At 46.0% G+C, this 141,488-nt stretch overlaps 5 protein-coding genes across 8 annotated transcripts; 3 read left to right on the top strand and 2 right to left on the bottom strand.

The window, feature by feature from the left end:
- Window positions 1–9,832: 9,832 nt before the first annotated feature.
- On the bottom strand, window positions 9,833–25,461 carry Zswim9 (zinc finger SWIM-type containing 9). Of its 3 annotated transcripts, none has more exons than XM_004867032.4 (4): window positions 25,162–25,234; window positions 23,887–24,170; window positions 17,767–18,079; window positions 9,833–12,575 (listed from the first exon to the last, which is right to left on the bottom strand). In XM_004867032.4, the coding sequence occupies exons 2-4, from the start codon at window positions 24,159–24,161 to the stop codon at window positions 10,584–10,586; spliced, it is 2,580 nt and encodes an 859-aa protein (XP_004867089.1). In that variant the 5' UTR covers window positions 24,162–24,170; window positions 25,162–25,234; the 3' UTR covers window positions 9,833–10,583. The 3 variants fall into 3 exon arrangements, with proteins under 3 accessions (XP_004867089.1, XP_004867087.1, XP_004867088.3); XM_004867030.4 differs by lacking the exon at window positions 25,162–25,234 and adding an exon at window positions 25,273–25,461 and having other exon boundaries at window positions 10,057–12,575; XM_004867031.4 differs by having other exon boundaries at window positions 10,057–12,575; window positions 25,166–25,241.
- A 27-nt stretch (window positions 25,462–25,488) lies between these two features.
- Window positions 25,489–68,467, top strand: Lig1 (DNA ligase 1). Of its 2 annotated transcripts, XM_004867027.4 has the most exons (28): window positions 25,489–25,626; window positions 30,937–31,005; window positions 32,599–32,688; window positions 35,346–35,481; window positions 37,793–37,919; window positions 40,653–40,751; window positions 42,931–43,038; window positions 43,726–43,851; window positions 44,102–44,174; window positions 45,751–45,831; window positions 46,095–46,151; window positions 49,429–49,601; window positions 51,405–51,571; window positions 51,923–51,999; window positions 52,859–52,950; window positions 53,179–53,278; window positions 53,905–53,990; window positions 54,565–54,680; window positions 56,078–56,173; window positions 58,001–58,111; window positions 58,655–58,726; window positions 60,862–61,006; window positions 61,174–61,256; window positions 62,481–62,633; window positions 64,153–64,206; window positions 64,962–65,105; window positions 68,009–68,101; window positions 68,235–68,467. In XM_004867027.4, exons 2-28 carry the CDS (start codon window positions 30,989–30,991, stop codon window positions 68,313–68,315), a joined length of 2,757 nt encoding a protein of 918 aa, XP_004867084.2. In that variant the 5' UTR covers window positions 25,489–25,626; window positions 30,937–30,988; the 3' UTR covers window positions 68,316–68,467. The 2 variants fall into 2 exon arrangements, with proteins under 2 accessions (XP_004867084.2, XP_004867086.2); XM_004867029.4 differs by lacking the exon at window positions 40,653–40,751.
- A 3,275-nt stretch (window positions 68,468–71,742) lies between these two features.
- Pla2g4c (phospholipase A2 group IVC) lies at window positions 71,743–117,426 on the top strand. The gene is made up of 17 exons (XM_087200707.1): window positions 71,743–71,902; window positions 86,096–86,284; window positions 90,513–90,621; window positions 90,823–90,983; window positions 91,943–92,132; window positions 94,885–95,002; window positions 96,618–96,758; window positions 99,137–99,190; window positions 100,388–100,441; window positions 103,467–103,520; window positions 103,602–103,718; window positions 104,828–105,010; window positions 108,388–108,480; window positions 109,710–109,864; window positions 112,844–113,015; window positions 114,497–114,647; window positions 116,803–117,426. The coding sequence occupies exons 2-17, from the start codon at window positions 86,238–86,240 to the stop codon at window positions 116,810–116,812; spliced, it is 1,809 nt and encodes a 602-aa protein (XP_087056833.1). The 5' UTR covers window positions 71,743–71,902; window positions 86,096–86,237; the 3' UTR covers window positions 116,813–117,426.
- A 1,384-nt stretch (window positions 117,427–118,810) lies between these two features.
- On the top strand, window positions 118,811–129,102 carry Cabp5 (calcium binding protein 5). Its single transcript, XM_004867212.3, has 6 exons — window positions 118,811–119,377; window positions 120,941–120,971; window positions 121,460–121,603; window positions 122,847–122,956; window positions 125,943–126,090; window positions 127,998–129,102. The coding sequence occupies exons 1-6, from the start codon at window positions 119,315–119,317 to the stop codon at window positions 128,129–128,131; spliced, it is 630 nt and encodes a 209-aa protein (XP_004867269.2). The 5' UTR covers window positions 118,811–119,314; the 3' UTR covers window positions 128,132–129,102.
- Window positions 129,103–132,583: 3,481 nt separating this feature from the next.
- On the bottom strand, window positions 132,584–141,223 carry Elspbp1 (epididymal sperm binding protein 1). The gene is made up of 5 exons (XM_021246037.2): window positions 140,992–141,223; window positions 140,704–140,841; window positions 138,323–138,466; window positions 135,021–135,179; window positions 132,584–132,741 (listed from the first exon to the last, which is right to left on the bottom strand). The coding sequence occupies exons 2-5, from the start codon at window positions 140,711–140,713 to the stop codon at window positions 132,584–132,586; spliced, it is 471 nt and encodes a 156-aa protein (XP_021101696.2). The 5' UTR covers window positions 140,714–140,841; window positions 140,992–141,223.
- Window positions 141,224–141,488: the final 265 nt, after the last annotated feature.

Genomic DNA, 141,488 nt, shown 5'->3' with positions numbered 1-141,488 from the left:
TATTACATTTATTGATTTACATATGTTGAACCATTCTTGCATCCCTGGGATAAATCTGACTTGGTCAGGGTGTATGATCTTCTTGATGACTCTCTGTATTCTGTTTGGCAGTATCTTCTTGAGGATTTTGCATCCATGTTCATTAGGGAGATTGGCCTGTATTTCTCTTTTTGGGTTGGGTCTTTCACTGGTTTTGGAATCCAAGTAACACTTGCTCCCAGGAATGAATTTGGAAGTATTGCTTCCGTCTCAATTTCCTTGATGAGTTTACAGAATATTGGTGATAGTTCTTCTCTAAATGTCTTGTAGAATTCAGCAGTGAAGCCGTCAGGACCTGGGCTTTTCTTTGTTGGTAAATTTTTAATTATCTTTTCAATTTCATTGATTGTAATTGTGGTGTTCAGAATTTTTGTATCTTCTTCGTTCAAATTTGTTAATTCATATGTATCCAGGAATCTGTCCATTTCTTCTGTGTTTTCCATTTTATTAGAGTACAGGTTCTCAAAGTAGGTATTGATGATCCTCTGGATTTCTGCTGGCTCTGTTGTGACTTCACCTTTTTCAGTCCTAATTGCATGGATTTGAGCCTTTTCTTTCCCTTTTTTTTGATAAGGTTGGCTAAGGGTTTATCAATTTTATCTATTTTTTTGAAAAACCAACTCTTTGATTTGTTGATTTTTTTGTATTGTTCTCTTAGTCTCCATTACATTGATTTCTGCTCTGATATTTATAATTTCCCTCCCTTGTATGAGCTTTGGGTTTCTCTTGCTCTTCTTTTTCTAGGTGCTTAAGATTCACTATTAGGTTGTTTATTTGAGCTTGCTCTGTTTTTCTAGTGTGGGCATTCACTGCTATGAATTTTCCACATAAAACTGCTTTCATTGTGTTCCATAAATTCATGTATATTGTACTGGCATTATCATTAAATTGTAAAAACTGTTTAATTTCTTCTTTAATTTCCTCTGTGACCCATTGGTTGTTTAGGAGAATGTAATTCAATTTCCATATGTTTGTGAAGTTCTTGTGGTTTCTTATGCTATTGATCTCCAGTTTAATTGCACTATGGTCTGATAATATACACGGGATAACTTCTATTCCTTTGCATTTACTTAAAGATGTTCTATGAACTAGTATACGGTCTATTTTGAAGAATGACCCATGTGCAGCTGAAAAGAATATATATTCTGATTTTGTGGGGTGGAACACTTGTAGACGTCTATTAAGTCCACTTGTTCAAAAGCTTGGTTCAGTTCTAGTATTTTGTTGTAGAGTTTTTGTCTAGATGATCTATTTGTGACAGTGGGGTATTGAGACCCCCCACTACAATTGTATTAGTGCTTATATGGTTTTTCATGTCCCTTAATACTTGTTTTATATAGTTGGGGGCATTAGTACTTGCCGCATATATATTTATGATTGTCATCTCTTCCTCTTGGATTGTTCCCTTTACAAGGATGTAGTGACCTTCTTTGTCTCTCTTAATTAGTTTGGTTTGAAATTTACTTTGTCTGCAAATAAGGTAGCTATCCCTGCTTTTTTCTGGGTTCCTGTCTCATGGAGAACTGTTTTCCATCCTTTTACTTTCAGTCTATGAGTTTCTTTTTGAATGAGGTGCGTTTCTTGTATACAGCATATTGTTGGATTTTGTTTCTTAATCCATTCTCCCAGTCTATTTCTTTTGATTGGTGAATTGAAGCCATTAACATTGATGGTTATAACTGATACATATTGACTTATCATTGTCATGTTATTTTCCCATTGTTAGCTCTTTTTTATTTTTCCCCCTCTTGCTTTAATTTCTTGCCTTGCCTGATGAAATATTTTGGATTTGCTCTGTTGGGCCTCATGGAGTCGTGACCTTCACTGTCTTTTTCTAGGATATTTTAAAAAATTGTTTGGAGTTCTGGTTTGGTATTCATGAAGTTTCTCAGGTGTTCTTTTCATGAAAGTATCTTATCTCCCCATGAATTTTGAAAGATAGTTTTGCAGGATACATCAGTCTAGGTTGGAGGTTGTTTTCTTTTAAAGGCTTGAAATAACTCACTCCAGGCTCTCCTTGACTTGAGGGTTTGTGTTGAAAAGTTTTTATATGGTCCATGACATAAGCTGCCTTATCATAATTCTTTTCATACTACCTTTATTATGCTTGGTTACCAAGGTCACATTAACCTCAAAATGTGATTAAGCAAATGCTCTTTTCCTCTCCTTTGGAAATTTTGCAGATATTTTTTAATTGCAGTATTTGGCATATTTCACCACTGAAGCAGCTTTAGGTTTTTTTTTTAAGCTTTTTTTCCCTTTTGTTCAGTTTCATCATGTGTAGTATGTTATAAATACGACTTTCTACAGTTTGAAGTCTTTTATGGTAAGTTAGGTCTTCTAAGAATTTGTTTATATCCTTCCTTCTTCCAATTTACTGGCATAGATAGTCACGGTAACATTTTGTGGTAAATATTACAATTTCAATATGTGATTGTAGCAGACATCTCTGGCCAGTATTAGGAGACTGTAAGGGGTGTAAGCTTCTTGCTCCTTCACAATTTGGCTATGTTGCATTAGCAGTATCAGGGCCTTGCTGAGTTCACTTCCAGCCAAGGTCAGCTTGATTTCATTCTCTCTGAATTCGTGTTTGTTCTCTTCAGCAAAGATATGTTAGTGCCTCCCTCTTACAGTCCAGCCTTTGATACCAGCTATCAGCTCTACCCTGCTCCCCTCCTTCCCACACTTGTATGAATAAACACTGGATGTCCTTCGTGCCTTTTGTCTTTGCTGCCCAGAGCTGCTTAGATCAGCCCCAAGACCCAAATCTCTCTAGTCTTGTCTCTGACTTCTGTTCTTGTCAGCAGCTGCCCCTCTTAACCACCCCTCCAGGTAAAATCACTCTACAAAGGGGACACTCAAAACTCAGAGCAGGCACATTCTTGGTTTATGTTGGATTTTGTTAAATAATGGTAGATCTCGCTCCTATGGTCAAAGGTACCAAATTAATAGTTACCCCAGTTTGTCATTTCTAGGCTGTGCTTGATGCTATTGTTATTGCCTATTGTACTACTTAGACAGGCTGTCATACTTGTAATTAGTGACAACACCGTGAGTGTCTGGGGTTATACCTATCACCACAGTTCAGTACCAAACGACAGGGTGCTGAGCCAAATAGGTAGCAAATTCTCATCCCTAATAAATTGGGAAGGTAGGATCTTGGGACAGACACAAAGCCAAGAGCCAGCTACACCTAGAAGACATCTCTGAGGAATAGACATTTCCTAGGGAAGCCTTGAAACTAGTGATAAAGCTACCTACCATAAGCAATTTTTAAGCATCAACACAGAAAAAAAATTAAAATTAAAAAATAAAAAATGACAAGATGCAGAAACAAAATGCAAACTCAGACCTTCATCCTACACAGGACAAATAGAGGGGAAAATGAGATAGAGAAAATCAGAAGCCACTCACCTGAATTTTCTGAAATGGTAGCATGAGTAGAGGGTACTGAATTTTTTCTAGTGGACAGTCACTGCCATAGCAACAGCAGGGAGAAATACCACTTCAGTACACACAACACCTACAAAAAACTCCAGGATAGGATGAACTCATATCCTTTAAGTCTGTACCGTGCTGACAAAACCAAAGTACATGGAGAGGGCACACTCCCGCATACTTTTCTGTCTAAAGCACCCATGTCTTAACCACCAGACAGACCCTACTCCTGCAAGACTTACAGTGAAAGCAAATCACTTATGATCACACAAGTAGAATTTGTGTCATTTCCAACTACTTACACGCAGAGATGCAAGAGAGAAAATACAAAACAAAATAAACTTAGATGCAAATTCGACACTACATGCAGACCAATACCTCAGGTCAAATCTTCAAGAGAACCTGGCCCCTAAGAAGACCCACACATAAAAGGGTAAGAAAACACCATCTCAACATAGAAAATTAAGAAATAAGCAAAATCAAGGCCACACAACTTCTTCTAAAATTAATAGTTTAAGGGTATGTAAAGGTGCATATCTCCAATGATGAATGTCATTATATTGTACACCTAAAATGTACCAATAAAAGGATATACAAAAAAATTAATAGTTTATTATTTGATTAAAGAAATACATAACATAGAGGTGACAGAAAAGTGGAAGGTAGACTCTTGGAAATGGGGCAGGAGATCAAGAGAAAGGAAAAGCAAAGGAGATATGAGATTAGAAGTGGTCAAGATACACTATCTGCATTTAACAGTTTTCCAAATGAACATCAATATTTATATTACAAACATGCACTAATAAAAATGAACTAATCATTGCTTCCATAATAACTAACGCAAACGATATAAGTGGAAAAATTTTAGACAAAGAATTATAAAATGACCAATGAATTCAAAGAGGTTACCAGTAAACAATGAAATAAAATAAGGGTGACATGCATGGTTTTAATAAAGAACTCAGGATTCTGAAAAGTAAAACAGAAATCTTTGTAAATGAAAAGCTCAAAAAGCCAAACAAAAAATTTAATTAAAGCATAACAAGCAAGGCTGATTAAACAGAACACAAGAGTTCATGAATTAAAGAAAAGTTATATAAATTATTTCACTGAGACTTCAATAAAGAAAGAAATCAGATAATACAAAAAGAACAAAGACAATTTCTGAGAAATTATTAAAATAAATATATGAGTCATTGGGATGTAAGTGGAATTTGAGAACCAGGCTAAACAGATAAAATCTATTCAGAGAAATAATAGTCAGACATTTCCCAAATTTTGAGAAAGATATGAACATACAAGTACAGGAGGCATTTAGGGCCCCAAACAGACATGACTACAAAAGAATCTCCCTGCCTCATATTCCAATTAAAGTGCCAGGAGTGAAGAACAAAGAAGGAATACTGAAAGTTGCCAAATAAAACCACTAATTTACTTATTAAGACAAAAAAAATCTTAACAGAAGATTTCTCAGCAGAAACTGTCAGGGCCATGAGAGAATTGAATATTGTATTTCATTATTTGTAATAAAATAACTGCCAACCTAGAATACTATATCAAGCAAAGATATTCTTTAAAATTGAACTTGAAATAAAGACCTTTCAAGATAAGTGGAAACAAGAGCAGCCTTCTGTTTCATTTTCCTTCAAGAGTTTGAGGAGTATGGACATTAGATCTCCACTGGAGTTTTTGTGGATTTTAGTAATAAATCTTGTGTCCTGCATTTTTCTTCATTGGTGGGTTTTTCATTACTGCCTCAATTTTATCACATATTATTGGACTGTTCAGAATTTCCACATCTTTCTGGGACAGTTTTAGTAATTCATATATATCTAGAATCTACCCATTTCTTCTGGATTCTTCAATTTATTGGAGTACTTGATTTTGGAAGTATTTGCTAATACTCTGCTGGATTTTTTCATTGTCCATTGTAATTTTGCCTTTTTCATTTTCAATTGTATTGCCATAGGTATTTTGTTTTGTTTCTATTTGTTAAAATTGACTAAATATTTGTCTATTTGGTTTATTCTTTGAAGAACCAGTTCTTGGATTTATTGATTCTTTGTATTATTTTATAGTTTCAGTTTCATTAATTTCCATTTTAATTTTTAAAAATTCTATTAGTACATAGTTGCATCTCACGAAGTTTACATCCCTCTTAAGGAGTAGGTGCATGTGCATAACAATGCTTGATTCTTTTTTTTTGTACCGGGGATCGAACTCAGGACTTTGTGCTTTTGAGGTAGACACTGCCACCACTGAGCTAAATCCCCGGCCCAATGCTTGATTCTTTTTAAAATCCCCTACCCCTTCCCACCCATCTTCCTCCCTCCTTCTCTAAATGCTCTTTCCCCATTTACAGTCTTCTTGTTATTACTGTTAGTTTTACTTCATGTTTATGACATAATGTTTACATTCATTGTGGATATTTGGTACATGTAAGTGACACATCTTAAATCTTTTTACTTCCCTTTCTCCTCCTCCATCCACATTCTCCTGGACTCCTTCCCATTTGCAAAAGATGTATCTCCGTGTTTCCTTCTATCAGTCCTTTATTTTGCTCTTTATTTATACTTTGACCTAACCAAATAAGAGACATCATGTAGTATTTAAGCTTGTGTGTCTGATTTATTTCACTTAACATGATGTTTTCCAGATGTACCCATTTTCCTACAGATGTCTTGAATTCATTCTTCTTTATACCCAAGTAGTATTTTATTATGTATAGAGGCTGCATTTTCTTTATCCATTCACCTGTTGCATACAGCCTGTGCATACAGGCTGCTCCCAGGGTTTGGCTGTTATGAATTGTGCTGTTATAAATATGAGTATGCATGTGTTACTGTAGTATGATGTCTTTAGCTCTTTAGGGAAGATACCTAGATGGGGACTATCTGGGTCAAATAGAATTTCTAGTTTTAGTTCTTTGAAAAATAAATCTCCACCAACAATGGTCCACTCTGATCTTTATATATTTCCTTCTTTTACTAGCTTTGAATTTCTGTCACTTGTTCCCCCCACCCCACCCCCTGAGGCTTTGAGGTACATTATTAGGTTATTTATTTGGACTTGCTCTGTTTTTCTGTCGTTGGCACTTGTAGCTATAAACTTGTCTCTTAGGACGGGCTTCATTGTCCTGTAGGTTCTGGTATGTTATACTGGCATTATCATTTGCTAGGAAATTTTTCATTTCTTTCTGGATTTCTCTGTGACCCATTGGTTATTCAATAGTGTATTGTTTATTTTCCACGTGTTTGCAAGATTTCTGCAGGCGTGTGTGTGTGTGTGTGTGTATGTATGTGTGTTGATTTCTAGTTTTCATTGCTCATAATCTGATACTACACATGGGATAATTTAGTTTTTGCATTTATTCAAGCACACTTTGTGGGCTAGTATATAGTCTCTTTTGGTGAAAGTTCTGTGTGCCTTATGTACTAGCATTGCCTCCCTACTTTATGGCATCTTTGTCCCGACATCTTTGATAGGGATGCCTGCAACAGCATCCTGACCAGTCTCTTCCTTTCCATCTTTGCTCCCTACCGTCTGTTCCCACAATAGTCAGAAGGATGTTCTTAAAACATGTTATTCTTGCATAAAATCCCACAACTTCACAAAACACTTCGAATAAAGATCAAACTCGGAACCCTGGCATGCGAGGTCGTGCACTGTCTTTATCCAACCAGGCTGCTCCCCATCCCTGTCATTCCCATAGGGTACAAGAGCCCTCTATTCCTATATCACCCTGACTCTACCACAAAAATCCCACTTCCGAGTATAGTTGCGTCTGCCCTACTCACCATGATATTCTCATCTGGCTGTGCCTGCACCTAGTAGAATTTTTGTACGGAATTACGGAATGAGTTCAGCACTCTGCTTTTCCCTACGGCATTTCCACTTTACCCAAAGTATCCCAGTTACCTAATCACATATTAATTTCTCAGTGAGCTCTCCGAGTCCCCTTATTACAAACGGACTCATCAAAACATACCCACTCCTTTTAAAATATTCCAAATTCCCCTAATATCAGGGCAACGATTATTTAAATCCACTTCCTCCATAACAAGTTTCGTCCTCCATGAACATCCCCATTCCAGGGTCATTATCCTTAATTCCTCCCCAAACGGCTCTAATCCCCATTCTCTCCGCTTTCCTACAGCCCCAGGGTTACCAAGGCAACGCCAATCCTCCCCATAGGAGCCCAGCCCATAGCCCTGGAAACCAGAAGAGCCCCACCCCGATCCCTGAGGACTCTGGGGTCTAATTCCTTGGACAAGGGGAGCACGGCGGGGGGTGGGGGGCTGTCTACAGAGCTTAGAGTGTAAACATTGCCTCTCATGCCTCTCTCCCCCAGGAACGCAGGGCCCCTGCAGCCCGCACAAACTCGGAGAAGCGGTGAACAACAGATTCTACTGCGCAAGCGCGACAGTGGGCAGCAGCTGGAGTCCTTCCCTGACTGCTACAGCAGGCTTTACAGATAGGCAAGGCTGCTAAATCTCAGTTCTCAGCGCAAGCTCCGTTGTCACCATAGCAACGACGAAGCACGCTGATATACGAGCCTTCCTAGCCAGTCTTCCATTTTTATTCTTTCATTTTTCCGTAACAAGGACCTAGGGGCCTATGCCTCAAAGCGAGAAATAAACTTGGCATCTTTGCTTTCATTTTTAATCTCCTTTATTTCTTTGAAACTCAGATCCCTGCTCAGCTCTGCACATAGGCATCTTAATCACATAAGGAGTGTCTGTAGTGTAAAGTTTATTAGCTCTAAATTTACCTAGATGATCTCATCTCCTTCAAGACTGAGGACACCAAGGTGAAAGTAAATTAAGGATTTGCAGGGACATCAGTTACCAGCCTTCACAGCATTCAGTTCCAGAGCCCCTGGGGATGCCTAAAAGTCCTACATCTGCAGTTATCTTGGACCTTGTCCTAAACCTGCAGTCATATCGGATTCCAGAAAAAGCAGAGCTTCACAGACCACCCTATGGTGAGGTCACTCCCACACGTAGGAGCTATTACCCCGTATCAGAACTAAAACTGCACCACCTCAGCAAGAACAATCATCTCTGGGGAACCCAACCACCTCTCACGCCATATCGAGTCCACCGGAGCTACAAAATCAGGACTGAGCAGATGATCAACCAGACCCCAGTCCAGCACAGAACCCCATAAAATTAGTGTCCTTTGGTTGGCAGGACAGCCTGATCCTCTTTCTCAGAGTTGTGTCCCCTTCAGTTCCTCATCTGATGCCTTTCCTCTCTTGTGTTAAGGGGACAGCTCTATCTTCTTCACAGCTGTGAGGCACCGTCATTTCCCCTTACTTTCCAATTAAAAGTGTTTTCCTTTAAATTTGTGTGGATTGCCTCAGTTTTAATTTCCATTATTACTCAAGGAAGGACTCAGGCTAGCTGGTGATGTTTCTACCTCAGAGATTACACCAGGTACTGGGGATACTATGGAGAACAAAATGGAGCTTTTATTTGTGTGGTTGCAGAGACATTGTTAATAATGTGCACGCAAGCCACTGGAGAAACCTGTATGTAAACAGACATTTGAGATACCTTAGGGAAAGCAGAAACGTAGGCAACGTTAGAACATTGCTACACACTAATTCATTTGTTGCCAAAAAGCCTTAGGTGGTAGGTACGATTTTTATTCCCAAACTGTAACACAGAGAGGTTAAGCAACTGAAGGCCACATGGGTAGAGATAGGATTTGAACCCAGGCAGTCTGGCTTTATCCTCGATAAGCTTAATGACAATGCTAGACTGGCAAAGAGCCATGTGGTACCATTCCAGGTAGCAGTAAGTGTTGTGAAAACTAAAATGGAGAACGGAGGTGAAGTGACCCTTTAGAAGGACTGCCCAGGGACAGCCTCTAGCCTAGAGCAGGTAATGTTTCAGCAGAGGGAACTGAAGGGACTGATTTCACTTGAGAGCCTGGCACGCAGGTAGAGATTTAAGGATTATTAACCTTGGCATTTTTTTTTTGCCTTCCCCAAGGGCAAAGCACTTTTATACCTGTTTTTCCCTCTGTCAAAAGTGCACTTCTTCATCCCGTTTTTCACACGCAAGGTCCAGTTCTGAGAATAAGCATCTGCCCCTGTCTGTTTTCTTGACCACAAACCTCTTCCTACTTTGGATTTCTTACATGCTCCCAAGGAATGCTGATGATGCTGTTCCTTGGACCACATTTTGGAAAGCAAAGGTCTCGCCACCTCACCCCTCACCCTGTCAGGTGACCAGACACATAGGCAATGAAGGCTTATTCTTATATACCTCTCCAATGTTGTTAACGCAGCCATCTTCTGGATCCCAGCCTCCCACCCTCCCCCAGAAGCCACGAACTCAGCTTGGAAACCAAAATAATACTGTTTTATTCCAATCTCGAAGGGCAACAATCCAGATAGTTCCCTCTCCAGGGGGAAGTCTCCTGCTCACCCCTCCAGACTCCCAGTGCCCTCCTTCATTTTGCAACGAAAAACCGGAAGGTTCAGGAAGGCCCATTATCAAATTCTTGGAGACATACCCCAACCACTCCCCTCTCCCTTCTTCGCTCTCCATATCCCTTTGTCATTCTTTTGTCTTCTCTCTTAAAATTCCTGTCTCCTCTCCTTCTTGTCTGCCCTTCCTCCCCACCTCCCAGTGTTTTCTCAAATTTCTGCCTCTCCTTTGTTCTCAACTCTCCTTCATGTCTTTTTGTTCTCTTTCCTCCCTTGCTTTTCTACCTTCGTCCTCCAATCCTAGGATGACCAGTCTACTCCTGCGTCTCTTGACATCCTGGTGTCCTCCCCTTCCCCCAGTCCTGCCCCTTTCCTGTCCTGTCCTCTGCCTTGGCCGGACCCTGTCTACACTTCTCACACATTCCCTCCTGAGGGTAACCCTCTGAGCCCAACATGGTCATCAGCATTTTCTACAGCTGTGGCTTCAGGACTTCAGAGAACATTGTCAATTTCCTCTTGAGCCAGAGAGGCAAATTGCCAAGGTCCCTGGATGATCCAGGAGGTGCCCAGAGGGACAGGGGTGGCCTCCTTGGCTCAACCCTGTTATCTTTGGGATAAAAGAATGCCTGTCCTCCACATGGAGGGTGGGAGGTAGGAGCCTGAAGGGTCAGGGCTCTTGGGCTCTCCCCCAGCAATCCCTGAGCAGGTCCATGTGAAATAAGGCGGCCCCAGTGAGGAGGCGTGCTGCAAAGAGGTGCCGGCAGGGGAGACGACGTGCAGCGTGGATCGAGCAGCTGCAGTACGTGAGGGCCCCATCCAAGAAGAAGTCTGAGATACCATCCTTGAGAGCAAAGCCAGTTCCAGTCCAGTGGAAACCCTGAGTGCCATGTTGCCTGGCGAAGGCCAGTTCCTCGGCCACCAGGTCTGCCAGCTCTGGCCCACAGGCTGCTCGGAATTTGGCCAGCGGCTCCCAGTCCATCTCTTGCTCTCTGGAGGGGCAGCAAAGCCTCTTCGGTTCCCTTGGGCCTTCTCCCTTACCTCGTTCCGGCAGGGCTTCCCCTGCAGCCAGTGACTCACTCCTCATCACTGACCGTTCCGGATTGCCTTCCAACACTGTCCCCCTGGAGGCGGCACATGGGACTCCATTCGGCCGCCCTGGACACCGTCCTCCTGTGTTCCCCCACTCTATCCCTTGTCCTGCTCTGCTCTTGGAGCCTACAGGCCGGGATCCCCCTCCATCTCCATTTGCCACGCCTGTATCCTTGGCATCTCCCAGATGGACTACAACTAGGTCCTCCAGGCCCCGTCTCCTCTTGACCCCTGACCGCCCCCCCCCCTCCTCCGTGATCTCCGGCCCTCTCCGCCCCTCATCTGCCCACTGAGCCCCTCTTTGGTCTCCACTCTCAGGAACCAAGTCCAAGGGCTTCTCCAAATGGATCTCTCGCCACTTTCTGACAGCTACCCCTCTGCCCTTCTCTATCTCCAACTCGGGTCTCTTCCAGTCTCGGGGTTTCAGTGCACTTGCCCTCTCATGCTGCAGCTGGACCCCCCTCCAGAGATTTCCCTCCAAACTCCCAGCTCTCCTGGATTCAAACTGGGTCCCCCTCCGGTCTGTGATCTCCAGGAGCCTGGAGCTTCCATCCCCCAAGTGGGCTCCCCTCCAATCTCTGACCTCTGGCCCTCTCGAGTGCTCTTTCTCCAACTGAGGTCCCCTCCAGACACCCCCTTCCAGCACCCTCACCTTCTGGTCCTCCAAATGGACCCCTGGCCAATCTCTCATCTGCAAACCCCTCCCCTTTTCCCCTTCCGGCTGGGCCTCTCCCTTGTCACTAGCATCCAGGCCCCTCCCTCCCTCCACCTGGGCTCCACTCCTGAGCTCGCAATCCAGCCACACCCCCCGGCCATCAGCGCCCTCAGAGGCTGCCTCCCCAGCTGCATCCGCCCACTGCATGGCCACCAGGTCACGGAGGCACTGCGCCACGCTGTGTGAGGGGCTGAGGCGGCTCAGCAGTCGCCTGCGATGGCCATGTACCAGGGCGCAGGCGTCCAGATCTTCAGACGCCTCAAAGGCACGGAAACGCACCCACATGTTTTGGCGGGGTGCCCAGTTGTGGTTAAAGTATTTCATGAAGGCGTCCGGGCCCTGGGCACGCAGCTCGGCCAGTGCCTCGGTATAGGCAGTGTAGGATGAGGCGCCGGCCAGGCGGCATAGCAGGGGCCACAGGCCTGGGTCCTCGTAGCTGGCACCGCCCAGTTCCTGTGCCTTGCTGAAGAGCGACTCCAGGCCCTGCACGCGGCAGATCTGCACACGCGCACGAGGCAGCAGCTGGCGCACGGCCCTGACCTGCGCGGCCACTTCCGGCCCAGCTGTGAGGCAGCGCACACGGCCTTTGACATCCGGCGCACTCTGCAGCAGCGAGACCAGCACGAAGCGCAGGAGGCTTGGAGTGCCCGGGCGTGCCACGCAACAGGCGGCCTGGCGCGCACGGCCCGCGCCGTCCACGCACAGCACCGCTAGCAGGTCCAGTGTGCCCTGTAGCCCTGGCAGCCGGTCCACCAGCAGTATGCGTGGGAAGCGCCGCAGCAGCGCCCTGGTCCGAGATGTCAGGAAGAACACAGTCTCTACCATGGCCTGGTCCTCCACGAACACCAGCCTCACCTGCAGGCGCGGGCAGGAAGGGAAAGAAAGTTTAGGGGACGCCTGAGACCTTGCCCAGCTCGGCTTCTAGCTCTGGGGAAACGGGAATCCAGTCCCTTCAGTGTATATCCGCATTTATCCTTTTGACCAGCAGGAAGCAGTGTGGGGGAATCGTTGAAACCGCCGACCCCATTGATTGCCTGGGTTTGAGATAAGGTACCATGTCCTAGCAGCAGTGTGACATTTACACACAAAACACTTTTAGCTTCTCTGAGCCTGTTTTTCCTGCTGGGAAGCTGGTATTTATTCCTTCTTGTGGTGAGGGTGTCTAGGGCAGTGGTTCTCAAAGTGCGGGCCCTCAAGCATCAGCCATGGGGGCCCTGACAGAAACATTCGTGGATCCACCCCAGATCTGCTGAGGTTGAAACTCAGGAGCGGGACCTAGCAGTCTGTGTTTTGAAAAAACACCCGCCCCCACACCAGGGTTCCCATGGCCAGTGGACAACTGGTTAGTGGTAAAGAGCAGACTGTGGAGACCAGGCATCGCATCTCCCTTGCCTGCTTGATTTGACTGCTCAGTGCCTCCATAACCTCTATGTTCTCCAATTTCTCCTCCCAGAAACTGAATATTCATTTCTTCTAGCACTGAGAGTCAGGGCAGCTGTTAAAAAGAAAGCTGCTGAGGCCAGACTGCCCAGCCTTAGTGACTGTCATGTGTAAAGTGTCCCTCTGTGACTGGATGAAATGCATCATCCAAACAGAACACTTCTCAGTCAAGTCAGAAGTGCTGTCCAAGACTTCACTTTAGTATAATGATCATCTCTGCTCAAAAACTACCTGCTCTAAAGACGCAAAAAACCCCCCTGTAATTCTTATTTTCACCATTTTATGCACAAAACAGCATATTATTTATAGTTTTGCAACTTGCTTTAACTTAAAAAATGTATCTGAGAGCTCTTTCCAGATCTGTTCTTAGGCTTGTTCTCATTTTTACCACTTTATAATATTCCATGAGTGGATGTGCCACAAATTATATAACCGTTACCCATTGGTGAGTTTTGGTTGGTTCTAATCTTTTGCTTTCATGAATCACAGTTATTATCTTCATATATAACTCATTCCAGAGCTGTGTGACTATTATTTGCAGCAGAAATTACCAGCAGCAGAATGGAGAATGCTTTGGCCATTTAGATGTATATTGCTAAGCTGCCCTCCAATGCGATTGTACTGGTTTACTACTTAGTATTCTTAAAGGAAGCACACTTGGATCATCAATTGCTTTTCTCAGAAGGCACAGCATACACTAGAGAAGGGTGCTTGGCCATGCAAGGCCACTCTCTCCCCACAGCCTGCTTGCTGGCTGTTCACTGCAAGCCCATCACCCTGCTTCAGTACAGATTATAGGTCTTAACACCTCCTTTGGTGAAGCAGCCACCTGATCTTGCCTACAAGCTGTGCTTTGGGGCTCCTGGGTGTTCTCTCCTTGTCCGACCCCTTCCAAGACCAAGAAAGCTGCTCCAGCTCAAGTACTCAGCTTCCCAGAGCCCTCCTGCCATGGCTTAGATGTCCGCAGAGTCCCCTGGAGGGCTCTGTGCTGAAGGCTGAGTTCCAGGTGGCACCAATGGGAGGGGTGGCAGAACCCTAAGGAGGTGCCTCGTGCAGGGTCCTTAGGTCACTGGGCTATGACCTTAAGGGACTGTGGGACCTGCCTATCCCTGAATTCTCTCTCTCTCTGTCTGCTTCCTGCATCTTGAGGTGAGGAGTTTGCCCCTCTATGTGTTCCTGCCAGGTGTGCCGCCCTTTCCAGAGGTCCAAAGTGGCAGAGCTACTTGACCCTGGGCTGGAACCTCTGGAACTGGGGGCTGAATTTCCCTTTTCCCCTTATAAGTCAATGGCTTCAGGTATTTTGTTATAGTAATGCGAAGCTGATATGCCCTCCTTTTGAAGATTGCTGGGAAGAGAAGAGCACACTATCTGCTTGTTGCTTAGCCTGGTCTTATAGTATTACTATATTAAGAACAGAGGACTCTACAATAGATTTTATCGTTAAAATAGCCAATGGGAAACTGTGCCAAGGCAACATACTGAACGCACCTCTTTAATTTCACTTTCTCCTGAGTCTCAAGCACATCTGGAGAAAATGGCTTCATTGTGCTCTTTAAAGAGAGGGGAAATAGGAAAGATGACAGATACAAAACTCTGGAAAGCAGATGAATAAGCTGACTCTTACCTCACCCCATGCCACAAGAACTCATGGACACTAAAGTAGCAATTGGGGAGAATGAAGAACCAAGAGCAGAGTCCTTGCAAGGCCCTGTGATTCAGGCAATGAGAAGCAGTGGGAGCTACTGAGGCAGCAGCTTGGCTGCCAGACCCCATGGTTCCCTTCCTCACTTTCCCTGGCAGTCCCTCCCGTGACTGGAGGTTCACTCTGCAGAATGAGGCACTGGCTTTGGGGATATCAGGCCCATCTAAGGCTGAGGGAGGAGGGATCCCAAACCCCAAACTGGGACTGAGTGTACCTTGGTGACTAATACCAGCTCCCAGCCCTCCTTCTCCCACTTTCATCCTTCAGCCAGGAGAAGGAGGAGTTTTCTGAGGGATCTGACTGGTCCCAGAGGAAGACTGACAGATGCTGACATTTGGCACCCCTGGACCTATTAAAAGCAAGATGCAAAACAGTGTGCAGAATACACTACCCTCCTAAGTAGGAGTGGTGTAGGGTAGAGGAAATAAGGTTAAAAACTGAGAAATGCAAACTTACCTGTATATTCATAGCACTGCGCTGCCCAATGCAGATACCACTAACCCCATGGGGCCATTTACATTTCAATAATTTAAAGTTTAAGAATCTAGTTCCTCAAGTCAGACTAGCTACATTTCAAGTGATCAGAGAGGCCCCTGGCTATGCTACTGGACAGCGCATGCAACATTTCTAACATGGCAAAATGTTCCACTAGGCAGTGGGGGCCATAGAACAGAAACATATTTAAAATACATAAGCAACTGATGACTTGGGTAACCTCTGAGGAAGAGAGCAGGGGCACAGAAGTTCACAAAGGGACTTTTTCACTACGTGTGATTATGTCACATATTCAGAAATTAAACACCTAATGTTTCTATAAAGGAATAACCTGCTGAGTGTGAGGGAGTATACCTATAGCTCCAGCACTTGGGAGGCTGAGGCAGGAGGGTCACTGCAAGTTTGAGACCAGTCTGGGCTGCATAGTGAGTTCAAGGTCAGCCCGTACAACATAGTGAGACCCTGTCTCAACAAAACAAAACAAAACAAAACAGAACAAAACAACCCAAAAAACAAAAGACAAACAGGAAGGAAGGAATAACCTCTCATTGGCCTGTCTCCTGGTTTTCTAGAACTTCTTCTTCATTTTTTTTAAGAGTATGAAGGTGGCCAAAATGCAGCACCAAGAGGCAACCCTGGTTTAACTTGATGCCGAGGGTCCGCCATGGAGATTAAAGGGCCAATCCCTTTTCTTGATGGCTTTAATTTACGAATGAGTTGCTTTGCTCAGGAGCAGCCATACAGTGGGCAGTTCTGGGAAAGAACAACTGAGGTTTATTTATTCAGTGAATAATAGTAACTCAGTAACGACTAATGGGATAAATAGAACAGGCGTGTGGATCCTGATTTTATAGAACAGCAAACTGATGCGGGTGGAATTGCACAGCACAGCAGTGAAGACTGTAGGCCCGGATCTAGACCGTGGGTTCAAAGCCTAGCTTTGCGACTGAGTAACTGCACCTTGGGCCAGTCACTCGACCTCTCTGTGCTTCATTTTGTTTTGTAACATGAGGGTGACAATGAAGTGCTCCTTCTTCCTGGGGCTATGATGAGATGTAAATGAACTGCACTTAAAAGTAAAGCACTTAAGAGTAACGCCTGACACACAGTAAGTGCTCAAATTACATAAAGCTGTCGACATTATGTGTGCACAAAGGGCTGCACTTGGGCCAGTGGCTTGGATCGGGGCTGGTTACTGGATATGAGACGGAGAGCACCTGGATCCCAAAAGTGGGTTCACATCTCAACTTTACCTTGAGTTGGGACTATTTCCGTGCATGAGAGACACACACAGCCAGGTAGATGACTCAGTTTCCCCCATTTCTTGTCTGTTTTTTTTTTTAAATCCTCAAGTCTAACCTAGCCTTAAAGTTGGATCAAAGTAGTAGAGAGTCTTCAACACACCAAGCTTGCACCAGCGTCTGGCTGTTCCCTCTGCCTGCAATGCTCTTCCCTCTGATAATGGGACAGGTGTCTTTTCTCCTCTCTTCATCTGCTTCACTAGCATTTCCTTAAGGAGGCCTTCCCGGGTGGGGGACTGCTCAGTAATAAATCACTCACCTAACATGCATGAGGCCCTGGGTTTGATCCCCCTCATCATTAAAAAAAAGAAATAAGGGCTGGGGATTTAGCTCAGTGGTCCCGAGCCTGCCTCAAAAGGTCCTGAGTTTGATCCCCGGTACCGTCAAAAAAAAAAAAATTAGCACCCCTAACAACCGTCCTACCCTCACCCCATTCTACTGTATAATTCTCTTTCCTCCATCACATTCTATAACGTAACACTCTCTCTTCTAATTCTTGATCTGGGTGGTAAGTTCAGGGCTGTTTTTACTTTGTGAACATTTGTAAACTATTTACTTATCACTTGTGTGTTTTCTATTTGTGTATTTCAATTTGAAAAAAAAAAATCAGACTGTTCCCTCTATCTCTTTGGCTCCTTCCTGACATCCAACCCTTCTACCACCCTGTCGCTTCTGGATGTATCTGTCCACTGTTGGTTTCTCCCACTAGAACAGCAAGGTGGTTCCAGCAGTGAACTCCGAAAGGTAGCCAATAGCCAGACATGGCTATTTAAAATTTAGTTAATTAAAATAAAGTAAATTTAGACCCTGATGGTACTGGCTTCACTTCAAGCACTCAACAGCCACGTAGGGTTGGGGCTCCCATACTGGGCAGTGCAGAGCCACCAACATTTCCATCAGAGCAGTAAGTGCTACTGGGTAGCCAGCATCAGTGGGCCATGTGTCTTGTTCAGGGCACCCCAAGGACTCAGCAGATGGATAGTGTAGAAAGGAATGAATGAATGAGGGGAAGGAGCGAAGGGATGAGTAGGCACAGGATGAATGAGTTCCCCTGGAGAAATGAATGAATGCCCTGCTAGTCTCCCCATCCTTCCTCCCCAGACCTTACCTTGGCCTCGGGATCAGTGCGGAAGAGCCCCTCCAGCACATGCAGGGCGTCCAGGACTCCGTGGTCGGGGCCCTTGCAGCGGGACAGCAAGCGGCGCACGTCGTCCGGGGCCACAAACTGCTTGGAGATCCGGTTGGTTATGCGCACGGGCAGGCAGGCGTTGGCCAGCAGGTGGCCAGGGCGGAAGTGGTAGGCGAACTCTCGTGGGCAGGCTGGGTGCGAGTGGGTGAGCTGGCACTCCGACACCACGAGGCGGTCCCGCAGCGGGCTCAGCTTGAGGGTGATGAAGGCCGGGCAGCTGGGCTGGGAGGACCTGCAGGAGGAACCACCGTCACATCCCTCCACTGCTCCCTCCGTCTGTCCATCTCTCTCACGCTCTCTCGTTATGTCTTAAGCATAGAGAAAACTAGAAGGCCCAAAGAATATGCCAGCTATGTGATACTGGACAGGTGACTTCGACCCGTTGCTTCAGTTTCCCCACATATTGAGGAAAGAGATTTTCCTCATAGGATGGTTGTGAGGTTAAAAAAAAATGATATAGGTAAAGGAATTAAAATGCTATCTGGACCATAGTAAGAGACAGGAAGCTGCTACTCAGCTGGCTTTGGAAATGGAAGGGTCTCAAGCTAGAATGTGGGTGGGCTCCAGACCCTAGAAGGTAAAGCAGGTTCTCCCAGAGACTCTAGAAGGAACACAACCCGGAGACACCTTGATTTTAGACACCCTGATTGACACCCATGTTGGCCTTATGATGGGCAGAATTGTAAGACGACAAATTCTTGTTTTAAGCCACTACATTCATGGTAGTTTTTTTTTTTTTTAAACAGCAATAGATGAGGATACTGATCACAATCTGTACATCCTTTTACAGCACGCTTCTTCACTCTGCAGACCGTCCAGACTCTTCGGCACCATGCCTTTTATTGACTGACTAATATCCTAGTCTAGGACTCCACGGACTATCATGGTTTTTCCAGTCACCCTGTCACAGACCACACGTTAGTGGACCCTCTCTTAGACATCTCTGTGTGTGGACAAGCGTTTGTCTAGGACAGTGGTTCTCAAACTGCAGGCCACAGCCCATCACAGGAAGTCAGTTTAGACAGTTACAACCAGTATTGTAACAAATGAAATAGAGCAGAGGGGAAAAAAGTGTCTGAGTTTGATTCCCAGCACAAAAACAAAACAAAACAAAGAAAAATCAGTGTGTATTTCCATGAACTCCTACTTTTGGAAAGGAGGTGTAGCATTTTTCCATGACCAGGTACAATTTCAGCATTTTCAGATACGAAGTTCTGGGTTTATACTGCAGGGATTGGCAAACTTTCTGCCAATGGCAAGAAAGCAAATACAATAATATGACAAAAAGTACAATGTATGTTTAAATATTTTAAAATTTTATTACAATAAAAAACACATTGCTATCAATCCCCTTTGCTTCAAACACACTTAACCCATCATTCTTGGCACTTTCTGAAGCAGTTTTAGAAGTCCTCTTTCAAGGGGTCTTGAATTGTGCTAAATGCTTTCGTGGCTGCCTCAATGTCCTAAATCAATTCAACATGTTTATCTTTCATGATCAATCTGACTCTGGGGAAGAACCAGAAGTAGTACCAGTCCTGGTGAATAAGGTGGATGAGAACACATCCTAATATTTTTATAAGCCTGCCTGTCCACTGGATGGCACTTGATAGCAGCATTCACTCACTGTATTTTGAATCTCACTCTGTAAAGACACTGGTGAAAGATGACTTCCAGAATGGCTCCAGAAGGTGCCAAGAATAATAGGATAAGTGTGTTTGAAGGGGGGGGGTGGATTTTGAGAAAGATTAATGGCAAGATGTCTTTTATTGTAACAAATTTTTAAAATTTAAACTCCTGTACTTTTCTGTCACCCCTTATATAGTCTGGTGCTCTACTGCAAACAAACCATAGATAATATATAAATGAACAGGTATGACTATTCCAGTAAAACTGCAGGCTGGATTTAGCCAGAGGGCTTTCCAGTTTGCTGACCCTTGTAGCAGACCAGGGCCCGGCATATACTTAAGAAGCCCCAGCTCCTGGTAGTAAATGCCAGTAGCACAACCTCACATTTCTTTCAGGTGGCTTAGAAGAATGATTCTCCTCAGGAGCTATCCTGAGAACCACCAGTAAGTATTTAAGAATTTTCTTCTTAAACCAGAAAGGGATCCCTAACACACTCTTTTCTCTTACATGCAGACCCAGGAGCCTGAATCTTAAAAATCAGAATCAAGAGTTGGAGACTTTTTGCCTTATTTGAGATAATATAAATGATGCAAATGTAGAAAACTCTTAAACACATAAACTGTTACGAAAAACACAAACATACAGCTACATGGTGCTATCAGGTAGAAGCATAAGAAACTAACAACGTTCAGCCGCTTCCGGTCTACCAAAATGGCAAGTTCGTGGGATTCCACCCTGTACATTTTCTTAGAACAATTCATGGGCTTTTGTGAGACTCTGACTTGGCCTCTTTCAGCCTAGGTGTTTCAGTCCCTAGGACAGGACCTCATTCAGGGAAACCACTCACTTCACCAGAGAACACAGAATCACCTCTGTGGGATCCCAGTATCTCGCATAACCACCTACTGATGCCTCAACACTGCAACTTCTTCCCACCTGTCTAGTGCAGATGCCACTCCTCTCCAAACATAAACTTCACATGGATAGGAGTTTTGGCCTATTTCATCTGTATCTCCAGGATCTAGAATAGTACCGGGCCCTATAGGTGCCTACACAATCAGCCTTCAGTACCTACAGATTCCCTACATGTGGATTTATCCAATCAGAGGGAACATATTTCAAAACAAAAAAAAATTATGTCAGTACTGAACTTGCACAGACTTTTTTCTTGTCATTATCCTTTAAGCAATAAAGTAGGATAGCTACTTATACAGGATTTACATGTATTGTTTTATAAGTCATCTAGAGAAAATTTAAAGTATTGGGAGGAAGTATGCAGGTTTTATGTAAATACCATGTAATGTTATGTAAGGGATTTGAACATATGTGGATTTTGGTGTCCTGGAGACAATCCTCTAATATTGAGGGCTGACTGTAGGACAAATGAATGACAGAGCCCTGCTTTGGAACCTAGACATCTGGTACACTTTCCCTGGGATACTTCCATCAAACCATCCATCACCGAGTCCTGCCCAGCACACCTTCAAAAGTTCTCTGGAATAACCATGTTTTTTCTACTTCTACCGCCACCAATACACTGTACATTCTTTCCTCCTCTGTAAAGCTTCCTTCTCCCTTCTTCCTTCTTTTCACCACTCAGTTCTCACTCATCCTTCATACTACAGAGCTAGCATCACCTCTTCCAGGAAGTGCTCCTGCATAACCCATTGGTTAGGGTAGATTTCATCACACAGGTGTGACTGATGCTCATCTGTAACAGATGCTCCTCACCCAAACCCCAGCACCTAAGTCACATACACTATGCACATTGGTACTCAAAGCTACTCTCTTGGATGAATGGACGAACCAGCCGATGCCTAGAACCAAGAAATATTTGAGGTGCTGGCGCATTTGACTCCCATCTTGGTAATCCATAATTGAAATAAAGATGTGTGGTAGGGGAGAATGGAAACTAGAAGCATGAGTTTTACAGTTGGACCAAATCCTGGTTTCCCTCTTTTTCAGCTATGTTATCTTGGGAAAGTCCTGTAACCATTCTGTGCCTGTTTTCTTACTTGGAAGTTGGAGCTCAAATAATACCAACTCCACAGGATTGTTCAGAGGACTAAACAAGAGGAAAAAATGATGTGAGGTGGCTGAAAAAGGGACAAGGGCCTCATAAACACTTAAGAAATGGTAGCCACTATTTTCAAAGCATCTTTTTTTCTAAAAGTACTTGGTCTTTCCCTTGCCTGTTTATTCTTGATCTTGCAGGTTTTAATGATCTTTGCATTTCCAAAGGCTGGGTGTGTCGGGAAAGACAGAGTAATCCTGATCCACAGAGGGGAATGCTGGGGGTGGGGGGCTGCTGGCGGTGGAGGTGCAGGGAGATGACTCTGACCGGGAACAAAGCCTTTATCTCTGCTTCCCAGACCTACAGCTTTCTCCCTGGCCTCTCCCCCAGATCACCTCCCATGTGACCCTGCTCCCAGTCTTCCGGGGCTCCCCAGCACCCTCAGAATAACGTCCCAGTCCCTGGACTTAACTCTGGCAGATCCAGACTTGACAGTCTTTAGCTTCATCTCCTGCCTTTTCTCACACTAACTTGTCCAACTGCAGACCTCACCCCATGGGCTGTGCCTGGTCTGTGGCACTAGAGAGGTGCTACTTTGAGCAGCTGGGGAGGGCTGGTCCAAGAGCTCAGAAATGACGGGTCTAAGCCAGTGACCCACACTTCTGAGCTCCCAATGCAGGGACCATCCCACTATTCAGCTGGTCACCAGGCCCAAACCTGGGGGACTGTGCTCGTCCCCTCCACAGCCTGTCCCTCCTGCCTACAGGCTCTTCGATGTGGAGACACTTGGGGTTTTATCTGTACATAATAATCACATGTTGGTTAAGTCAAACACTGTACAAAATACTATTTGCATTTTTTTGGTGTATTTGGTCTTTGTCTTCTCCATTAGATTCTGAGCAGTTCAAGGGCCAAGACCAGTTTTGAGATCCAAATGCCCAGCAAAGAGCATGCAAGAGTAGGTGCTCATTAAGTATTTGTTACACTGAATTAGGTCCTGTTAATAGGGATTCTGAATTAGGCCTGAGCTTCTTGCAAATTCTAATATCCTAGATTGCTGTGTGATGGTGTGTTTTGACACTGTTCTGCTTTCAGATCACCAATCTGTGTCTCTGGATCAGACTAGAGAGGACACAACTGTTTAAATAACTGTGGGTAAAAATAGCTGTGGAGAGTACACATTTTGTGCTGCACACTCTTTGGGACAATTAACATGTACTGGCTCACTGAATCCTCACTAAACCTATGAGACAGAGTCCCCTGCCCCCTGCCTTTCTCCTTGAGGACACTGAAACCCAAAAAAGGTTGGGCTCCAGGCACCAGGGCAAGTGACCTTCTTGTGCATGAACAGAGCATCCTGACAATGACCCTCTGAGGTGGGTACTGCAACAGCTCCACTTCAGAGGTGAGAAACTGAGGCTTGAAGATGTGAAGTCCATTGTTCAAAGACACCCATCCAGTACACAGGTGAGCTGGACTCACGCAGCCCGTGTTCTTAAGCACCCTGCTCTTCTCTATGGCTGCTCACCCATGGTCCTCAAACTCACACCTATAGGGACCAGGCTGGCAGGGTAATGAAGCAACGGCCCATGAAGCAGCAGACAGCAGCAGCTTCTGGGGCAAACCTGAGTACAAAAGCCCCATATAATGGGGTTATCTGTTTGCTACTTGGGAACATGGGTCTGCCTCCTCTCCTGTTCAAAGGAAGCTAGAAGCCCAACATCGTATGGGAAATGATCTGTTTAGTATTGGGATCAGTGGAAACATCCTTGGCCCTGGTGATTCTCAGCACTCTTGGATGGTTCACCTGCCCCTCCTCGTAGCATTATACAGTTGGGTAAACTACTTACGAACTTCTCTTAACATCAGTCTTCCTGTCCAGTCTAAAAGTTCAGGAAGAGCATGAATTTTGGCTCTTGTTCAACAACTCTCCTCCTCATACATTAAAATATCCCAAATAAAATATCTCGTGACATGGGACCTGGCCCTACATTTATTGAATAGAAGTATCTTTTCCTTTGTCTTGAGGCTTGCCTAGAATTCAGTCCCCCAGTTTTTCCTCTTTGTATGTATATAAAATCTGGCTCTATTTTCCTGGCTCTCTCTCTCTCATGGTTTTGGTTCAGTCTCCAAATTTTCTGTGACTTTCTTTACTCTCTGCCTCTCTCTCTTTTTCTCTCTGTAAATTGGGCTCAAGATGTCTCTACTCTGTCCAAGATGCTTTGTCCCTCTGGTTCCCTGGTTCCTTTCCCCTTATAAGTATCCCTCTTTGACTCCCTTCCTCGGTATCTTTTGCCAGTCTCCATCAGCCTCTCTCCCTCCCAACTCTGAGTGGGGGCTCACCGCCCTTCCCAGCCCCCACCCCCCCTGCAGGGTTGAGGCTCAGGCTCACGCACCACTTTGCAGGCTGGCTGGATGAGCGCACATCCTTGCACACCAGCAGCACGTAGCTGTACTTGAGCACGTGGATGAGCCTGTAGAGCGGAGGCACACTGGCCCAGGGGCTGCGCGCCACACGCGTGGAGTTCTTGATGGAGAACACCACCAACCGCTGCTGGCACCACTTGTCGAAGAAGCGGCTGAACTCAGCCCAGGAGAAGAAGACTCGCTTCAGCAGCTCCTGTTCCTCCTTCCCCACCACTGTGCAGGGTGGGGGCTCTGGCAGCTCCATCCTGGGGCCCTGAGGGGAATGGGGGAGAACAGCTGGATATCAGAACCATCCCTGTAGGGGATCTCATTTTCTCCATTCTCAGCCTGCCCCATCAGTGCAGGTGCCTCCACCTTGCAGGGCCTTGGGCTGGATGCAAACTTTTTATCCAGATATAAACCTCCGCCTCATCTTTGTTGAGTCCTAATCTGTTTTCCCCTGGTTCAGCTGGAACCTAATCCTAACTGTGAGAGGACTCCTAGGTACAGCTCAGGTTCATTACGCTTAGCTGTGGGCAACGCCTTATATGTGTTCCTAGCATCCATCTAAGATCTCCTCGCCCTCCAGAGGTGTCCCCTACGCCTCTGAGATTCCTATTTCCTACATTGTGCTGTAACCCACAGCCATCTGCCCCCCTCCCTAAAGACATTTCACTTCTGAATGTCCTCCTGGCATCGAAGCACAGATCCCTCATCTCCAGACAGGCATCTGTGGCTCCTTCCTCCCTCGATGTCTTTGATACACAGCTGTTGCTCCTCTAGCAAATGTGGCCCCTGTATGTCACCCCATTCGGCTGTGCCTCCGGTCTCCCAGAGATGCTCTCATCTCTGCATGCTTCCCACCTCCAGCTATGGGCCCTTTGCCTACAGGTGTGTGGCCCACTGTGGCCAATTCAACTCAGAAGTGTCATCGATATTCACCTGTGGTCCACCTCCTTCTCAGATCACCCCCTCCCACCCCATCAAGCTGTGGCCTCCTCCTCCCAGTTACAGCCACCATCCTCCCCAATGTGAGGCTTCGCTCCAGACATGGTCCCTAGTCCTCAGATGGGTTTCTTCACCTCAGATTCACCCCCACGTCCATCTGCGCCTTGCCCTCCCCCGTGCAGCCCCTTCCAGCTGGCTCCTTCCTCCCTGACCCCTCTCAGTCCCGCTCCCGCGGTCCCTATCAGCCCTGCGGTCCCACCCAGCTGTGCCTACCCGCTACCCCAGATGTGCGCCCTTCCTGTCCCCCCCCCACTCACCTACCCAACCCAGAGCGGCGTCCACCTCCCACAGTGCCCCGCGTCGAAGGCCTGCCCGGCCCTTGTTCCCGGGATGCTCAGCGCGGCCTCCCGCCTCTCCTCCCGCCGTACCTCGCGCGGAGGAGTCCATCAAAACTTCCTCTTTTCCCGCCAGTTCTCCCCTGGGACCCTCAGCCACAGCAGCTCATCCAAAGAGAGGGCAGGCTCAGGGTTGCTTCCTAGCATGCTGTTCGGGAGGGCTTGGCCCATTACACCATTTTTTCAGGCCACAGTTCCTTGTGTCAGGGGACTACAACTCCCAGCATCCTCCGCGCGGCTGCGCTGCAAGGACAGCCCTAGCACTCGCTTTTCGGCCGACCCCGCCTCTGCCCGCCAAAGTCTGCGCGCGAAATCTGTGGCGCGAATCTAGGACTGCCGAGTGCGCCGCGCTGAGCAAGTGTGGCGTCCGGGGCCGCAGCGCGCCAGGCAAGTGGGGCCGCCGGCGTGGCGCTGGGGGTGGGGCGGCTACCGTGTTGAGGGCTCCGAACCCGGACCCATGGCCTCATCAGGTCTGGGTGGCGGTAGAGGAGCAGGCGTTAGGATGATGAGGGGGCCGAGAGCACGGCGAAAGGGATGTAGGCAGGCAGCAGGCCGCTGTCCGCTCGGAAGAAGAAGAGTCAAGTGGGCCGCGTCAAGCTGGACGCTGAAGGGTCTGCGAGGCCTAGGGGGCGGGGTACCCGAATAGGGGCGGGGTAGAGAAGCCTGAGGGCGGGGCCTGGGTATAGTTTCCTGGTGGGCGTGGTCATCTGGGAGTGGGGCGGGCTTGGGAGACCGCAGCCTGCCAGGCTGAGGCAGTGGCAGGGTTAATTTAGGGCGTGGCATTAATAAAGATGAGGGGGATCAGCTGGACAGAGGTGGGCCCCATAGGATATCAGTGGTGATATGTAGGTAAAAGCCTCATCCAGGGAATCTTCTGGGTAGCGAGAAGTCTGGCCTTGTGCAGGAGCTAGGGAAAAGGAGAGCTAGATAGCAAGAAAAGGGCAAAGGTCTAGGAAGGGGTGGGGCCCCAGACGGGCTTCCTTTCTGGTGTCCTTGATGACTGGCAGTTTACTCCTGGGCAAGGCAAGGTCTCTCTCTGGTCTCAGTGTCTGCATTGCTTTCGGAGATGCTGAGTTGTTTTAAGAGAATGAGAAAGAGTAATATATTTAGGGGAAAGGTGTAAAAATGTTTGACAAGGCTAGGGTGTGAGTAGGAGAGCAGACAGGTCAGCAGAATTGTGAGCCTTTATTAATCTAGAAGACAAGCGGACTGGAGCTTTCTATCCACACTTCACTAAAGACCCCTTTATATTGCTCCACATCACAGTGGCCTCCACGTTTTGAAAAGCCCTGATTATCAACCCTGAATTTTTGAAAACTGGTGTTAAAAAAACAAGTATTGGCCAATGCATTCAGTTGAAGGCACTGCAAGTGGCACTTGCTAAGTTGCTATTTAAATTTAATGAGAATCAAACCCAGCTCCTCGGTCTCACTGACTGCATTTAAAGTGTTCTGAAGTCGTATGTGGCAGGAGTTACCACGTTGGACAGCACATAACACTATCACTGCAGAAAGCTGTGTTCAATGGCATTGCTTCCAGAGGGTGAGACAAATATTTATAACATAAAGTTGTAGTAAATACTGTGTAGAAAACAGAGTGAGAGGGGATAGTAGATATTGTGTAGAAAAAATAGTGAGGAGGGAGGGCCCATGTTCCTGGCCGGGGTGATCAGGGAAGGCCTCAGTGAGGAGGTGGCTTAGGAGAGAGCTTCCTGAGCTTAGGGAGTGTCCAGACAGCCCGGGCCTGGGGCAGCAGCTGCAGGGAAGACTGGACGGCCAACTTGGTTGCTCCAAAGTGATTGAGGAAAGGAAGTTGGTGAGTTGGTAGGGAGGAAGAATTGCTTATCTGTCCCCTGCAGGACTCGGGAGTTTATTCTAAGTGAGGTGGGATGGTGGACCTCAGCTATAGTGGTGGTGTGCTAAGAGAGTTGACACTTGGAGGTGTAGCCAGTGGGACTTGCATGAGTTTGTTATGTGAGAGAAAGCATTGAGTGAGTCAACAGGAGCTCCAAGATTTGGATTGTGTTTTTTTTCCCAGGGCCTTTGAGGTAGAAAGAGCTGCCAAACATAACTTGGAATGGATAATTACTGTAAAATATTTGTTCATGAACTCTGTCAGTTTAATGTAGCAATAATGTGCTGTTTATGTACTTTGTGTGGCCTACCCCTAAAACTCCTACTGTGTCAACTTGTCCCTGTTTGGAAACTCCAGGTGGGCCTGCCCCCTCTTGTCGGGCAGCCTGTTCCTGGGAAGATTAGAAACCAGCCCTGAGATTTGTTTATGTAAGCCCCCAATCTTGAAACCATGGAAAATTGCCTAATGCTGCTTTACTACATCCTTGCTACATTCTGTATAATTGCAACTTGTCTTAGCTCGAGGTCAGTCTATAAGGACTTGTTTCTTGAGGCTGGCCATTGCCTGGCAATAAACTTCTTTTTTATTTTACCCAACTCTTCTGTCTCTAGAAGATCATTTCGACTCCTGATTTGCCACAACACCTTTATAAATACTCCATTCAGTAAAATAAGTTCATTTTGCTGTAAATTTTTTGCTGTGAGTTGTGAATTAAGAGTAGACCCACGTAACCACCACAATCAAGATTCTGTCCTGTTATCCCTAAAAATTGTCCTCTGCTGCCCAGTTTGTGGCCTACCCTTCCCCCTGGCTCTCACTATTCTGTCTCTGTCCCTGAAGCCATACATCCTGCACTGGAATACTACCCTGCAAGCAGAGGAAAGCCTTGTGTGATATCTGTACTGATCACCTGTTACCCACTGAAGGATGCTCAGGTTGTTTCCAGCATCTGATGGTCATGAACAGAGTTGCTATTAACATGCCCACGGTAACTGTAGGGAAATCAGAGCACTTGGGCAGCACTTGGGTAGTTGTGCATGTGGATATGGAGGTGGAAGTTTGCAGTCTTCTCCTGCCTGCTTCTATTTTCTAGGCTGAGAGGACAGAGGAGGGTTTGGTGGCTGGAGAAGCAGTTGGCAAATCCATTCTGAGCAAGTAAGGTTGTTGAAGGGATCAGGGAAATGTAGTGTTTTGTTGGCAGCTCTTAGAACAGTTAGTAGCTGTGCAAGTGCAGGCTAGTAACTGCAGGCAGCCAGTGGGTCCAGTTAGCATTGGGGTTTTGGCAGGTAAGTGACAAAGCAAGGGAAGCAGGCGCAAGGGAGCACCAGGATGGGGCAAGGCCAGCATGAAGAGGTGGCATTAGCCACAGGCTCGTAGGTCCAGGAAGGCCCAGGGACTTTTGGAGTTGAGTTCTTGGGGAAGGAAAGAGGAGGGCAGTGGCTGGAGAATGGGGTATTTGAATTGAGACACAAATGTGGGCAACATTGCATATAAATGGTATTTCATGCCATGGTACTGAGGCCTTTCATCATCCACACCCTTCCAGTTCTTGGCTAATTACCCCTTTGAACAAATGCAGGGCAGTGCTCCCAGCTTTCAGCAGCCAACACTCTGACTAGAACTTAGTAATCAGGTTTTGTTCTTTGTATTTATTTTTTATCACTGTATTCGATTTATGACAAATAATGCTATTCTTTCTAGGGGAATGACAGGAATTTCTTTGTTTATGTAAGTCCTGGGGATGTGGAGCTAGGTTACTTCCTGGATTGAATCCCCCTCTACCACTTAGGAGCTCTGTGACTTAAGACAAGCAATTTATCCTTTCTTTGCCTCAGTTTCTTGTCATTAAAGTAGGATGAAAACTGAGACTACCTCATCAAGTTGTTGGGAGGTTGGCTAATATAACATCTTTCTGGTTGATGTCATCACAATAACCCTAAGATCTAGGAACCACTTCCGTCCCAAACCTCTACCTTCCTGTCCCCCAGGATGGCTAGTATTTGGGAGCATGGACTCTGGAGCTAAACACTTGGTTTGGAATCCTGGCTCTGTGATCCATGTGCCTGTGTGACTGCAGATAAATTGCTCAACCTGTCTGTCCCCGAATTTCTGTATTTATAAAAATAGCTATAATGCCTAGTGATAGGATTTAAGGCACTTGGAGTAATAGTACCTAGTAATCACCTCGGTGATACAGGACGTATGGTAGTGGATAATCCAAATAAGGGAAATATAACTCTCAATCTGCTAGATAACCAAAACGCCGAGTTCATGTTCTCTAAAATTGAAGAATGAATTCTAGGAACAATGGAGGTTAAGAGTAAGAAGAATTTATTGAGGGTAAGACAGCTCCTGCCTGAGAGGGACAGGAGGGCACACCAGGAAAGTGGGTTGCTTGTCAACCCTGCTTCTCAAAGATGTTTTGAGTAAAGTCATGAGATGATGAGGTGGGTTCAAGGTGGGACAAAACTATGGTCAACCAATAAAATTAAACGTATAATTGCTTAGGTAATAATCGAGTGGGAACTCACAAGGTGGATATAAGATGGGACAAAACTAGGGTTAACCAATAAGAATAGTTGCTTAGGTAATATTGATTAAATGGGGGTCCAATGAGGACGCCAATTAGGTAGCAGAATGAAAAAGGATTTCCGGGAAGGAGTGGGCTAGCGAGGTTTTGGTCCCCCACCTGGGTGATGGGACACCTGTTTAGAATATCGGTCACTGCTGCTCATCCCTAGGGGAAGTGTGTGAATGTAGTAGTTCCTCTCTTTTGCATCCTGCCCTTCAGTCAATGTGCCCCAGTTGTCTTCTGTATTGACTCCTGGGAGGGCTGGAACCTGTCTAATTAGTTATATAACTAATATAATATATCCCACTAACTTAGCTGTCTACAATAAAATGTTGAGTCTTACAGAAAAAAAAATTAAATGAAAATTCAGGTCACACACAGTAATGGCAGAAATTGCAAAAGTGGTGTACAGAATGTTTGATCTGGAGGAAATGATTTTGGGGAGAGATGGGTAAATTGGGCACAGCCCCACAGGGCACCATAGGATTAGAAAGATAAATTCTGAATATGATCACAAGAACACAGGGGCAACATAAGATGTGTGATGAGAGAGATCAAAAAAGTGAGCGTCCCTTACAGCAAGTACTGAGAGGCGTCCAGAGGTGGCAGTGATGTGTGTTCCAGCCTAGCACTGAGAAGGGCACGGCAAGCAAGGCAATCCCCAGAGGGAAGAGACCGGGGAGAGAGTGTTACTTAGAGCTTAAACTTACTAGTTTTAAAAAATTGAATAGTGTACATTTACATGGTGGACAATTAAAGTCAGGATATACCTCTATCCTATGAAAAAATCTCATGTACACCTCTCTTCCCACATGAGTTAATAGGTTAGTCTTTCTGGAGTTTCTATTTGCAAATAACAGGTAATATTTTCTCTTACAAAATCAGTAGCATATTATACTGTTCTGTCTACTTTATTGTTTACTATTACTTAAGACTTTAATATATCTAAGGTTTCTTTCTGTGTACTAATATACATGGAGAGCTCCTTCATTCTTTTTGTTTACCTTTTATTTTGGAATAATTACAGACTCAACCTTGTAAAACAAGAGCATTCAGCTTCCCTTAGTGGTGGCATCTTACACAACTGTAGTCCATTATCAAAACTAGGAAATTGGCATCAATATAATATTTTTAACTGGACTAGGACTCTTGCCCACTTTTCAGCAGTTTTTGTGCATGCTCAAGGTGTTTGTGTGTTTGTTTTTCTGCTCAGTTTGATCTCTTCTAGAGTACAACAGTATCCTCAACAGCTCTTTGGATTTTTGTTTCAGGGACAGGTGACGAGAGAAAAATAGACCCAGAAGGGAGAATTCGAACGCCATCATGCAGCGGAGTATCATGTAAGGACCCTGCATACCCCCATATGCTCACCATGCCCCTCCTCTTTTTGCCTCAAACTTGTGCCTTTCCTAAAATAAATTAAGTTTAAGTTAGACTTCAAATTAGAATTTCCAGGAATTGAATGGTGTGGAAAATGGGAGTGAAATGTGGGGGCCAAGTAGTACATTAACCAAAATATTTTTGATTGCCGGGGACAAAAACTCTAGTCTGGTGGTTTTCATCTAGAGGTGCTTTTAGCCCCCCGGGGAATATTTGGCAGTTCTTGGAATATCTGGAGACATTATTAGTTGCCATCGACACCTGTCGGGGAAAATCAGGAATGTGCCTTCAATGCTTAGGACAGTCTCCCAACAAAGAAGGCTCCAGCTTCAATGGCAGTGATGCCTCAGTTAGGAGATCCTACACTAATGCAAATTGGCATTAGGCAAAAAACAAAGGGGATTCTTTGGTTTACACAGTTGGAAGCTGGAGTGAATAGCCCCAGCTTAGGTGGATCTACTCATCAAAACTTTGTCACTGGGGGGCCGGGGATTTAGCTCAGTGGTGCCCTGCCTGCTCGCAAGCACAAAGTCCTGAGTTCTATCCCCAGTACCTAAAAAAGAAGAAAACTTTGTCAATGGGGATCAGTCTCTGGTTGTTCAGCTCTGCTGCCTTTGACGTTGTCACTCTCAGACTAGCAATGCCAGAGGACAGAAGGTGTCTCCTCAGCTCTCCCAGCAGTATTTAGAGTCGTGCTTCAGATTGGGTCTCCTGCGTGTCTCTGAGCCAGCCACCACGGGCTCAGGTGTGCAGTGCACTGAGTGGTCAGGCCTTGGTCATGTGTCCCTGTCTGCTCATAGGTAAAAGGACAGGCCAGTCACATCCTGCGTACGGAGAGAGTTCTGGGAATAAGCATGCCAGGAAGGGCCATTACAGGAGGAGAGAGCAAATGCTAGACAGAGCCAGACCTGGACATGCTGCCACAGAAGCCCGGGGGGCAGCAGCTTACACAAATCCTGGGCTGCATCTTTCTGAGAAATTCAAGCATAGTCTGTCCTGACTGACAGCATTTTTAGTTGCTTTCTGTTTGCTTTGCTTGCTTGCTCTCTCTTCTCTCTCTTTCTCCCCACTCCTTCTTCATCTTCTTCTTTTTCTTCATCTTCTTCGTTGTCTTCTTTGTCATCGTCATCATCTTCTTCTTTCTCTTCTTTGTCTTCCAGGTTTTGCTGTGTAGCCCAGGCTGTCCTCAAACTTGTCCTGTTTTCTTAGGGTTTACAAAAAAAAAAAAGATGTCTGTTTTGGCATAGGAAAGGGTGTCAGAAGTTGAAGGGTGCAAGGCAGATTAGAGCAGTGAGGGCATACCTTTTTAGGGACTGGGTGCTTGGACTGCAACCCAGAAGCCGCTTACTTACAGCAAAGTGCCAGCACTGTGCCCTGTGTGCACTGTCAGCCAGTGCTCGGCTACTGGGGCGATGCTGGAGTGACTGGCTTGCTGCTGCCAGAGAGGGCTCTGTGTGCCCACTGTGGCACGCATGCCGTAGGTTCGCCACCACTGGATTAGAGGAGTATTGGTGCTGTTATCATTTCCCTTTTCCCCTCTTATGCTCCTGCAGGTCATTTTTCCACCCCACGAAAGAGGGTAAAGCAAAGAAGCCTGAGAAGGAGACAAACAACAGCAGCAGAGAGATGGAGCCCCCTCCAAAGTACGTAAGGGTGCCAGGATATGGGATGTTCCTTCCACAGTCAGAATTCTTTCGGTTGCAAGTTTTGCAAACCAAGTTCAAGTAATCTCAGTCTCCAAAAGGAATTTTTAAATTTTGGTAGCTGGAAGTCAAAGAGCAGAGCTAGCTTCAAGCACAGCTGGATCCAGGGCCTCAGACCTGTCTTCCGGGCTTTGATTCCATACATTTTGACTTCATTCTAGACCAGCGTTTCTCCATGAGGCAGAGAAGGTGGCCACTTGCCATCTCTTGATGATACACCTTGCTAGGGAAGACGTTACCTGAGTCACGTCACCCTGGGCCAGTGTCCATACCAGAAAGAGTATGGACTCAGCAGATTTAGCTCACATCCTTCATGCGTGCTCCCGCAACTTCCTTGTAAAAAGGTCTCTCAGTACATCAGACTTCCTGTGTGGATTTGGTGGGCAGTAAGGGACAGTTCGTAGAACCAAGTGCTTGGTTCATCAGAGGCACTCAGTACGTGGTTAGAATCAACACCCTAGATTCTCAGATCTGTCCCTTTAGGGTATACACTGCTCTGTGTACATGCACATGTAGGTTTATTTATCCACTGCATATATCTATAGTGGTTTAATTTTAAAAATTAGGTCACTGTATATATTGTTCATCAACTTGTCTCTTCAATTAACATTATGACTTAGGGATTTTTCATCATTCGTGAGCACAGGGACTGCCTCGTTCATTTTGCCTTGTGCTTTGTGTTCCATTTTATGTGTATACTGCAGAATTACTCGACGTTTCTCCATGCATGGGTATTAAGATTGCTTCCAGTTTGTGGGTGTAATAGCTGGTGCTACAGTTTAGTCTGTATGTGTGTCCTTGGCCTGTGTACAGACACTTTTGTTTGTCTAGCGTAGATACCCATATGTGGAGTTACATGTGATACATGTAAAAACGTCAACTGAGAGAAATAATTAGGAGTAACTGAAAGCTTTGAATTCCTTCCAGTATTCACTCCCCGGAAGTTCCTCCACCAGTCTGAGGTCTAGGCACCTAACAGTGTTGGCATATAAGTACTTAGCACACGAATAGGAGTTTGCCTACTGACTCCCAGGCACTGTTCATTTGGTCTCGTATCTCATGCAGCTGGGATGATGCCTGACATGTAATAGATACTCAATAACAGGCACCTTTATTTTGAAATAACAGAGGAAGACTACTATATATGCAAATTGCTTTGATACAATGGTCCATAAATGCTTCTGTTCTTGAACAATTCAGTTCAGCAAAATTTGGCTTCTGTTGATGAATGCTGCATGTAATGACATTGGATCTCAAGGGGAATTTGATTCAGTTCACAACCAGAATTGTGGAAAGAATTAAGCTTGTGAACCGAGGCACCGCTATATGTTAGGAGACATTTTTGTTGTTGTTGTTAACTTCTTGGAGTCATACACATTTATTCAGAAAATATCAAGTATCTTCTAAGTGCCAGGCACTATATTCTAGGCCCCCTGGGGTTAGTGGTGAACAAAATGGATAGCCATTCTGCTCCTAGGTTGACATCTCCTTTTGTTTTCTACCAAAAAATAACAGCCCTTCCCATGGTGCTGCGCACAAACCCACCTCACCCTCAGTGGTGATGTTCTGTAGAGTGAGAGCCCATTGCTGGTGTAAGTGCAAATCTCCTTGTTTGGGCTATGAGCTCTGTGAGTGCAGGAGCCTGTGGGTGTCAGCTGCTCTCTCAGTGCCCGTCGCCCTGCATTGTGATGGGCTGTGTCTGTGTCCTTCACAGAATGGGGGCTCAGAGCCAACATCGGGGAGGAGTTGGGCTGCTTTAACAGTAACCAAGTCACAGTGAAAATACAAGTTGCCTTTTTCTTATGGAAGACACCGAGATGTGGAGGCGGGTTAGGATGGGTAGGTTGCTCTGTACCACTAGATTGTCCTGGGATGGTTTCCATTGCTGCCCTCATCTGCTCTGTCCAAGCAATGTCAAAGCAATGAGTCATTGTCAAAACAATGAGTGGGTGGGCTTCAGGGTTTATATAGGCTGGAGGGCAGCTGTTGGAGCTGGGTGCATGCATATCAGGCCAATTGCATCCACTCCGTTGACTGGAACTTGGCATGTGGCCACACTCACTGCAGGAGGGGCTGAGAGTATAGTCCTTGGTTGGGTTCCACGTGCTCAGCTGGAACTGCTATAACTGAAAGAAAGGTATCTATGTGGATGTTGGAAGCCAGGCCCTGCCCTGGGTAGGTTCTCCATCTCCTCAGCATCACTTGCCACAAGGTGGACCCAAGGAGGCCTCCAGAGATGGGGAATGGATGGATGGGTGGATGATTAAGAGTGTCCAGCTGGATATGTTGGTGCACACCTGTAATCCTAGCCTTCTGGGAAGCTGAGGCAGGAGGATCACAAATTCAAGCCCAGCCTGGGCAATTTAGTGACTTAGTGAGACCCTGTCTCCAAATAAAAGCTAAAAGCCTTGAAATGTGCTCATTACTACAGGAAATAAAATTGAAATCAGAGTAAAGAGCATATGCCAGTGAGGCACCTAGAAAATGTCTGTCGTGTGATTAAAAAGAAAGGAATAAAGTGTAGCACAGGGGCTGGAGTGTTTGGGCCCAGTGCTCCCATGCTGCCTGTCACAGGCCCGCATTGCCCTGCCTTCCAGGGTGGCACTAAAGGAGCGGAACAGAGTGGTGCCTGAGAGCGAGTCTCCGGTGAAGAGGCCGAAGAGGAAGGTGGTCCCGGCCTTGAGCAGTGAAGGGGAGGAGGAAGATGAAGCTCTCAGCCCCACCAAAGACCAGGTGGGTCCCCATGGCCACTCACTCTCCCCGGAGCGGCCTTCGTGCCCACTCCGGTGGGACGGGATGGGCCCTGCTTAGCAGGGCTCCATACGCTTCTCGGGAGGTAGGCAGGCACGGTGGCTGTGCCCTGGAGCAGGCTGCCTGGTCCGTGGGGTCCGAACTGCCCCTGACCCGGGGAGGAGGGGCGGGGTAGGCCCTTGACCTCATCACACCTCACCTGTGATGTGTGTCCCTGGCGACACCTACCTCCAAGTCGGCTGCGAAGACCACGCGAGTCAGTTCACGATGGGTCTGCGAATTCTGCCGGGCGCAAAATAAGGGCTTGCGTGTATATCCAGTCTTTGCAGTGGTGGGAGGGCCTTTCCTCTCCTCCAAACCCATTTCAGGCCACAGCTTCCTGTTTAAAAGTCATTTGATGCCGTGCAGCGATCTGTGGGGAGGTCAGGTCCCGTCACTCCCCTGCTCAGACCCTCTGGCGTTGCCACAGACCGTCCTTACGGACACCCGCAGGCCCCGTGATCCTCTTTCTCTTCCCCTGCCCGCCCCATCTTCCATCTTCTCTCCAGATCTTTCCTGGCGCTCTCTGCTGCTCCAGCATCTCACACACACCAGGTGGGCTTCCCCCTCTTGGCCTCTTCTTCTCCCTGCCTTGCTTTCCCCGATGCACTTTGCTCTGTCCTTCTCTTCAGGGCTTTGCTTAGATATCACCTCAGGGAAACTCCTCGGACTGCTTTCATTAGTTTCTCGTTATTTTATAGATCTGGGGCTTAGGACTTTTGGGTGTGGGCAGTGCTCCTCATTTCTGGAGGCTGTAGAGGATAATCCATTTCCTCACCTTTGCCAGCTTCTAGAAGCCTCCTTTCTCTCTTTTCTTAGGCAGTCACGTGCTTCTCTGTGCCTTTTTTCCCTGAGACCCCTCTTGTCCTCCCTCCTTCTGCTCTTAAGGACCCGATGATTGCGTTGGGCCCACCTACAGCATCACCTGTCTTAAGGTCAGAGGATGGGCGAGCTTATTGTCCTTGAGCGTGGAATGTAATATTCCCTGCTTCTGGGGAGTAGGCCAAGGACATCTTTAGGAGCTTGGATTTTGCTCTGAGGCTGCTTGGGACCCATGGAAGGGTTTTGAGCAGAGGACAGAAAATCCCTTTGGTCCTGGGCAGCATTCAAAATATCCCTTTGAGACCTGTGTCTGTCAGGGTCCCAATAGGAGACAAACCACACCAGTAGTTTAATATAAAGGATTGTCACTGGGGTTTATAGTTGTTAGCTTGGTGGCTAAAGGATAAAAAGGACTCCTCAGTCCTTGTGGACGTGGCCACTACCCAGTGCTCTACCCTGTCCTAGGGTGAGTGAGGAGCTGGAATCCAGACCTCCCTGACGGGGTGCTGGCAGAGGTGAGGCTAGGCTCCCTGAGCTTGGAGGAGGGCCTGAGACTCAGATCTTTGCAGAAGGGGGACTGGGCAGGAAGGCTCTCTGATGGGGTCCTGTGTAGCAGGCCCTGCAAGTGTTAGAGAAAGTGTCGTTTGAACCCAGCAGCTGGCCCAGGAAACCCTCTGACCTCCACTTTTGTACTCCCCTCCAGTAGCCCCCTGTTGGCACTGCCTGACGAAGAACTGGCTGTCAGCACATGAAATGGGCTTGTGAGTCCTAACCCAAGCATTGCAAGGGAGAATGGAGAGCTCTGAGCTTGGAGGTTAATAACCAGGACAGGGCCCTATAAGGTAGTTAGTAGTTGAAACCAAGACATAAGTAACAGTGGCTCGGGCAAGATAGAAGTTTATTTTTCTCTCTAATGAGCACAACAATTGGAGGGTTCATGTGGCAGCCTTACAGAGTCAGAGACCGAGGCCCTTCGGTATTGGTCCCTGCTGCCCTAGATGCCCTGGTCAGTGAACGTTGACTGAGCTGCCAGGACTAGGAGGCTGCTCCACTCTTAAGTGACTTACTTTGTTAGGACCAAGGTAAATCTGCATCATTTCCCTCTATCTCGTGTTGAACTGAGGTCCATGACCACACTAGCTGCAAGCAGGGAAAGGTAGCTGGGAAAGATAGTTAGTTGGGCCAGCTTACAAATATTCATAGCTAAATATCAAAGGTTCTGTTACCCGAGAAAACAGAATTGTTAGTGAGGTGCATTATACAGAGAATCTGGGGCCATGAACCTATACTGGCAGATGGGGAGAGGGGACCATCGGGCCAGCAAAAAGAGAAGGCACAGAGACAGGCCCAGAGTCCCTGCTCAGTGTTTGGGAGCTAGGTCTCCAGGTGGTCCCTCCTTCCCTCACTCTGAAACTGCTCTCTACCCTTCCAGAATCCTGGGCCAGGCTCCCCACAGGGGTCCCCTTCCAGTCCTGCCACAAGTCCCAAGAATAGCCCTTCCCTCTCGGACACCTCCCCCATGGATGTCTCCCCATCAGGAATCCCAAAGCGTCTCACAGGTAAGGATACCTGGCCCCCTGCTCCTTCAGCTGCCATCTTTCTCTCCTCTTGGGTCTGAGCATGAGGTGGCTGTCCTCACTAAGGCCCTGATCTTAGCATTATGGCTAAGAGCACGACTACCACAACTGTGACCTTGGGCAAATGACCTTACAGCCTCAGGTACAAAGTCAGTGTGAGTTGAACTCTTTAATCCAAATCTCTGATCCAAAATCTAAAATGTTCTAAAATCAAAACTTCTTAAGCTTTACATCAATCCAGCTGGTAAAGCCCGTGCAAATGTCCCCAAATTGAAAAACTCTGAACTCTAAAATGCTTCTAGTTCTAGGCTTTTTGAATAAGACATAATGAAACCAGGGCTGGGGATTTAGCTCAGTGGTTTCGCTGCCTGCTGCGCAAGCACAAGGACACGAGTTCGATTCCTGGTACCAAAAAAAAAAAAAAAGACATAATGAAACCACTAGATTTAGCGAAGACTTTACAGTATTAGAACAAACTGGATATGTGAATCTACTTTTTTTAACTGTAAATTTTATGAAACCTACAAACAGATAAGGTATTGCTGATGAACATTTTTGTCCAAGTTGAGCTGTGCAGTCAGTGCATCAGATTTTCAAGACGGCATGAAAAATAGAATATTGGTAATTTCATATTGAGTACATTTTGGTATCATGTTTTGATATATTGAGTTTAGTAAAATATATGATCAAAACTAAGTTCACTTTTTTAACATGGCTGCTATAAGTTTTAAGATCCCATATGTGGTTCACCAGATGTTTCCATTGGGCAGAGCTGGTAGTAGGCATTACTCTAGGAATTTGGGAGTCAGGCAGCCCAAAGGTGAGGCCGAGCTGGGTCTCAGACATGGGTCCAGACCAGCCGTGTTGGCAGGTTGATAGGAGACTGTTGTAGATAAGAGCACCATGCAAAGGTGTTCAGGTAAGAACAGTATGGCTCATCTGACAACTCTTAGATGCCTTCAAGATTCTGGAGAATAAAGTGTGTTTTAGGAAGCAGGGAGAGAGTTTGATATTGCATGGCCCTTTGCACAAGGCCTTTTGCAAAGCTGAGAAGCCTGGACTTCCTTCTGGGGTGCAGGGAGCCGAGGAACGTCTGCCTACTGAGAGAGGCCGGCCAGCCCTGGCAGACAGGCAATCACAATGGAATAACCGGCTGGGGCATGTTAGGAGCTCAGGCAGATGCTGTGGTGGATCCTGGGGTGTGGCAGGGAATTCTTTCAGAGGAAGTAACCCTGAGCTGTGTCCTGAAGGGCTGCTAAGTACATGTGCACAGGCCTGGGTGTGTGACACAGCTTGGCGTGTTAGGGAACTCCATCCATTTAGCTGAGAAGGAGTGGAGTGTGTGGCAGGGGAGAAGTTAGGCCAGGTGGAGGGAGAGCAGTAGGATGGGGTAGACGCCAGCCCTTCGCCTGGATAAAGTGGAGAGTGGAGTTGTGGAAGTGTGTTGGACAAGAAGGAACTGTTCCAGCCATGGCTGATAAAAGATCCCCATGGTAGTCAGCTTTTTATCACTGTGACAAAATACCTGGAAGAAACATTTAAAGAAGTGTTTTGGGTTTCAGTCCATGGGTAGCTGGCTTCATTGATTTTAGGTCTGTGGTGTGGCAGAAACTCGGTGGAAGGGTCCGGCAGAGGAAGGCTGCTCACCTCATGGCCCACTGCCCACCCCTGGAAACGGGGTGGAGGAGAAGAGAGCATGAGAGAGTGAGCCAAGCCCCTGAACCCCGAACCATTCAAAGCCATGCCCTCAGGGATCTGCTTCCCCCAGTTAATTAGGCGCCACTTCCTAAGAAGCCCATTGTGCTAGGACTCAGTCCACTCGATGCAGTAGGAGCTGTAGTAATCAGCTCTGCACACCGTGCACTGGGGAACAAGCCCCTAGCAGTGAGCATGGGAGACGTCACCTCTGAACCATAGCACCGAGCTGGGGCTGTGTGAAGGAGCCATGGGCTGGATGACCAAGGAGGAGCTGCTGGATAGTCCAGGTGGGAAATGGCAATGAAAGTGCTTAGAGCTGCCTTTTAATGAGTTGTACATCCTTGGACTCTTTTAGAAGCAGATTCTGCTGTCCTGAAACAAGGATTCCAATGCAGGCTGCTGGGTGGTGGGGCACGGGTGATTCAGGAGGAGCTGGCAGCCACCGCAGGACAGGTCATCAGCCGGCTACTGCAGTGGGCGGCTGGAGCGCAGCTCTGTGGGGAGGCTGGGAACGCTGTGAGCACGTGCCCCTGAGTTACGCCCAGGCCCAAGGGGGCTGTGTTTTCATATACCAGCTGCCATTGGTCACCACCATTGCTCCCATGACCCATGGATTTCCTGCTACTTCCAGGCCTCTGAAGTTCTGGAAAAGCTGTCTGAAAGGCACAGAGATAGTAAGATCCCAGAGGTGCACTCGGGGCATTGAGAGCACTTGTTAGAGTCAGGTGCTGTGCTGAGCACATCCATCATTGGTACTTGTTGAGATTATTTCCATGCTCCCGATGCAGGAGGAGACACAGAGAGGTTAAGTCACCTGCCCAAGGTCACACAGCCAGGAAGCAGAGAAGTAGGGCCTCAAAGATAACACCTGTACTGGGTCGGGGGGTGGCCGTGGGCAGGTGCAGAAGTAAGGTGCTCCTCAGACTTTTTCAGGGGCCCCATTCGGAAGTCTGACCTCACGGGGCGGGAATAGACAGGCCAGCAAGGTCAGCAACACTGAGCCTTTTGCCTCCTCAGCTCGGAAGCAGCTCCCAAAACGAGTAATTCAGGCTGACCTGGAAGATCAGAGTGAGGACAGGAACAGGGAAGCCAAGAGGAGGAGGAAGGAGGAGAAAGGTGAGAGACCTGGAGGAGAGTGTGTGAGTGTGTGTGTGCGCTCTCGTGTGAACCCTCAGAAGGGCAGAGGAGCAGTACCGCGGTTTGGACCTGTGTGACTTGCTGCCTGTGTCTAGGAGCTCACACACGTCAGTCAGTTCCACACTTACACACGACTCTTGGCATGAAAGCGTACTTTGGTTTGGCCCCCTTAATTCGTATCAGTTCATGTGTATTTTCACATGTTTACCTTCTGTTTTGATGTTTGTTTTATTGAAAACATTTTCCTTCAGGAGTTTTGTTTTTTTTCCTACATTTTACTGTAAAGTAGACCTTCCCAGGACTTTCTTGGTTCACAGTGCCCTTAGTGTCTTGGTAATTTTTTCACAGTGCTCTTAGGCTAATACCAACAGTTCCACTAAGTAGTTATGTTTAAACAACTGTTAAATAGTACACGCACATTGAGAGAAAAACAATGCCTGCATTTGTATCTGTCTTTAGCCGTTACAGCTTGCACATTAATGTGCCTCAGGTACTGCACTGTGTCTCAAACTAAGGAATCTAACAGAAACCTGCCCTTCCCATCTCGATTTTTGCACAGTATGTGGTTTTTTTTTATCACAGCAGCAACGAAGGCCTAGCTTTATAGAGATGCGGCAGCATTGCCAGGACTGTAACTGAGTGGTGACTCAGTGCTGGGGAAGGTCAGTTCCCGGATTCCCCTCAGGTACCAAAATCTGTAGGTGCACGAATCCTTATAAATGGTGCAGCATTTGCGTATAACCCACACATGTCCTCTGTGTACTTTAAATCCTCTGTAGGTAACTTTTAACACTTTATACAATAGAAAGGCTATGTGAATCGTTGTACTGTGCTGTTTAGGGAATGATGACAAGAAAAAAACTATGTGCTCAATACAAGCAATTTTGTTTTTCTCGAGTGTTTTTGTTCTGTGGTTGATTAAATTGGAGGATGTGGAATCCCCTGGTACACTGGACCATCTATACTGAAAACTAACATACCTTGAGCTAGTAGTTCATAGAGTGCCCAACAGATGTCACTGGTTTTCCTTTGAGAATGTAGAATAGTGTGTGTTCCATGCCGCTGACCCCAGCCTTCCCTGCATCTTGAAAAAGCCATAAAGACCAGATCCATCCATCATCTGGGGCCTGTGTGAGATTCCACCAGACACAGCCTTCAGCACAGCCATATTTTTTGTTTGTTTATAAAACATCTTCATTAGGCTCAGTTTCCTCAATGCAGATTAGAATTTGAGTAGAGTTTTGATTTCCCCACACCCAGCTTATTTCCTGTTGGCAGTTTTTAGTCAGTAACAAATTTGACTGTAAATTGGGCCATGTTAGCCATTGTCAGTGTCCAGGGTTAGGAGGCAAGGCAAATATTTCCCAAGTTAGCATTTGTAATTTTTATTATTATCCTTGTAGTACGATTTTCTTTCAGTCATGTTAAAGGTTTTTTTTCTTTTGACCTATAGCAAGCTGCTATATCCATCTTACACCCTTTCACATTCTACTTTGATGTGAATAATTCTCAAAGAATACCTTATTAAAAAAACAAGTGGTGGCCTGGGATTTAGCTCAGTGGTTTTGCCGCCTGCTGCGCAGGCACAAGGACCCGAGTTCGATCCCCGGTACCAAAAAAAAACAAGTGGTATTTGTTTCTCAATTGCACCTGCACATGTTGGGATTGAATTGCTCCTGCCTGGCTCTTGGGTGACCTATAGCGGCTCTGACACTCCTGTCACTTTACAACCGTGCAGTCCTTTGGTATCTGTGGGAGACTGGTTTCAGGTCTCCCCTAGAACAATAAAATCCAAGCCTATGAAGTCCCTTAAGTACCTTGCCATCCATAGTGTCTGCATGTAACCTGGCCACCATGCTGGGCTCTTTAAGTGATCTCTAGATTATTTATAATACATAATAGTATGGAAATACTTGTTATAATGTCTTCTTTATGCAACAGTGACTAAAGAAACCTGTACATGTTCTGTACAGTTGCAGTTTTAAAAAAATATTTTCCATCAGGAGTTGGCTGAACCTGCAGATGTGGAACCTACAGATGTGGAAGGGTCAGCTGTACTGGATTGGTAGAAAAAGAACAAATTGGGGGAGAATATCTCCAGAGTAGAAATGTCTTTGGAGGTCAGAGCGAGTCTTTGTTGAGTTTTCTGTCTCATCAGAAGCAGAGGTGCCAGGAGAAAGCCCCACAGAGACTGGGGTGGCAGAAGTGAAGGAAGAGGAGGAGAGGGGCCAGCCCTGGACACCGCCTGAGCTCCCAGCGCCCCCCAGTGAGTTTCTGATCCGCTTCCTCCCCCCAGTACCATCATGATGATTTTGCAGTCCGAGTCTTTAAAGGGCAGTCAATGTATACGAGGTGTAGATGTAGATTCTTAACTAAGTGTTTAATTGAAAATGCAGGGGGCTTCTAGGCTTTGGTGTTATTGTTGGTTGTTTTTTTATTTTTATCATTGTTCCTTCCTCCCATGCATGTGGAAAAAGAGGAAAGCCAGTCCAAGCAAGTATTTATAGCTCTCAGACATGATAGGTGATGATTAAATGGTATTTTTAACTGAGCAGTAATTTAACTGAGCAGTAATTTTTAACTTGGGTGTCCAAGCTGGGTTAACCTGTGAGAACCCTGTGTCAGAGACACTACTTGCAGGGACGATTTTAAGGATGCATGCAATATTCTATCTGATTTTCTCCAACTGCAGAAGTGGAACTATTTCCTTCTGATCCGCTGAGACTCCTGTCTACCACTATTTTCGAGTCTGCAACTTCAGGCCAAATCCTAGGTTCCATATACTGATGAGTAAACACCAGGCTAGAGAGGATCCAGATGTAGGCTGCAGAAGTGAAAAGGGCAGCACTGACCAGATTTTCCATCCACAGGGCAGGACGACCCTTGGGTTAAAAAACAAAACCTTCTTGAAGTGGAGGCGGTTTGCTTCACTATCTGCCCTCTCTCACTTCAGAAGCAGAGACCCCAACAGAGACAGAAAGTGTTTCCACACCCAAGGGGACTGGGAAGCAGGAGCCACAGGAAAAGGACCGGAACAAGGCTGCTCCCAGAGGACCCAGGACCCTCAGCAGTTTCTTCAGTGAGTGTCCCTTCCCTCCGTATCGTCCCAGGACGACATGGGCGGGAGGCAGAGGGGTCTTCTCCAGAGAGTGCGCTTGCTCCCTCCTGCTGGCCCGCTTGGTAGAAGTCCACCTCATCCCTCCTGCTTGGCACCCATTGCCCCCGGGACCACGCTGAGGCTGGCATGATGCTGGGTGGACAAGGGGTAGGAGCTGCAGGCTACCAGGAGAAAAGATCTCCCGCTCCCCGTTTCTTGGCTTTGTTCCCAGTGCCCCGGAAGCCGGCAGTCAGAACCCAAGTGAAGGAGCAGTCAGGTACTCCGGGAAAGGAGGAGGCCGAGGGGTAAGTCAGTGTCCTGTCTGACAAAGTGTGTCCAGGGTGTGTCCCCTGCCCCATTCCTGTGGCCCAGTCCCAGCTTGGGCTTCCTCCTCCTGCGGGCCTTGACAAATTTTCTTTCTCTTTTTTGTAGGGGAGGGTGTCTGGAAAGGGCCACGTTGTAAATATTTCAGTTTTTGCACCCCTAGTTGCAAAGCTGTTCTTAGCTTGCATGTCAGATAAAAACAGTCTGAGGTCTGGGGGTGAAGTTTGCCAGGCCTTTGCTCAGCTCCTTCCCTGACCGCTGGCCTCAGTCTGTTCCCCTTTAGGGACTGGGGGCATCTTGGGGTTATCCATAGTTGACCCAACCTCAGAGGGCTCCCATGTGCCCCCATCTTCAGAGCTGCCCCTCTGTGCCTGGACCTCTTGCTGTCCACAGTGTAATGGGTGGTGGAACACCGAATAGGTTGTTAGACAGTTGCTTCATCGTAATTGTGTTGATTGTTTGAAAAGATGTCTGACCCCATTTCCGTGGTACCCGGTATGTACCCAGCAGGCTTCTTTGAAGATTTATTGAATGCTCAGTTGGTTAGATGGGTGGATAGATGAATGTCCTATAAAGTAATGAGGTCAGACCCCCATCTTTGTCCTGCACCAAACTTAACCTGTGGTTTCCCAGCACCCCAGTAAGCGCTGAGCTCCTGGGGTCCTCAGCCAGCCCTGCCCACCTCAGTCATTCTCAGCCTCTTGACATTGGCAGTCTCCTTCCTGCTCCCTAAGCTGTTCTTCCTTGCTTCTCAATATGCTGGCCCCTGCTAGAACACTGTCCCAGCCACCATGGTCACTGTTGCTTAGAGAAACCTGGCGTTTCTCCCTCAGAGCCAATGTGTGTCCCAACATTGGGGACAAGCTTTCTTTTATGTCCTATTCATGGCCAAGAGCCTCCCCGACCAGACCACAAGCTCCTTCCCTCAAGGCCAGAGCTGTGTCCCGCTCTTCTTGCCCAAGCAGTGTACGAAGAAAGAACAGAATACTTATTTTTTTCTCCGTTATAGAGTCATCCATTTATTCAAATACTTACTGAGAACCAGTCGTGACAGAGAGACAGTGGTTTTGAGCGTGGAGATCCAGCAGAGACTAAATTACACAGAAATCTTGCTTGTTTTCTAATGGGATATGGAATAAATACAAGCAAACTGCCATGTGTCATACTAATACGTGCCATCACAGAGAGTAGAGCAGGCAAGGCAGCGGGGTGCAGTGGGAGGAGAGGTTGCAGATCTCAGCAGGGAGGTCAGGGGAGGCCTCGTGGGGAAGGTGCCATTGGAGCGAAAGCCCTGGGGAAGAGCAAGTACGGGGGCCCTGGGCCTCACGGGTGGACATTTAAGGAACATCGAGGAGCTATGTGGCTGGAGGAGCATAAACGAAGGGGAAGTGGTAGGATACAAAGTCAGAGAGGTGACAGAGCACAGGGTGACTGCCCTTGGGTCCGAGCACTGCCTGCCACGTAGCAAGCAGGTGCTCAGGAAACATTTGGCGGGGCAAGAAAAAGTCATTCTTCCAACGAGTGTTTCCTGATCTGATCTCTGTTTTGCCTTCACAGATCCCTGGACCCAGTAAGCTACAATCCCGCCAAGAACAACTACCATCCCATTGAGGATGCCTGCTGGAGTCGGGGCCAGAAGTGAGGCTCCTGCCTTCCCACGCTGTCCTCCTCCGGTGCCTGGTGCCCTGGGCAGCTCTCGCTGGGGCGCCAGCCGGAGGAACTGGCCGATCTGCCCACAGTCAGGAGTGTGGAAAGGGCTGGAGAGAGCCCAGGGCAGGGAGCAGGGCTACTTTTACGTATTTAGGTGTTGGCGAGCTGTCCCCAGGGAGCCGTGGGGAGGCGGGGGGATGAGGGGCCCGTGTGGGTGTTCAGATGGCTCTGTCATCCCTTTTCCTCCCCAGGGTCCCTTACCTGGCCGTGGCCCGGACGTTTGAGAAGATTGAGGAGGTTTCTGCTCGGTAATCAGTTAGGCTTGGGTGGGAGCGTGGCAGGTACTGTTGGCTCCGTCCCTTGTGGTGCGTCGCTCCCCTGGGCTCCCCTGCCCTTCACGCTCACCTCCTTCCCCCTCACGCACGGGACCACAGTCCACAGGCTGGTCAGGAAAGTGGCTGCGAGTCCTGGTTGGCCCAGCCTCGGGAGACCCCCCCACCATGTCAGTTCTGCCTTGTTCATCACAGGACACGAGGACCAGCTGGCTTTGTGGAGCCAGGAGTTTGCTTCACCCCTGTGTGGCAGAAACTGCAGAAAATGCATGGCCGTGTTCACCTGGATCACCAAGTGGTTTTCGTCTTGCTTCCGTGCCTTATTTAGTGCCAGTGAAAGGAAGTCAGGTCTTGTTTATAGTGAGGATCCCCTTTTTACTCTGAGCTTTCCCTGCAGAGCCCCTGCTCCCAGTGACTGTGTGCCAGCCTCAGTGCCCGGGGCTGCCTGGTGTGGTGCTTGTCAGCAGCACATTAACATCACTGTCGTGCATCCCATGCGCAGCCCCGGTCCTCCCTACCTCCAGTTCTGCTCCTCTCCTGCCCCCACTTTCCCCTGTGTATCTGGTTAGTACCCATATTTTCAGGGGCCGTGCTTCCTTCTGCTGCCTGCTCAGCACCCGCCTTGTTTTCATACCTCTCTGTGTTGGTTTAAATAGATCCCTGCTTGTTTCATCTGCTCTGTAGTACCCTTCATTTGTATCATTTTTCACTTCCCCAGCATTAGCACAGTTTAAGCTGTTGCTTATGATTTATTCTTACAAGGGGGTCTTTGGGGGAATGTTTGAGAGCTTCTTTGGGGGTGTAGACCCTATTCACACGGGGTGGGGGCAGGCAGGTCACAGAGGATGTGGGAAGAGCCTGAGGACCAGGCTGAGGGACTTGTACCAGCCTGTGGGCAGCCGCTGGGCAAGGATCCTGCGCAGGGGTTGGACAGACTTTGGGCCTGGCCCTGCTGCTCCTGCCTTTGTGCCTGAGGGCAGGTGATCTGACCTCTCCGAGCTTCAGTTTCTTCATGAGTAAAAGAAGAGTATACCTCTCATGTTTGCTGTGGAGACTGAAATGAACAACACAGTGCAGGATTTAGTTCAGGAGACACTTAGCAATCATTGACTCGAAGAGAACGGCAAGTGACTGCCATGACCCCGTAATCCAGAATTGTGGGTTCAATCACATTTTTTAAATAAATTTAAAAAATTACTTTAAAAGTAATTTTAGACTTACAGAAAATTAAACAAAAATGATATAAAAGGGCCAGGGATGTAGCTCAGTGGCGTCACGCCTGCCCGGCAAGCTCAAGATCCTGAGTGATTTTTGGTTCTGCCACCCCCCCACACCCACCCCCTGAAAAAATTAATATAGAGTCTCCCATGCACCCTGGTCAGCTTCTCTTCATGTTAATGGCCTGTCTCAGTTTGGAACAGTAGTCAAACCAACATCCAAACCAACATGGGGATACTGTTAAGTGATCCCCAGACTTTGGGTGTTCCCATTTCCATCCTCTTATGTAGTCCAGGTTCCCCACCCATTGTGTTTAACTGGCCTGCCCGTTCTCATTTAGCTCAGACAAGTTTCCAGTGGCTCTTTTTCCTTCATGACCTCTGCCTTTGTGGAGGATCCGGTGATGTGGAATGTCTCTCAGCTGGGGTTTAGGCCACCTTCCCTCAGGGTTAGTTTCCAGTGACCACGGAAGCGATGCTTTCTCACTGTGTCCTTTTGGGGCCTATCACTTGGCCCCAGGGCTACCTGGCAGGTGTCTTCCCTTCTCTTCGAGTCAATGATTGCTAAGTGTCTCCTGAACTAAATCCTGCACTGTGTTGTTCATTTCAGTCTCCACAGCAAACATGAGAGGTATAATCTTCTTTTACTCGTGAAGAAATTGAAGCTCGGAGAGGTCAGATCACCTGCCCTCAGGCACAAAGGCAGGAGCAGCAGGGCCAGGCCCAAAGTCTGTCCTCCCCTTTGCACCTAATAGGTATCCTGTGGGGATTTACTCTCTCTCCAAACTTCCTCCCATTAATTTCATATTTGTGTTAGCATCCTAAGGCTGCTGGGAAATAGTGCCACACACACAGTAGTGTAGGACCACAGAAGGTTACTCTTCCCACAGTGCAGGAAGCCAGAGGTCCAAAGTCAAGGTGGCACAGGGTTGGTTCCTTCTGAGGGAGACTCCAGCCTGTGCTACCATCAGCTTCGGGCAACTGCAGCGTGTCCTGGGCCGAGTGCTGTGGCTTCCTCACTTCCACGTCACCACCATCTCTGTTTGCCCTTTCCGGGACCCTTACAACGACACTCATTGGATGTGTGGCCACCCTGACCCAGGGTGCTCTCATCGCAGTCCTTAGTCTCTATTTCCACACCCGGCCCGTGCTGAGGTGTTCAGTGGTGGCACTTGCCTGCAACAGCTGTTACCATGGCATTTGCCAAGTCGTAATTTTGTGTTTCTCTCAGTCCTTCTACCTTTTAAAAGATTTGTCCATTGACCTTCTTTCTTAGAAAAACACAGCTTCTCTTCTTAGTGAAGCTGTCAGAGTTGACCAGTGATGACCCTGGCTCTTTCCAGCTGTGACAGGCAGAAGCTGTGATTTTAGTGGCTGGGAGCTTGTGTCTCAGCCTGATGCACACTGTCTCTGTGACCTTTGGCCAGTCTTAGCATCTTCCTGTGCCTCTATTTCTTCATCTGCAAGATGAGCGACATAATGCTACTTGTCTTAGACGGGAGCTGAGGGGATTCTGTGAGTTAAAATATACAAGGTGCTTAAAACCAGCATCTCATGTAGAAAGTGCTCCGCCTGCCTTGGCTGCTACTTCTCTGGTGTCATTGTCATCGTCTTCAGGGTTCTGTCACACTAGCAGCCTGTGATTTTGCCTATGGCTTCAGGTCATGCTCCTTAATGTTTGTTTTTTTGGGGGTATTGGGGATCAAACTCGTGACCTTGCACTTGCGAGGCAGGCGGTGGAACCACTGCGCTAAATCCCCGGCCGCTCCTCAATGTTTTTGAGGCATTTCCTCTCCTTTCCCATCTTCCTTTTCGAGTCCCCCCTTATTCTGGCCCAGCTTTCCTTCATGTTATTGGCTTGTCTTAGCTCAGGACAGTGATCAAAACCAGGACATCCCCGTGATACTGCTATGTGGGCCATAGACTCCATTTGGACTTTCCCATTTCCTGTTTCCTCTTCTCCCCACCCCACCCCAGCGCGCACCCTCCACTGACCTCGAAGAGCCAGGTGGTCACGGTCCTGTCCCCTCCTCCAGGCTCCGGATGGTGGAGACGCTGAGTAACCTGCTGCGCTCTGTGGTGGCCCTGTCCCCTCCAGACCTGCTCCCTGTCCTCTACCTCACCCTTAACCGCCTTGGGCCTCCCCAGCAGGGCCTGGAGCTTGGCGTTGGCGATGGTGTCCTTCTCAAGGCCGTAGCCCAGGCCACAGGTAAGAGGGTCCCGTGGTGGAGGGAGCGTGGGATGGGCAGTGGTTCGCAGGAGGAAGGCCCAGACGTGTGCTGGGACGGGGGCAACTGAAGTGCTGGCTGCTGATCGGGGCTCCAGGGAGCCAAGGAAGAACTGTGACTGGGTGAGGGTGGGGTTGGCTCTGGCCCCACATGGAGCACAAATGGGAAAGGAAACCACCGAGGAGGCTGGGCCGAGGTCCTGGGGCAGAAGGAGCTGCACTGAGATGAAAGGAGGGGAGAGCGGGGTGGGGTGGGGTGGGGTGGGGGCTGTGGAAGGCAGGGGCTCAGCTGGAGAAGTTCACGAACCCTTGGGACCTTGCTGCTGACTGCTGTGTGCTGGAGTCACCTGGGGAGGGCCAGGCATAGTTGGGGGAAGCTAATAACCTCCTCGTGGTACCAGGCACGAGCAGCCTCCATCTGGGGCCTGAAGCTCCTAGACCTGGGTCAGAGGTCAGAGTTTAAGAGCGATCCACATAGGACAGATGAGGAAAGCTCTGGGAGTTGTCATTTACCTCAGGGAGGATGTTGGGGAGCTCAGGGTCAAGCCGTGTGGACCTTAGGGAGGGAAGAGTTGGGGTTTGATGAGAAGACAAAGGACTGAGACAGTGGGGTGAGGGGAGAGTGAAGGGTCACGGGCCAAGGGAGGTGACTCATCCTCTCTCACTGTGGGCCGTTCTCTGTGCTCTGACGTTGTGCCATACCCAGCGCAGGCCGTCTAGATTCTCTCAGCTACAGCAGCCAGATGCCCACATACTGGCTTAAGGAGGATTTGTTTCCTTTACGTGAGACCAAGTGGCCAGTGTCTCGGGCATGCAGGCTTTGCTGCCCTTCCTGGTTGCATCCATGCACGGTAGCACTCAGCTGACACATCTCTCCGTAGCCCCGATGGCTGCCCAAGGCCCAGGTTTGCTGTGAGTTGCTCACCTTTTGGGAAAATGGCATCACAGTTGGCAGCGCGAGCCACCCCATGCCACCCTGACCACTCTACTGGCAGCTGTCTGGTTCATGGCGCTTCCACTCGCAGACGCAAGCTCTGACCGTTTATGTCTTCTGTGCAGCAGCCAAGTGTCAGAAGGCCGACGTGCATGTTGTTTCCTTGTAAATTACTTTCTCTTTTATTTCCTTTCTTTATTAGAGGTAGGGCATTCTCTTGAAATGGGACACGTTGAGGGGTCACATTGTCTCTGCATTCAATGCAAAGTAGAAAAGTGGTGTCGCAGGGTATCTGCGGGGACCCAGATATTGGTTCTGATGGTTTGAGAGCCACTGGTCAAGCTTGTGTCTTTGTCTCCCCAGCCTCCTGCTGTCACCTCTAGGGGTCCCCAGGGAACCTAGTTCTGGACAGTTAAGGCCAGTTCATCTCCCATGTGTTTAAACAGGTGACTTCAAAACAGAAAGCAATAATGGCAAAAATAAAAGGCTCATTGGCCACTGCCGGAGGATTCTGTGACCAGTGAGGGAAGGGGCCCTTGGCCTTCCCTGCTCTCTACCTACTTCCTTGGTCTCATTTCACGCTGTGGCTCTTAAGTCCCACCTGCACATGGACTTGCCTTTCAGACACCCCCACAAGTACAGGCACGTTTGTCCAGCTGCTTTGCCCTGTGACTGTCCCAAGGGCTTCTCACACTTGATAGAACAGGGGACAGATGCTGACCAAGCTGTTCCAATCAAGCGGGGAAGGAAAGCAACAGGGATGTAGCTGGAGAAACACACCCGTGCCACCCTGGAAGGGAGGTGCACAGCCTCGCCACGCCTCACCACTCCTACCCTGCTCCCCCCACAAGGCCGGCAGCTGGAATCTGTCCGGGCCGAGGCTGTTGAGAAGGGTGACGTGGGGCTGGTGGCCGAGAACAGCCGTAGCACCCAGAGACTCATGCTGCCGCCGCCTCCTCTTACCAGCGCTGGGGTCTTCTCCAAGTTCCGGGACATCGCCCAGCTCACCGGCAGCGCTGTGAGTGGAGAAGGGCGTTCCCCTCAGTACCCAGATGCCTTGGGATCTAGTGCTTAAACCACTTGAGCTGGGTCTCTTCAGCTCTGCTCATGGGGGGTAAAGCTTTCCGTCCTTCCTTCTCTCGAGCCTGGGCATTTCCTCTAGAGATCCGTTCTAGGCCCTGACACCAGCCTGCTGGGTGTCAGGGCTCAGTGAGCACGCCCTTGCTGGGTGGAGGGAGGGAGGCAGGCAGGGAGGCCAGCTCATTTGTTTTGCCCCCAGCGCTGGCGGCCGGGCCGTGGGAGGGCATGGAGGGAGAGGGGGTGGGCCTTCCCTTGACCACCAGGCTCCGGCTGTCCCCCGCCCCTCCAGGCCGTGACCAAGAAGATGGATATCATCAAAGGCCTCTTTGTCGCCTGCCGCCACTCAGAAGCCCGCTTCATCGCCAGGTGAGTGTGGGGCCTGAGGCCGCAGAGGGTATAAATGAGCAGGTATAGACCAGAGGGTATAGGCAAGCTCCGCAGCTGGAGTTGTGGCTCATGGCCTGGTTGCCCTCCTACCTTGGGTCAGAAAAGCATGATCAAAAGCCCAGACCCAGGGGAGGAGCAAGGTGGGATGTGCTTTCCTTCTGAGCCTGACTGTGGTTCTGTGGTAATGCTGGCTAGAGAAAGGTCCCAGAGCTCAACTACAAAGCAAGCTGTGGTTGACTAGTGATGTCTGCCTTGGCCTGAGCGGCAGAGCCATGTGTCTGCCATGACAGTGGAAGCAAAATAGTTGCCTGCTCATGCTCTGGAGCATATTTTAGGCGCCTTGCCCTGCACCAAGTGCCTCATCTCCTCAGTGCCCAGCAGCTCTGCAAGGCAGACTCTGTTTCCCTACTCCAGGCATGGAGACAGAGCTGTAGAAGGCTGGGTCACTGGTGACTGCTTGCTCAAAACAAGTGCTGGCTCAGGTCTTGAGCACTGCACCCACCAGGGTGGGCAATGTCCCTTCTTAAGGCCCAGCTCTGCTGTGACTCAGCCTCCCCAAGCCCCGGCCTCCTCTCAGGACAGTGGAGAGGACAAGGGACCATACCGAAGGCTGGTGGTCATGGCCATTCTTGGCCAACTTCTTATTTCCTCATCCGTTAAATAGGCTGTGTAATTTCTTGGGTTGCTCCCGGACTCAGAGCCAAGATTGCTCTGGCTTTGGAGGAGGGTCTACAGAGGTTTGGGGTACGGGTGGGAGAGATGGGAGGAGGTAGGGGCAAGATGTAGAGGGACAAAGCTAGAAGGTACCAGCCATCCCGCTCCGCCCTTCTCTTTCCAGGGCCCTGAGTGGACGGCTTCGCCTTGGGCTGGCCGAGCAGTCGGTGCTCGCTGCCCTCTCCCAGGCTGTGAGCCTCACACCCCCAGGCCAAGGTGAGCACCTTTGACCCCTCTTTGCACCTGTTACTGAGGTTTCCCTCCTCAAAAGTCCACACCCTACCCCTATCCTCGTGGTTCCTGCCTCCATGCTCCTCTTCCCCGGAAAAGGTTCTCAGGCAGCCGCATCTGTGTTCCTTGTCCTGGAGCAAACTGCCCATGTGCACTCTGCGGGTAGCTGAGGGGTAAGGCCCATCACAAAGCCCTCGGTGGATCATTTCCTAGAATTCCCTCCAGCCGTGGTGGATGCTGGGAAGGGCAAGACTGCAGAGGCCAGAAAGACGTGGCTGGAGGAACAAGGCATGATCTTGAAGCAGACGTTTTGGTGAGATCCTGGGGCCGGGACAGAGGGATGGCGCAGTGGCTGGCACACACCAGTGACTGTCATCGGGGTGGTGATCTAGACAAGGTGGCGCAAGGCACAGGAAGCCGACAGATCAAGAAGGTAGCAGACAGTGAAGGGCATGACCTGCAAGAGGATGCTGACAGCACATGAGGGCTGCGGGCTCGGGAGGCCCAAGCTCTAGCCAGGACTGCTTGTGAGCAGAGGCTCAGCTCTGCTCCACCAAGTACTGAGCTTTGACCCTCCCAGACCAGTTAGACCAGAATCTTAGCAGGTGGAGACTGGCTTTGGGAAACTTTTTTTTTTGTAACACAGACTTGAGTGGGTCTCCTGTGTAGCTGGGGAGAATCACTGCTCTCATGGTAATAGATAAGGGACAGTGGCGGGTCCAGACTAAGGGAGAGTCAGAGTGGCGTGTAGTGAATGAGGGAGGACACGGGTGACAAGAAGTTGAGGACACGGTCACCGAGATAGGCAGAGGCATTCAGGAGGCCAGGTTTGGGCACAGACTGGGGATCCAAGCCCGTGAGCACTTGCAGCCAGACAGTTTTCAAGTTGTGACAGTTCTAGAAAGACTGCTCAGCTGTCCCCCCACCTCACCCCTCCAGTGAGGTGCCTGACCTGGACCGAATCATCCCTGTGCTTCAGGAGCATGGCCTGGAGCATCTCCCGGAGCACTGCAGGCTGAGCCCAGGTACCTCCCTCCCGATCAGGGCTGGATCCCTGAAAGGTGCTGAGACCTTTCATTCTCCCCCTGGGGCCTCCCCTTCTGAATTGGACAACAGGCTGTGGGCAAAGCAGATGGCAACAGTTACCGAAGAAGCCAGTTGGTTGAGCCAGATAGGATTGCTGCTGCACGTAACTGCGGGCAGCCGGGGAGGGTGTGCCATTGGTCCAGGAATCCCCCAGAAGCCCAAGTTCCTTCTGTCTTGTTCCTCTGCCATCCGAGGTTGTCACTGTGATGTGTGTGGTTTCATCCTTGAGCTGAGCTGAAGGAGAGACAACCCCATTGCCATAGGGGATGCGTCCAGACACTGCAAGTTGCTCCTGTGTGCATTCCAGCCACATGCCCTCCTCGCTGCCAGAGGGGCTGAGGGTTAAGGTTGCCAGTGCCCTAAAGTGTGGCTGGTCCTGCGCTTCTCTTATTCAGCGGAAGACAGGAGAATGGGTCCCGGGCACAGTTGTGGCCTCCTCACCTCTCTAGTTTTCTGATTTAGCGCCTTCCCTCGGCCACTGGTCTCCCCTGACTCACTCTTCCCTCTCCCCAGGCGTCCCTCTGAAGCCGATGTTGGCCCATCCCACTCGGGGTGTCAGTGAAGTCCTGAAACGCTTTGAGGAGGCAGCCTTCACCTGCGAGTACAAATACGATGGGCAGAGGGCACAGGTATGGGGGAAGCATAGCCCTGCCGCCAACAGGAGGATGCTGGAGCTGGGGCCAGGGCTCAGGCAGGCCCGAGTTCAGACCCTGCCTCTGCTACATGCTGCCTGGCTGGCCTCATTGTTCTCTCTGGGCTTTAGTTTCCTTTCCTTGCAAAGGGTGCCTCAATAACCAGCTTATGGGGAGACAGAGCTGCCAGAAGTCCTGGCCTAGGGTAGCAGAAGGTCCAGGAATGCTGGCTCCCCTGGCGCAAGCTTTGCCAACCATAGCCATTCTAGGAGGCGGCCAGTGACCCTACTACAGTGATGTGCAAGTGTGACCTGTGACGCCCGTGGTCCTGGGGTCTGTAAGGAAATGTGTTGTGAGCCCTTTGCCCTTCGGGATTCAGGACCATCCCACGTTTCTCACAAACAGGAGGTGGGCAGTGTTTGTGGGGCTTTGGGGCGGTTACAGGCAGTGGATTCCATAGACACCTTGTTATAGGTGAATCTTCAAAATGTCAAGAAAAAAGTTATAATGATTGGGAACAGTGGTCATGATTTCTTTCTTTTCTTTTTTTTTAGCTTTTTGAGACAGGGTCTCCTTTTATAGTTCAAGCTGGCCTCAAACTCACTATGTAGCCCAGGCTGGCCTCAAACTCATGGTGATCCTTCTGCCTCAGCCTCCCAAGTACTGGGATTACAGCCGTGCACCACCACTCCTGGCAGTCATGATTAGAAATATAAATGTATAGCATTTCCAGCTGTGTATGGTGGTGCAGTCTTCCAGCGTCTAGAGCGGCTCTGACTCACATGACTGACTGGTTCAAACCCAGTTAAATTGAATGAGGTGAAGTGGTAGACAGCACTTCTTGACAAATAAAGCCAAGATCCCATCAGTGCAAAGCAAAACCTAAGTAAAGAGATCTTCCTGCCAGCAGCAAATTATCTACACTCTACTTGCCCTTAACCCTCAGTGCGCGCGTGCACACACACACACACACACACACACACACACACACACACACACACACACAATGGGAATATCAAGTATACATAGTTTTTGAAATAACAAAATATATATGTGAGATGCCACATATGCAGCAGACTATTTAAATAAGGCAGCAGTAGAAACCAGAATGGTAGGTACAGCAAATACCATGTAGCGAGAGCGGAGCAGGGCAGGGCAGATGAGCTCAGGAGGGAGCAGGGCTCTGGAGTGGAGGTGGTGACAATGGCAGGCTCTGTGCTAGCAGGCGGGAAGTGCCCAGGAGCCCAGGAGATATGAGATTGGGTCTCTGCACCCGTTCCTCCCCCTCAGAGCATCCTGAACCCTCTACCAGGAGGGGTGGGTCTGAAGAGAATGGAGGGGCCATGAGTGGTAGACTCAGCTCTCATTCCCGCTTCCTGGCCCCTTGACGGCAGATCCATGTTGTGGAAGGCGGGGAAGTGAAGATCTTCAGCAGGAATCAGGAAGACAACACGGGAAAGTACCCCGACATCATCAGCCGCATCCCCAAGGTGGGCATTTGCTGTGCCTTCACTGACAGAGCTGTGGTTACAGCTGCAGAGATTTGGGGTTTATCCAGGCCAGCTTGGCACAGTGTGGGTTACAGGGTGGCGCCAAGTAACACCTAAGCATGGCTTAAATAGATGTTTGTTCCTCAAAGGAAGCTGGAGGTGAGCACCGCAAGGCATTCTGGTATTCTTCTGTCTCTGCCCTCCTTTGTCCTTGTTGATTGGCGTTGCTTGTCTCCTAGTGTGCACACAGCTGCTACCCTTCTAGATAGGAAGAGAGAGAAGGGGGTCCAGCCTCTGCACCTCCCGTGAGGAAAGTTAATGCCTTACTGGGTTCCTCCCACCTCACTCCTCTCTCCAGCTTGGGATCACTGCCTGGGACTGTGTCCCATGACCACCGTGGTGCAGGAGAGTCTGGGAAACCAGAGTGGAACCTGCAGGCCCTCTCTGCGATGGGGAAGGCAGGGAGAATGCCTGAGAGAGAGAGGAGGGGGCGTCCTGGGGACTCCCAGGAGTCTAAGAAAGGAAGCCCAGAGGTGTGTTGGGCAGGCACTGGAGCTGGGCTTACTCTGCATCCAAGGGGGTCTGGGCCTGTGAGAGTCCCCATAATAGAGCCCTTCCCCGTCCCCTTGCTCCTGGGAGGCAGTTGGTTTCCTCAGCAAGCGGGGAGCACAGTGTTCAGATTCTGCCTGCTAGAAGCAGTACTGCACAGGGTTTTGGTTAAGGGCCCTGTATTATTTTTTAATCTCAGTTTTCTTAAAATGTAATTTCCATGAAAGGTCCTGACTTTATAGTATACAGCTGATGGGTTTGGGCAACTTTAAGCACCCACATGTTTCCATACCCTCATCACTTGAAAGTGCTTCCTTGTGCCCTGGCCAAGCCGGCCCTTACCTCTGTCTCACATCGTCTGCCCACCGCAGGTGACTCCTGATAGCTTTTTGATCCCAGGGGTGGGTTTTATCTCCAAGTGTACACTCCACTCCATCGTCTTCCGTATGTAGGTTCTTTTGTTCATTCACTCTGAAAGTACGTATTGGACATCCGAACCTCTGAGCTGGAGCCCGAGGTGTACACAGACCCACTTGTCAGGGTCTCTGCCCTCACTGAGACCACAGCAGGATGCAGCATGAATGGTGCGGTGCCCCTTGGGGCTGTGCCGCGAGTTTTCACTGGGGGAAAGAACAGGCTTCCTAAGCAAAGTGAAAGATGGGGAAGGCGAGTGGGAGCAGGCCTTTCAGAGGCAGCAGCACGTGCCAAGGCCCAGCGATGAGAGCTTGAGAACAGAGGGGCTAATGTGCTGAGGCAAAGAGAGATGCTAAGGGGCTGGGTAAGCTGAGGGAGGGAGGACCAGGGCTGGAGGGAGCCCTGGCCCCACGGCTCTGGGGAGCTATGGGGTGGATTTGAGCGGAGTGTGCAGTAATCAGATTCAGGTTTGCCACTAGCATTGCGGCTGCTGGGAGAAGAGCAGGCTGCAGGGGTCAGTGTAGGAGGGGGAGCAGCAGGAAGAGGCAGCCTGGGCCCTGCAGCGGGGTGGGGAGAGGGACTTGGAGACTTTGCAGGGGGTGGCTTTGCCAGGGAATTAAATGTGGGGAGAAGAAGGACATGGAGGAGGCTTCTAGGTCAGCTTGTAGGATCAAGTAGAAGACTCAGGGGTCTTGTTTCCCTGCTTAGGAAGTCTGTGCCGTGTTTCTCTTTGAGGCTGACAGTCATTTATGGGGCTGTGAGTGCTGTGGAAGGACGGGAGTTTGTTTTCTTCTGTCTGTCTCCTGACCTCGTCACGTCCACCTGTCCACCTCTCGTAAGCCCTGTCTCCTCCTTCACTTTCAGATTAAACTCCCCTCAGTCACATCCTTTATCCTGGACACCGAAGCAGTGGCTTGGGACCGGGAGAAGAAGCAGATCCAGCCGTTCCAAGTGCTTACCACTCGCAAGCGGAAGGTAGCATCAGCCCCCTCTACCGAGTGTCACCGTGCCTCTGTCATCTGCCCCGCAGCCTGGCTGAGGGTCCTGCCTCGTCCCCAGAGGGGCAGTGGCTCTCTCAGCCTTTGGCCAAGTGACCCTCACCCTGCAGCCATCACATTCTCATCCCAGCATCTCGGCTAGCTGGGGGGGGCTGTGGGTGTGGGTGTGTCCTGCATCTCTGTGATTTTACTAGAACAGATCATTGGTCCTAGAAGCTCCACACCTTCACCCAGCAGGCTACCCCTTTAGCTCCGATTGGCCAGAAGTTTGATCTGCCACCACTGTTAGCTGTCAGGGAGGGGTCAGGATTAGCTGAGCGCCTTTGGGACTAGCGGCCTGGGACCAGCAATGTTGCCACTTTTGTAGATGGGCAGCCACAGCTGAGCAGCAGGGAGTGATGGGAGACTGGCCGCTGCTATGGGGACAGGGGACAGGGGACCGGACGGGATGGGAGGGGAATGGCTTCCGAGGGCCCTGCCTCGCCTTTTCACACTCCTGGTTTCCATTCTGCCCCAACAGGAGGTAGACGCGGCAGAGATCCAGGTGCAGGTGTGTCTGTATGCTTTCGACCTCATCTTCCTCAACGGAGAGGTGAGTCCTGGCCCTGGCGCTGGGCAGCTGGCATGTGGCAGCCTGGTGTTGGTCTGACTGCCACGTCACTGAGCCGGGAGGCTGTGCTTAGGCAGTGGGTCTCAAAGTGTGATCCCAGGACCTTGGGGGGTCCCCAAGCCCCTCTCAGGAGGGCCTGCAAGGTCCTCCTCCTCCCGGCTCATCGGCACAAGGCTGTCCTTCTCCCTGTCTGCAGCCAGAGCCACACAGTGCATCATCAGAATATAGCAGCAGATGTGACAAGGCAGCTTCAAGTCAGACTTTTAAGAATGTACAGAAATGCCAGATAGCCCTTTTCTCACTATTTTTTTTTTAAAGATATGGGTGTTTCATAAAAATGTACTATTTGGGAGCTGGGGTATAGCGTGTGGTAGAGGAATTGCTTAACATGCTTGAGTCCCTGAGGTCGATCCCTAGCACCACACACACAAATACACAAGATCTATTTGCTCAAGAATATTGTACTTACTATTTTTTAAATGAATGAAAACCTATTCTGTAAATTCCTCATTTGTCATCTCTAATATGGTAACTATCTAAAGATGTAGCCTACCTAAGCAGATGCTCCTTGGAGGGATGACTCAGTACTTTTTAGCAGTATAAAGGGGTCCTGAGGCTGAAAAGTTTGAAAACAGTTGTTTTGAGATACCGGTTAGGAATCCTGAGTTCCTGGTCTTGGATGCATTCTTGCCTGGGGCTAGAGAAGAGAACCCGTCCTCCCAGCTGGGTTGGTGGGGTGGGCGCCAAGTGCACTAAGAGACTTTTCCTCCCTCCCTCCCTTCCCCCCTTCCTTCCTTTTTTCCTCTCTCTTCCTCTCTCCTTCCCTCCCCTCCCGTCTGCCTTCCTTTTCTCCCTTTCTTCTTTCTTCCATTCCTTCTGTTCTCTTTTTTTTTTTAGTATTGGGCATTGAGCCTGGGGCCTTCACCCTGAGCTCTACCTCCAGCACTTTTTCATTTTTCATTTGGAGACAGGCGAGTCACTAAGTTGCCCAGGCTGGATTTGAACGCATCATTTGCCTGCCTCAGCCTTCCAGAGACCTGGAATTACAGGTGTGCACCACCACACCTGGCTTTCATTTCTTTTCTTAGCTCCTCTCTCTGCTTCTCCCTTGATGTCCTTGGCCTGTGTGATGCTGGGCAAAGAAAAGGCTGCATGCCAAGTCCAGATTTGAATGTGCCCATGTGATCTTGAATAAGTCCACACTTGACTGTCAGATTTTAGAGCCTGTAAGAGAACTGGGTCAGTTCAGTCAGGACCACTAAGATCCTAAAGCTAATCTGTTCTCTCAAGGTCGGTGAGTTCATTTTGGAGAAGTAAGCAGAACTTTTCACACATAGGTGTTGTCTCATTCAGGCTCAGCCAACTGCAGCCTTCGAGCCAGGTCTATCCCAACACCTGTGTTTGCAGATAAGACTTTTATGGGATGCAGCCTTACCCATTTGCTCATATCCTGTCAGTGCCTGCTTTTTCTCTACAGCAGAAGAGCTGAAGAGCTGGGACAGATAGCAGAGAGCCAAGAGCAGAGCTGACCCTTGGTGTCTTCAGCTTCCACACCCATGGGTTCAACCAACCTTGGGTTAAAAATATTTGAAAAAAGATATTTCATCTGTCCTGAACGTGTACAGGGTGTTTCTTGTCATTATCCCCTAAAGAATGTAGTGTTTATAGCGTTGACATTGTACGAGGTATTGTAAGTCACCTAGAGATGCTTTGAAGTATCTGAGAGAGGATGTCTGTAGGTTCTACACAAATGCTGTACCACTTTCTATAAAAGACTTGAGCTTCCATGGATGTTGATGTCTATGTGTGTGGGGGTTCCAGTTTCCATGGATACCAAGGGACTCAATCCCCATGGATACAGAGGGATGGTTGTATTTACTGTCTGGTTCTCACCAAGAAATTGGTGGCCCCTGGATTAATGTAGAAAATATCTATTAACCTCATGGTCATCAGCTTGTGTTTTAGGCTGCTGTCCCTGAGCCTCTTATTCTCAGAGTCCTCCTGACTGACAGCTTGGACCTCCCCTCAAGGCTTTCTGTAGCCACATCAAGCAGTGTGACTTGTATGTGTTTCCTTCTGGTCTTTGTTTCCACCGCGGCCCTACCCTCTCTCCTCAGTCCCTGGTCCGTCAGCCCCTGTCACAACGCCGGCAGCTGCTCCGGGAGAACTTTGTAGAGACGGAGGGCGAGTTTGTCTTCGCTACCTCCCTGGACACCAAGGACATGGAGCAGATAGCTGAGTTCTTGGAGCAATCGGTGAAAGGTGAGGTGGCTGCTTTCTCTACCCCAAGGTCTATAGCTTCCCTGTTATCTGCATTGTCCCTGGCTCCTGGCCCATCCTCAGCCTTGCGTGATTTGATGGGATCCTGTCCCTTCTCTGGTCCCAGGGTGTTAGGGGTCCCAAGAGCCATGCTTCTCTGTCTTCTTCAGACTCCTGCGAGGGGCTGATGGTGAAGACCTTGGATGTGAATGCCACCTACGAGATCGCCAAGAGGTCGCACAACTGGCTCAAGGTGATTCCCGTCCAGCCTGGCCATCCTCAGTTCTGGAAGTCTGTCCCCACTGAGCACACAGTGTCATGTGTCCAGCTGCACCCTGTTTGAGCTCAGGAGCCCTTTCTACCATCCCATGCCTGGTTAGCTCTCCTCATTCTACAAGGCTTGGTCAGTGAGAGGGCTTGGCCTCAGCCCTGGGGATACGCGGGTGAAAAAGCCAGGTGGGGTCTTCATTGCCCCTGCACTAGCTTCCCTGGCAGGTGAGGCACACGGAAGGGAGTTAGCTGGGACATGAATAGGATGAAGTTGGGCAGTGAGGAGCACCTGAAGAGAGCAGGTCAGCTTGGGCCTAGTGCAGGCTGGAAGCACTCGGGTGACCCAGAGAAGCCCCCTGGAGGCAACGCTTGGGTCAGGACCTAGACAACAAGAAAGGGTTGGCCACACAGCAATCAGGGCGGGGGTCCCACAAGTGCAGAAGTTCTGAGGGAGGCCCAGGTTTGGTGTGTGCAGAGAATGGGCAGGCAAGGCCAGCTTGGAGCAGAGAGCAGGCCCCAGCTCATGCAATGCCTTGGGACATTGAGAGGAAACTGGATTTTCTTCCAGAAGTTCTGAGAAGCCAGCATGGGTTTCGCCCAAGGATGTCATGCTCCAGGTGTCATTCTGTAGTGGTCCTCTAGCTGCTGTGTAGGTAGTAGACAGGGCTTGTCACTGGCGGGGTGGGAGCGGGCTGGGGAGCTGCTGTCTGGTATGAGGTGCCCCTCTTAAGTAGAGAACAGGGGGCTGGGTGAGAAGGGAGCAAGAGGGTTTAGAGGCTGAGCTGGCCAGGTCTTTGCTGCATTTTCCTTTGTCCCTGGTCTGTCTACCCGCTGGACCAAGCAGCTGTGACATGAGTGTCCAGACCTTTTCTGTCTTAGCAAGTAGACACTCTTCCACTCCCAGTCTCCAGTGCCTGCCTGGACAGCCGGCCCTTCATAAGTGTTGCCTGAGTGAACAGAGAAGTGCACTCTGTGTGAAGCAGTGTGTGGAGTGACTGAGAAATCAAGATGACTCAAGGTCCCCACTTCTGCCTTTCTTCCCATTTGCTCTGCCTGAAGCTGAGAAGCCCTCTCCCCGCCCTTCTCCTTGAAGGGACCATCCTCAGTGTTCTTTCCGGAAGTTCTCAGCCTCATCCCTGTCCCTCCTTAGCTCACTGGCGAGCTCCAACAGTCGGGGCGCCCCCTTATCTCCTGTTCCCTTTCCCAGCTGAAGAAGGACTACCTCGATGGTGTGGGTGACACCCTGGACCTCGTGGTGATCGGTGCCTACCTGGGCCGGGGAAAGCGGGCCGGCCGCTATGGAGGCTTTCTGCTGGCTGTCTATGATAAGGAGAGCGAGGAGCTGCAGGCCATATGCAAGGTCCTGGGGACTAGGTTCTTGCCACAGGAGTGGGAGAAAAGTAGATTAGACTCTGGGGCAGACTTCTACCTGGCGACCCGGGGAGGGCCCAAACCCAGAGGCTCACATCCGCCGTGTGAACTGTTGTTTCCTTGATTCTGTTTTGGTTTTTTTTTTCCTTATTCAATAAGTAACTTTCACTTCCTATGGAAAAATAAGCTAGTACTATAGAGAGGTACAGGGGGCTGGATTCAGCTGCAAAGAGTTGTGGCTGAAGTAAGATCTTCTCTCCCATGTCATGAGTGTGGAAAGGCAGGCTGTCTCCAGCGCCGTTAGGATCCAGGCTGCTGCTCTTTCCCTGTCGTTTTTGTCACGTGCTTCCAGCTTTATGGCATCATGGTTCCAACCATCATGGCGAAGAAGGGTGGCCACCTGGGTCAGCGTCAGCAGTGAACAATGCCTGCTTGTTTTATTGGTCAAAGATTTACTCCATGGCCCACCCCTATCTGCAAATCTGGAAATTTGTGGGGGGTTTTTATGTTTAAAAAAGAATTTTTTAAATGTGCACATTGTGATTGGCTTTTCCTGTGCAGCTCCTATATCTAGCATATTTGGGTCTTTTGTCACAGAAACAAAAATATCACCCAGAATCCCAGGGCACAGCTGTAAACACCAGTATCCTAGGAGGGAATGTTTTATTTATATTTTTACAAAGTGGAAATTCTCTGTCACTTTGTTTTCTGCCTTTTAGTTCTATAGATATTAAATTTAGATGTTATCATGTACATTTAAGTAATGTGGCAGCACGATTCAGTGCCTGCATGAGAATTCTCAAGTGCACATGGCTCCATTTCTTGAGCCAGCACCCTGTCTCTGAGTGGCTGGGCTCCAGCCAACTTTGTTCTTAGGAGTTACACCGGCAGTTACAAATGCTGTTAACTCACGATACCACTGATCATAGTGCTTTTATGATGCCCCATATCTTTGGGCACCATCTGTCACCATTTTACATTATCGATTCTAGAACAGACTTTAAAGAGCTAATGAGAACAAAAGGCCAAAAAACATTAAGGCTCTCAATACGAAAAGGGCTTTCTGGATGAAATTTAATAGCAGTATAAAGATGCCTGTCTTGTCTGTCAGCACCAAGTGTCATTACTGTCCTTTACCCTGTACTGTTCGGGAGGTGAAAGGAACTCTTGTCAGTTTTGAGACCGAAGGTGACAACAATCAGTTCCTGGGCGGGTAGGATGTTGGTGAGCACAAGCGGGAGGAGGAAGGTTTCTCTAAGGCAGAAGGAAGGCTGTGAGGAGCTAGTGGAACTGCTGGGAGGGTGAGTTGTTTCCCTTCAGAGGGCCCTCGGCTGACCAGTTGCTTAGCACCCACACTGTACCGTCCCTCTGCTGTCTGTGGACACTGGTTGGACAGAGTGGGTCAGGGATCTGGCTGGCAGACACATCCAGGTCCTCGGATGGCAGCAGCGGGGAGGAGGTGTGTGGCAGGCGGCTGGCTGAGCTGACCTTCCTCGTCCTCCCTGCAGCTTGGAACGGGCTTCAGCGATGAGCAGCTGGAAGAGCATTACCAGAGCCTCCAGGTGAGCCAGGGCGACGTGCCTCGAGCCTCGTGCCTCTGACAGTGAGCTCTCTCCGTGCAGGCCTCTGGCTTCCACCACTTGGGCTGCACACTTTGGGCCAGGGTGCAGGCAGCAGGGCAGTGGGTAGCAGGGCTGGACTTAGAGCCTGGCACATCCAAATTCCAGCTCTGCAGGACACTGACTAGCTGGTGACTCTGGCCGAGGGACCTGGTCTCCCTGAGCGCAGTGCCTTAGCTGTCCTGGGGGCACCACGGGCACTGCGTGGGAGCTCCAGAGCCTTAGAGAAGGGGAGTGCTTGCCGTCATGACAGCAGGCGTATTTGGGTGTGAGTCTGTCCTGTGCACTGGTATCTGGGTCCTGACTCCATCTCTGTCCCACTCTTTGGGTGTCTCTCTCGATTCCCCTGCCGTCTGGGTCACTGTCCCACAGATCTGGGCCAGTGCCCCCCCCCCCCTCACCTTTCTTCTCTGTCCCTCATCCTCTCCCTCCCTTTCCTTCCCTCTCTTCCTCTAGCTCTCTGTCCCTCTCTCTGGGCCTCTGCCTCTTTTGTCTTTAATGTCCCACTTCCGCTCCCAGAGTCTCTCTTTCATTTCCTCCTATCTCCCATTTCTGTTTGCTCCTCTCCTCCAGCGTTCTACTTTTAAGCGGTGCCTATTTCTGTTCCTTCCATTTCCTCTCTCCTTCGCTGCTAATGTGGAACTTGGGGCTTTGACTTTGAGATCCAGTACCCTCTTCTCTCCCACCACTTGCCGCAGGCCCTGGTGCTGCCCACCCCACGCCCCTACGTGCGGGCTGACGGTGCTGTGGCGCCCGACCACTGGCTGGACCCCAGCGCCGTGTGGGAGGTGAAGTGCGCTGATCTCTCGCTCTCCCCCGTCTACCCTGCTGCCCGGGGCCTGGTGAGTGGGGCCTGGGAAGGAGCTCCAGGAGGGAAGTGGGGCTCATGGGAGGGACCTTGGGGCCCACATCTGCTCCTCCTGCACGATGACCAAGAAAACTGGCATATTTGGGTGTCAGATAGTGAAGTAAAAAAAAAAAATCTTAAAAATATTCCTTGGTAGAACAAAAAAAAACAGTGATGTTGTTCCCTTTTGTGTCATGATTTTGCCTTTGGCTCTGAAGATTTTTTTTTTCTTTGTTTTGTGGTACTGGGGATTGAACCCAGCATCTTTTTCTTTTTTTATTAGAATGTGTTTGTAGTACATGTAGTTTACATTCATCTTAGGGAGTAGGAACCTGTACTTATTATATTTTGATTTTTTTTTTTTTTTTTTTTTTGCTTAAATTCTTTTGTTGGTCCATTTTAGGTATACAGTACGTTTACATTTGTCATTGGGTGCTGGTACCTGCACATGATGTATCTTGGTTCTTATTTTTTCCCCATTACCTGTGCACCCTTCACCCCCTCCACCCCTCCCTATTTACATAGATTTTGTTCCATTTTTTTCTTTCCTCATAATTTTTCCTTTCCCTTCTTTCCTTTCCCCTTCCCCTCCCACCATCCCTAACCCTTTGGACTTTTTCCTATTTCAAATTATCAGTTATATGTTTTAATCATTGTAATCCATATTTACACTTTCAGTTTCTCACACTTAAACTATTTGGTATTTACATTTGTGTGTCCTGTTTATTTCACTTAAGAGTATGGCCTCAACATGGCATCCATTTAGTTATAAATGTCTCTAGTTTCTCATTCTTTACGGCTGAGTAATACTCCATTTTATAAAAAAACCCACATCTTCTCTATCCAGTTTCCAGTTGATGGGCACTTGGGCTGTTTCCAAGCTTTAGCTATTATAAACTGTGCCTCTATAAACATGGTGTATCTATATCGCTGTGGTATGATTCTTTTAATTCTTTGGGGAAGATACCCAGTAGGGGAATAACTGGGTCAAATGGGACCTCTAGCCCTAGTTCTTTGAGGTATCTCCATACTGATTTCCCCAGTCTGCACTCCCCCAACAATGGAGAAGGGTTCCTTTCTCCCCACACCCCGCCAGCATTTGTTATTGGTTGATTTCTTGATAGCAGCCATTCTTTGTGGGGTGAGGTGGAATCTCAGTGTTGTTTTCATCTGCATCTCTCGAATGACCAGTGATGCTGAACATTTTTTGATATGTTTATTTGCTGCTTTTACTTCTTTGTCTGAGAAATGTCTGTTCATTTCAGGTGCCCATAACATATTTTGATTTTTTAAATTCCCTTTTCCCTCTCCACCCACCTCCTCTCACCACCCTTAGATTCCCTTTCCCCATTATTATTATTAGTAGTAGTAGTAGTAGTAGTAGTTCATGTTTATGATACATATTGATTGCATTCCTTGTGGGTATTTAGTACATGTGCGTGATGCTTTTTAAATCCTTTTATATCCCCTTCCCTACTCCCCTCTCCCTTCCCCCAGCTCTCTTGGACCCCCGATTCCAGTTTTTTATTTTGTTCTTTATTTTTACTTAGTAGTGCTCAAATGAGAGAAACTGTACAGAATTTAAGCTTGTGTGTCTAATTTAGTTCACTTAACAGTGTTTTCCAAATGTATCCATTTTCCTATAAACGCCTCAAATTTGTTTCTTAATATCTGAGTAGTATTCTGTTATATATAGATACCATAATTTAATTTAAAATTTAATTTCTTTATCCATTCACCTGTTGATGGACATGTAGGCTGCTTCCAGGATTTTGCTATTATAAATTGTGTTCCTGTAAACATTGGTGTGTGTGTAGGCTGTACTATGATGTCGTTAGCTCTTTTGGGATGATACCTTGATGTGAACCCAGCACCTGGGCAGTGAGCTACATCTCCAGCTCTTTTCAGTTTTTCTTTTGAGGGGGATCTCACTAAGTTGCCGAAGCTGTACTTGAATTTGTGATCATCCTGCCCCAGCCTCCCAGAGTGTGGGGTTTACAGGCATGCACCACCATGCATGGCTTAAACTCTGAAGTAATTTTCGAATTCTGAGATCTTTTATGTGAAAGCTCAGCACACTTGCCCCTGAGCTTCTCCTTCAACAGCCACAGTTACTTCCTCAACTAGAATTTGTTCTCACACTACCTGGCTGATCCCCCAGTGGTTTGACCCTTGGTACCATGTGAAGCAATCCATATGCAGCCAGGAGACAGAAGCCTGTGGCCAGCACTGAGACAGTTTGCAGTCCTCATCTTCAAGAGGACAGTGATGGTCAAATTTAAAAAGTTCTCTGGAGAGTTCTTCTATCCTTCAAAACCTGGCTAATATACACTTTTCTGACTATAAACAGACGTCCATTTATAATGAGGAACTCCTATCTTTGATCCAATTTTTAGTTTCTCATTCATGCTGTGCATTGGGGAGCCAGGGTTCTGTGGTAGCTAGTCTAGGGAGCCAGCACTCACTGTGGCAATGCTGTGTTATAACGGGCATGTTGCACAATACAGCAGAGACGTGGTGATATGAACATCTGTTTCACAGCTGAAGAGATAGTACCAAGAGAGCTGAGGTGACTGATCCAGGGCCACATAGACTGGATGCCTCAAGTGTTGCTCTATAATATATACCCTGAGTCTGCTGTTTCCCTTCCCAGCAGAACATGACAGTAACAGCTGGCATTTCTTAAGCTCTTACTATGCACCTGATACAGAGGATCTAAGCACTTTGTCAGTGTTTTTAATCCTTACAGTCCATTGCTCAGCCCCATTGTATGGATTATATGGATTAGGAAACTGAGGCCAGGGTAAAATAAGGAGGAAGAGACCGGATAGGTTATCGCTCAGCCAGCAGACTGCAGCTAGAGCACCGGAGAGTTCTGATCACCACCCCCTCCCTTAGGTGGACAGTGAGAAGGGCATCTCCCTTCGCTTCCCTCGGTTTATTCGCGTCCGTGAAGATAAGAAGCCAGAGGAGGCCACTACCAGTGCCCAGGTGAGACCCTGAGAAGAGGCAGTGTCTCCCAGGGGTGGGCTTGCTTGGTGTCACCAGCTTCTGAGAGAGGTGGTTTGGGCTTATGGAGGGGGCAGCCCAGAAGCTGCTGACCCCCCCACACTCCTCTCCTCAGGTGGCCTGTCTGTATCGCAAGCAAAGTCAAATTCAGAACCAAGGTATTGACTCAGACTCTGATAATGAAGATTTCTACTAAGCCCCTGTGCTCCAGGGCCGGGGGCAGAGGCAAAGGGGACCCAGGGATATGGAAGATCTGGTGTCGCAGTCTGATGTGTGTGCCAGAGGTGGTTTACACTAGGTCTGGGATTCATTTGGTCACTTCTTTCAATAAATAATTTTTAGACATCTCCTCTGTGACAAGGTCCATGCTGAGCTCTGGGGACAGAGCTCTGTGAGCTCACAGTGGTATAGAGTGTGCTGGTGCCAGGAACTGAGCCAGTGCCATGCAGCAGTACCCTCCACAGTGACGGAAGTGTTCTGTGCCTGCTCTACACAGTGCACCAGCTGCCAGCCACCTGCAGGGATGGAGCACGTGACACATGGCCAGTGCAACTGAGGCCTCCGATGTTTCATTTCAATAGCTATATGTGATGTCTTAGTCACTTTCTTGTCTCTGGTGCAAATACCCTGACACCCACAGCTTAGAAGAGGCCTACCTTGGGTGACGTTTTTAGTCCACAGTTGGTCAGCTCCAAGGCAGGAAGGCATGGTGGGAGGTGTCTGGGCGGAGGAGAGCTGCTCATGGCAGCCAGGAAGCAGAGAATCATAGGATGAACTGGGAGGGGAGATCTACCCTTCTGGGCCACATCCACAGTGGCACACCTCTTCTAACCAGACCCCACCTCTGATCAGGAAGTCAGCTGTAGTGCCCCCATAATTGAGTCACCACAAACACATGAGGCTTTGGGGCCATTTTTGGTCTAAACCATAACATGTAGTTAGGGGCTGTTACTGGATACTGGATAGTGACAGTAAAGTCTTCATATACTTTAACTTGTTTGCCTCCTGGCATCATAAAGATGGGCTCCTTCCTGAGCCTTGTGTTGAAGGTGCCGGCAGGGGAGAACAGAATTGGTCAATGACTTCCCCGGGGCTGGAGTGACAGCTAGGAGTGTTAGCACCGGGGCCCAGATCAGGGTTCCACACTTCCAGTAAGGTCCCTGTCCTCTTGGGGCACAGTAGGTACAGCAAATGCTGTGTGGCTTTCAGATCTACCACCCACAGCCTGGGAGCAGGTGTTGCCTCAGAGCTGTCAGCATAGTGTTGCAAATGCCACACCTCGAAGGCAGGCAGTGACTGTCCCTGTGTATTGTTACACAACTACTCCCTAGCATAATGCCTGCCACAGGGAGGTGCTTAGTAAGTTATAGCTGAAGATCAGGTTCCACTAGCACATGAGAGACCCAGGACGTTGCTGCTGGTCAACTGCTGTATCTTCACTCCTTCTCACCTCTTCCCACCACCACCACAGGGCCCTGTCCTCCCTGTAGGTACAGATGAGCTCAGCCAGGCTTGGTGGCCCCATGCAGCTAGGCGTGGGTTGGGTGAGATGGCATATGGAGATGGCATTTCCCCAGTGCCGTGGGACATCTATAATTAGGAGGAATCTTCTTGAAAAATGTTTTGCTGAGAGTGTCACAAAAAGAACTGGCTGCTTTCGGGGGACCTGCAGCAGCACTCTGGCCACTATCTGGAGGAGGGACAGACCAGGATTCAGGCGGCCACATGGAGCAGAGCTGTAAGTGACACAGTGAAGTTCCTTTATTGTGAAGCACCTCTCTTGGATTTTTTCTTCGCCCCAGTTGAAGGCATCCTACATGGGGCAATGCGTAGGAAGTCCATGGAGCAGTTTTCAGTGTGGTCCTCATCCAGCAGGACTCTCACAGGAGTGGGTTGTGGAATCTGAGGCTGACCCCTAAATCACTCTTTGCGTTCCTGCCTAACCATGTGATCTCCCTCTTGTACTGATTCTTGCCAATGACATCCCCACTAGGTAGGTACTTTTGTTATTTCCATTTACCAGGGGACACTGAGGCACACAGTGGAAGTTACTTTCCTGGGTCCACTATCTGGGTAAAGGTGGGCAGAATTTGGCCCCATGTGAGCAGTCACTGACTGCCATAAAATGCCTTGTGTGCACCTGTGTGTGGATGTAGAACCTTCTGCAGCACACAGGGATGCCCCCTGGTCAGGTCAGAGTGCGGAGAGCACGCTCATGGCTGGAATACTGTGGACACTGAAGAGAGCCTGGAGTTGGGGGAGCAGTGGAGATGTTTTCTTGGGTGTGAATCTTGTTTATCCTAAAATTTGTCACAGTCCATCAGGATGGGATGAGGATAGAGCTGGGCCCTGGGAATACTTTGGAGGACAGCATGAGAGGTTTTGTAGGAGGCGTGTCAGGAAGCAGCATTAACCACTAGTCTCCCTTGCAATATCTAGGTCCCAGTCACATGACCACACAAAATGTGGTTGCACGGCCATGCCTGTTGCAAAGGCTGCTGGGAAATGTACCTTGCCAGGATCCATTTCCCAGCAGCAACCTCACTATGAAGAGACCATGATTTTTTTTGGTAAATGGACATAAAATGAATCAGTCTTGGCCCTAAATGTTTTATGCATTACCTCCCTTAACTTCCTTCACAGACCTATCGTGTTAATATGATTATTATCTTTTTCAGGTAAGGAGATAACAATTCAGTTGCTTGCTACAAACTTCAGCTAGAAAATTATGGTTTTGAGGTGAAATGGATGAAATAAGATAGGCAGAAAGAGAAAATAATTTTAAAATTGTACTTTTTTTTTTTAAGACTGCAACTTCAGGACACACAGTTACAGTTATCCATATCTTCCCAGGCTTTCAGGCCCACTCAAAACATACAAATCCCTTAAAGATATTGTAAACCCATAAATCAGCTTAGTTGATAAAGGGCAGAAGCCTGACTTTAAGATAGAGAAATAGATTCAAAGAGTTCAGATAATGTTTTTAGGCAAAACGTCTTAGGTCACCTATCTTAAAAGATTTTTAAGATACATACTATAGATTTTAAATTGAACCTGAGATTTCTGTAGATTCATAAACTCCACAGATTTTCAACCCACGGAACACCTGAATATTTCCAGCTTCAGACCATAACTTGAATCTCTCTTGAGCACCTGCACTCTATCTTTTCTGAGTCTGTACCTTAGTTCTGCCTAATAAAACTTTCTGTGCCTCTCACTGGTGTGTCCTGAAATTCTTTCATGTGACCAGAGTCAAGACTAAGTTGGGGTCCCCACCTCCTCTTTGGGGGAACTCCTTGGACCCCATCCTGTGACAGTTTGATCAAGACACTCAAACTGCAAAGACCATTTTTCTAACTGCTATGATATAGCTAAGCCGCTCTATACTGCGCCTAAGATAGTTTTTCCATACTCCTCCCAGCTGACTAATGATATAAATGTGTGCAGTCAGCTGTGAACATCTAAGAGGTAGTACCATTGGCCATTTAGAGAAGTGTCAGCTTTCAAGTTGCATTTCCATGTGTAGAGTTTGACCTTTACTGTGACTTGGCTGGAAATGGCAGAGTTGTCCTGGGCACATTACCCATCTGCTTGGCTCTAGTTCTCTACCACTTTGGCCACCAAGTCAAGGCAACTGCATTTGTAAATGTGTATCATCTGTGTCATCAGTCAACACTTTAAAAAGAAATTGGAAAAAAAAATCTAGGCCAGTGCTGAGGTCACTTCTAAGGACAAATAAAGGGGCATAGTGCTCTTTCCCTGGCTGACTCCCTCCGAGGCAAGGTAAGTCCTTTCCTCAAAGTCAAGAGACAGCAGTGTTTGTGTGTTTTAAAGGCCTCCTTTCTCCAGAAAAGGAGCTACTTGAAGTCATGGGGACTTTTATGTTTGGGTTTAAAAGACAAAGTGTGTTGGAGGAGAGCTCTTTGTCATCTAAAATAAGCTGAACAGATTGCTTAGCAAGGGAATACTGTGCTTAGAAGATGGCAAAGCAGAGAGCTGATCTCATTTGGATTTGGGGAGCATAGAGGTTAGGGATTGGTGCATAGTCAGACACAGTTTAACGGCAGAAATGTGGCCCCTCTGGTGTGATTGCTGCTAATTGGCTGGCTCAGGTATGTGGCGACTGGCAGGTGACTGGTTGTTTCACTTATAGAAGCTTAGTCACTATTGCTAGGGAGTCAGTGGTTGAATTGGGATTGCTGTTAAAGCAGTTCTGCAAGTATCTCAACGTTAGGGCCAAGATCTAGTTTGTCTTCATTTGAGAGGAAATTTTGACTCTTGGGGATAAGGCCTTGCCTCTTAATAGTAGAGATTTTGGGTGATATCGCTGAGCTCTCAGTTTTCTTATGTGTACTTTGGGGATAATCATGCATATTAGTGGGTCACTGTGAAATTTCAATGTATGTAGAACATTGCTGTTGCAAGATTAGCAATCAAGAAGTTGTTAGCCCTATTCCATCAGTGTTACTGGGTGAAAGAATGAGTCCCACTCTTGCTGGGATCTTGAGCTTGGGTGGCCTTATTGCCTTAAGGAAATGAAGTGTTTAATACTAATGAAGCTGAGGGTGTCACTGGCGGGGCTCCAAGGTGTCCCTCAGAGAGGAGATGAGCCCTCAACTCAGCCCCCAAGGAGTAGGTTTATCAACCCTTGTCACAGAAAATCACTCTAGGACACATTAGTGGGAGGCATAAGCAGGTTTACGAGGCAGAGTTAGAAAATAGGAGGAAATGGGGACTTTACCTTGAGGAACTGAAGAGGGCACAGCTCTTGATGAAGAGGATCAGACTGGCCCATTGACAGAAGAATGAGGGCAGGCTTCATGAGTTTGCTGGAGCGAGATAGAGTCAGCTTGATCATTCTTTAAGTTCTGGTTTGCAAAATGACTCCTGGAGAAGTCCTTTTGGTTGAGGGTGCAATTCAGTCTCTATGAGATGATTGTTTCTGCTTGGGGAAATCTCAGGTATGTGGAGGCTTTGCTGGAATCTGGGGTGACTATGTTTGTTTAGGGCAATGACTGGAGACTTACAGGCATAGTTGAATGCTACTATAAATCTTTCTGTCCTCAGTCATGAAGGCTGATGAGATAGGTTAATGGAAGGGCTAATTCACTTTTTCTGCCAACCTTTAAACAGAGCTCCCTAAATGACTAACATACCCATACGCAGAGCTTAGCAAGGGTCTGACCCAGTTTTAAGGTAATAAATGAAGGTCAAATTTTCTTCTGCTTTTAGTTACTCATGGGACATCTGTTGGCTCAAATGAGCCTATTTTGAGTAACAGGTTAAGAACAGAGTTTATCCACTGTTTCTATTGTGGTCTTGACTATATCAAGGGAAAACCCAAAGAAATACTCTGTGTTCACTGGCTTTTAGTTACTTTTCATTGTATTGAAAAGACACTAATTTTGGAGGTCATGCAGCTGAGCAATTTGTTATTAGTCCTGCACTAACTTTGCTGTGGATCAGATCTCTAGGAAAATGTCTATGCCAGCCAGGTATGGTGGCACATAACTCTAATCCCAACATGCTGAGAGGCTGAGGTAATAGGATTGCAAGCTCAAGCCTAACCTGGACCACTTAGTGACTTAATAATGTTCCAGAAAATCATAGAAAGAAATGCATGGAGACACAGAATTTGGGTAAAATAATAAAAGTTTTACTTGCAAGCAGGTGGTACTGCCAGAAACTGGTCTGGTTAGTGTCTGTGCACTTCGTTCTTTATTATTCACCTTTTATACTTTTGTTAGTCATTATCTCATCCCTAGTGGTCTTTGTTAAGTAAATAAAGTTCCAATTTCTGCTTAATGGTTAAACACAGGTGATTTCTGTCACTGATTACAGTCCTAAACACATGACAGTTACGGCACATACATCACGTTTGTTCAGGGATTGCCACTTTGTTCTTCAGAGCTAGGATGTTATCTATAGTGGAGCTACAGATCAAAGGAGCTATATAACCTTCACTTTAAACAAAAGCAATGGGCTAAGGCAAGCTTTTAAAGGGATACACTACCTATTTTGCTTCCACAACTACTTTAATAGCTAACCTACTAAACTTACTTTAAAACTTTTCTCTATCAATAAGACTCTGACTCAATATAAAAAAAAAAGAAAAGGGCTGAAGATGTAGCTCAGGGTAAAGGCCCTGGGTTCAATCCCCTGTACTGAAGAAAAAAAAAAAGTCTATGCCTTCGTGAGCATAAGCCTTCCTGAACTCCCCTATCTGAATTTCCCTATGCCCCTATGAGCCTCCCTCTGCCCCTATCCAGCTTCCCTGTGCCCCTATCCAGCTTCCCTGTGTCCCTCCGCCTGTTTTCCTGTCCTATACCCCTAGCCTCCCTGAGTACACAGCCTTTGCTAATCATTTAAAGAATGCTTTTCTGAAACAAGATTAATTTACCCAAAACTTCTCCACTCACTCTCCTCTCCCTTCAACACTCATGGTGCCAAGAGAAGAAAAACTTAAGATGTTTTCAGGATTTACATGCTCTTGTGACTCCAAGCCACGTCAAGAGATTATCAGCCACCAGGATCTGCCACATCCAGTTCCACACCACTAGAGAGGTACCCAGAAGTCTACAGTCTTCAGTCATTTCCTAACCTTCCCCCTTCTTTTCCGCTTGTCTAAAGCTCAAAAGAGCTTCAGTCCTGTTTTTTGGATGCTGTCCACCATCTTCCCAGTTTTGCTGGTTTACCAAGTAAATCTTTTTCCTTTCCCCAACACCTTGTCCTCAGTTCATTGGGTCCTTCTTCAGTGGCAAATCAAAAGACTGGATTTGACAACACTAATGTCATATACTATGCCATAAGTCTCTAGTCATTGCCCTAATGCTTTTTAATACTATAATATTAATAACTCCCCATAGTGATGACGTAGGTGTCATGAAGTAAGTAGGTATGTTGATCATCATAATTTTGTCTGTCCTCAGTAATCTCAGCTTTCTGGCTTCATGGTTAGAGCCAGATGAAACATAAGTTGTTGATCAGTCCTCCAAATGGAATTGGTGGTGCCAGGCTGTCAAGGTGAGCAGGAGGTAGTGAGGTGAGATTCCTGGAAATAGGAGGTCTTAAGGATGGGAAAAGAAGAAACTGGCTTTCTCAAATCTACAGACTGCAGCTCAAGGTCCTGAGTTTGATCTCTGATACAAAAAACAACCCCACCCCCAACCCCCAAAAAGCAGTGCCCAATTCTAACAGCTAGACTACAGCCAGTAAAGATAAGAGGGCACATGTGAGACAGGCTTTGGGGAGGGCTGAGGTAAGCTCTCCAGAAACCACAATGAACATCTACCTCTAACAAGCCATGCCTGGGGATCCATGTGCTATAGACTCTTAACTGGAAGTGAGCCCAATTCCATTATAACTAATTAAAACCTCATTTGCATTGTGGTTTTGACTCCCCAGTAGGCTTTGGGCACCTTGATAGTTCCTCAGAGGTCTATTTAGGGACAAAAATCTCTCCCCTCCATCAGAAAGGAGATTTATCCCTGAGTGGAGTAAATTGTTGCAACAGTTCAAAGAGCTGCTCCTTCTCTGTAGAAGACAAATAGACTCTGACACCTGGCTTCTTTGAGGCCTGTTTACACCCTGTGACACTAGTGTATCTTTGGTAATAAATCTGTACTTTCACTTCTACTGTGTGTCCTGCTCAGTTCTTTGGGTTACCAAAAACCTAGGACAGTCACAACCCTCAACATTTCTTGGCGAGCTCAGCCAGAATGTTTTGGGGAACATTCTTTTTCTCCACTCTTACCCTTCCCATTTATCCTTTGTGTCTTTGGTCACGAGTCATACAATTAAGAGCCGTTGGGTCATCTCCTGCTTGAAGACTTCTGTGATAACCTGGTTGTGGAATTGAGCATTAAGAGCTCTGCTGGGCACAGGACAACTCCATGTACTCACTGTTTCATGAGTGTGTGACCTAAAGTTTAATATCTTTTTTGCTCCCATACTTTTTTCTTCCCAATCCTTCATTTAGCTTTCTCATTCTTTTTTGGAGAAGTTTCCAATGATTGGTCTTCTGCTTGACCTGCCCCCAATCTGCCCCTTTTGTGTTTCATTTGGGGCTTTCCCCTAGGTGACCTTTGTCTCTGGTTATCCTTAGTTAGGCACTTGCTTCAATGCCTTGTTCCCCAATACCTCAGGGAGCTGTCCTAGTTCACCTTTCTGTCAGGTCCTGGACACCAGAAAAGCTCACTGCCATGGGTGGGAACTATGTCTCCACTTTGGGGGAGCATATAGGCCTCACCCCTTCCCTTCGAAATCTGGGCAAGTCCCCTCCCTGTTTCTTGTTGCAAAAGAAATTATCAAAGTCCTTTATTATCAGGATAAATGAGGGGAATACTGTTTCTCAACTGGTTAGATGTAGCCAGTAGGAGACTCCCTCCTGGTCTTTAAGGAGTCAGGTAACAGGCTATGGAGAGATGTAAGAAATGAAAGGCACTGGTGCCAAGCACTTTGCCAGACATCTGGTGGGAAACTTGAGCCCCAGGGCTCAATACATCTCCATCCTTCTTAGAGACACCCTCTGGAGGACTACAGACCTGATCCTCTCTGTCCATAGGCCCTGTGCAGCACCATGGGAAACACTGCCCGTACCACCCACCTCACCATTAGGCTGTATCCTTAGTAACTGGAAACAATTGGATCCTGTCAATCTGATTAAAAAAAAAAACAACAACAACTATTGAAATATGGTTTGGCCCCAGTACAAACAAGGGAACAGTGAGAAATGGTTAGAAAATTGTAGTCTAAGTTAACAAGACAATTTTTAAATTAGATCTTTACTGAAAAAAGCAAAGAAAATTGTCTGAAGTCCCTTATATTCAGACTTCTATGGCTTTCTATCAAAAATCATCCTTCCCTATGATGAGCATTATCATTATGTATGCCTAAAATGTACCAATAAATGTTTTGCTATAAAAAAAGGAAAGATAAATATATAAAACAACAACAAACCCCCAAAACCATCCCTCTGCCAAGGTCCAAGAGATCCCCAAACAGGAGATTTATGTCATTGATGATCCTATTTTCAGACCCACACCTGTCTCTCATGGGAGTAAGAGTCTCTTCCACCTGTTTAATAAAAGAAACCATGTTGAGAGTTCTCCTTAACCCCTTCCTTGTAATCCTCAGGCATTTGAACTAGCCCCATCCTCCCCAAGTGACTTAGAAACTCAGCGATTAAGTCTCCACGGAGACCCAATACTCTCCAGCCCCCTCCTTTTGCCCCTCAGGCAGCATTAAGACCTGCAGGACATATTCAGAGTAGAGCTTTCTGTACTTCCAACACAGCTTGTTCTGTCTGAGAGAGGTCACAAGAATAGGGGGGACTATTTGAACTCATGCAGGTTCCTTTTTCAGTGGTGGATATCCAACAATGTAAAGAATATTTAGGCTGATTCTTAGATCCTAGTAGGATTGCCGATGAGTTCAGACTTTGTCTATTGTCTTTGACTTCTCATGGCAAGATGTCCAATTTATCCTGGCTACCTGCTGAACTTCAGATGAAAAAGAATCTTAGAGGAGGCCAGGAGATATGCAGATGAAGAGTAAGCTGCAGGAAGAGACAGGAATCAGCCTAGAGAAGTTACTGTCCCTCTGACAAAACCAAATTGGGGCTAGAACACTGTGGATGGATTAGATATGAGCTCTAAAATGTTGACCACTCTTATGGGAATAAAAAGATGTATTAGGAAACCTGTTAATTATGAAAGGTGGGAGATTAGTCAGGGCAAAGACAAAAATCCAGCTGTCTTTCATAGCTGATTAAAACTCTATAGATATACAAACTTAGATTCATCCTCCCAGGAGGGACAGGCACTAATGGGGCAACATTTCATTCTTTATCACTTCCAGATATTCAGTGCAAATTATGAAAACTTCAGATTCCTTTGGCCCAATTGCTGGACACAACCTTTTCAGGGTTAAACAATCAGGATCTGGAAGAAGTTAAAAAGGAGAGGAACCAAAACAAAAAGCAAGTTAGGTCAAATTTATGGCTGCTGCAACTGGAAATGCTTTAAGCACACTAAAGCCATCCAAGGGAAAACCCAAGGCCAGTCAAGGAAAGGGCTTCTGTTTTAAATGCAAGGAAACTGGATACTGGGTATAGAACTGTACTATGCCACCACCGAGCCTGCTCTGCATATCAGGCAGCTTTTATGATTGGTTCATGACACTAGAGATTGACTGTCCCCACTCCTAGAGAGGAGCTAGGCCAGCCAAAACCCTCACCTCCTGCTCTGATGAAGAGAACTAAAGCTAGAGTGCTCCTGTAGCTCGGTTCATGAACTTCCATGCTCCTGGAAAAGATGGCCATATTCACATTCGTGTGGGAAAGATGGGCGTGGTTGTGTTCGTCAACCAATGCAGAGTTCACAAACAACAAAATTTTTCCAAACACTTCTGTTTGGAAACCAAACTTCACAAACTAAAGGGTTTGTGAACCTAGGTGCCATTGTATCTCTGTTTCCCATAAGAAACCCTGGGTGATTCTGGGTAAACAAATTCAATTCCTTATAGATACAGGGGGAGCTTTGTTTTAACTTCCTTTTCCAGGAAACTTTCTTCTAAACTTACAGCTATAATTGGGGTCAGTGGGACCCTTAGTCAGAGCTTCTTTCTCCTGCTTTGTTATGTCAATTTGAAGATCAAATATTCAACCATAAGTTTTAAAAAAATTATCTCACGGTGTCCTACTCCCTTATTAGAAAGAGATTTACTATTAAAAGTAGGGGCTGTTCTCCAATTTTGCAAGGCCCAAAGTGGATCTTACCTGTTGAGACTACACCAGACCTTCCTTACCTACTTAGTCAGCAGGCAGATCCTGCTGCATGGTATAATGCAATACCCGGGAGAGCAAAGCTGATTATAAAACTAAAAGATCCCAGCCAATTTCCCAACTGAAAACAATATCCTATGAAAAAAGAGTCCTGTAAGGGCCTCCAGCCTCTTGTAGACAGGTTTCTCGAATATGGCCTTCTGGGACCTTGTCAGACCCCTTGCAACACTCCCATTCTTCCTGTAGAAAAACCTTCAGGAGAGTATTGGATACTACAAGATCTCCACTGCATTAACAAGGCTGTAATCCCAACCCACCCTCTAGTGGCAGATCCATATACAATCCTCTCCCCAATTCCAAGAGACACAAATTGATTCTCAGTTTTGGTCCTCAAAGATGCTGTCTTTCTCTATTCCTCTTCATTCGTACTCCCAATTCATGTTTGCCTTTGAATGGGAAAAAAGTCCCATCTCAAGAATATGAATATTCTTGGACAGTTCTCCCACAATGTTTTGAGATAGCCCCCACCTTTTTGCTTGGGTGCTGGGAAAGAACTTAAGGAGCCTACAGCTTACACAGGGGACTGTCCTACAGTACGCAGATGTATTCTAATCTGCAACCCAGCTTGGAAGCTACCCAAATATACTTTCCAGACCTTCAATTTTCTAGCTAAAAGGGGGTATATGGTCTCAAAAGAAAAGGTTCAGATATCCCTGAACTTGTGTCACATTCTTATACCTGTGAATAACAAATGTCTAGGGGCCAGATCCAGGCTATTTGTGATTTCCAGCCCTGTTGCATCAAATGATAGCTTCCTTCTTTCCTGGGAATGGCCAGTTTCTGCCAGATCTGGATACTAATTTTGGATTAATGGCAAAGCCTCTATATGAGACTGTCAAAGGTCCTTAGTCTAAGCCATTGGAATGGACAAAAGTAACTAACTGCCTTTCAAGAAATAAAGCATGCCTTCACTCAGGCTTCAGCACTGGAAAATACTTGATTTAAACCCCCTTTTTTTCTACATATCAGAAAAGAGAGGAATTGCTCTTTGTGTTTTGACCCAAAAGGTAGGACAGGAACCCTGCCCAGTGGCACTGCTGGATGGCCAACCTGCCTGAAGGCAACTGTGGAGGCATTGGCCAGAAGTATGTATCTGGTGGTTATGCAGAGATAAGGGACTTTGGGAGCCACACACTCAAAACCTCCCAGAATGTATAGTTAGAGATTAAAAGACAGCCTACAGGGCCATAAGTCCAAGTAGGATCAAAACACATTGCCTTGAGGAATGAACACTCTGGCCCTCTTCTTCTGCATACTCTAGTTAATTTATCACTTAGATTGGTCCTAAGGTTGGTCTTGTAACAGTACAGCTTATCCTTCTCCTGGCCTTCCCCTTCCCCCTCCATAAATTCCTGCACTGAGGTCCTTCCTTTGTCTTTTATCCTTGGTTCCTGGTTCTATCAAAAAACCACAGAAGCTTCAGTTTGGGGCTGTCCTTATGAGACTCTTTCATGCTGAGGGGTCTGGGTTAAGGCCCTCTGGGCCTTCTTGGAGTTTGAATTGAACATTGACTTCAAGTAATCTTTCATACTTTGTGCCACGCCACAGTTGTGAACTGCAACAGGAAATAGCAGTGATAGTTGTTCTAACAGGAGAAGCCCCAAAACTTACTTTGGGACAAAAACTAAACATTCTGACTCCCTATCAGGTCTGGGGTATTCTTGAAACGGAAGGTCATGGTTGACAGAAATGACTTACCAAGTGCCAGACTACTTCTTGACACTCTCTGAGGTTATCATAAAGACTTACACTACTCTTGGGCCGGGGATTTAGCTCAGTGGTTCTGGCGCCTGCCTAGCAAGTGCAAGGTCCCAAGTTCGATCCCCGGTACCCGCCCCCCCCCAAAAAAAGACTTACACTACTCTTAACCTTGCCTCCCTGATCCTTCCAGGCTTGGAATTTAGCCATCCTTGTGAACAGGTGATTTCCCAGACCTATGCAAGTAGATGAGACATTAGTCATCTTCCCTTCCAAGACAATGAGGAGAAACAGTTCACTTACAGAAGTAGCTTTGTCCAGGAAGGACATTGAAAGGCAGGAGATGCATTTGTGAGTCCACAACTTTGAGGCTGGTCTTGTACCTCCTGAGATCACCACTCAAAAACAGAGCTCATAGCCCTGACTTGGGGATTGATATTAGGAAAAGACAAGAGGCTGAATATTTATATATATTTCAAATATGCCTTTCTGGTGCTACATGCCCATGTAGTGATGTGGAAGGAAAAAGTCTTGTTAAATAACAACCATGTATAAAGCACAAACAAGAAATTCTACAGCCCCTGCAGGCAGTTCATCTTTCCAGACAAGTCACTGTCATTCATACCAAGGGATACCATTAGGACATATCTAAAATCTTGCAAATCAAAAGGCTGATAAAGAGGGAAAAAGAAAGCTGTACAACCTCTCAAGATGCTGGCCTTATTCTCAGTTCTTGAGAAACCATTAAAACTAGCCTCTGATAACTATATAAGGGGACTCCAGCCTGATTTACTGAGTGAATTCCCACTAGGCTTCTGGAAGGGTCTGAGGCTCTGCTCCTCTGAAAGGAGTGCACATCTCTCCGTGGCACCAGTGCTGGAGGATAGAGAAGCTGTGATCTAAGCCAGGCCAGGAAGCCCTTCTTAATTATCTATCAGTCAGAAACTGGCTTGCCAAATGATGGCATATCTGTATGATGACATATACTAAGCAGTAGAGAAAAACAATAGAGTCTCTGGAAGTATTATAGGAAAAGATATATATGTTATAACATGAAGTAAAGTAAAGTAATGCTGTAGATCTTTTGCCACTTTTTTTTGGAGAGTGGCTCAAACCAACACATTTATTCTCAGTTCTGAAGGTCAGAAGTCACATAGGTTTCACTGGGCTAACATCAGAGCCCCTGGAGGCTACCCTTATCATTGACTCCCTTCATCATCAAAGCCATTTTTGCTGCTTTTCCTATAAACAAATAGGTATACATATGTACACATTACATATATGTATATACATATATACACATATACATACATGTACATGTATACATAATGCAAATCATATAAACATGTATGTATATGTGTGGATGTGTGTCTGTACATATGTATTTTCAGTGCTGTGCAGTAGCTAATTATCTACCTCATCCCAACTCCACACACACTGATATCATGTTGATAGCTTGAAATCAACCTTGGTGGGAATATTGACACCCACCAGGAAACTGGCAGTTGCTCCATGTTAGGGTCTCCGTTCCACTCCAGAAAGCCAGTTGTTAAATGTGTACCAGCACACTACTGGGCACACACACACATATGCACTCAATATGTCTGATTACTTACTTGTGTACCTTAACTTTTGAAGGACGAAAGGAAACCAAAAGAGGTTGTTTCTATGGAGAGAATGAGCCCTATGACAAGAGTAGGAGAGAAAAAATTTCACCATCGTCTCTTTGTCCTGTTTGATTTTTACCACCAGGTAATATTAACTGATAAGGCTGTAGGGAACCCTAGTCAGAGTAACTCTATTTTGTAGTCGCTCGCTACTTAGTTACCCCAAGAGCTCCAGCCCCTTGCTGAGACTGTGTGCCACTCTGGGGCACAGCAAAGGCATGCACCACTGCGCTTGCTCAAGCAAGCAGAATTACTAATAAGGGTGAGGTGGGAAAAAAGTACACAGAACTTTTCCTAAGAACACTTCTTATCTTCGATCCTGCCTTTTTCTGTTTCACTTACAACCTCATAAAAACAGTAGCCTAACAAATGGGTAGTGGTGACTTCAGCAGGACTGCAGCCCATTAGACCTTTGCCACTCTGTAACCCCTAATAAACGAATAAACTCATTCACTCTCCAAGCTGGGCTGTCCAGGTTATTCTTTGAGATATCTAATCATTCTTTGGAAAGTTGGTGCCCTCTCCACTTGGAGACAGATGTCTCATTATGACTTTCCCAGGGAAACTTTTGCACAAAGATAGGTAACATTTGGATGGCACTTCCTATGTGTGAGGCAAGTTCTAAGCACTTTGGATGTTTTCCCAAGAGGCAGTGCTATTATTTATCTTCTTTTACACACAAGGACCCCGCAACCCTGACAAGTAACTATGATCCGCAAAAATTAGTAAGAAGCTATACTTTTTGCTGTTAATGCAAATCATTATTTAGGTGCCAAGTTTGGGCCAGAGTTGGGAGGAGAAAGGAAGAGAGAAAATGGGAAAGTGAATGAAGAGGAAAGAGGGGAACAGTAGATGAATAAAAGTGAAAGAAAGGGAATTTGGTGAAGGTGCAGGTGAGGGAAGTTATATTGAAGCTTCTTCATTCCAGGCTGATTGTCTTCTGGACAGGTAAGGTTCCCCATTACTCCATTCGTGGACTGCAGCCACTTTCATCCCCAATCTAGAGCAGAGGGAACTGTGACCCAAAGACAAGGTTGCAGCTTCTCGTGGTTGGTAACTGCTGGGCAAATATCCATGTGTCAAGCTTCCAACTCCAGGCTCACTTATTCTCAGGACTCCATTCTGCACAGATAGATACAGGGGATATGAGAGCAGGGAGGGAAAAGGGAAAAAAGGAGGGAGGAAGGAAACAGGTGTTGAGAGTGTTGCCAAGAGAGTGAAAATGAGGAACATAGTTAAGTAAAAAATTCAGCTGGGTATGGTAGCACATGAACTAACCCCAGCACTCCGGGAGGCTGGGCAAGAGGATGGAAGTTGGAGTCAGCCTCAGGAACTTAGCAACATGGCAAGATTCTGTCTTTTAAAAGCCAGGGGCAAAGGCCCTAGGTTCAATCCCTTATAGCATAAAATTAAAAGGAAAAAAAAAGAAAAAGAGTGAAGAAAAAGGAGGAGAGAGGAGAGACAGTGCGAGAGGTGAGGCAGAGATAAAGGGAACACAAGAGAGAAAGAGAGAAATATGAGAGGTGATTAACAGGGGCACATCAGTGTCACCAGATGGGGAATCCGAGGGGAGTCGGTTCCAGGTTCTTGGGATCCTGAACAAAGCATTGAGCAGGACACCCAAGAGGAGGAAGAATAAGATTTATTCTAAATGGACTAATAAGTGTAGGTGAAAGAAGTAAATGAAGTGAATGCACAGGGGTGGGGGGCAGGCCAGCGAGAAGAACTCACTGCCCCCAGAGAGGCAGGTGCTGGTCTCTCAAGGTCTGGGGTTATGGGAGGATCTGTACCCGGGGATTGCTGGGAATCACTGCCCAAAAGGAACACCTGACTCAGCCCACCACTGACAGGGGGAGCTTTTGATCTTATGGGATTTTAGAGGAAGTGTCATGGCATCCAAAGCCCACCAGGTGGGAGGTCAATACCACAATGCAATGAGGTTGGAGGAAGGCCAGGATCATGTACTTTTGATTTTGAGTATGCTTGGGGTTTGGGGAAGGGATAGGGTGACCTTTGTTTATTGGTTTTCTGATACTTTGACATAGTCTTGTCCTTGTTCTGTTTGCTACCTCAAGCAGCAGAAGGAAGGGGGGAGCAAAAGGGGAGAGAGGAAAACAAAAAGGCAGAGAGAGGGCAGAATTCAAAGAAAAGGTCAACTCTGTGTTTCTATGTATGTTAAGACATCCCATTTCTATCTCAAATGGATATAATTTTTACTTTTCAGGGATTATCTCAAAAAAATCTGGAAAAAGCCAGGATGGTGGCACAGGCCTGTAATCCCAGCACTCAGGAGGCTGAGGCAGGAGGATCACCATGAGTTCAAAGCTAGCCTGGGCTACATAGCTAGACCCTGTCTCAAAAAAATAAAACAAAACAAAATCTAGAAAAAAAGGTTTGCTGGCAGCAAGGCACGAATAAATATCCATGAAGATCCTGAAAAATAAGAGAAATTGGAAGCAAGCATAGGAATAGAGTTTGTCCGTTGTGATAGATAAAAACACATAACCATTAGTTTTAAAAAGCTAGTACTGTTGTAGTCTGATGCAGCCCCAGCATCTATTGTAACATAAACTGGACTCTCCTCCCAAGAGCAATTATGGAATTGACCAATTATGCAATTTCCAATTCTTACACCACACCCTAGTTCCCCAGAAAGGTGGCCAGAGATAAAAAAAAGGCGTCTCTCTGGGCTTTGCTGCAGCTTTCTTTAAATGAATCATTCAGGCATTTACCCGCCAACTTGAAGAGACCCACGTGGTGCCTCCCAGTATATATTACAGCTTGCTGCTTTCTGCTTTCCCTCTCTCTCTGCTTCACTCAAGGCTGCTGAGCACCCCAGGGTCTGTAAGTACCAAAAACTTTACAATGTTCTCCTTGTGCTTGTGTTATTGAGACACAACCTGCAGTCTGATAGGATACCAGCTCTAAGCTAGGCTGACAGAGAAATTCAGAGTTTCATTCTAAACAGGTACTACTGCAGGAATGGGTCAACTGATAAAGCAAATAAAAGAAACCTCAGGATTTCTTTCTTCTTTTTCTTAGTGGTATTGGGCACTGAATCCAGGGTCCCCCACTGAGATACATCCCCAGCCCTCTTATTCCCCCCTGTATTTTCGTTTTGAGACAGAGTCTTGGCGAGACCCTAAAATGCTGAGGCTGGGCTCAATCCTCCTGCCTCAGGCTCCCACAGAGCTGGGATTACAGGTATGTGGACCACCACACCTGGTGCAGGTTTAAAAAAATTCTTTGGTGGGTGTGTATGAGTCACTTCAACCCTGCTGATCACTGACAACAGCAACTCCAACTAGTAATTCTTCCCCAGAGTTAACTTTGGGCACAGAATTTTGCCAGTTTTCTTTCAACCCCTTCCATAGAGGGGAAGAGATAAAAGCACACCACCCTCAGGGTGTCTGCTCTCTCATTCAGGCTGCTAGCCACCCATGAGGACTTGAGGCTCGGCCAGGGCTTTCCATTGGAGAGGAATGTCAGGATTAGGGCCAGGAGAGGACGGGCCAGGGGCCTCTGCAAGACCCAAACTGCTGCCTCTGGAAAGCTGGGTGCCCCCTGCCCAGTGCCCACAGGGAAGCCCAGTGCTGGGCCTTCAGGCAGGTGGTGGGCAGATGTGGGGTGCACAGGTGTCTTCTCCCTGGGTACTTCCTATCTGCATCCACCCTAATCTTTTTTCTGGGTATTTGAATGTGATCTGTGATGTTTACAAGGTAATCAATTGCATGGGACAGATGGATTGATGAACTCATCTTTTTAAAGGAATATTCATCTGTAATCATTCTCACTGGGAGAAGTCAGAACCAGAACCCAGAGTACCTTTGGGATTCATTCAGCCTTCCACAAAACCGGAAGTAGGAAAGAGAAACACTTAAAAGAAAATTAATTGAGGAAATTAAGCAAGATGAACCCAGAGAACCTCTCCAAATTACCATTGTTCAATAAAAATAGGTGAGTCACCAATGTAATTTTAAGTTTTGTAGTCATATTTTATGAAGTAGAAAGAAACAGATGCAGGTAATTTATATTTACTTAATTTTTTATTGTGATAAAATACACATGATATATTTACTCTCGTGGCCATCGGTTGTTTTTGTTGTTCTTGTTTTGTTTGTTTGTTTTTTGAGACAGGGTCATACCATGTAGTTCAGGCTGGCCTTGAACACACTCTGTAGCCCAGGCTGGCCTCGAACTTTCAGCGATCCTCCTGCTTCAGCCTCCCAAGTGCTGGGATTACAGGCATGCACCACCACATGCGCAACTCTTAAGACCATTTTAAAGTAAACAATTCAGTGATGATTGGTACATTCATGAGGCATTCCGGTCACTGTCTCTATCTGGCCCCAGAATATTTTCATCAACCCTAAAGGAAACTGTTCCCATGAAGCATCCCTTCCATTTCTCCCTCTCCCTGGTCCCTGGCAACTGCTGACCTGCCTGCTGTCTCTGTGAATTTGCCTGTTCTTGATGTTTCACATAAGTGGAATCATACAAGATATGGCCTTTGGGTCTGGCTCTGTCATTTAGTACACTGTTTTCAAGGTTCATCCACACTGTAATATGCATCAGAACCTTTTCATGGCTGACATTTCACTGTACAGATAGAGCACAGTTTATCTGTTCATCACTTAATAGACTTTGGGGTTGTTTCTACTCCCCCCCCCACACACACCAATACTAGGGATTAAACCCTGGACTTTTACATTGAGCTACATCTCCACCCCTTTTATATTTTAAGTCTTGGTCTCATGAATTTGTGATAGCCCCACCTCAGTCTCCGAAAGTGCTGTAAATTGCAGACACATGCCACCATGCTGGCTTGTTTCTCCCATTTAGCTTAATGAATGGCACCACTGTGAAGATTAGTGTATAAGCCTATAAGCACCTGCTTTCCATTCTTTTGACTATACACCTAGGAGTGAAATGGCTGGGTCATATGGCAGTTCTGTTTAACGTTTTGGGGAACTGCTAAATGGCTGTACCATGTCGTTAATAGTATAAGCCTTTCTTAGTACCCAAGAGAGGTTGGTTCCAGGATCACCAGATGTTCCAGTCCCCTTATGGATTACCACAGTCCTCAGATGATCCAGTCCCCTGGGTAAAAGGGTGTGGTATTTTATATAATATACCCACATCCTCCTGTGTACGTTAAATCATCTCTAGGCTACTTATAATACCTTATACAACATTAATACTGTGTAAATAGTTGTTATTTTAGATTGTTTGGGGAATAATGATCAAGAAAAGGTCAGTACATCTTCAATTCAGACACAGTGTTTTCCTCATTGTTTCTGACCTGAGGTTGGCTAAATTCACAGATACAGAGCCTACAGATACGGAGGGGCATCTGTATTCATAGTCACTGTACATAAAATGTTATAACTTCAGTAAGTCAACCTACCAGGTGTGCTATGTTCTCTATTTACATTTTCAATGTCTGGTGTGCATGTCCCATCGGGGCACTTTTTTTTTCTAAGTTCTTTTATTGGTATATTTTAGGTATACAATAAGTTTACATTTATCATTGAGTGCTTGTACCTGTACATGATGTATATTGATTCTTATTTTTTCCCCATTCCCTGTGCCCTTCACCCCCTCCACCCTTCCCTATTTACATAGACATCATTTCTATTTTTTTTTCTTTTCTCATAATTTTTCCTTTCCCTTCTTCCCTTTCCCCTTCCCTTCCCTTCAACCCTATGTCTTTGGACCTTTTTTTGTATTTCAAATTATCAATTATTCATTTTAATCATTTTAACCCTTATTTACAATATCAGTTTCTCACACTAGAGAAACTATTTAGTATTTACACATGTGTGTCCTATTTATTTCACTTAAGAGTATGGCCTCGATATGCATCCATTTAGCTATAAATGACTCTAGTTTTTCATTCTTTATGGGTGAGTAGTACTCCATTTTATAAAAAAACCACATCTTCTTTATCCAGTTTCCAGTTCATGGGCACTTGGGCTGCTTCCAAGCTTTAGCTATTACAAACTGTGCCACTATAAACATGGGTGCACATTTATCGCTGTGGTATGATTCTTTCAATTCTTTTGGGAAGATACCCAGCAGGGGAATAGCTGGGTCAAATGGGACCTCTAGCCCTAGTTCTTTGAGGTTTCTCCATACTGATTTCCACAGTGGTTGCACCAGTCTGCACTCCCACCAGCAATGGAGAAGGGTTCCTTTCTCCCCACGCCCCTGCCAGCATTTGTTATTGGTTGATTTCTTGATAGCAGCCATTCTTTCTAGGGTGAGGTGGAATCTTAGCCTTGTTTTCATCTGCATCTCTTGAATGACCAGTGATGTTGAACATTTTTTCATATATTTATTTGCTGCTTTTACTTCTTTGTCTGAGAAATGTCTGTTCATTTCAGATGCCCATTTTTGAACAGGGTCTTTGAATTTGGGGTTCTGATTTTTTTCAGTTCTTTATATATTCTATATAGTAGTCCTTTGTCTAGGTACAGCTGCTAAAATTTTTTTCCCACATTGTAGGTTGTCTGTTAGCTCTGTTGGTGGCTTCTCTTGCAGTGCAGAAGCTTTTTAATAAGATGAGATCCCAGTTGTTGATTCTTTGTGCTAATTCCTGTGCTACTGAGGTGTTGTTCATAAAGTCTTTTCCTATGTCAATATCTTCAAGAGTTCTATCTAACTTATCTTCCAACAAGTTTAGTGTTTCTATCTTAATATTTAGATCATTAATCCACTTTGATCTTAGTTTAGTGAGTGGTGATAGGTATGGGTCTAGTTTTAATCTTTGGCAGGTTGAAATCCAGTTTTTTCAACACCATTTATTAAATAGGCTATCTTTCCTCCAATAAGGGTGGTTGGCTCCTTTGTCAAAGATGAGGTGGCTGAGTATGTCTGGAGTTGCTTCTGCATCTTCTCATCTATTCCACTGATCCTCAGGTCTGTTCTTTTGCCAGTACCATGCTGTTTTTATTACAGTAGTTTGTAGTATAATTTCAAGTTGGGGATTGTGATACTCCCAGCCAAGTGTCTGTTGTTTAGAATTGCTTTTGCTATTCTAGGTCTCTTCTGGTTCCAAATAAATTTTTGGATTGTTTTCTCTAGTTCTGTGAAGTATATTGTTGCAATTTCAATTGGCATTGCATTGAATCTATATAGTAGTTTTGGAAGTATGGCCATTTTCACTATATTGGTTCTTCCTACCCAGGAGCAAGGGATGTCTTTCCATTTTCTTATATCCTCTTCAATCTCTTTTTTCAGGTTGCTGTCATTTTCAGTGTAGAGGTCTATTGCTTCCTTTGTTAGATTGATTCCTAGATATTTCATTTTTTTAAAGATGCTATTGCAAAAGAAATTGTTTCCCTAATTTCTCTCTCAGTGGGCCTGCTATTTGTGTATAAAAAGGCTATTGTTTTTTGAGTCTTGACCTTATATCCAGCTACTCTACTGAATCTGTCAATTAAGTCTAGAAGTCTTTTGGCAGAGTTTTTTGGGTCTTCTATGTAAAGTATCATATCATCAGCAAATAATGACAGTTTAACTTCTTCTTTTCCTGTCTTTATTGCTTTTATTTCTTTCTCTTGTCTAATTGCTGTGGCTAAAGTTTCTGGAACTATATTGAACAGGAATGGTGATAGTGGGCATCCTTGTCTTGTTCCTGATTTTAGTGTGAAAATTTTCAGTTTTTGACCATTTAGTATGATGTTGGCTGTTGGTTTTTCATAGCCTTAATCAGGTTGAGATAAAGACCTTCTGTTCCAATTTTCTGTAGGGTTTTTATCATGAATGGGTGTTGGATTTTGTCAAATGCCTTTTCTGCATCTATTGAGATGATCATGTGGTTTTTGTCCTTGACTCTGTTAATATAGTGTATTACATTTATTGATTTGTGTAATTGAACCATCCTTGCATCCCTGGGATGAATCCCACTTGGTCAGGGTGTATGATCTTCTTGATGATCCTCTGCATTCTGTTTGCCAGTATCTTGTTGAGGATTTTTGCATCTATGTTCACTAGGGAGATTGGCCTGTAGTTCTCTTTTTGGGTTGGGTGTTTTCCCCATCAGAGCACTTTTGCATTGTATCGCTCCACCCAGGGCTGGTGCCTGCCTCCTTGGACAGCACCACTCCAGATAAACTGTTTCACTCTTTCTCTCTCACTGTGATTTTTCTGGAGTTTATTGTTTTTCTTTTGTCCTGGGAAGCTTTGTGGTTTCCATTATCCCCGGGCTGCAGAAAGAAGAGCAAGAGGCTGTGGAGAAACGCGGCTGCCAGGTGCTGACGGCACTGAAAAAGCTGAGCAAGGACAACGAGGTGAGCGAGGGTTTCCCTGGGGATCCTAGGATTGCACCTTCTGTGCCTGGGTTGGGGCCCAGCTCAGCCAGGATGAGTAGAAGGGAAGGGAGGAAGTAGAAGAGTGCGGACTTACACTGCCAGAGCGGTGACATGGGACAGGCGGCGCCTGACTCCAGGGAGAGTCTTAGACACCCATCTTGTTCTCACCCCTGTCCGCAGGCTTGGAACCTCCCCAAGGCCCAGCCACCTGTCATTGCTGTTCTGGGCTCTGGCGGGGGGCTGCGGGCCCACATTGCCTGCCTCGGGGTCCTGAGTGAGCTGAAAACTCTTGGCCTGCTGGATGCTGTCACCTACCTCTCAGGGGTCTCGGGGTCCACTTGGTAAGTGTTCATTTCGGGATAGGAGGTGGTTTCTGACATCTCAATGAGAGGTTTTTTCCTCTCCATGCCAAATTCATGCTCTTTTTTTTTTCCTCTCTCTTCTTTCCCTTCCTCCCACCCTCCCTCCTTCTCTCCTTCCCTTCCTTTATTTCTTCCTTCCTTCCTTCCCTAGGGATTGATCCTTTGCACTGAGCTACATCCCCAGCCCTTTTCTTTCTTTTTTTTTATTTTGAGAAAGGTCTTGGTAAATCATTAAGTTGCCCAGACTGGACTCAAACTTTAGATAGTTCCTCAGTCTCCCAGAATACTGGGGTTACACGTGTGCATCACCCTGCCTGGTTTCTTTCTCAATTAAAAGCTAATTGTGCATCTAATTGTAAATCCGTGTGATGTTTCATCACATGTATACATCATGTATGGACCACTCCAGATACTTACATTGTCCAACATCTCAAACTTTTATCATTTCTTTGTGACAAGAGCACTCAAAAATATCCTCACCTACATATTTTGAATTATATGGTACAATACTGTAAATTATACTCATTGTCTGTGTGATAGAACACCAGAAATTATTCCTTCTATCTGGCTGTGACTTTGTACCTGTTAATGAACTTCTCCCCTCACCCCATCTTCCCATTTCTCTACCTCTCTGTGTTCTGGTAACCAGGACTCTGCTGTCTTTTTCTTTTTTCCTGGCAGAGCTGGAGATTGAACTCACACTGAGTTACATCAAAAATATTATTTGGGTTTCAGGAGTCATTTCTTCTACCTTGCTCTTGGAGTTTTATGTGTAGACTTACTCACTTTCAGTAAATTAATTATCCACTTCCCCTGTTTGTCATCTACTCCTAGAGGGAGGCAGTTGGGGTTGGAGACGATCTGGCCCACATCCCACCATCCAGCCTCTACTGTCTATGCTTCCAATACTCCACTCATCCCTGTTCCTCTGCCCGCAGGGCTCTGTCTTCCTTTTACACCAAGGACGGGAACACAGAAGATATTGAGGCTGAGCTGAAGCATCGATTTGACCAAAAGGAGTGGGACTTCAAGCACAGCCTAGAGAAAACCGTCGAGGCAGGGAAGTTGGAGAATTACTCTCTGACGGATTTTTGGGCCTACATTGTTGTCTCCAAGCAAACCAGGGAAGTAAGTCCCCCTCAGCTGAGGCCTGAGTCTCTAGGTTGGAAGTTACCAGAGATCTGTACCAACCTCTCCGTTATAAAGTCTCAAGATTTTCTTCTTAGAGTCAGGGTCTCAGTAGTTCAGGCTGGCCTTGGAATCACTATGTAGCCCAAGTTTCCCAGTGATCCTCCTGCCTCAGCCTTCTAAACGCTGGGATTACAGGCATGCGCCACCACACATCCCGTTTAAGATTTTCAGGTCTTTCAAACCTGGACGCTTAGATTTCTCCTCATGACTAAAACTAATCTGGGTTTCTTTGAGTGTAAGTAAAAGAATCAGATTCTGATTGGTTTATGCAAAATCATAAAGTAATATGACTTACTGGAAAGATACAAGAGTCCTCGAGGCAGCGCTTCTCTCCGCCTTTCCTTGATTTCTTGATGCTGATTATTTGTTTTCTTTGAGACAGTGTCTTGCTGTATCTAGTCCAGGCTAGGCTTGAACTCTTTACGTTGCCCAGTCAGGCCTTGAACTCACAATCCTCCTTGCCTCAGCCTCCCAAACGGTGAGATAACAGGTGTGTACCAGCACATTCAGCTTTAATTTCTTGAATTTACTTCTCTCTGCACTTCCCTCCCTCCTCCCCTTCCTCCCTCCTTCCCTCCTCTTCTTCCCACCTCCTCTTCCCCTTCTCCTCCTTCTCTTCCTCCTCCTCCTTTTTCTCCCCTACCCTCTCATCTGTCTCTTTCGTGATACTGGGCATTGAACCCAGCCAGAGTCTTCATACTGAGCTACGTCCCTAGCCCTTTTTATTTATTTATTTTATTTTGATACAGGGTCTTGCTAAGTTGCTAGGTTGCCCCAGTTGGGCTTGAACTTGCGATCCTCCTGCCTCAACCTCCTGGTACTGGGATTATAGCGTGTGTGCCACTGGGCCAAGTTTTTTCCGCTTTCCTTTCTTTCTCTTTCCTCTCTTCTCTTGCTTCCTCTTCTCTTTTCTTTTTGGAGACAGGGTCTTGCTGCCTGGTCTGGGCTTGTCTCCCACTCGCAGTCCTGCCTCAGCAGAGGCTGGGATTCCAGCGGCGGACCTCCAGCTCCTCGGTGCACTTTCATTCCGTTCTTCTTCCCTTGGGCAGACTGGATGTTTTGGCTTCTTCAGGCGCTTAGGGAAAATGCTTTCCCCAGCCCCAGAGCATTCTTGTGTTCACCCCGAGAGCCTTGGACCAGCTGACCCTGGGATCCAGCCCCAAATTACTTGAAAGCATCACCTGGTGTGCTCAGTTCAGGGGAGAGGCCACCCAGATCCAAGCATCTGTGGCCATCAGGGTGACCTTGGCATGGGCTGCACAGGAGGATCAGGATGATTCTGAGGTGGGAACCTGAAAGCAGTTCTCCCAGTGATTCCTTCTATTTTTAATTCTTGGTTTGGGTCTAGAAGTTGTCCTATTCATAGAAATTAGGAGCAGAGGGTCATAGAAAACTATGGGATGGGGACAAGGGAAGAGAAGGAAAGTGAAATGATTAATGATGACAGACTAATACAGACTGTGTGGCCTAGGGGAACAGGTGTTGTTTAGGAATGACAGTGTGGATCAGGTACCTGTGGGTGGTTGGAACATGGAGGATGAACCTGGAGGTAGAATATTCTCTCTCTCTGCTCTATTTGAGTGTGTGTGTGTGTGTGTGTGTGTGTAGGTGGGTGGCAAGAGCACTTAACATGAGATCTAGCCCCTTAAATTCTGTGTCTGCTTATTTCACTTAATACATAGAGCTTCAGCTATGCACGATAACTAGGCTCTAGAGACTTGCTCTACAGCATAGTCCCTATAGTTAGCAGTATGGTATTGTACCTTTTGAAATATGTTAGCAGGTAGAATATTCTTTTTCTTTTGAGCCAGGGTCTCACTATCTAGTAAAGCCTGGCCTTGAACTCCCTATGTAGCTCAGGTTTGCCTCAAACTCACAGTGATCCTTCTGCCTAAGCTTCCTTAGTGCTGGGATTAAAGGCATGCACCACCACACCTGGCAACAGGTAGAATATTCTTAACCCAGTGTGAGTTTTAGAATTTTTAGACACAAGCCCTGCATTCCTCTTCTGTTGGTGGCTATTGTTCACGCAGATTTACACAACATAGGGAATATTTGGAGGACTCATTTGAGATTCATCCATTGGGTAAATCCCTCCTTCCACCCAGATGCATTTCTTCTGCTGTATGTAATGTTCCAAAGGGTTATGAAGTAGGGTTTCTCCTTCCAAATGTATGTTTCCAATACCTAGAAATAAACTTTGCTTTTATGCCACAGGACATAAGGGTCCCAAGGCAGATTTGGAGGTAGCTCTAAGACAGCAATGCCTTGTGACAGCCTTGTTCACCTCTTGTAAAATGGTTAAACCCCTAACCTTTGCAGCAAGTAATCCTGCTGCCACCTTAGCTGGTGACCTTGGGTAAATCCCTTTACTTTTCCGAAGGTAAGTTTCCTCAGCTGTAAAACATGAATGAGAGTATCCTGTAATAGTCCATGCTATGCAGAGTGAGGAAGTGAGGAAGCAAGAGATGAGAGAAATTGTCCACAATCACCCAGTCAGTACATGGTAGATATGGGAGATCAAAAAGGGCAGACAAGCTCCAGAGCCTGCACTTTTAACCACACCTATGGTACAGGTGGGAGACAGAAGCACACAGAAAGGATGCAGTTGACATTTCCCAGGGGATTGAGGAAAGGGATACACAAGACACTCATTTTGAAAACCATTCATTGTATCTTCTCTCCAAAGCTGCAGGACTCTTGCTTGTCTAGCATGACGAAGCATGTGGAGGAAGGGACACTCCCTTACCCGATATTTGCAGCCATTGATGATGACCTTCACCGTGACCATAAGGAAAAAGCCCAGAGTAAGCACACATTTGGAGGGATGGGGTGGCAGGAAGGAACTGAAAGGCGTTGAATGAAATGTGAGTCTGTTGCCCTGACCTTCCCTGTGGTGACCCCGGTAGGCCAGAAAGGTCCTAGAAGGTTGCTCAGCCCATGGAAGAAGAAAAGGACACCCCAGAAGTCATGGAGTGGCACAGACTTTCTTTATGTGAATCAGGGAAGTTGTAATAAAGGATTTTTCAGAGACTGAGAGAGAGCGGGGGAGCAGTGTCTCTCACTTCTTACTCATCATCTTCCTCCAAGGTTCTAAATACAACTCAAATGCTGGTGGCTTTCCAGACGTCCCGTTAAAAAGAAAATTGTACTGGCAGCTTTGTTATAACATCTTTTTCTTTTTAAATTGGTGTATGCTAATTATACAGAATAATGAGTTCAACTGTGAAATTTTTATACGTGCACACAACGTACTTGGGCCGTATCTTCCAGACCATTCACTGTCCCCCCTTCTTTTTTAGTAGTCTTCCTTCTGCTTTCCTGTTTTGACATCCCAGTTTGCCTTTGGATTCCCAGTCTCTCTCCTAAGATTAAGACATCCTGACCCATTTTCCTAAACATGAAATGCATTTGATTGTTCAACAAATATGCCCTGATTTCTCGCTATCTGTCAGGCATGGTCCAAGTGCTCGGACAGGTTTTGGTATTTCAAGGCTCAGAAGTCCCCAGAATGAATGCTTCATCTCCTTCTTTCCCATATGGACCATTATGCTATTTTTCCACGAGTTTGGATAGAGGTGAAATATTCCTTTCCATAATCCCCCCAGTCCCAGCCTCCTTTCCACTACCTCTAAGTCACCTGTCCTCATTGTAATCCATGATCTTGTAAACCAGATTCATCCTGGACTGAATATCATAGTCTCTTTGGAGAGTTCTTTGTGTGTGCATGTGCGTGTACACACGTGTGTGTGTGTGTGTGTGTGTGTGTGTGAGATACTGGGGATTGAGCGCAGGATCTTTGCACTGAGTCACATCCCAGCCTTTTTTATTTTTTGAGGCAAAGTCTCCCTAAGTCCCCCAGCCTTGGCTTGAACTTGCAGTCCTTCTGCCTTGATCTTGCAGAGCCCTGGGATTACAGGTCTGTGCCATCATGCCTAGTTTGGAGGATTCTTGTAATTAGTTCCTCACTGAGCTTCCCGTCTCAAGCTGTCACCTCTTTCCTTGGCTCTCTGGTGGAAGTTTCCAGATCAAAAACATGATCATGCGATTTTCTTCCTTTAACTATTTCTGCACCCACAGATAGCTTTCTGTGCTGCTGTGTGCCTGAACTCCACTGCACTCCCGCACCCTGTGGAGTTGCACCTACAGTGAGATGGAGGAGAAAGACGGGACGAGGACTCAAATTTGGAGGAATATGGGAAACAGAATGTTTCGGAAGTTATGTACTGCTCGTAGCTGAATAATGATTCTCAAAGCTCTGGGCTGAGATCTCCAAGTTGTTTCTGAGAACGCACAGTCTGTCTCTAGTATCTATGTCTTGGTGGTCACTCCTCATTCCACAGCTTCTCCTCTTCTCCCTGAGGACCTGCTGCTTTGCAGGCTGTGTGCTGCAGTCTCACCCTTTCCTTCGTGCCTCCTCAGATCCCTGGTTTGAGTTCACACCACACCATGCTGGCTACCCTGCACTCGGGGCCTACATCCCCATCGCCCACTTTGGAAGTAAATTCATGGAGGGAAGACTGGTCAGACCTGAGCCTGAGCGAGACTTGTCCTTCCTGAAAGGTAGTATGGGGTCAGACTGATGGGATTCAGTGGAGTGGGACATGGGGATGCACGAGTGCCCCTCCAGAGGGTCTGGCTCCACCCATCACCTGCATTTCTGGGCTTCCTTTGGAGATGTGTTCTTCCTTCCTAGCCTGAGCTTCGTTCGGGCCTCCTTAATATGACAGATGCCTCATATCGATTCAGATATGGATATGACTTACACACACACATACACACACACACACACACACACACACACACACACACACACACACACACACAAGCACTCAGGCCAGAACCCAGCAGGGGTAGGAACTCAAGGATAGATGGATAACCAGCTATTCAGCAAATAATTTTGAGATGCACTGTGAGTCCCATGTGGCAGTGCCCAGACAAAAATAACGGGAAGACCCTTGTCTTCCTACTTCATTCTCCTCCACTGGAAATGGCCTCTCCATCGACATAGTCGCCAAAGCCAGGTCCTTTGAGGTTCACCTCTGATCTTTCCTTTTCCCTCACATGCCACTTTTACTGCAGCTCTAACTCCTCTTTGTCCCATTTCCACAGTCCGTCCATATTCTTCCATATCCACCACCAACACTGAGCTGCTGTTACTTGTCACCAGGCTTGTTAGTTCCTCAGCTTGCTCCCCAGATTCTGATTTCTTTTTTTTTTTTTTTGTACTGGGAATTGAACTCAGGATCTCATGCTCTCCAGGCAGGCACTGTGCCAATGAGCTATATCCCCAGCTCTCCCTACTTTTTTTTGAGACTAGGTCTGGCTATATTGCCCAGGCTGGTCTCAAACTCTTGTGTGCTCAATGATCCTCCCCACCTCAGCTTCCTAAATTGCTGGAACTAGAGGAGTGAATCATCATACCCAGGTCAAGATCTTTCTTCTTCTTTATCCGCCCCTGCCCCAACTACCAGAGGTTGAACCGAGGGCTTTTGCATTGAGCTACATCCCAAGCCCTTTTTAAATTTTGAGGCAGGGTGTCTCACTAAATTGTTAAATTGTGTAGGCTGCGCTCAAATTTGTAATCCTCCTGCTTCAGCCTCCCAGAGTGCTGGAGTTACAGGTATGTACCACCACTCCTGGCGCCCAAGTTTCTACTTTCTGTCTCCAGAAAGTATCAAATATAAGTGGAATCATACAGGATATGTCTTTTTGTGGTTGGTTTATTTCAATTAGCATCATATTTCAAGGTTCATCTGTATAATAGCATAGCACAGAATTTTCTTCCTTTTTAAGACTAAATAATTGTCCTTTATATGTGTGTGTTGTTTTTTTTTGGTACCGAGGATTGAACTCAGGACCTTGCGCTTGCGAGGCAGGCGCCGGAACCACTGAGCTAAATCCCCGGCCCTAATTGTCCTTTATATGTATAGACCACTTTTTATTTATTCATTTTTTTGTGGATGAACACTTGAGTTGCTGCCACCTTTTAGTTATTGTGGACAATCTTGCCATGAATATGAGCATATAAATGTCTGAGACCCTGCTTTCACTTCTTTTGGGTCCACTTGGAAGTAGAATTATTGGATCATGTAGAGATTATGTTTAATTTTATCCAAGACCACCATATTACTTTCCATAGTGGCTGCATCATTTTATAGTCTCACCAACAGTGTACAAAGGTTCCGATTCCTCCATATCCTTACCAACACTTAATGTGTCCTAGTTTTAGTTTTTTTTAATCATAACATCCTAATGTCTACGTGTGTCTTTGACAACTTGTTCATTATGTCTCCCTGTATCAAATACAAATGTGTTTGGCTGAGGTCAGTGACCTGGGGAAATGTGGGTTTAATTGTCTTATGAAAACAAAACAAAACAAAAACCACAGGCAAACAGCTGATAATACTGAGTTAGCTGTGCCACATTCAGGATAAGGACACAGTGTATCCTGGATTGCTGCTCCTTCATCCTGGGCATATTAATGTTCATCTCTGTGCTAACCTCCACTCCGTTATAGCACGGCTGCAGCACCAGATCAGTGTGCTCCTTTTAAGAAGGACAGCAGCACTTTCCAAAAATCCCCACTGTGTTCTGCCAGAGCTTGACTTCGTCTAGCTGCAAGGGAGGCTGGGAGACACTGGGACAAGTACTGATAAGCACTGGGCTTGAGATGACCTCATCCACAATGGTGAGCTGGCTCCCTCCATGGAAGAGAACACTCATGAGGACAGGAACCTTGTCTGGCTTGTTCACTGCTGCCTTCCAGAAGAGTGCTAGGTGCCCCATGATTGCTTCATGAACATCTAATGAACTGAAGAAGGCTCTTCCTTTCCAGTGCACATACAAATAGCACCTTTTGCAAGCCACTCAGTGCGTTGTGTAACCAACCATATCAACTACATGATAGACTTTTAGTTTTATTTCTGTTTTCTCTGCAGGATTATGGGGAAGTGCTCTGGCTAGCCTTGAAGAAATTAAAAATTTCATTTTGGGTGAGTATTTGGAGAACAGAAGGGCCAAAGCCTACAGATATTTTGTGCCAGGACATTTACCATATTTTTGCTATGCAGGGCAGAAGAGAGATCTGTATGTCATTGTTTAGCAATTGCATTTCCTAAATTTGTTATCATCTCTTAATCCTTTATTGAGGCACCCAGTATAACTACAGAGTGGCTAGGAGTGCAGGCCCCTTGGGAGGAATGTTGTTCTGGTACATGTGTGTTTTGAGACCTCTGGAAAGTTACTTCAACTCTCTGTGCCTCAGTTTCTGCATCTGTAACATGGGGTAATAACTGTAGTAGTTATGGGAATTCAGTGAGATAATTCCTCTAAAGCCTATAGATAAAAGCACTAGGAAGTAGAAGTCATTATCTGCCCTATCCCATAATCTTTGTAATAGCTCTGAAAAGTAGATGCTATGATCACCTGCATTTTGCCTTAAAAATACTCACCTCCAGAGCTAGTGGCTGTATTATACTCATTAACATTGTCCTGGCCTATGCATTCTTTTTTTTTGTATTAAATTCTTTTGTTGGTACATTTTAGGTGTACAACACAATTACATTTCACATTGGGAATTGTACCTTTACATAATGCATCTTGATTCTTATTTTTTCCCCATTCCTCGCCCTCCCTTCACGCCCTCCACCCTTCCCTATTTACAAAGACTTTATTTCCATTTTTTCCATTTCTCATCATTTTACCTTTCCCTTCTTTCCTTTCCCCTGCCCCTTCCACTACCCCTACCCCTTTGGACCTTTTCTTCCTATTTTACATTATCGATTATTCATTCTAATCATTGGTACATTTAGTGGATGCACATTGAGGCGATACTCTTAAGTGAAATAAATAGGACACACATGTGTAAATACCAAATAGTTTCTCTGGTGTGAGAAACTGAAAGTGTAAATAAGGACTAAATGTATAATAGGTAATGTGAAATAGGAAGAAAAGGGGCAAAGGGGAAGGAAGTGGGAGGGCTAGGGGAAAGGATAGAAGGGAATGGGATTAATATGAGAAAATGGAAAAATAGGAACAAAATCTTTGTAAATAGGGAGGACTGGAGGGGTTGAAGGGAGGGCTGGGCAAGGGTGAAAAATAAGAACCAAGAGAGACTATGTAAAGGTGCAAATTTCCAATGATGAATGTCATTATGCTGTATACCTAAAATGGCCTATGCTTTCTTGCAGATCAGTTATTGAGCCTGAAAGAAAAATTGAATATGACACATTTACACCTGAAAGGTAAACATCCCATATTGCTGGGAGTCGCTCCTGATGACATGGACTGGGCACTTGCTTAGGCTGGCCCTGGCCTCAGAATGTCACATGTGATGAGCATTTGTGCTCAGCATCACCCAAGGAAGTACTATGATTGCCTCTGCTGCTCAGGTGGGAATGGCTGTGAACATGTCCCCCAGAGGCCATGGGTCCCCAGTCCAGCAGTATTGGGAGCGAGGCCTAACAGGGTGATTAGGTCCCCGTGCTCTGTGCCCATGGGTGGTTTATGTCATTGATATCACAGAGGTAGGCTACTTATTGCAAAAGTGGGTTTATTATAAAAGTGAGTCCAACCCCTTCTTGCTTCCTTGCTCTCACCCTCTCCTGCCCGTCTCCTTTTTGTTTTCCACCATGGGATGATGCAGCAGAAAGCTCTTGCAAGATGCCAGCACCTTGATGTTGCACTGGCCAACCTCTGAACTATGAGAAATACATGTCTTTTCTTTATAAATTACCTAGCCTGTTATAACAGCTCAAATAGACTAAGGAAGAAATCAAAAGGCACATAGGTTCAGTGGTGTGTCCAAGGCCCTACAGCCAGGAGGCGCAGACTGCATCCCTAGCACCCATGTGCAGAGTCACCCATGTACCCTAGGTACGTCTGGAATCCGAATGACATCAGAGGTAGAAAGTGGGTGCAGCTCAAAAGAATTAGGAAATCTAGAAGAAAAGTATTTCTCAGGACTGTGTGGACTGGGAGTTCAAAAAAGCATTCAAGAAAGGCTTTGCTGCACAAAACAAGAAGCCCCAGAGTGCTTTTTTTTATACAGGGTCTCGCTGTACAGTTCAGGCTGGCTTTGAACTCACTATGTAGCTCAGGCTGGCCTTGAACTTGTGGCAATCCTCATGGCTCCGCCTCCTGAATGCTGGGATTACAGGCATGTGCCACCATGCCTGGCCCCCAGAGTGCTTTGACTTAAGATGCAACGAATGTATGCTTGGCTCATGAAAAAAGTAATATGGATTGGGTGACCATCCTGAGCCACTCTGTCCCACGTGGGGACTCGGGGATTGAGCTGCATATGTCTCATTACTTCTTATTGACACAAGGTCTCTGTGTTTGTTCTGTAAGAGAGCTGGAGGGTCATGAAGGGCTTCTGTGGCCAGTCCTGGAGGTAGCATGTATCACTTCTAGTCACTTCCTGTTGTCCAGGATCAGTCAGATGGACCCCACTATTCCAAGGGGGAATTTGCCAAATGTCACCCTGTGTGCATAGGAAGAAGCAATGGTGAGCACAGAGCAGGGTTGTCTCCTCACAGGCCAGCAGTCAGGGCCTGTCTCAGACAATAAGCCTGCTACAATGAAGGCCCATAGTGTGGCTGACTTATAAACAACAGAACTTTATATTTCAGTTCTGGAGGCTTGAAGTCTAAGAACTGGGTTCGGGGAGAGGCAGGTTCTGGGCAGAACCCTCTGCCAACATCTTGTATCCTCACGAGCCAGGACAATAGGAGAGCTCTCTGGAGTTCCCTTCTAAGGACACTCACCCCTTTATGTGAACTCCAACCTCACGACATTAGTGCCAGCCAGAGCCTCCACCTCTTAGCAGTCCACTGGAGGTTAGGATTTCGGGACATGGACTTTGGGGGACACAAGCACTCCTCACCTTCCTTTTTTGCCCTCCCCTCCCACAGGCTGCTCTGGACACCTGCGCTTCTTCATCTTCACTCACACCTCAGTGCCTGTGCCATCTGTCTGAAACTCCTTTTCCCTCAGAAACCTCCATCTCACTGTCACCCTTCATTCATGCAGAACAATTTTTTTGCATGGTCAGAAATATATATCACAATATCGATCATGTTAACTATTCAGAAATATCCAATTCACTGGCATTAAATATATTCACAATGCCATGAATCCCTCACCATTATCTATACTCCAGACATTTTCATCACCCCCAAACTTAAGCTTGCTATTCATTAAAGAATAACTGTCCTTCTCCCTATCTCCAATCCCTCACCTGTGCCTCTCTTCTGCTTTCTGTCTCTGAGAATTTGCCTCTTCTAAGTGCCTCTTATGCAACAGACTATATGCTTACATCTCCCCAAAATTCATATGCTGAAATCTGAATTCTCTAGGCAGAATTCCCTAGGCAGTGACACTGAGAGTTGGGATCTCTGGAAGCTGATTAGGCCACGAGAGTGATGCCTCGTGATAGGAGTAGAGCCCTGATACAGGAGGCCCAGAGAGCTAGCTGGCCCCTCTGCCATGGGAGGGCACTGCAAGCTGGTACCATATGAACTACAGAGTAGACCCTCCACAGGCATCAGATGTGCAAGCACATTGACTTGGACGTCCCAGCCTCCAGAGCTGTGAGAAATAAGTTTCCTAAAGCAGCCCAAATGGAACAGGACATCCTAGACATGGAATCATACAATACTGGTCCTTCTGTGTCTTACTGATTTCACTAAGTGTAATGTCTTCGGAGTCTGTCCATGCTGTAGCACGTGTGGAAATGTCATTCCTTCTGGTGGCGGAGTGGTGTTCCATGGTGGGGCTGTGCCACAATTTGATTCTCCATTCATCTCGTGATGGACACTTGGATTGTTTGTACATCATTTTGGTGATGGTGCCTAGTGCTGAGGACAGGATCTGAGATATGTTGATCCAGAGAGAGAGAGAGAGAGAGAGAGAGAGAGAGAGAGAGAGAGAGAGAGAGACTTCTACTGGAAACTGTTGCTGACCCTGGGTTGGTGGAGAAGCCCCTCAGATCTCATGGTGGCTCAGCCTGGGGATGGGGCAGGATGAGGGGTTGCGCACCTTTTCAGGGTGGTCTCCTCAGAAGCAAACTGGAAAGGAGTGAAGGGGAAGAAGTGAGGCCGCAGCCTGGTCCAGAGGGGGCCCTGGGACATAAGTCTGGCCCTCAGACTGCCTCACTTGGAGCAAGGGAGTTGGGCTTCCAAGCCCTAATCACAAGCTAAGGTATGCCTGGGAGGGATGTCACTCTTGGCCATTCCCCATACATTGAAGCTACTCCATGAATTGCAGGTGAGAGATTTTACCATGAAAGCACAGAAGTTGCTGGTTGGATAGACAGCACTGGTAAGAGGATTACAAGAGAATTTGGGGGGTGGCAGTGATGATATCCACATACTTTCATGGGTATTTTTTATCTCTGAGCAGGGACCATTGTAGAAGAGCTGCTGGACTTGGCGATGACTTACATAAAAGATCCAAATGCCCCCGGCATCCTGGAGAAGCTCCAGGTCCTACAGCAAAAACTGGAGGCTGGAAGGAGAGGTCTGTGCACAAGAAGCTGCCCACAAACTGCTATGTGGATGTCAGAGAGGGCAGGGGGATTAGGAGAGCAGAGGGGCAAGCAAGCGGACAGGCTGGAAACTTGCTACTGCCATCATTCTAGAAGGAGGGACCCTAGACTGTGGTGATGCTGGCGAGCATCTCGCTGTTGTGCCAGGCTGTGTCCCATGGGCCAGCTGGGTCTTCACAACAGCCCTGTGAAGTAGGCAATCATGGTATCCATAATTTTAAAGTGATGAAGCTGAGAGAGAGATTGAATGACACGTCCAAGATGACACAGGGTATGAACAGCAGTGCTGGCAGTCAGACCCAAGCACTCCGGCTCCAGTGTATATAACAACTCTCCAATAATGGCTAAAAGCCAAAAGTCTGTAATTGGTAAAAGCCAGCGAAATCTTCCTTTGCTAAGTAATCCATATTTGCTTTAGGACATGGCATGAGCCGAACATATGAAGGGCAGGATTAGAGCCCTGGATTGGTGGTTGCTGTAGGATAAACATAAAAGAGAAAGCAGTGGGGAAGAGTATGGGGTTGCATCCCAGCCCCACCCCTTGCTAGCTGTGTGACCTTGGGCAGGTGATGTAGCCTCTCTGCCCCTTCATGTATCTGTTCTGCATGATGGAGATGATTCTACATTTCTCCTAGTGCAGTGAAGGCTGAAGGATAGAATTCATGGAATGTGCTTAAAGGTGGGCCTGGCATGTGCTAAGTGCTCAATAAATGTGCACAGAATTAATATCTGTGTGAGAAAGGGAGGGCTGAACATCAGTTCAGTTAGTGGGTGTGGATTAGTGAGTATAGATAAGAGTGGAGGTGAAGGGGGCTTAGAACCAAACCCTGAATCCCAGCATTGAAAGGAAGAGTAGAGGCAGAAGCAGGGACAAAGGAGAGGGAAAATAAGAGGTGGAAGAGTAGGAGAAAAGAAGGCAACGTTGAGGTCACCAGCAGGTAAGAGAAGAGAGGCCACCCAGAGAAGCCACCAGCAGTGGTAAGAGGAGCTGTTGGGCATCACAGGAGAAGACCAAGTGTGATGGTCCTTGGCATGTACAATGTGTGGACCCAGTCTGAACGGCAACCGCCTGGGTCTCTAGGGGACGATGAAGTCAGCGAGACTGCACTCAGATGGCTGGCTGAGATGGCCCAGGATTGGAACAACGTCTCCCCAGAAGATCAGGGGAAGTTCCTGGAACAGCTGGTACAATGCTTCATGAAACTAGAAGAGCATTCAGGCCTGAGTTCATACCCCAGGCTTTTTTTCAAAGACGTGATGTCCGGTAAGTACCAAATCCATCAGCCTGCTCTGTCTTCTCACTTGTCCACCTCTCTAGGCTGTCCTGCAGCAGGAGGCTGGGTGACCAGATATCCCATGCTCCATTTCTCCACCACGAATGTCTTGATTTGTTAGCACAGCACAGGCCCAGGGGTTACAGAGACCCCTTGCCTGCCCTGACAGTCTTATAGTCTAGCGGGAGAGATGGAGGATAGACAAGTAAGCCAACTACAAACAAGGCTATCCCTGATGGGGCTAAATTCCATGGAGAAAGGAGAGGAGTACAGGTTCCTGGTAGGAAATTCTGAGTGACGTGGTATGAATGAGCCACAGCAGAGACAAAGCTGCTCACTGAGCCCTGAAATGACCCAGAAGCAGCCTGATCCACTCCACACCACAAACCCCTGGGTCTCCCCCCACAAGCCGCTGAAGGTTCTCTTCTTCGAGGACTCACCCAGCATCCAGGCAGATACACATTGCCCTTCTATCAGCAAATCTTCAACTCACCAAGAAAAGGAAGGAAATTTCACCTTTCTTTAGCTTTTCTTTTGTTGTCTTCCTCTTTTTCCATCATAACAAAAATTCTTATTTTATCTTTTTTGAATGAAATCAATCTGCTGGTTTCCCTGGTCTACACAGTTTCAATAGTAAGGTTGCCAATATCTTGATGCCTTTGGGTAGTGCTTGGCCAGGTTCCCATTAGGTGGGGTTAAAGAAGAAGGTGTACTTAAGAAGCTGATGACTGGGGGGCGCCTGAAGAATGACAGTGAGCTCACTCAAGTGAAGACCTAGAAAAGCCAACTTTGACTCCTGGCTCTATCTTAGAGATGAAATATGCCAGTTTACCCTCCTTGGGTGGTCCATGGAAAGAAATGGTGGTTACCACCATTGTACTATGCTTTTTTGTTTGCTTTTTTTTTTCTGGTACCAGGGATTGAACTCGGGACCCTGTGCTTGCAAGGCAGGCTTCGGAACCACTGAGCTAAATCCCCGGCCCTGCTTGCTTGTTTTTTTGAGCCAGAGTCTTGCTATGTACTTCAGGCTGCTCTTATAGGCACTATGTAGCCCAGGCAGGCCTTGAACTTGTGGCGATCCTCCTGTCCCAGCCTCCCAAGGGCTGAGATTACAGGCGTGCACCACCGCACCTGGCCTCCTATAATGCTTTTCCATAATGAATTCAGTTTGTTCTCAAAGAGGAGCACATATCTTTAATGTACCATGTTATAAAATGATGTGCATAGTTTTACTTTTGTGATTAAGCATTGTGTATTTAAGTTAGATCAAACCATTACCTTGTATGCAACATTTTTTCATCTGTCTTGCTTCTGGATTCACTACTCTGAAGCTGTTTTGGTGACTTCAACTTCTTCCATCTCCTTATTTCTTTTTAAAGGAAAGAATGTTTATTAAGTATTCCGAGTCAAGCCTGGGAAACAAGGAAGGATGCCACTCTCTTCTTGCAGGAAGAATCTGGCTTTCTGTGCATGTGCTGCTGCCAACTTCTGTCCTGGGCTCTGTCCACTTACATTAACCATGGGTGTCTTCATTAGGCCAGGAAGGGACATTAGGCCAGCCTGAAATTTAAAGTGAGGTGACATTCAATATTGAAGAGTCATGCAAAGACGTACAGGGGTGTATGGACTGCTAAAATACTGTAGCAGAGAATAAGTTTTAATAGGTATTAATATTATAGATGCGTTGTATAGGGTGCAGGAAAGGGGACGTTATCAGGACCTCTGCTGTGGTCCTGGCCTGTGGGCCACCACAGCGCAAGGAGAATTCAAGAACAGACAGAAACGAGACTTAGGGTGGAGAAGCTGAGTCTTGGGTCCTGGTCAGTGCTGCTGATGGCAGCAAAGACAAAGGCCCCCCAAAGCATCCAGTCTTTATTGAATACAATCATGAGAAGGAATAGGGAGTAGGGTATGCTTTGAAGGCATCTAGCAAAATACTGCTGAACACCTGGCATGATGGCACTGGGTAGGGCTGTCAGGGAGTCGGCACTGCTTATCTTGCTAGGATAGAAGAAACTGGTACTGGGACTGGGTGCAATTAGCAAGCAACCCACAAGGTCAGTGAGAAGCGATAATTCAGGGGAAAGGATTTTAACTGGGGTCATGCTGAACTCAGCTGCACGTAATTCAGCAGAGCCCTGCCACTTCACAGACCAGGACCTAGGCCCCAGTGACAGCCATTAGCACAGGAGCAATGCTAACCTCACTGTGCCAGCTGACATGCCCGATGGGTCACGTGGGGCTTCGGTCTGACTCCTGATATAAAACAGTATAGCCAAATTAGGGAAGGCAAGAAGCATGTGCCACTCACAGCCCACTAGTACTGGGCATGGATGTCTCCTACAGCATTGGTCAAGGTTCTTCAGAGAAACAGAACCGTGTGAATGTATCTATATCTATACAATCAGCCCTCTGCATATGTAGGTTCTGCACTTTCAGATTCAACCAACTGTGGATCAAAGCCATTTAAGCACATGTGTCTGTATTAAACATATACAGACATTTTCTTGTTACATTTCCTAAGTAATACAGTACAACAACTACTTAATTGTGTTAGGTATTGAAGGGCATCAAAAGATGATTTAAAGTATATGAAGGATGAGCATGCATATGAAGCAAACACTATGCTATTTTATGTAAGGGACTTGAGCACCATTTGAGTTTTGGGAGTTGGGGTCCTGGAACTAATCCCCCATGACAGTATAGCTATATCTGTTTATGTGTATCTCTCTATATACCTATATATGTATCTGTCTATCTATCTATCTATCTATCTATCTATCTATCTATCTATCTATCTATCTATCCATTAAGAATTTGGCTCAAGGGAATGCTGAGACTGGCAAGTTCCAGCTCCATGGGGCAGGTCAGCATCCTGGTAGGGGATTGAGGCAGCATTTCTCTTTTCTGGAACCCTCATTTTCTTGCTCTTAAGACCTTCAACTGACAGGAAGAAGCACAGGCTGGCCATTCCCGGCTCACTCTATCAATCTGCTTAGGCTGCCATTACAAAGTTCCACTGAGTGGGCAGCTCTAACCACATACATATGGGTCTGTGCTCTACAGGCTGGAGTCCAAGCCCAGTGTGCTGGCAGGGCTCACTTCTCCTGACACCTCTCACCTGGGCCAGTAGATAGACATCCTCCTTTTCACCTTCCTCCTGCACCCTTTCTTCTGTGCATACCCATCCCCGGTGTCTGATCCTCTTTAATATGGGCCTCCCCTTATGGCCTCATTTAGCTTTAACTGTCTTCCCTAAGTGGCCAAATACAGTCACATTGCAGGTCACAGCCTCAATAAAAGTTTGGGGGTCAGGGCACAGTGCATCCCATTACACTCACCTTTCCCTCTTACTTTCTCCCTCCAGAGATCCTGGACACTTTCAAAGTTCTGATTAAAACTGGAGTGTGCTGTTTCAAGTGGGAATGGGGAACCATTTACAACTTCCTGTATAAACATGGTAGGTGACAAAGTTCCTCTCCCATCTTACCAGTCCCAAGTTGGATGGGCTGAGGTAGTGGAAACAAGGAACTCGAAATGATCTCACCCTATCCCTCCTCAGAGCTGTGAAGTCGGGGTGGGCAGGCACCCATGGTTCTGAATGGAAGAACTGGCCCTCTAGCTGGTGGTTCACAGTTCAAGGCATTGTGAAAGTCAGTGTGTTTTTCTGCCTCTAAAAAAGATGCAAAAACTCTGTCCTAGGATCTGGCTTACATGGATTGTTGTTTTGTGGGTTACCCCCATTATCTAGGTAGAACTGATTTTGGTCTTCAGGTGCTCTCTCTAAGACCACTTTATAATCTCCCTAAGCTGCTGCTTTCCTGGCTGATGAATGCTCTGACCTAAGCCAGTTTCTGCATATTGGAAAGATCGCCACTCTTTTGTGACAAGACTACAGTGGACATCTTTGTGTTTGGGGTCCTATTGTTTTCGATGAAGTCAGGAAAAGGTGCATGCCCCAGGATGGTGTGTTCCAAAATGTGCCCCTCCTTGAACAGGGCTGTGAATGGCTTGCAAATTGTATCAGTCCATTTTTTGTTGCTATCACAAAATACCTGAGGTATTTTATAAAGAAGAGAGGCTTATTTAACAGAGTTTTAGAGACTTAAAGTCCACGATCAGGTAGCCCCGTCCATCCAGCTCTAGTGAAGGCCCTTTTGGCTGTGTCATAACATGGCAGAGAGAGGCAAATGCCAAGGGAAATGACCTCATGCAGAAGGGCCAAGCACATGGCTCACCTCATTTTATAAGAACTTGCTCTCTCGGAGCTGGGGATTTAGTGCAGTGGCACCCTGTCTGCCTTGCAAGCACAGGGTCCTGAGTACTGGAAAAAAAGAAAAAAGAACTTGCTCTCTTTAAAACTCCCCCATCATTCCATGAGACCAGCAGTAATCCCTTCCAAGGTGGTGCCTCCATGACTTCTCACCAGGCCCCACCTGTTAAAGGTTCTGCCATCTCAACACCACCACACTGGACGCCTTTGGGGGACTCACTCAAGCCATATCCAAACCATAGCAGAGGTGAATCCTGGCTGAACACCTGCCTTCACTCACTTCTCTTCGGGTGCTTTGTGCAGGGCAGGCTCTACAGCTGAGATTGTGCACAACTCTGTTCATATATCCACATTCTGGCCTTAGAATGTTAAACTTTGAATAAACTTAGAATGTTTAACTTTGTTAAACTCTGCAGGTGACATCGAAGAAAAGGAAATGAGCAACCGGGAACTCCTCCACCTGGTGGATGCTGGTTTTGCCATCAACTCTCCATACCCTCTTGTTCTGCTCCCTGCACGGAATGTCCAGCTCATCCTCTCCTTTGACTTTAGTGCTGGGGATCCTTTCGAGGTAACTGAGCAGGGCCTTGGTGGGGTTCCTGGGTGGAGGTGGAGCTGTGTGGGGAGGAGTTAAGGCTCAGGAGGGAAGGGGGTGGTGGGAGGTGTGGCTGGAGGTTAGTAAAGCAAATCTACTGGTACTTCACACCTGAAGCACTCATGGTCTGGCAACATCCAAGGAGGCTCTGATCTGCTAAGTGCAGTTCAAAACTTCCTGGACTCCTCTTCCTCACAGGTGGTTCTGCCACCAGCTGGGCACTGCCTTTCCACCACAGCAGGGTGGGCTGTGACAGGTTAGCTCCTCACCTATGGGCCTCTTGTTCCCTGTGCCCATCTCTAAGGGTGAAGCTGCTTCTTCCTACTCTTCTTGGCCTCCTGAGGTCATAGAGAAAACATGAGGTCATTTGTAACTAGCACATATTGTACTGTTAGGAGGCAGTAGTGGTTTTTTCTCAATAACTCTCATCAGTTGTACCTGGCTTCACACCGTCTCTGCCACTTACCAGTGGTTTGTTTTACTTCTGTGCACTTCAGTTTCCTCAAGTGTAAAATGCTATTCATAATAGCTCCCCTGAGAGTGGTTATGCAGATTCAATTAATACTTATGAAGTGCTTAGCACAATGCCTGCTACTAGCATGGGTTTATAAATATTGTCTTTAAAAATATAAAAAGGAACCCTTCTACCTTGTTAGGAATGTAAACTAGTACAATCACTATGGAAGTCAGTGTGGGGATCCATCAAAAAACTAAAAATAGAAATTCCATTTGACCCACCTATTCCCCTTCTCAGTATCTTCCCAAAAGAGTTACAGTGATACATTCACGGCTATGTTTATAGAAGCACAATTTGTAATAGCTAAATCTTGGGAGCAATCTATATGCCTATCAACAGATGAATGGAAGAAAATGTTGTATTCACACATAACAGAGTATTACTCTGCCATAAAGAAAGAGTCAGTTATAGAAAAATGAGTACACCTTGAGACTATAATGCGAAGTGATGTAAATCAGACACACAAGCTTAAATATCACATGGTTTCTCTTATATGAGAAACTGAAAATATAAATAAAGAGCAAAATAAAAGACAGATAATAGGAAGTACAGAAATAGGTCTTTCTCAAGTGGGAGGAGTATCAAGGGCTGGAAGAAGAAAGGGAAAGAAGATGAAAAAGGAATTAAAATGTGTCATGTACATGTGCCAAGTCCACACGAGGGATGTAAGTGTTACATACTGCAAACAGGCACTGATAACATGAAAAACTAAAAAAGGACATAATATAAAATTATCTATTTCATGATCCATACCAAGATATAATAGTGAATACATGAAATAATCATGACAAAACATACCATCTCTTAGATTTGTGTGCCGTGTAATGAACATTTATATTCACACATGTAACAGTGGGCATTTCTACGATGTGGGTCAGACATCCACTCTTATCTCCACTGCCCCTGGTCAGAATCCACATGTCCCCCTTTCTGTGTCTTTGGCCCTGGAATATTCAGGCTTTCTGAGCCTAGGATTTCTGCTGTACTAAAGATCTCCAGACAATATGATCAAAGTGGAAAGAGCAGGGTCTTTTGAGGGTCACTCTAGTGAATTTTTGCTGTGGAAATCTGAGCAATAGTCTCAGCATCTGAGCCTCAGTTTTCTCACCCTCAATGGGTATAATATAATCGGTAAAATAGTCTCTGCCTCATCAGAATTCACTGATGCTCTTCACAGTGTCTGATCCATAGCTGGCGTTGAGTAAGAATAATGGTGCTTAGGAGGGTAATGATAAAAACCACAAAAGCAGTGATAACAAACATAATAGCATTTGTTAAACTTTGAATCAGAGAATCCTACATACAGCTGTGTTATCTGATACATACATGGGGCACATGTGACATTTAGCACTTATACCCAGTCCACAACAGACGTGCTGTGAGTTTGAACACTTTAGATTTTAAAAATTGAATGTAGGAAATTAATATAAAAGATGTCAAAAAAAAGACCTTGCCATTTTTTTATTGGTTACTCATACTGTTGACATTTTGAGTTAACTAACGTTATTTAAAAATGGCTTTTCCCATTTCTTTTTGCTTCCTGCTATAGTTTGGATCTTGAATGTTACTCGGAGGTCTGTGTTAGACACTTGGTCCCCAGTGTGGTGCTACTGGGAGGCAGTGGAACCTTTGAGAGGCCTAGTGGGAGGTTCTCAGGCCCTGGGCAGGTGCCCTTGAAGAGGGCTATGGGACCCTGGCCTCTTCCTCTTTCTCTTTTTGCCCTTTGGGTCATGATGTAAGCAGTTTTGCTTTGCCATATACTCCTGCCATAAGTTGCCTTACTACAGGCCCAAGGGAATGGAGCCAACTGATTATGGACTGGAACCTCCAAACTGTGAGCCAAAATAAACTTTTCCTCTTTTCAACTACTGGGGATTGAACCCAAGGTCTTCACATCCCCAGCCCTTTTAATTTTGTTTTGTTTTTGTTTTATTTTTTTTAAATAGGGTCTCAATGAGTTGTTAAGTTGCCCAGGCTTGGCTTGAACTTGCAGTCCTGCCTCAGCTTTTCAGAGTGCTGGTATTACAAGTGTACATCACCATTCCCAACTAACTTTTCCCCTTTATAAATTGATTATCTCAGGTATTGTGTTGTAGTAACAGCAAACTGACACACTTATTTCAAAAGAAACCGGATCATTTGAAGATACCTATGTGGCTGATATTCAAACCCTTGTTTGAGCACCCTTTTCCTCACCTTCTTAGTTTCCCAGCCCCCAGTCCTTAGGGTTACTCTCAAGCTTGTAGACATCATGGAAATTATTCCCCAGGTGGGGTAGGAACTGGGGGACCTTTCATGAATAGAAGGCTGCACCCATGTCTAAGCCAACACCTATTATACTATGTGTCTGGGCTCTTTGCTGAGGTTCTGGTGGGTCTTCAGGCCCCAGGAACCTTCTGGACAGACCTTCAGATAAGTTTCTTTTGTCTCCTTCTTAGACCATCAGGTCCACTGCTAAGTACTGCCATGACCACAAGATCCCCTTTCCCCTGTTGGAAGAGGCAAAGTTGAAGGAGTGGTCAGCAGCCCCCAAAAGCTGCTACATCCTGAAAGGGGAAAAAGGACCTGTTGTGATGCATTTTCCCCTGTTCAACATAGACACTTGTGGAGGTAAGTTCATGAGGAGAAGTAGGATGAAGAGTCACCAAGACACAACAGACAGGGCTGATCTACAGCTAAGGGACATCTGGTCTACCCTTCAACACCTGAAGGTCAAGAGTACGTGAGGAGGAACCTTTGTCATGTCCACTCTGTGGCCTCCTGGAGATTTCTGTGCTTTCTGACTCAGTCTTAGATGTTGCCTCATCTCAGCGAAGCATTCTTGTCCTCACTGACTATCCAACCCTTTCTGCCTCCATCCTCTGGTCACAGGTGAACAGACACTTAAAAGGCCCAGCATCCAGGATTTTGGTCCTGTAGGGCTTGACCATACCACTTCCCACTTTGGACTCTCAAAGTCTCTTGTCTTTTCTTCTATGCCTCCCGAATGAGTCCTATTGGGAGTTCAAATGTGTTCATCTTTTTCCTTCATTTAACAAACATTCATTGGTCACTTATATTGGCTCAACCATTATTTCAGGTGATACAGGATAATGTAGAAAAAAGAGATTCTCTCCTCATATGGAACGTAGGGAGCATAGATAATAAAACATATAGATAAGGGTTTTTTTACTTAAATTCTTTTATTGGTACATTTTAGGTATACAACACATTTACCTTTCTCACTGGGAGCTTGTACCTTTACATGATGCATCTTGGTTCTTACTTTTTCCCCATTCCTAGCCCACCCTTCCCTATTTACAAAGACTTTATTTCCATTTTTTCCATTTCTCATCATTTTTCCTTTCCCTTCTTTACTTTCCCCTGCCCCTCCCACTACCCCTACCCCTTTGGACCTTTTCTTCCTATTTTGCATTATCGATTATTCATTCTAATCATTGGTACATTTTAGGTATACAATATAATGACTTTCATCATTGGAAATTTGGACCTTTAACATATAGATAAGTTTATAATGTAATTTGCCAATAAATCTTTACTTATATTCATAGGTAATGTAGGTAAATGGATGCACCTTGAGACCTTACTGTTAAGTGAAATAAATCAGACATACAAGCTTACATATTGCATGGTTTCTCTTCTGTGAGAAACCCAAAATATAAATAAAGAGCAAAATAGATAATAGAAGGTAGGGCGATCATTGTCAAATGGGAAAGGGAAGAAGAGAAAGAGGGAGGGAGGGAAAGGAAAGGGGATAAAAAAAGAATTGGAAAAAATAGAGATAGAGCTTTTGCAAATGGGGAGGGGACTGAGAGATGGAAGGAGCAGGGAAGGAGGGGAGAGGTAGGGGACAAAAACAGAATTAAGATGTGCTATATACACACACCAACAATAAATGTACAAGAAATGTACTGCAGACATGTATTAATTAAAATAAAAATTAAATTTAAATTAGAAATCCCAAGTAGTGGGCTACCTGGATTTTGTCCACAGTAATAGTTTGCAAACCTCTGGCATAAATGGACAAAATCAGTAGAACTGATCACCTAAACTTGTGGTACATTCTCTTTGTTTATTTGATTCTACTTCAGCTGACATTCAGAAATTGAGTGAGACATATGACACCTTCAAAATGGCTGACAGCTACACGCTAGACCTGGTGACTCAGCTCCTGAGGCTGTCCAAGGAGAATGTCAGCAAAAACAAGGAGACGATCCTTAGCCAGATACGGAGCATGGCCAGGTGCGTGTGAAGCCAGAGCTGTAGGAATTAACCAAGAGAAACACAGTTTCTTCTCTTTTCAGCTTTCATCTCCATAGGGAAGAAAGATAGCGAGCAATCAAGGAGTGAACAATACTCTGGAGAAGTACAGGGCCAGGTGGGCTAATTTGCTAAGGATGTGGTAATAAAGTCCCACAGACAAAGAAACATGAAACACAGGAACGTGTTGTGTTCCAGTGTTGGAGGCTACAAATTCCAGCCATGGTGTGGGCAGGGATGGTTTCTTCTGAGGGCCATGAGGGAAGGGTCTGGTTCTGACCTCTCTCCTTGACTTTCCAGAGCCATCTTGCCCCTGTGTCTTTTTATATTGTTCTCCTTGCATGCACAGGCAAAATGTCCTGTTTTTAAAAAAATAAGAATACAGTCAGATAGGGTTAGGGCCTACCCTAATTACCTCCCTGTTACTACATTGCCTCTCTAAACACCCTGTTTCCAAATAAGATCATGCTCTGAGTACTAGGGGTTAGGACTTCACCACAGGAACTTGGCAGACAGAACTGAACCCAGAATACAGGGTTAGCAGAGAAAGCCAGGTCAGACCATCTGAGACCAGGTATCCAGGGCAGGTGTCCCGAGGGGGTCACATCACAGCAGGCTCTGAGTGAAGTGAAGGAGCAACCCTGACACTCTCTGCCTGAGACAGAGTGGGTCCCCAGGGGACTCAGTGTTAGAGTCTGGGGTGGGGGTGTGCCTGGAGGAGAGGCAGAGGCCATGACAAAGACGCATCAGTTGCTGCTGTGACAAATTGTCACCGACTTAGATGCTTAAAAAACCCCACAGGTTTATTGTTGTACAGTTCTGGAAGTGAGAGCTCAGAAATGAGTCTTACGAGGCTAGAACCAAAGTGTCAAAGAAAGTCACATTCAGAGGTTCTGGATGTTAGGACTTCAGTGCATAAATTCGGGTGCCTGTGGAGGAGATGAAATGCAGCTCCTAATAGGAACTCAATCTTATCTCTTGGGTAAAAGCAGTCATAGGCTCCAAGAAGAGCAGAGAAATGAGTGACCAGATTCGGCCACCAAATGCCACCCCAAGCCATGAACTCGTCCTGCACCTGAACCCTGTGACACTTAATACCTCCATGAACATCACTTGCTTCATTAGCGAAGACACCCAACCCACCCAGCTCTCTCACACCACTGGCTGACTCCTCTTCAGCCTCAGGTCGATCTTCAGTCCTGCAGAGGAACCTGTCTCCAATCCTCAAACTCAGAGGTTCCCTGCCACATGCTCCACTATCCCTTGCCCTTCCTACTCCCCACATTCCCTCCCTGCTGAGCCCACAAGTGGTTTATACTTATTTTTTGACTCTTTCGCTTCATATGGAGGTGTGCAGAAGTGGGGGTCAGGCACTACATCCCTTTGCTCACTGTGGTGTTCATTCATTAATTCCCTAGTCATTCATTAGAAGCTTACTGTATACTTGCCTGCCAGGCACCACCCCAGAAGCTACAGGCGCAGCAGCAAACAAGTCAGGCAAGGCTCTTGCTGCCCTGGGATTTATATTTTCTGGGGTGGAGCCATGACATTGACAGGTAAACGAGTGAATGGAGAGCATAGGTGTGGAGAGTGATCAGTGCCTTATATAAAGACCAAAAAGCACAGTATGTACCAGGAAGCGAAAAAGGGCTCTGCAGGAAAGAGAGTGGTGGTCTTAGAAGGCATCCTGAAGAAGCACCCTTTTCCCTGGGACTGGATGCTGAGAAGGGGTAGCCATGAGGATGTCTTGGGAAACAGACTTCCATGCAAAGGGAAAGCAAGTGCAAATGCCCTGGTGTAGAAATGGCTTTGCTTGATTCATGGATTAATGGATCAGGAAGAAGGCTCTTATTGCTGGATCAGGGTTAATTGGGTGGAATTGTGTGACAAAACATGATTGGAAAGATATACAAAGATCATGTGATTTCTGGCAAGGAATCATGACATTTAATACAGGCTGAAGAGCTAGCACTAGCCTAATTCTAGACATAAGTGCTCAGAATTTATAGGATTGGATAGACCAGTGAGCACTTACACAGTAATCGTAGACTATAGGAATGCCACAAGTGGGTGGGAGATCTTTCATCAAATCCAGGTTTGTCAGTGAACAAGTCTCTCTTTCTCGCTCTCTCTGCAGCAGCCCCTAGGTTTCCTAACCATGTCCAATGTTCAACATTGTCTGCAAAGAACAATGGCAACTGCTAACTCTCCTTTAACACAGCTGCAGTGCTGGAGTGGTCAGGCCCAAGTGGCCCCACCCCACCGGCTTCCCCCATAGTCCACCATCAGCTGCTCCTCTGTGAAGACAAGCACCAACTTGCAGTGTACCCTGGGCCTGCTGGTCTACCAGGGTCCTGGCATCCACCTGGCTCTGCTGTTCTCTGCTTCCTTCAGTTATGTCTCCACAGCATCAAGTTTGCCTTGACCATTCTCTCTGGGCCAATTTTCAGTGACTGCCTGGAACGTGTCTTTAACAGCATCATGCAACAAAAGGAGCCCCAGGAACTGAAGGTGGTGAAATGAGTCCTACAAACTTGTCAGGAGACCCTGGCGCTAGAGTATGACTCTCTGACCACCAGAGTTACCATGGCTCATGTCCAACCATCAATGAATGTTGTGATCAAGACCAAATCCACTTAGTCTTTCTTTTATTTAGCTCTGCAGAGGTAGGAACCTGGGCCTAAATCATGATCTATCTCTTTAGAGCCAAGGGAGCTCTGAGTATACAAATGTTCAATAAATGCTTGCTGATTGACTAATAGACTGACTACATGTGTCTCTTGGTCTGCCATCACCTCACTGCCCCTTTTTGCAACCCCCTTTATTCCTTCATTTCCTGCCGTTCTCCTGCATCTTGCCTTCTGCCTTTTCCTGTCTCTACTCCTAAGTGTCTTCTCTCCTGTCATTCTCAGGTAGACACCTTCCTTGGCTCCTTTGTTCCTTATCTGCTCCATTGATCCCATCTGTTGCTCCTCTTCTTTCCATCCCACATGTCTGTATCTCCATCGTTAAATGTGAGGGCTCCACCACTGGGCTGAAATCCTGCTTCTGCTACCTTATCACCCTAAGGGCATAGGCAAGTTTCTTTGCCTTTTGCCTGGGTTCCATTGTCTGTAGAACAGATAGCTCTGTGATGTTTATATCTTGGAGAGGTTTATATGAGTTAACTTTGAAGACCTTAGAATGGCATCTGGTGCAGATTGAGTGTTCAAGAGACATCAGCCATTCGTTTTTAAATTAAATTTTATTTTCATTGGTCCATGTTCGCAGTACATAATGATTGCATTCCTTGTGGGTAGCCATTATTTTTAATACAATGTCTTTCCAACATTTGACTGTTAAAGAGTTGAATTGTGTCTTCCAAAAAGATGTTGCTGTCATAACCTCCCTCCTTGCACACAGATACCTCCTTGGTTACCTCACGTTCCAACATTCCACACCAAGCTGCCAGCACCTGGATTTATCCCCACCTTCTCAGGACCCTGTATTACCCTGTTTACCTTTGCTACAGCAAAATACTCGAAGCTATGTACTGAATAAAGAAAAGAAGTTTATGTTGCTCAAGCTTTTGTAGGTTCAAGGGCATGACATTGGCATTTGCTCCTCTGGTGAGGGCTTCTTGTCTTTATTACATGGTGGATGGCATCGTGGTGGGAGAACATGCAGGAGGAAGAGGTGATGTGGAGAGACAGGAAGTGAGAGTGTGAAGAGGGGCCAGGCTATAACACTTCACTTATAACATCCTTGGAGACTAACCAGGGGTCCCATGAAAAGCGTGTTGATTCCTCCCTAGGACAGTGCCTTGATGACCTCCCATTAGGCCCCACATCGTAAAGGTTCCACCAACCCTACCACACTGAGCACCAAGCTCCCTACTCATCAGCCCTTGCAGAACACACTCAGACCATACCTGAACCGTAGCAACCTCCGGGCCATGCTGTGGGGACTTCCCCTACCCCCACTTCCTGTGGGAACTCTGTCTCTCCACATCACCGCCTTGGAGACACCACCACATGATGTCTCACCCTCTCCCATTCCTCACCTTGCTCTTCCCACTGCATTAGGGAGGACAGAAGGGAGGAGCAGAGGAAGAGCAAATTTGCTTTCCTCTCTGTGGATGCCCTTGAACTGGCATCAGGCGATTCTTGTGGCCCACTCACTGGTGCACACTACAGATTTAGTTGCAAATCTCTCTTTCTCTTTGAGAGAAGATGCCATATCCTCTCCATCCTCATTGCCCAGAGGCCAGGCTGAGAGTGGGTACTCAGAATATGTGCCAGAATACTGAATCAATGGATGCTCTGTCCTCTAATCCCCATCTCAAAATGGGCTTCCTATGTATTACTCGGGAAAACACTTTCCAATTCCATCCTGGGGAAAAAAGGTCTCAGAGCATGAGAATGGCTCTGCCTGGCTGTCTCACTCCAGCCAGATGGGGAGGCGGGAAAAGCTCCGATTCCCCCTCAGCCTGAATAGTGATTTCTCATCCGGCTGTCACACAGCTCTAAGACAGAGGAGCTGAGGGAAAGACCTGGAGAGGCAGGAAGAGTTGCTAAGGATTGAGACGATCAGGAGGCTGACTGACAAGGTGGAGTGGGAAGGAGGGGCTATCTTGAGAGCAGAGTGCGGTGAACTCTACCTGCCCCTCCATGCAGTTTCCTATGGGCCCACCCTGCATCTTCTTGAGGAAAGGCATCGCTGAGAAACAGCGGGTAAAGTGGAGTGTTGGGTGAGGGAGGTAGGCAGGGCAAGGGCAGCCAGGACACAGTGAAAAGGATGGGACTTGATGGTGCCCCGGAAAAGCGGGGCATGTGGACAGCAGGAGCCAAGAAGGTAGAAGAATTCAGGGAACATGGAGTCATAAGGCCAGTGAGATAGTTGGTTGAGGGTAAAATCAGAAGTCAGTAGCAAAGATAGGAGGAGAAGCAGAGAGATCTGGAGTGGCGTTGTGTGTGAAATCATTGTTCTTTTCTGTGTCCACAAGATATTGGAGCTGCTGGTGGTGATGATGATGGTGGTGATAATGTTAACTATCTGCCACTCATGAAGTTCTTGGTATGTGCTCAACTTTGTGCAAAAGGCTTACATTCTGGATGTCATTGAATCCTAAGAATGCACTCATGAGGTTGGTGATACTTTCATTCCTATTTTACAGGTAAGGAAACTGAGACTTGGAGTCATGAAGTCTTTTGACTTAATCTCACGCAATTAGTAAGTGGCAAGATCAGGTCTGTTTGATGCCTATGGGCATACTTTTAGTTCCTAGACTTTAAGACCACCAAAAACGTAAAGAGGACGGAAGGGAAGAGAAAGAAAGGGAAGGGAGAGAAAAGGGGTTGGATGAAAGGAACATAAGAAAAACAATATGGGGGAAAGCTCCAAGGATAAAGGAAGCAAGCGGAGTAAAGAAAGGCAGGGTTAGTAGCATTCCCCAGGGGCCATGCCAGGTGCCCAAGCCTGACCGTTCAAGTCTGTGCAGGAGTGGTCAGGGCAACGGCTAGACATTCTGAGGCTTTAGGAACCCATCATGCTGATGCTGAGTACCCTGCCTCAACTCCACTGAACTCTGATTCCATATAAAGGGATTCTAATACCTGGAAGGAAAGACAGAACAAAGGGAAAAAAGTCAATGGGTTGTAGTGGAAAGAATTTGAACCTGCAAGTCAAGGGCCCTGAATTCAAATTCAATGCTGAGCCTGACTTGCTATATGTTCTTAAGGGAGTAATTTAATCTCTCTCCTCCTTGGAAGGGCATCTTTTGCCTTTTTATGATATGTGTGACCTTCAGTCTTTTCCCTAACCTCTCTATTCTTCAGCTTCCTCATGGATGAGATGGGAATGATATTTGGACATATCTAACAGAGCAGTTCTGAGGTTTAGTCAAGAGGGGACAGCCTGGCACAGCGTCAGCCCCCGAACATGATATCTGTGATAGGAAGTCATGCTTTCTCCATCTGGAGGTCAGACAAGGTTGGACTCTGGTATCTAAGACCCATCTCAGCACAACATGAAGGGTGTTTGTCAGGAAGAGAAAGAAGGGGGAGGTCAGGATTCAAGGACGAGAGGAAGGAAATGAGGGGATGGGAGGAGTAAAGAGCAAATAGCTGAACAATGGGAGTCAGAAGATGGAAGAAAGCTAATGAGGACAACAGAGAATGGAAAGAAACAGGAGGAGGTGTGAAGTAACTTGGGAGAACCAGCAACACATTTGGAGAAGCAGGTGTTGGGTTCTTGACCTTCTTTCCAAATTCCCTCTGCCCTGCATTCCTTTCCAGGAGAGACCCCTGGGACAAGATGAGATCGAAGGTAACATTGCCCCAAATCCCCTCACATAGCCATCCCCCTCGCCTACCCTGCCCTCCATCCCTTGTGCATTTCGGTAAATTCCTTCATATGAAAATTTTACATCCCTTTCTCCTTCTCCTCAACAGCAATGTGGCGGAACTCCTTCTCACAGTTTAAATACTTCCCCAGGAAGGTGTGCCCAGCCCCATCTGTCTCAGAAACTAGGAGTGAGAAATGCATTTTAGAATGAGTCAAAATTGTTTTGTTTTTTTTTCTTGGCAGTTTTGAGAAAGCTTTACCCAAGTACTTGAGGACTCCAGTGGTCTCATTTAGTAGTCTCAGGCATCATTCCTCTTGAAAGCACATTTTATACAGAAATGCCTGGCTTTTTAAATGTATTCTTCTTTGAGGAGTTTCTAGTCAGTGGCTCATTGATAGTTTCAAGGGATGCCACCCTTTTCCACTGATGGTTTTAAGTTCCTCCAGAGTTCTCCCATCTTAACTTTCAGAGCTCCGAGAAGCATTTCTTGAGTTTGACAAGGACCAAGATGGGTTCGTCTCTTTTAAGGATCTGGGGAGTCTCATGAGAACAATGGGTTACGTGCCAACAGAGATGGAACTGACTGAACTGGGCCAACAAGTCTGCATGAACTGTGAGACCAGGGGGTGGGAGGGATGACTGGATAGGGGGAGCTGAGGGTGGGATTGGGAAGGGGATGGAGGTTGAGAATATATTTGTGGGTAGAAAGATGGATAAGTGGGCTGGAAGTCTGGGAGAAAACAGCCCAAGCAGCATTTACCAGGATAACTTTTAGAGGCAGATCTGGGTTCAAGACTCAGTTCTATTATTTACTAATTGTGTTCATTTTGAAAAGTGGCCTTGTCCTCTACTCTTGGGTCTCAGTTTCCTCATGGGCCAAGTGAGGACACCATCACTTCTTACCTAATGGGGTTGTGAAAAGGAAGGGGTAAAATGCTCATGCAGGTAAAGGGGATCCCCCAGGAAAGTTCTTATTAACTGCAGGTTATCACCATCGCCATTAATGGCTATCAGCGGAGTGCAAGATCGGAGCTGTGTTGGATGTCAGAAACAAACTTGGAGCCAGACCCAATGCTGGTGAATAGCATCGGAAAAGGATAAATTTTTAGATGGACGGCAAAGCTGATTTTGAGATTAAAGCTGGAATAAAATTGCTATCAGGTTTACTTCTGGGCATACAACTGAGTTGACAAGGTTGCATTCAAGGTGATAATAGTGCGTTCCACTCTCTGAGTCTGCTGGTTCCACATCTGCAAATTCAACCAACTGCAAGTGGAAAATATTTAGGGGAAAGAACGGTCTGTACTAAACATGTATGGACTTTTTTTTCTTGTCATAACATTCTATAAATAAGGCAAGTAATCTAGAGATGATTTGAAGTATTTGGGAGACTCACAAATGGGTTATACGCAAATACCATGGCATTTAATGAAAGGGACTTGAACACCTGCAGATTTTGATATCCACTGAGGGGTCTTGTTATCAAGCCCCAGTTGATACCAGAAGACTGCTGGACATATCTGGAAGAGACTCAAGTACTCATTTAATTCAAAGTCTCTCTTCTGAAGATCTACAGATGAGGGACCATAGGTCTGAACCAACTAAGAAGTTTGCCAAAGGTCAAATGGACATTAGTAACTTCTTCCATGCACATTATGTCCACGTGTCCAGCCTGGTTCAGATTAGAGAGACACAAGAGCTACCAGTGCCTGAGTATAGAGGGGATATCAAAGAAAACACTTAGAAGTCAGGGAGATGGGAGGTGATCTATTTTTTGGAAATAACAAAGAACAAAGAGAGGCCACGGATGGTTGGGACATATGGAGTCCTACTAATCCCACCTCTTCTGTCCTCAGTGGGTGGCCATGTAGACTTTGAGGACTTTGTGGAGCTGATGACCCCCAAATCCCTTGCAGAAACAGCTGGGATGATTGGTGTCCAGGAGATGCGAGATGCCTTCAAGGAGGTGAGCTAAGAGTCTTGTGGTGCTGGTGGAGAACTCAGAGGTATATTATTAATCATTGCCATGGACAGAACGCACCAAAAACTTTTTTTTTTTGTCTAGCCATGATAGCAAGAAAAATAACATATTCTAAACACTGGCAATGGACCAGGGGGTCTCTATACATTTTATCCAATTTTACCCTCCCAGATAACGTTAGGAGTAAGCAATCATTTATCCCAGTCCTACAGATAAGGAGTCTGAGGCTAATGGAGATTAAAAATCTTATCTGAGATCATTCTCCAAAATGAATGTTAGGGTCTCTGATCTTGGTATCTTTCATAGGAAAGAGAAAACCACGAATCTCAAATTCCCAGGAAATCATCCCGTGTAGGCCACTTCCTGTAGAGATGCTTAAAAGTAAGACACAGAGAGGGCAAAGGACTATCCTATATCCTCTCATAAAATACTTTTCTCATCAAAAACTTTCAACAATGCCAGGCAAAAATAAAACATAGCATTGGAAACAAAGACTTTGGAACCAGGCAACCATAGACTCAAATCCTGGGATGTTTCCACTTACTAGTTGTATGATTTCCCAGCTTTCTATAAAGATTGACGGGTGAAAATAGAAATTTTTGTGATTGCATAAATGCTCTGTCCAAAACAGTAGCCACTGGTTACATTTGGCAATCGAGTCCTTGAAGTGTGACTGGGGTGACGAAGGAAGTAAATTGTTTTTGGATGGGACTTCTAAAGCTTTATTCTTTCTTATGGCAATCGAGGTATTTATTTTTTATTAGTACTTCTTTGCCGTATATAATGTTTACATTCCTTGTGGGGACTTGTTACATGCACAGAACACATATATTATTTCTTCTCAAAGGATTTCAACCAAGTTATTAATTTAATTCCCATTTATATTCAGTTGACTCAGTATTGGAATACAATTCATTTTAATTTAAAAATGAATGTTTCAATTATTAGAAAAATTTCATTTGGAACAACTTGGATATGAGAATCTATCTTTTCAATTGTAAATTTAATGATGCAACTTTAATTCAGATCAAGTATTTGTGGTAAAAATTTAGTGTCTGAGAGGCCAGGATTTAGCTCAGTGGTTCTGCTGCCTGCCTTGCAAGCCCAACGTTCCGAGTTCGATCCCTGGTACCAAAAAGAAAAAAAAAAATTTAGTGTCTGAGTTGCCAAGTCCTGTAAGTGTAAAATACACACTGGATAAATGTTTAGTATTCTTAGTGTAGGTACATATGTGTACTTCAGTGTGTACCTATGCTCAGTATGTTAAGGATACTAAGCACATAGTAAGAACTTAATATGCTATGTCTTATGAAATCCAGTGTGCATAAAAAGAATGTAACATAATTCCTTCATAATTTTAAAATTTATTCTATGCTGAAATAAGTTTGGATATATTAGGTCAAAAAATAGATAACTAAAAAATTAATTTATCCTAGCACTTGAGAGGCTGAGGGAGATGCATTGCCATGAGTTCGAGGCTATCCTGGACTACATAGTGAGTTCAAGGCCAGCCTGGTTTACATACAGAGAGACCCTGTCTCAAAAAAAAGTTAATTTCACATTTTTATTGATTGATTGGTGTTAAAGATTGAACCTCATGTTCAACCAGGGCCCTAACTTTTCTTATAATGTGGCTACTAGAAAACTAAAAATTACCTACAAGGCTCAGGCTGTATTCCTACCGGACAGAGCTCTGGGGAGGTCTTGTCTGGGTGAGGAAACAGTAAGCAGAAATGCTGCGAGGCAGGAAGGTGTATTTGTGGAAGGATGAGTAGCATGAGCCAGAGGGAGCACAGCGTGAAATAGATGAGGTCTCAGAATTGTAGAAGGTGGGGCAAATCATTGCAACTATGTCAGGAATTTGCTCTGAATGCACAGGAAGCTGCTGGAGGATTTTAAGCAAGGGTGTGAAAAGATTGTGTATTGCACAAATGTGAACATGAAGCTGTGATGTTTATAGACCCTTCTAAGACCATGATAGAAGCCAGAACACCATTATGGAGGCTGTCTCAACAACCGAGCCAAGAGGTGACTGTGGCTTGAGCCAGGTTAACATCGTCAGAGCCAAGGAAGGGTAGCTGGCCCCAACATGTTTTAATGATAAATTTGTTAGGTTTTCTGGTAGATTGGCTAAAGTTTTTCAGGGAAAAGGTTGGATGTGGTTTATTGATTCAATAAATATTTATCAAGTGCCCACCATGTAAAAATACTTGTCTTGCTGTGTCTGGGTTGTGTCACTTAGCGTAATGAACTCTGGGTTCACCAGTATTGTCACAGATGACAGGATTTCCTTCTCTTTTCAGGCTGAATAATATTCCATTGTATCTATAGATCCACAGAAGAAAAAATGCTACATGATTGCACTCATATGATGTTTGTAAAATAATACAATTCATAGAAGCAGAAAGTAAAAGGTTTGTTGCTAAGTACTAGGGAGAAGGGCAAGAGGATTGCTATTCAATGGTACAGTTTTAGTTATGCAAGGTGACAAAGTTCCAGCGACCTGGTGCATATAGTGTACAATTAACAACTTGTACAGTGCATTTAAAAACTTCAGAGAAAAGATCTCACATTCAGTGATCTTACCACAAAAAACCAAAACAGTATAAAATAAAACAAAAACAAACAAGTGAAATTAAGAGACATAAGGGAACTTTTGGAGATGATGGATACGCTTATTACTCTGATCAAACTGAGGGTTTCACAGTGTATACATAGGTTCAAACTCATTGATTTATATGCATTAAATATATGCAGCTTTTTGTATACCTCAGTAAAGCTGCCTAAAATAATTACGATATATGTACATTTTGAAAGAAACTTTTCCTCAAATTGCTGATGTTCTAGTGGACAATGAACCCAAAGCTCTCAGCTTGGTTCTTGACCCTCAGTAAGGGATCCACAAGCAAGGATTATTATTGTTGTTATCACCGTTGACAGTGCTGAGTCAGACCTCTCTGTTTCTGTTCAGTTTGATGCAAACGGGGATGGGGAGATCACTCTGGGGGAGCTGCAGCAGGCCATGCAGAGGCTTCTGGGAGAGAAGCTCACAACCCAGGAGATTGCTGAGGTGGTGCAGGAGGCCGACATTAACAGAGATGGCACTGTTGACTTTGAAGGTGACTATGGGGGAATCCACTGAGGGAATCCACTTCTGACTCCCTGTGAGCTTGGAGCCAGATGGTGGATTTCAGAACTCTTCACTCCAGTCCTTTCTGACCATGTATCAGAAAGAAAAGAGCCCAGTGTATCACCTCTCAAGGCTCACGGAGCCCCTTGTCCAGAGAGCCTTGTTCATCCATGATCAGGACTCACTGCCACATTTCCCATCTCTCCTGGCTTGGCTCCCTGGGGACCTTGTGTTCTAGGAACAAAATGTCTCACCAGAAGGAGGGTGGGCTCTCTAGTAGCTGACATTCTTGGGTCAGATTCGTGGACTTGAAATTCAGGATCATCTCCTACTAAACATGTGGCTTTATCTGGCCAACTATTTTCTTTTCATGTTAGCTTTCACAGCTGCAAAATGGGGGTAACCATGACAACCTTCTCTCAAACAAAAAGAAATCATGCATAAAGGACACAATTAAAAAACAAGAGTTTATTTGTGTCTATACTTTTCCATCATTGTTTATGACATGCTTTCTGTCTGCAGAGCTATCCTTTCCCCTGGTTAAATCAGATTTACATCTGTGGAAGTCACCTCCTACCACTCATACTGGGCTCAGGATCCCTTCTCTGTGCTCCTTCACCACATCCGTGCATGTCTCTTTGGGAACACTGATCTATGACATCACAACAACTGGAAAGAATTTGTTTCCTATTTCTTTCTGAGGCTGCACCCCAATTCCCTCATCACAGCTCTTAGCACAGAGCTCAACGCATATGTGTTGAATAACTGGATAAGTGAAGAGGACTGGAGTTATATGTGGTCAGGAGCAGGGATTATTTCTGTGAAAGGCATAAATCAGGCACGTTGAGCTCTAGGTGTGACACTCCTTGGTCCAGAACTCAATGTCTAGCGGCTGCCTGTAAGCAAACATCCCAAAGTCTTAGTCAGCTATTCAAGTGCATGGATCATTCCTCTCCAACCACCCATCCAGCCATATCATCTACAGCCATACTTTAAATTGTTATGCTTTGGTGCAAGCATGAAATTAGCACTGTGCTCCTAAATTTCTGTTTCTTTGCAACTGATGTTCTGTCCCCTTACCACAGCTTTAGTTTGGGTGCTCCCTCAAGGACACATGCCAATTGCCCTTTGCTGAGAGCTTCCCTTTCCCATAGCAGGCTGTGTGATTCCCAGGCCTGGAGCTATATGGAAGTTTCTCAGTTCCTCTCCAAGGAAGTTGTTTTGTGTTTGCCTCCAAGGCTGTATTTGCCTCCATCGCAGAAGACACTGGAGGAGTCTTCTCTAAACTGCATCTCCTCTACAAGTCCCCAAATAGAGATGTAGTAGATATTTGTTGGAAACTTGCTGGATCTAGTGAGGCTCAGGTGCACAGTGGACATTAATGAAAATCAGGAAAAGGTGGAGGTGGGGATGAGAGACAGATGTTTGGGCCACCCACAGATAAAAGGACAGGGTCACCTCATGACATGGCAGAGCCAGCAAACACATCTGACCTTGAGTCACAGTAAGTCTAGGGCTGCCGGCACTCCTTTCAGGGTTTGCCATTCATGATCCAGATTCCCTTGGGTGCATTGGTTACCCTTACCAACCTCAGTTTCCTTGTATGTAAAATGGCATCCTTCCAGGACAGTTGAAAAAATGAAATAAGGTACTAACAATTACTACTTATAGAACACTTAACCTGCCTTATGAACATTGTGTCATTTAACCATCTAAAACATCATGTGTGGAAGATGGTAATCCTATGAGTCCCACTTTATAGATGAAGAAATGGAAGCATAGAGAGGTGAAGTAATTCCTCAAAGATCCATGTCACTGCTTGGCACATAGGAAATGTTCAAAAAAATAGTGTTGGCTGCTGTAAAAGAGGCACCTCATGGAGACTTTTCTTTGCAGAGTTTGTGAAAATGATGTCTCGTCGAGGAGGTCCTAGAAGCTCCAGATACTCTCTGCCTGGGAACATGGATGAAATGCGTGTGGAGGACCGAATCTCTGTGACCCCTTGCATGACAGTGGGTGGGAGGGTGTAGTGGCCTTGCACAATACGGACTGAGGTCACACTTAAGGAAGTAGCTTTGCCGGATGGGGATGAGAGGCATCTATAAAGCTATATAGCTTTGTATAGCTTCAGAAAGAAGAGCCTCTGTGTGAAATATCAGTGGTACTAGGGCCCAGTTGCCATTTCAAAAACACCAAAGATTAATGACATCTTTTTGCTTCATATAGTCCTAAATTCCTGCAACCTGCCAGAGTCCCTTCCCTAGATTCCCCTTTACACAAAGGTCTATCCATGCCCCCTACAGATTTTAACCTCTGTAGGAGGGAACACACCCATCCTGGGACTAGAAACTGGGATCTTGTTACTGTGGGCCCAGAGAGGGTCATTGGGAGGTGCTCCAAGGGGGGTTTTCCTGAGTTCCTGGAAGCACAGTCTGTTTTTTCTCTTTCGACCTCTCCCCTCACACACCCTCTCTTGGTGTAAGATGCTTGGGGCGACTGAATTAATCACAAAGCTGGATTATGAAGGCTTAGGACAAACTAATCCTCCTTGGGGAATTAATCCCCCACAAAATATCATGAGAGGGAGAGGGAGAGAGAGCACTCCAAATCCCCCACACAGCCAGGGGACCGCAAAGCCATTCCCGGAAGCAGCCTGCCTGCACGGTGGTCTGCCCTGGGTTGCTGTAGAAGATCTCTGTATTAGATGCAAAGTGCACTCCACCCCCAGCATCCTGACCTTGCTCTGTGCTGGGAAACGGAAAAGATCGTCCCTCCTCTCTTCCACCCCAGAGCAGCACACTTCAGCAATGCACAGTTCTAAATAAAGACTTCATTTCACATCTTCCTCCAAGTGTTTTCTCACTTTGAAGTCCATTAAGTAGATGTACAGAATGGGTTGGTTGATTCAGTAGCCTCAGTTTATACAATTAAAGAAAATGTGGAACCAGAACCAGAATAATACATTTTCTAACCTCTTACCTGTGGTTACTCTTTTTGTGCCATTCTTCATTATCCCGGGACAATTTTATTATTTATTTATTTATTTATTTATTTATTTATTTATTTTGTATCAGGGATCAAACTCGGGACCTTGCACTTGCAAGGCAGGCTGCGGAAACACTGAACTAAATCCCCGGCCCAATAATTTTATTTTTAAGGCCCATAACTCCTATTTTCTTCCTCTCCTCTCTCTCTATGTGTCTACTGAGTTTTCAGCCTTTGGGGCTGAGGAACTGAATTTTATTTCAATTTTAAATTTTATGGTATTATTTTATTGATATAATTCTGTTGATGAAGAATATTAATGACTGAAGTTAAATCTAAGCAGTCTCATTTGGCTAGTGATTGCTATATTAGACAGTGTGACTTCATGCAGCAGGCCCAGGGTTATTTGGGGTCATGGGAAGAGCCTTGTGCTAGGTTTTGTTTTCTTGGTGGTTACATTCCAGTGTGAAGGGAGAAGAAAAATTACAATGCTGAAGAGAAGCTCAGATTGAGATGAATACTTTGAGGAAAATAAAATGAGATGTGTAGAAACAGAGAGAATTTGGGAAGGGGAGAGTGGCTTGATTAGAATGGTCAGAAAGGCAGGTCTTGAAGATGGGGTGTCTCCGGTTGGATTTTCACAGCTCCTCCTCTGTCTGAGAGTGGAGATGAGCAAGCAAGAGGTTCACCAGGGAGTCTCCTTGGGATCAGTGCTGCAAAGGGAAGGGAAGGAACTGGGTTGGGCAGAAGGAGAAGTGAACTATGTGGAAGTTTGCCAACCTCAGTTGAACCCATGGGAGCTCCAGTCACAGCTCTGCCAAGTTTTCTCACTTGGGTTGAGATGGCCGAGGACAACTACAGGAAGACAAGGTCACAGCCATCCAGCACAAGCTCAGCTACAGAGGCTAAGTGGGCATGATGTGTTCAGGAAACTGAGGTAAAAAATGAGAGGAGGGAAGGCCTGAGGCAAGGAAAGGAGATGCAGAACTAGGAGCAAGAGAACTACCTTACTAAGGAGTTTCTTTGTGTTGTTGGATGAGGATTTATTCTTGAACTAAAAAGAAAAAGAAAAAACTACCATTAAATATTTAGGGTTCTCTCTTGTATGTGTAACATTAATGTAACTTGAAAATAAGATTGATAGCAAATAGGACTGAAGAGCTAAAATCTGTTCCTGATATTTGGGTGGAGTGAGGGGCCATGGTAACAGTAGCTCAGGGTATTTTATTTAGAAGGAAGAGGGAGGAGAAAGTGTAGGAGGAAGAGGAATAAGAGGAGGAAGAGAAGAAGGAAGAGAAGGAAGAATAACAACAATGACAATAACAACAACAACATCCGTTTTCATCTGGGAAGGAGGAAAAAAGATTCTGTAATCAGAATTACAGAATTAGTAATGTCTACCATGGAAAGGGTAAAGAATAATTGAGGCGATTTTATAACAAATTCTCTACCCTCCATTTATGTGATAATTTGTAGATAATAAAATAAGTGCCCACAAATTTTTCACCCAGATTTGTGATTTCCCAGAAAGAGCTAATAGGCTGCAATCACTTCTGAGGGTCCTTGGGATGAGAATCAGATCTTCTACCATGAGAGTCAGGTACCTAGACAGCAACTCTTCCTTCCCACACATCCACAATAGCTCTTATTCAAAAAGGGAGAAAGGCAGCCCCTAGGGTTGATTTAGAACTCCTTTATTGGTGGTTATGCCACATTTTCCCTCTGTTCTTCAGTAAGGACCATGTGACTAAGTGGTATGGCATTTCAAAAAGTGATTTTCTAAGTTTGAAAGGTGCAATGAAAAAGCCTCACTGTGGAGTCTTCCTCTGAAGGTGTCTTTCTTCTCCCTGAAAAAGGAATCAAATGCCAAAGTTCAAGATGTAAGTCTGCATTGACTCAAAATACACAGTATTTTCAATAAAAATGACTTTGTGCCGGATATGTTGACATACACCTGTAATCTCTGCTGTTTGGGAGCCCAAGGCAGGAAGATCTCAACTTTGAGACCAGCCTGGGCTACCTAGTGAGACCCTGTTTCAAAATAAAAAAGGGCTGGATATGTAACTCAGTGGTAAAGCACTTGCCTAGCATGTGTGAGGCCCAGTGTTCCACCTCTAGCATTATAGACAAAAAAGGTGAGTTTGTATTGATACGAAGACTCAATCAGAAGAGGAAGCAGCTGAACTGAGAGTAGTTAGATTGCCCCCCCCAGGTGGCTCATAGATGTGTCAATCAATGAATAGTAGACCTCTCAATTTCAACTTTGTGGCAATAGGTTTGGTGGGAGAGGCACCTGCAAATAGATGGTCTTGCTGTAAAGGAAAAACAGTGGAAGGAGAGGGAGGGGAAAGAGGAAGAGGAAGGGAAAACAATAACATCAGTAATAATGCGATGTGCATTTGTATCTGGACTCGGAGGGAACTAGATTCTGTAATCAATTATTGACATCTGTCATGAGCATGGAGAAGGAATAGTCGAGGAGCCTGCAATGAATTTTGGAGTCTGGGCACTAAAAATATACTTCAGCCTTGCCACAAACTGGAGACCACCAGGCCATTTTAAACATCCACCCTGTTGAAATGGTACCCAGTGTTCTAAACCCACTTCTTTACCTTTCCTCTGTTCTGGGGAGATAATTCTTACTGCTAAACAATGACACAGGAAGAGTCACTAATTTGGTATCATCCATAAACCATGTGTATCAAAAGGGCAAATGCTGCCTGAACCACTGGAATTTTCCATCTTTGAGGGAGGCATAGTGATGGTTTGTCCACACATTGATGAACAGAGTTTCTCTTTGTTTCTAGATTCCAGAAGATACAGAGTTTTTAGGTCAGCTGCTCTACACATGAGGTCTAGGGAGAATTACTGTAGGTTGGAGAATGCTGAAGCTAGCCCGAGGGGAGAGCTAGGGGGAAAGACTGGATGAGAGGACAGATTAATTTGGTCCTGTGGAGATAGTGGATGACTTATGGGCTAAGGTTGGGAGGGACCCCAAAGGCTAAAGGAAGCCAATTAAACCTACACCTTTTCCTTGGTCAGTTACTCAATGGTGGTAATAGATTAGCAACATGATGCCAAGCCCTCTGAGGGCCAGGAAGTCCAGTTTATCCCCTTTTCTAGTCTGTCTTTTTATATCATCTTCTGTTTGAGAAATTCTGCTTTTCTAATCTTTCATACCTAAAGCCTCCCATGTCTGCAACTTGAAATGATAATTTTCGGTGTTCGAAAGAATTTTATAATCCTCCTTCTGCTCTCCTGCTTTCCAGGAAAATCCTAATTCCCTCCGGCCTTCTAATTTGGGAAGCTGCTGCAGCCTTCCCCCCACTCTATGTTATCTCTAGAAAGCAGAGCCCACCTTGCTGGGAACCTCAGTTGATCAGACATGCTGGGAGGAACAGATTTCACCTTTCCACCAGCAACACAGCCAGGTGTGCTCCTACGTCACCAGCACATCAGAGATGCACCCACTTCTGGTCTTGGCTCTCACCTCAGCATCAGCAGTCTACCCAGGTATGATCCTGGTCATAGTTGTAAGAAGTTGCACACCACATAAGGTTGTCTTTTGATCCTTTGGTGGTGCAGTTAAAATAATTCTTGTTTTTGTAGTTGAATGGGAAGTGGCAGGGAAAACCAGGAGCTGTTGAGGAAATTCCTAGGGAGAGGAAAGGGATAAGGATAAGGTTATTCCTGGGATTTTTATACTGTAGCTGGGGGTTGAGGTTCAGAGCCCACCCTAGGTTCAAAATCAGGTGCACACTGCATGTGCTGCACTATTTGGGCTTAGTCCAGAGGCTTCTGTTGGAAGGATGAGTTTTAACCCCAAACTATACATTAGGAGAATTTCATGTGCTAGTTTTCTTCTGCAAAGCCGTCTGGATTCAGGACTTGGGATAGGGTGGTGGGGATAGAATGGGGAAGAAGGGCAGAGTGAGAATCCTGGGAGGGAAGGAGAAGGAAGGAGAGGGAAGGAGAAAGAGAAGGAGAGTGTTCTGCCATCAGGATGTCCAGAGTGTGGGGTGGAGACACTCACCAAACAATTTCAGTGGCTCCTCATTTTTCATAGATTCTGAATTTGCCAATTTGCCTACTCAGTAAAATTTATTTGAAATCCTCAAATGAATACTCATGGTGCTTCTGCAGACCTTGTAGACACACACAGTAGTGAGAAATTTGACTCCCCTGATGGATATGTTCTCAGCTAAAGTCAAGCAAGGTGATACTGCCTGCTCATTTCTGGTCCCCTACTGTGAGGAAATTTCTTTTTCATGGGCCGGTGCCATACTTTTCAAATTTTCATGGTTTATGTTGGCAATTTCATTGCTTACAACAGCCCACATGGATACTGTCGAAATGTTTACTAGTGTTATTAAACATGGGAAGGCTGGGATGGGCCTTATGGAGAAAATACCATGTAAGTGTCTTTCAGGCCCCTGTGGAGGTGCTGTCAGTGTGAGTTCAGGCACGAATTACAGTATTAATGGCTGGGAATTCACTGTGAATGAATCAACTAAAGAAGATGTCTTTGAACAGAAATACATCCAAATCAAGGTCACGCCTTGATCACTGACAAACTGTGACCAGAGGCTGGTAGGAATCTAACCCTATATTTCCCCAAAGGAGTGGTGATTTAGGGTTCACAGTGACTTTATAAATTATAACTACAGTGAATGAGCATAACTCACTGCCTCTTCCAGTGTAACTGACTCTCACTTCTACGTGAGTCATCATAGAGAATTGCAAAGCTCCAGATGCATAGAAGACCCTTGAATGAGGGATGGAGACCCGGATAACCTGAAGAAATGGGGTACATCAGGAAAGGCTCATCCCTGAGCAAAATGTACCAAAACAGGGCCTGCTGACCATTGCCCAAGCACAAAACAGTGAATGCACATTGCCAGGGTTACAGCTTTCTTTCTCCAGGCCTTCTCTGACCACCCTGCTAAATCTCAGTTTGAAATCTTTTGTTAACAAAAAAAATGATCCAAAACTTGAATAAGGTCATAACACTGTGACGTGACCTTTTAATGTCATCGTTGAGCATCATCTAACAAGCCCCTAAGAGCCATCTGATAGTCTAGCTCAGAGTCAGCATAATTTTTCTGTAGATATTTTTGGACTTGTGCACCATACAGTCTCTGTCACAGCTACAGTCATAGGGGGACAGTAGTCATGGTGCTCCATAAGCCTGGATGAGTTCCAATAAAACTTTTGATGGGCACTGGACACGAAATATTATCCTTCTTTTGATTTTCCCCAACCGTGTAAATAGGTGAGCTCTTTTCTTACATTGGGGGTCGTACAAACATAAGAATTCATCCAGATTTGGCTCAGTAGTGTGAGAAAAGGTGCAAATCCCTGCCCTAGGGAAATATAACTACCTGACCTACTGTTTGCTATTGGCTAGAGACCCAGACCCTTTAGCTATTAGATGTAACTTGTAGAGGATTAACAGGTTGTAGATAATTTTTGTGCAATGGATGCAAATAATTTCTACCTGGAAGAAAAGATTCCTCAAAGGCTTGACTGCTCTTTAGATGTATGTTAGTGGATCTTGTATCTAACAGCAATCTTTTCCAGCTCAGTGTTCTTTACCTCCCTCTGAACTGGTTTTCTATGCTTCCCTCATTAATTATTTTTTAAACCTTAACATAATGTTTACTCTGTATTTGTATGAGAGGTGTTGAAGATTTTGAAATTTTTGTTCTGGCACTTTTCTCTTGGTTCTTAAGCCACAGTCATACATTGTTGGCACTATTTGTTTTTCAGATTTGTGAGCGTGGGGCTCTGTCTCCTTATTCATCATCTTACTCCCACCCCCACCCCCAGTGCCCAGCACAGTGCCTGAAACCCAGTAGGGCCACATATGGTATTTGTTGAGTAATTAAATGAAAGACTCCACCCTTGCCCACCCAGTCTCCTGCCCCAGATTACTGGTGTCTGCACAGAAGCTCCACTTTCCATCTTTATCCATGTTCTCTGTGGTTGGACACCAGAGCTTGTTGCTTTCATCCTCAAGGCACTCGGAGATCCCCTTATTTCTATACTTGGATGGGAAGATGCAGGGCTTGCTGAAAGAATTTCCCCCGTACTCTAAAAATGATCATGGAATATTGACAGGTCAAGAGGAGGAGCTGGAAAGGGCTTCCATTTAATACACACAAACTGCACTGAACTTTAGTTCGTGAAGGGCAACATCACACTGAACCCTCCAAGCAACTTTGTGGTGATATATTATTTACACTTTATGGTTAAGTGAGAACCACTACCATCAACAACCATGCAGCTTACTGTCCACATTAACAGGACCTTATCATTCCATGATCTTCGCCAAATAAACTCCACTGATCCAGAGAATTCTTGCCAGGGAAAATAAGAGTTGCAAATAGCTTTGTTGTCCATTCTAAGAGCTTTTTGAAAAATGATTTAAATAAACATTAGATATGGCTTATTTCACTTAGTTTAAGTCCTCTAGTTTTATCCATGTTGTGATAAATGATAGAATTTTCTGATTTTAAGGGATGTATAGTATTTCAGCCTTATATATATATTACTTTTTTAAAAACTCCATTCATCTGCTAATGGGCACATTGGTTATTTCCCTACCTTAGCTATTGTGAATAATGATGGGAGAATGTGGAGTGAAGCTATCTCTTCAACATGCTAACTTCATTTTCTTTAGAAATAAACTTAGAAATAGGATTGCTGGATCATGTGGTTGATCTCTTTTTGTTTCTCCGAGGAACTGCCATATTGCTTTCCCTAACGGTCACACAAATTTACATTCCCACCAGCAGTATTGAAGGGTATTCTTTTTTCCACATCTTTGTCAATCTTTGTTATACTTTACCTTTTTGATAGCAGTTAATCTAACAGGTGTGAGGTGGTTTTAATTTGACAACAATCAATTCATAAAGTAAAAAATAGACTGCTAAATTTTTCAGTAGATTATAGTTTTATAGATCATTCACTGTACAAGACTCTCTGAACTCCTCTCCTCCGTTCGCCATGGCCACCAATCCTACACCCAATTCACATCACATCCGCACCTTGAAAGACCCACCAGACCCACCAGACCCCCAGACCTCATTAATTTCCAGGCTTTGTCTTCTCTGCTTCAGTATTCCATTAATTATGTCAAAGTTGTAATCTCCCTTACTTTGGTGTTGTGGTTTGTATCTAGAGTACCCCATGCTCCAAAGGCTTGGTTGCCAGCCTGTGGTGTTCTGAGAAGGTGGTAGAAACTGTAGGAGGTGGTATCAGTTGGAGGAAATAGGTCACTGGGGGGTGCCCTTGAGGAGGTGTGATGGGACCCTGGGTCCTTCCTCTCCCTCTGCTTCCTAACTGCCGTATGGTGACCACTTTTGCTCCACCAGGTGCTCCCTGCCACGATGTTCTGCCCTACCACAGACCCAAAATGGTGGCAAGCCACTGTGGACTGAGTCTTCTGGGAGCCAACATAAACGTTTTCTCCTTCTAAGTTCATTATCTCAGGTATTTTGTCATGGCAGCACAACATTGACTAACACATTTAGTAAACAATAAGCTTAACATAATTTCTTGTGGTGTTATCCAGAGAGCTAGAATTTGTTGAAGGGTTTGGAGTCTAGAGACAGTAATGACTAGGGATTGAGAGCACAGTTCTGAAGGTGGGACTTCCTGGCCTCAAATCACAGCTCTTCCACTTAACAAATGAATCTGTATAAATAGTTTTCCTATCTGTAATTGGGAATAATGATTAGATTAATCTCACAGGGGTCATTGTGAAGGTGATATGAGTTATTTCATATGAAGTACTTAAGACTACTGTCTGACACAGCAATGATTCTTTAAATTAACAAGATTATGTGTGACCTTTAAAAAAAACTAACATGTTCAAGATCACACTGGGATATATGACAACTTCTGAGTTCTAACTCAAGTCCAAATTCAAGGCCCATTTTCAGACTAGTGGCTCTGATGGTAGCAGAGGAGAGATCACGTTTCTTGAGTACCTAGTGTGGCATCATGAGAGACCCTGCATGAGAGCGAACTCCAAGGTTTACAATAACCCTGTGAAGTCAGCCTCAGGGTCCTCATTGTACAGATAATAAAAGTGACCAAAGGAGTTAACAAATTTTCAGTGTGATGGGGGAAACCAGAGCTGAGGGGGACCTTTTGGTGCACATGTGTTTAGTGATTTATGGAAATTATAATTTGTTACCTCATCCAAATTGAAATGATGTATTACTTGCATCACAAGTCTGAGTGGCCTAGATAGCATTAAGGATAAACAAGTTTAGATTTTAATGTCAGAGTTAAGTTACAGTAAGATTTGAAACAGACAAAACTGTACAGAGCACTATTATGCTATCATAAAACTGTTACCTTATCAATCCATCAATTTGTTTTAGTATTTAAAATGGTGACAATAATGAGAGTATTAATAATGGAATTTAGGGCCCAAAGTAGAGATGGAGAAAGTTGGATGAAAAGTTAGGTTAAGTATTAATACAAGATTATGATGGGGTGTAAGGATAGGTTAGTTTAGAGTTAGGGACACAATGATAGAGGCCAAGAGCTAGATAGGATAAAATCATGGTTTGATGTGGGATTAGGACATTTTTAATGTTAATGGAAGAACATAATTAAGATTTTTATTGCAAAAGGAGTATGGCTGTGGACAAGGACCTTTCATAGAGCATGGGCTTTGGAGCTGCATGAACTTGAATTCAAATTCTAACTCCAGTATAGCCTGGCATTATGACCATGGGAAGGATTAAATTTTACTGGGACCATTTACTGAATGGAGTGAGTTGGGAAATGGACCTTCTAGAGCTGCCATGGAAAGATTCAACAGGATATTGTACGCAAAACTCTCAGATAAGAATTTAGAGCACAGAAGCCACTGAAATAAATGGTCCTTCAAAGTTGGGATTAAATGTAGAATTAAGATTAGATGTTAAAGTGCATTAAAATATAGGCTGGATCGGTCAGTGAGTGATCTGGTTGTCAATTCTAAAAGCACAAATAATAAAAAAAAATTAAGACTACATCATACGTCCAGTTGTCAGGCTGGCTTTGAGGCCTTGGGGAGCATGGTCTCAGGAAATGCCTCTTGTGCTTGTCATGGTGTGGTCTATGGGAAGAAACTTGGTCTCCAGAACTGCTTCCCTGAGTTGTACATATCCCCTCTTGATGACCACGGTTGAACACCCCCCTTCCCACCACGCAGCTCTCTGGCTCCCATGGCTCACCATTCATCTCATGATACTTCCACTGCTGCTTCTCATCAAAGCTGGACGTGACTGAGCACATCTTTCCTGTGAAGCTGCCGTCTGAGTTGCAGCTGTTATAGGTCCTTCCACAAAAGATGAAGGGGAAGACACATCGTGGGTAATCTGTACAGAACAGAGTTCATGAGTAACTCATTTTTTTCTAGCCATTCACAGGAGAGAGTCATTTTATCAATCAGTCAATCAACAATCAAAGTACAGGACAAATATAAAGTTTGGAAGAGACTTTTTGCACACATGTCATCAAGCATTTGATAAAGCCTACTCCGTGTCCTCTCGTCCACACAACTTCTCCAGTGGGGCTTCCCAGCTCAACCTAGGATGTTCACACCTGCCAAGCAACCCTATCTAACACACTTCACACTATCTGAAGAGAAGCAAAAGGATTAATATACTTTACATAGTGTTTTCTTACTTAAATTCTTTTATTGGTCCATTTTAGGTATGCAATACATTTACATTTATCAGTGGGTGCTGGTACCTGTACATGATGTATCATGTTTCTTATTTTTTTCCCCATTACCTGTGTGCCCTTCACCCCCTCCACCCTTCCCTATTTACATAGACTTCGCTTCCATTTTTTTCTTTTCTCATAATTTTTCCTTTCCCTTCTTTCCTTTCCCCTTCCCCTCCCACTTCCCCTACCCCTTTGCACCTTTTCTTCCTATTTCAAATTATCAATTATTCATTTTAGTCAATTTAATCCTTATTTACACCTTCAGTTTCTCATACTAGAGAAACTATTAGGTATTTACACGTGTGTCCTATTTATTTCACTTAAGAATATGGCCTCAATATGCATCCATTTAGCTATCAATGTGTCTAGTTTCTTGTTCTTTATGGCTGAGTAGTACTCCATTTTATAAAAAAAAACCCCACATCTTCTATACCCAGTTTCCAGTTGATGGACACTTGGGCTGTTTCCAAGCTTTAGCTATTACAAACTGTGCCTCTATAAACATGGGTGCACATATATTGCTGTGGTATGATCCTTTTAACTCTCTTGGGAAGAAAACCAATAGGGGAATAGCTGGGTCAAATGAGACCTCTAGTCCTAGTTCTTTGAGGTATCTTCATACTGATTTCCACAGTGGTTGCACCAGTCTACACTCCCACCAACAATGGAGAAGGGTTCCTTTCTCCCCACATCCCAGCCAGCATTTGTTACTGGTTGATTTCTTGATAGCAGCCACTCTTTCTGAGGTGAGGTGGAATCTCAGTATTGTTTTCATCTTCATTTCTTGAATGACCAGTGATGTTGAACATTTTTTCATACATTTTTTGGCTGCTTTTACTTCTTTGTCTAAGAAATGTCTATTCATTTCAGATGCCCATTTTTGTATTGGGTCTTTGAATTTGGGAGATCTGATTTTTTCAGTTCTTTATATATTCTAGATAGTAGACCTTTGTCTGAGTTACAGCTGCTAAAATTTTTTTCCCATATTGTAGGTTGTTTCTTAGCTCTGGTGGTGGTTACTCTTGCAGTGCAGAAGCTTTTTAATAAGATGAGATCCCAGTTGTTGATTCTTTGTGCTAGGTCCCGTGCTACTGAGGTTTTGTTCATAAAGTCTTTTCCCATGCCAATGTCTTCAAGAGTTCTACCTAACTTATCTTCCAGCAAGTTTAGTGTTTCTGTCTTAATATTTCGATCTTTAATCCACTTCGATCTTAGTTTAGTACATGGTGATAGATATGGGTCTAGTTTAAATCTTTGGCAGGTTGAAATCCAGTTTTTCCAACACCATTTATTAAATAGGCTATCTTTCCTCCAATGAAGGTGGTTGGCTCCTTTGTCAAAGATGAGGTGGCTGAGTATGTCTGGAGTTGTTTCTGCATCTTCTAATCTATTCCACTGATCTTTGGGTCTGTTTCTTTGCCAGTACCATGCTGCTTTTATCACAGTAGCTTTGTAGTATAGTTTCAAGTTGTGGATTGTGATACCCCCAGCCATGTCTCTGTTGCCTAAAATTCCTTTTGCTATTCTAGTTCTCTTCTGGTTCCAAATGAATTTTTGGATTGTTTTCTCTAGTTCTGTGAAGTATATTTTTACATAGTGTCTTGAACGTAAATCAATTATATCACCAACAGATCTATAAGGATCTAAGAATCTTGTTTGATTTATGACCAAGAGATAAAGTTAAGATCTTGATAAAACATTTTATAAAAAATATTAATGTTATTTAACAAAAGTTAGTGAAGTAAAATACTGGTACCTTCCTGCAGTTCACATGTAAAAAATAAATTTAAAATTAATTATTAATAAATTAGGTAATACATTATAATGAATTCACATAAATAAATACATTAATAAGCTCCCAGGTCTATAGCATTCTGCCACTCACCTTCCATCATACAGTATTTTCACCTGCCACCATAAAATGCTGTGGTTGAACACCAAGGGAGGAAGCTGTTGATTTTGGTGCAAGAGAAGTAAACGGACCCCTTGTAGGTAAAAGGAAAGACACAGTCCTCTTTCACTTCTGATGGACAGAAGAACAAAGCAGGAAGGGTAAGTCACAATAGATGAGATGCATCCTGGTTTGGTTCTCACTTTGGTCTGTTTGGGCCCCCACCATTCATAGATGGAAACCCTAATGTGGTGACAAAAGAGTTAAAGTTTGAGCACTCACATTTCTCTGGTGACACAATCCTGCTCAGCACAAGGTCCTCAGGAGGCACTACATTAATGTTTGCTGGAAACAATGCAGGAAAAAAATGGAAAGAGAGCTTTTGAAAGTGGAGATGGGAAGGGTTGGAGGAGGGGAGGGAAAGGGGACAGAAAAAGAATTAAGATGTGCTATGTGCATGTACAAATTCCCCATGATGAATGTGATCATTGTGTACTGAAAACATGTACTAATAAAAAAATAATCACAAGAACTGTTCGTTCCTACTGATTCCCCTCCAAATTAAAGCATACAGACATCCTTACCTAAGTCTGAAAAGACTTGTGTGAGGCCTAAGAAAAAGGCAACAGTTTGCAAACCTGATGTACAACTTAAGTTTACAATATGCTTGTGAAAGGTTAACAAGGAACAAGATACCCTGAAAAATGGATTTCTTAGATATCTACATTTGCTAATTCAGTCCCTGTCCCAGGTTTTTAATCTTTTAAAAACAATTTCCA

Source organism: Heterocephalus glaber, unplaced genomic scaffold (assembly GCF_053883595.1).
Source record: "Heterocephalus glaber isolate CG9 unplaced genomic scaffold, H.glaber_assembly_v1.0 deba00001744, whole genome shotgun sequence".
NCBI classification, from domain to species: Eukaryota; Metazoa; Chordata; class Mammalia; order Rodentia; family Bathyergidae; genus Heterocephalus; species Heterocephalus glaber.
This window is presented reverse-complemented; position numbering and strand designations above follow the sequence as displayed.

Bases quoted from the DNA above. Each gene is read 5' to 3' on its own strand.
- Zswim9 (XM_004867030.4), bottom strand. From the start codon at position 24,161: ATGGAGCTGCCAGAGCCCCCACCCTGCACAGTGGTGGGGAAGGAGGAA. The intron at 18,080-23,886 runs GTGCGTGAGCCT...TTCCTCCTGCAG, and splicing joins TCCAGCCAGCCTGCAAAGTG to GTCCTCCCAGCCCAGCTGCC. The intron at 12,576-17,766 runs GTAAGGTCTGGG...CCGCGCCTGCAG, and splicing joins GCACTGATCCCGAGGCCAAG to GTGAGGCTGGTGTTCGTGGA.
- Elspbp1 (XM_021246037.2), bottom strand. The intron at 135,180-138,322 runs GTGAGCCATGGG...GATCATTTTTAG, and splicing joins GAAGTATCATGAGATGAATG to AGTACGGGGGAAATTCTTTC. The intron at 132,742-135,020 runs GTAATCTGGGGC...TCCTCTCCCTAG, and splicing joins GAGCTTCTGTGCAGACACCA to GAATTTCCTCAACAGCTCCT.
- Cabp5 (XM_004867212.3), top strand. From the start codon at position 119,315: ATGCAGTTTCCTATGGGCCCACCCTGCATCTTCTTGAGGAAAGGCATC. The intron at 121,604-122,846 runs GTGAGACCAGGG...TTCTGTCCTCAG, and splicing joins CCAACAAGTCTGCATGAACT to TGGGTGGCCATGTAGACTTT. The intron at 126,091-127,997 runs GTGACTATGGGG...TTTTCTTTGCAG, and splicing joins TGGCACTGTTGACTTTGAAG to AGTTTGTGAAAATGATGTCT.
- Pla2g4c (XM_087200707.1), top strand. From the start codon at position 86,238: ATGAACCCAGAGAACCTCTCCAAATTACCATTGTTCAATAAAAATAG. The intron at 90,622-90,822 runs GTGAGCGAGGGT...CCCTGTCCGCAG, and splicing joins AGCTGAGCAAGGACAACGAG to GCTTGGAACCTCCCCAAGGC. The intron at 95,003-96,617 runs GTAAGCACACAT...GTGCCTCCTCAG, and splicing joins CCATAAGGAAAAAGCCCAGA to ATCCCTGGTTTGAGTTCACA.
- Lig1 (XM_004867027.4), top strand. The intron at 61,257-62,480 runs GTGATTCCCGTC...TCCCTTTCCCAG, and splicing joins GGTCGCACAACTGGCTCAAG to CTGAAGAAGGACTACCTCGA. The intron at 62,634-64,152 runs GTCCTGGGGACT...TCCTCCCTGCAG, and splicing joins AGCTGCAGGCCATATGCAAG to CTTGGAACGGGCTTCAGCGA.